We start from the raw sequence: 144,179 nt of genomic DNA on the forward strand, positions 1-144,179 counted from the left end.
TGGTCACAGTGTTGCTGTACTGAGACGGTGATTAGGGTTGTGATGGTTTGTTCAGGAACCGAGTGGTTGAAGGGAGGTCGCTGTTCCTGAACCTGGTGGTGTGGGACTTCAGGCATCTGTACCTCCTGCCCGATGGGAGCAGTGAGAAGGTGGTCTGGCCCGATGGAGGGGATCTATGATGATGGATGTACTAGTTTGTAATCTGCAGAATACCTTGTTGTGGAACTTAAGCGGGTGAGACTAGCCTGCTCTAAACAGTCTAACCCTTCCCCCTAGCCTCTCTGCTTCCCTCTTCGCCAAAATCATGTCTGAACTTCCAACTCAGTCTCCTGCAATATCCCCATATCCAACAATTTCTTTAATTCCAGAAAACTACAAATATCTAAAAATGGAGTGCGCATTGACTGCGGGTAAATACAGTCTTAGATTTCGAGTGCACATTGACTGTGGGCAATACAGCTGTGGATTTGGAGTGGGCATTGACTGTGGGTAATAAGACCGTGGATATTGACTGTGGGTAACATGGCCGTGCATATTGACTGCGCATTGACTGTGGGTAATTAGGTGTTAGATTTGGAGTGCGCAGATTCTGCGGGTAATATAGTGTTAGATTTGGAGTGCACATTGACTGTGAGTAATACGGTGTTTGATTTGGAGTGCGCAGAGTCTGCGGGTAATACGGTGTTAGATTTGGAGTGCACATTGACTGCGGGTAATACGGTGTTAGATTTGGAGTACGCATTGACTTCGGGTAATACAGTGTTAGATTTGGAGTGCACAGTGACTTTGGGTAATACGGTGTTAGATTTGGAGCGCGCATTGACTGTGGGTAATACGCTGTTAGATTTGGAGAGTGCATTGACTGTGGGTAATACGAGCGTAGAATTTGAGTGCGCATTGACTGTGGGTAATACGATGTTAGATTTGGAGTGTGCATTAACTGTGGGTAATACGGTGTTAGATTTGGAGTGCGCATTGACTGTGGGCAATACGGCGTGAGATTTGGACTGCACATTGACTGCGGGTAAAAAAGTGTTAGATTTTGAGTTCGCATTGGCTGTCGGTGAAAAGGCCGTGGATATGGACTGCGCATTGACTGTGGGTAATTAGGTGTTAGATTTGGAGTGCGCAGAGTCTGCGGGTAATACGGTGTTTAATTTGGAGTGCACATTGACTGTGGGTAACATGGTCGAGGATATTGACTGCGCATTGACTGTGGGTGATATGGTGTTAGATTTGGAGTGCGCATTGTATGTGGGTTATACGGTGTTAGATTTGAGGTGGGCATTGACTGTGGGTAATAGGGCCGTTGATTTGGAATGCACATTGACTGCGGGTAATACGGTGTTAGATTTGGAGTGCGCATTGACCGTGGTAATAGGGTGTTAGATTTGAAGTGCGCATTGACTGCGGGTCATACGGTGTTAGATTCGGAGTGCGCGTTGACTTTGGGTAATACGGCGTTAGATTTGGAGTGGGCATTCACTGTGGGTAATATGGTGATAGTTTTGGAGTGGGCATTGACTGTGGGTAATATGGTGTTAGATTTGGAGTGCACATTGACTGCGGGTAAGACGTTGTTAGATTTGGAGTGTGCATTGACTGCGGGTAACACGGTTTTAGATTTGGAGTGCGCATTGACTGTGGGTAATACAGTGTTAGATTTGGAGTGCGCATTGACTGTGGGCAATATGGTGTTAGATTTGGAGTACGCAATGACTGTGGCTAATACAGCCGTGGATTTCTAGTGCTCATTGTCTGTTCATTTTATTACAGTCGGGAACTAGTAGAGCCCCATTCAGAAGTAAAACATAAATGCAATTGTTACAAAAATATCATGATTTAAGTATAATAACTCCATATAAATAACAGAACACAAGAGGCCATGCATGGAAAGTGAGAAGCAGTAAATTCAAAGCTGATATGTGCAGCAATTCTTACAGTGTTGAGTGTGTGGATATTGTGTAGGCAAAAGAGATTTGTTTAGTTGGGCAAGTGATGGGTAATTTAATTAGTCCAGTACAACATGCTGGGCTGAAGGGTTTGTACCATTCTGTGTTCTAATTAGAATTAAAACAACACAGTCGTATAACGGTTTAATTCCCGCCACTGCCTGTGAGAAGTTTGTGTGTTCTTCCTGTGACCGTGTGGGTTTCCTCAGGGTGCTCTGGTTTTCTCCCACAGTCTGAAGTCGTACGTGTTGGTTAGTAGATGAATTGGTCATATGGGTGTATTTGGGTTGCATGATCTCGTTCATGCTGGAAGAGCCTGTTACCGTGCTGTATCTCTAAATAAAACACATAGAAATAATTTTTTTAAGAAGAACTAGAGCAAAGTAATCATAGTTGATACAGCTAGTCAACTAGGGTTCCAGTAGTAACCAGAGTCCTCTTTCCGTGGCAGACAATCATATCACTGAGGTTGGTGTCAAGGCTTTGCTGGCCGCGCTGAAAGTGCAGATAAGCCATGCCAGGCCTGCTGTCGACGGGAGGAGCGTCAGCGGGTTACTGCGACTGGTACTGACGGTGAGTCTATTTAACAAGTGAGCAGCAATGGGCTGCAGCGGGGAGGGTGAGAGGGTGCACAGTGGAGTTTGGAGGGGTTGGGGGCCGCTGGCCTGTCATAGAAGGATCACAGTGAAGGGGGAAGGAATGACAGCATCTCCAAGTAGCTGTGGGTGAATTTTCAGGTGTGGGCTGTCAGTTACAGGTGCAAAAGAAGAGTGGCTCGCAGCAGCATCACAGGCACAGAGCATCAAAGACAAAACATCATCAGCAAAGTAAGTTATACAAATAAGAACACGATTAGAACAAAGGCCAAGCGCATTGTAGTGCAAAGTGGTCACAGTGTTGCTGTACTGAGACGGTGATTTGGGTTGTGATGGTTTGTTCAGGAACCGAGTGGTTGAAGGGAGGTCGCTGTTCCTGAACCTGGTGGTGTGGGACTTCAGGCATCTGTACCTCCTGCCCGATGGGAGCAGTGAGAAGGTGGTCTGGCCCGATGGAGGGGATCTATGATGATGGATGTACTAGTTTGTAATCTGCAGAATACCTTGTTGTGGAACTTAAGCGGGTGAGACTAGCCTGCTCTAAACAGTCTAACCCTTCCCCCTAGCCTCTCTGCTTCCCTCTTCGCCAAAATCATGTCTGAACTTCCAACTCAGTCTCCTGCAATATCCCCATATCCAACAATTTCTTTAATTCCAGAAAACTACAAATATCTAAAAATGGAGTGCGCATTGACTGCGGGTAAATACAGTCTTAGATTTCGAGTGCACATTGACTGTGGGCAATACAGCTGTGGATTTGGAGTGGGCATTGACTGTGGGTAATATGGTGTTAGATTTGGAGTGCACATTGACTGCGGGTAAGACGTTGTTAGATTTGGAGTGTGCATTGACTGCGGGTAACACGGTTTTAGATTTGGAGTGCGCATTGACTGTGGGTAATACAGTGTTAGATTTGGAGTGCGCATTGACTGTGGGCAATATGGTGTTAGATTTGGAGTACGCAATGACTGTGGCTAATACAGCCGTGGATTTCTAGTGCTCATTGTCTGTTCATTTTATTACAGTCGGGAACTAGTAGAGCCCCATTCAGAAGTAAAACATAAATGCAATTGTTACAAAAATATCATGATTTAAGTATAATAACTCCATATAAATAACAGAACACAAGAGGCCATGCATGGAAAGTGAGAAGCAGTAAATTCAAAGCTGATATGTGCAGCAATTCTTACAGTGTTGAGTGTGTGGATATTGTGTAGGCAAAAGAGATTTGTTTAGTTGGGCAAGTGATGGGTAATTTAATTAGTCCAGTACAACATGCTGGGCTGAAGGGTTTGTACCATTCTGTGTTCTAATTAGAATTAAAACAACACAGTCGTATAACGGTTTAATTCCCGCCACTGCCTGTGAGAAGTTTGTGCGTTCTTCCTGTGACCGTGTGGGTTTCCTCAGGGTGCTCTGGTTTTCTCCCACAGTCTGAAGTCGTACGTGTTGGTTAGTAGATGAATTGGTCATATGGGTGTATTTGGGTTGCATGATCTCGTTCATGCTGGAAGAGCCTGTTACCGTGCTGTATCTCTAAATAAAACACATAGAAATAATTTTTTTAAGAAGAACTAGAGCAAAGTAATCATAGTTGATACAGCTTGTCAACTAGGGTTCCAGTAGTAACCAGAGTCCTCTTTCCGTGGCAGACAATCATATCACTGAGGTTGGTGTCAAGGCTTTGCTGGCCGCGCTGAAAGTGCAGATAAGCCATGCCAGGCCTGCTGTCGACGGGAGGAGCGTCAGCGGGTTACTGCGACTGGTACTGACGGTGAGTCTATTTAACAAGTGAGCAGCAATGGGCTGCAGCGGGGAGGGTGAGAGGGTGCACAGTGGAGTATGGAGGGGTTGGGGGCCGCTGGCCTGTCATAGAAGGATCACAGTGAAGGGGGAAGGAATGACAGCATCTCCAAGTAGCTGTGGGTGAATTTTCAGGTGTGGGCTGTCAGTTACAGCTGCAAAAGAAGAGTGGCTCGCAGCAGCATCACAGGCACAGAGCATCAAAGACAAAACATCATCAGCAAAGTAAGTTATACAAATAAGAACACGATTAGAACAAAGACCAAGCGCATTGTAGTGCAAAGTGGTCACAGTGTTGCTGTACTGAGACGGTGATTTGGGTTGTGATGGTTTGTTCAGGAACCGAGTGGTTGAAGGGAGGTCGCTGTTCCTGAACCTGGTGGAGTGGGACTTCAGGCATCTGTACCTCCTGCCCGATGGGAGCAGTGAGAAGGTGGTCTGGCCCGATGGAGGGGATCTATGATGATGGATGTACCAGTTTGTAATCTGCAGAATACCTTGTTGTGGAACTTAAGCGGGTGAGACTAGCCTGCTCTAAACAGTCTAACCCTTCCCCCTAGCCTCTCTGCTTCCCTCTTCGCCAAAATCATGTCTGAACTTCCAACTCAGTCTCCTGCAATATCCCCATATCCAACAATTTCTTTAATTCCAGAAAACTACAAATATCTAAAACTGGAGTGCGCATTGACTGCGGGTAATACAGTCTTAGATTTCGAGTGCACATTGACTGTGGGCAATACAGCTGTGGATTTGGAGTGGGCATTGACTGTGGGTAATAAGACTGTGGATATTGACTGCGCATTGACTGTGGGTAACATGGCCGTGCATATTGACTGCGCATTCACTGTGGGTAATACGGTGTTAGATTTGGAGTGCGCATTGAATGTGGGTTATACGGTGTTAGATTTGGGGTGCGCATTGACTGTGGGCAATATGGCCATGGATTTGGAGGGAGCATTGACTGTGGGTAATAGGGCCGTTGATTTGGAATGCACATTGACTGTGGGTAATACAGTGTTAGATTTGGAGTGCGTATTGACTGCGGGTAATACGGTGTTAGATGGATTGCGCAATGATTGTGGGTAATACTGCCGTGGATTTGGATTGTGCATTGACTGTGGTCAATACGGCCGTGGAAATGGACTGCGCATCGACTGTGGGTAATACGGTGTTAGATTTGGACTGCGCATTGACTGCGGGTAATACGGTGTTAGATTTGGAGTGCGCATTGACTGTGGCCAATACAGCTGTGGTTTTGGAGTGCGCATTGACTGTGAGTAACATGGCCGTGGATATTGACTGCGCATTGACTGTGGGCCATATGGTGTTAGATTTGGAGTGCGCATTGACTGTGGGTAATACGGTGTTAGATTTGGAGTGTGCATTCACTGTGGGTAATGCAGGCTTAGATTTGGAGTGCGCATTGACTGTGGCCAATACAGCTGTGGTTTTGGAGTGCGCATTCACTGTGGGTAACATGGCCGTAGATATTGACCGCGCATTGACTGTGGGCCATATGGTGTTAGATTTGGAGTGCGCATTGACTGTGGGTAATACAGTGTTAGATTTGGATTGCGCAATGATTGTGGGTAATACTGCCGTGGATTTGGATTGTGCATCGACTGTGGGTAATACGGTGTTAGATTTGGACTGCGCATTGGCTGCGGGTAATACGGTGTTAGATTTGGAGTGCGCATTGACTGTGGCCAATACAGCTGTGGTTTTGGAGTGTGCATTGACTGTGGGTAACATGGCCGTGGATATTAACTGCGCATTGACTTTTGGCCATATGGTGTTAGATTTGGAGTGCGCATTGACTGTGGGCAATACGGCCTAGGATTTGGAGTGCGCATTGACTGTGGGTAACACGGTGTTAGATTTGGATTCTCAATTGACTGTGGGCAATATTGCCGTGGATTTGGTGTGCGCATTGACTGTGAGTAATACGGTTGTAGATTTGGAGTGCACATTGACTGCGGGTAATACGGTGATAGATTTGGAGTGCGCATTGACTGAGGGTAAAAAAGTGTTAGATTTGGAGTGCGCATTGACTGTGGGCAATACGGCGTTAAATTTGAAGTGCGCATTCACGGTGGGTAATACAGGCTTAGATTTGGAGTGCGCTTTGACTGCGGGTGATACGGCCGTGGATTTGGAGTGCGCATTGACTGTGGGCAATACAGCCGTGGATTTAGAGTGCACATTGACTGTGGGTAATACGGTGTTAGATTACAAGTGCCCATTGACTGCGGGTTAGACATTGTTAGATTTGGAGTGCGCATTGACTGCGGGTAATACAGTGTTAGATCTGGAGTGCGCATTGACGGCGGGTAATACGGTGTTAGATTTGGAGTGCACATTGACTGTGGGTAATACGGTGTTAGATTTGGAGTGCGCATTGACTGCGGGTAAGACGTTGTTAGATTCGGAGTGCGCATTGACTGCGGGTAATACGGTATTAGATTTGGAGTGCGCCTAGACTGCAGGTAATATGGTGTTAGATTTGGAGTGCGCATTGACTGTGGGTAAAAAAGTGTTAGATTTGGAGTGCGCATTGACTGTGGGTAATCCCGTGTTAGATTTGGAGTGTGCGTTGATTGCGGGTAATACCGTGTTAGATTTGGAGTGCGCATTGACTGTGTGTAATACGGTGTTAGATTTGGAGTGTGCATTGACTCGGGTAATACCATGTTACATTTGGAGTGCACATTGACTGTGGGTAATACGGTGTTTGATTTGCAGTGCGCATTGACTGCAGGTAATATGGTTGAAATTATGCAGGCAGTGGGCTAAAAAGCCCTCTTGTGATTTTTGACCTCCTCACTTGAGATTCCTTTTCACATGACCCTGCCACTTTGATCTGGCCCACGCCTTCATTAACCAGGTCTCTCACTTGCCTTTGTTGAATCTTGCCCCTCTCGGCATAGGACATTGGGTTTGTGAGGGTCTAGCAAAAGTTCATCGGTGTGTGCTTAGGGTTTGTGCTGCTGAAGCCAGTGTTAGTCGGGAAGTGCCAAGGGTTTGTGGGAGTGTGTGCCCCTTTTGCACTTTAGGATTTGGTTTGAGTGTTGAGCTGGTGGATGTATATATGTGGCAGTCACAGTTAAGGCTGTTGAGTTTTGAGCGGTGATGTATGAACTGCTATGGCGGATAGGCTTGCATGAGGGTAAGGGTTATGATTTTGTTGCGAAACTGTCATACTGACAGGTCACCACCAGGTGGGAGTATTGTCCACATCTGATCTGTCATGGCGGCAGGACACCAGCAGGTGGGAGTGTTGTCCACATCTGATCTCTCATTATGACAGGAGACCACCAGGTGGGAGTATTGTCTATGGACGATCTGTCATTGCGGCACGACACCACCAGGTGGGAGTATTGTACACATCTGATCTGTCGTTATGACAGGAGACCAGCAGGTGGGAGTGTTGTCCACATCTGATCTGTCGTTATGACAGGACACCACCAGGTGGGAGTATTGTCTATAAACGAACTGTCATTGCGGCACGACACCACCAGGTGGGAGTATTGTCCACATCTGATCTGTCGTTATGACAGGAGACCACCAGGTGGGAGTATTGTCTACGGACGAACTGTCATTGCGGCACGACACCACCAGGTGGGAGTATTGTCCACATCTGATCTGTCGTTATGACAGGACACCACCAGGTGGGAGTTTTGTCAACAAGGGATCAGTCCTTGCCGCAGGACATCTGCAGTTGGAAATGTTGTACACAGCCAAACTGTCATTGCGGAAGGCACCACAAGGTGAAAGTGTTTTCTGCAAAAGATCAGTTCCTCCGGCAGGACACCAGCAGGTGAGAGAGTTGTCCACACCAAAACACACATCACAGCAGGACACTACCAGGTGGGAATGTTATACACAGCGAACAAGTCATTGTGGCAGGACACCACCAGGTGGCAGTCTTGTCCCACAACTAACGTGATGTTATGGCAGGACACCACCAGGTGAGAGTATTGTCCACATCTGATCTATCTTTGCGGCAGAACACCACCAGGAGGTACTGTTATCCACAGAGGACCTGCCATTCTGGGAGGACACCACCAGGTGGGACTATTATCAACAGCACAACTGTCATTGCGACAGTACACCACCAGCTGGGAATGTTCTCCACAAAACATTAGGTTGAGCGTATGTCGGCAGTGGGCGAATCAGACCTCTTGTGCTTTTTGATCTCGTCACTTGAGATTCAGTTTCACGCGACCGTGCCACTTTGAACTGGCCCACGCTTTCATTAACCAGGTCCAACACTTGCCTTTGTTGAATCTTGTTCCCCTTGATATAGGATATCCAGTTTGTGGGGGTTTAGCAAGGTTTAATAGGGGTGTGTTTAGGGTTTGTCGGGCCAAAGCCAGGGTTAATCGGGGAGTGCCTAGGGTTTGTGGGGGTGTGTGTCCCTTTTGGGCTTTAGGATTAGGTTTGTGTGCTGGGCTGGTGGAGGTATATATCGGGTATGTGGGGATTTAGCAGGGGTCAATCGGGGTGTGCTTAGGGTTTGTGGGGCTGGAGCCAGGGCTAGCCGGGAAGTGTTTAGGGTTTGTGGGGGTGTGTGCCCCTTTTGGACTTTAGGGTTAGGTAGCGATTATGCGGGCAGTGGGCTAATTAGCCCCCTTGTGATTTTTGATCTCGCCACTTGAGATTCAGTTTCACGTGACCCTGCCACTTTGATCTGGCCCACTCTTTCATTAACGCGGTCCAACACGTGCCTTTGTTGCGGGTCATGCTATTTCTAAGGGTTTAATTCCAGGGCAGCCTAGCTCTTTAGGCCTCGTTCAGGCCGTGCGGACAATAAGTCTGCAGTGTTTCAATCCATCTCCTCTCTACTCTTTTTCTTCGGGCATTTGTCCAGTTTATGTTAGTTTCCAGGCCTAATATTTTTAAGAAGTACCCCCCATGTTCCTGGAAGTGTCTGCTAACGGGTCTGTTTTGGATACCCCTTCTGATGTTACTGAGGTGTCCCATGAGTCTGGTTCTCAGGCTGTTGCCCATCTCCGCTACGTATATAATATGGCATAGTGTGCACTGGATTGCATGTACTACATTCTTTTGTTCACAGGTTATCCACTACTCTATCTCGGCCCACTTTCCTGTGGCTCGCATTAGATTTGGTTAGATCTGTTAGATTTGGAGTGCCCATTAACTGTGGGTATTACGGTGTATGATTTGGAGTGCGCATTGACTGTGGGCAATACGGATGTGGAATTTCAGAGCGCATTGACTGTTGGTAATACAGTGTTAGATTTGGAGTGTGCATTGACTGTGGGTAATATGGTGTTATATTTGGAGTGCGCACTGACTGTGGGCAATACGTCCGTGGATTTTGAGTTCGCATTGACTGTCGGTAATAAAGCCGTGGATATGGACTGCGCATTGACTGTGGATAATACAGTGTTACATTTGGAGTGAGCATTCACTGTGGGTAATACGGTGTCAGATTTGGAGTGCACATTGACTGTGGGTATCACGGTGTTAGATTTGGAGTGCGCATTGACTGCGGGTAATACGGTGTTAGATTTGGACTGCGCATTGGCTGTGGGTAATACAGTGATAGATTTGGAGTTCGCATTGACTGTGGGCAATACGGTGTTAGATTTGGAGTACACAGTCACAGTGGGTAATACGGCCGTGGATTTTGAGTGTGCATTCTCTGTGTGCAATATGGTGATAGATTTGGAGTGGGCATTGACTGTGGGCAAGACGGCCGTGGATTTTGAGTGCGCGTTGACTGTGGGTAATATGGTGTTAGATTTGGAGTGCGCATTCACTGTGGCTAATACAGTCTTAGATTTGGAGTGCGCATTGACTGCGAGTATTACGGCCATAGTTTTGGAGTGCGCATTGACTGCGAGTAATACGGCCATAGTTTTGGAGTGCGCATTGACTGTGGGTAATACGGCCATGGATATTGACTGTGGGTAAAACAGTGTTAGATTTGGAGTGCGCATTGACTGTGGGTAATCCGGCCGTGGATTTTGAGTGCGCGTTGACAGTGCATAGTATGGTGTTAGATTTGGAGTGTGCGCTAACTGTGGGTAATACGGTGTTAGATTTGGAGAGCGCATTGACTGTGGGCAATATGTTGTTAGATTTGGAGTACGCATTGACTGTGGGCAATATGTTGTTAGATTTGGAGTACGCATTGACTGTGGGTAACACAGCCGTGGATTTTTAGTGTGCGTTTACTGTGGGTAATACGGCGTTAGATTTGGAGTGTGCATTGACTGTGGGCAATACGGCGTTACATTTAGAGTGCTCATTGACTGTGGGTAATACTGCCGTGGATATTGACTGCGCATTCTCTTTGTGCAATATGGTGATAGATTTGGAGTGGGCATTGACTGTGGGCAAGACGGCCGTGGATTTTAAGTGGGCATTGACTGTGGGTAATATGGTGTTAAATTTGGAGTGGGCATTGACTGTGGGCAATATGGCCGTGGGTTTTGAGTACGCATTGACTGTGGGCACTACGGCCGTGGATTTTGAGTGCGAATTGACTGTGGGTAATACGGTGTTAGATTTGGAGTGCGCATTGACTGCGAGTAATACGGCCATAGTTTTGGAGTGCGCATTGACTGCGAGTAATACGGCCATAGTTTTGGAGTGCGCATTGACTGTGGGTAATACGGCCGTGGATTTTTAGTGTGCGTTTACTGTGGGTAATACGGTGTTAGATTTGGAGTGTGCATTGACTGTGGGTAATACGGTGTTAGATTTGGAGTGTGCATTGACTGCGGGTAATACGGCCATGGATATGGAGTGCGCATTGACTGCGGGTAATACGGCGTTAAATTTGGAGTGTGCATTGACTGTGGGTATTACGGCCGTGGTTTTGGAGTGCACATTGAATGTGGGCAATGCGGCGTTACATTTGGAGTGCACATTGTCTGTGGCTAATATGGTGTTAGATTTGGAGTTCGCATTGACTGTGGGTAATATGGTGTTAGATTTGGAGTACGCATTGACTGTGGGTAATACTGCCGTGGATTTTGAGTGCGCATTCTCTGTGTGCAATATGGTGATAGATTTGGAGTGGGCATTGACTGTGGGCAAGATGGCCGTGGATTTTGAGTGGGCATTGACTGTGGGTAATATGGTGATAGATTTGGAGTGGGCATTGACTGTGGGCAATATGGCCGTGGGTTTTGAGTGCACATTGACTGTGGGTAATACAGCCGTGGATTTTGAGTGCGCGTTGACTGTGGGTAATACGGCATTAGATTTGGAGTACGCATTGACTGTGGGAAATACGGCCATGGAATTTGAGTGCGAATTGACTGTGGGTAATACGGTGTTAGATTTGGAGAGCGCATTGACTGTGGGCAATATGTTGTTAGATTTGGAGTACGCATTGACTGTGGGCAATATGTTGTTAGATTTGGAGTACGCATTGACTGTGGGTAACACAGCCGTGGATTTTTAGTGTGCGTTTACTGTGGGTAATACGGCGTTAGATTTGGAGTGTGCATTGACTGTGGGTAATACGGCCATGGATATGGAGTGCGCATTGACTGCGGGTAATACGGCGTGAGATTTGGAGTGTGCATTGACTGTGGGTATTACGGCCGTGGTTTTGCAGCGCACATTGAATGTGGGCAATACGGCGTTACATTTGGAGTGCACATTGTCTGTGGCTAATATGGTGTTAGATTTGGAGTTCGCATTGACTGTGGGTAATATGGTGTTAGATTTGGAGTGAGCAATGAATGTGGGCAATACGGCGTTACATTTAGAGTGCTCATTGACTGTGGGTAATACTGCCGTGGATTTTGAGTGTGCATTCTCTGTGTGCAATATGGTGATAGATTTGGAGTGGGCATTGACTGTGGGCAAGACGGCCGTGGATTTTGAGTGGGCATTGACTGTGGGTAATATGGTGTTAAATTTGGAGTGGGCATTGACTGTGGGCAATATGGCCGTGGGTTTTGAGTACGCATTGACTGTGGGCAATACGGCCGTGGATTTTGAGTGCGAATTGACTGTGGGTAATACGGTGTTAGATTTGGAGTGCGCATTCACTGTGGCTAATACAGTCTTAGATTTGGAGTGCGCATTGACTGCGAGTAATACGGCCATAGTTTTGGAGTGCGCATTGACTGCGAGTAATACGGCCATAGTTTTGGAGTGCGCATTGACTGTGGGTAATACGGCCATGGATATTGACTGTGGGTAAAACAGTGTTAGATTTGGTGTACACATCGACTGTGGGTAATATGGTGTTACATTTGGAGTGCGCATTGACTGTGGGAAATCCAGCCGTGGATTTTGAGTGCGCGTTGACTGTGCATAGTACGGTGTTAGATTTCGAGTGTGCGCTAACTGTGGGTCATACAGTGTTAGATTTGGAGAGCGCATTGACTGTGGGCAATATGTTGTTAGATTTGGAGTACGCATTGACTGTGGGTAACACAGCCGTGGATTTTTAGTGTGCGTTTACTTTGGGTAATACGGTGTTAGATTTGGAGTGTGCATTGACTGCGGGTAATACGGCCATGGATATGGAGTGCGCATTGACTGCGGGTAATACGGCGTTAGATTTGGAGCGCACATTGAATGTGGGCAATACGGCGTTACATTTGGAGTGCACATTGTCTGTGGCTAATATGGTGTTAGATTTGGAGTTCGCATTGACTGTGGGTAATATGGTGTTAGATTTGGAGTGAGCAATGAATGTGGGCAATACGGCGTTACATTTAGAGTGCTCATTGACTGTGGGTAATACTGCCGTGGATTTTGAGTGTGCATTCTCTGTGTGCAATATGGTGATAGATTTGGAGTGGGCATTGACTGTGGGCAAGACGGCCGTGGATTTTGAGTGGGCATTGACTGTGGGTAATATGGTGTTAAATTTGGAGTGGGCATTGACTGTGGGCAATATGGCCGTGGGTTTTGAGTACGCATTGACTGTGGGCAATACGGCCGTGGATTTTGAGTGCGAATTGACTGTGGGTAATACGGTGTTAGATTTGGAGTGCGCATTCACTGTGGCTAATACAGTCTTAGATTTGGAGTGCGTATTGACTGCGAGTAATACGGCCATAGTTTTGGAGTGCGCATTGACTGTGGGTAATACGGCCATGGATATTGACTGTGGGTAAAACAGTGTTAGATTTGGTGTACACATCGACTGTGGGTAATATGGTGTTACATTTGGAGTGCGCATTGACTGTGGGAAATCCAGCCGTGGATTTTGAGTGCGCGTTGACTGTGCATAGTACGGTGTTAGATTTCGAGTGTGCGCTAACTGTGGGTCATACAGTGTTAGATTTGGAGAGCGCATTGACTGTGGGCAATATGTTGTTAGATTTGGAGTACGCATTGACTGTGGGTAACACAGCCGTGGATTTTTAGTGTGCGTTTACTTTGGGTAATACGGCGTTAGATTTGGAGTGTGCATTGACTGTGGGTAATACGGTGTTAGATTTGGAGTGTGCATTGACTGCGGGTAATACGGCCATGGATATGGAGTGCGCATTGACTGCGGGTAATACGGCGTTAGATTTGGAGTGTGCATTGACTGTGGCTAATATGGTGTTAGATTTGGAGTTCGCATTGACTGTGGGTAATATGGTGTTAGATTTGGAGTACGCATTGACTGTGGGTAATACTGCCGTGGATTTTGAGTGCGCATTCTCTGTGTGCAATATGGTGATAGATTTGGAGTGGGCATTGACTGTGGGCAAGACGGCCGTGGATTTTGAGTGGGCATTGACTGTGGGTAATATGGTGATAGATTTGGAGTGGGCATTGACTGTGGGCAATATGGCCGTGGGTTTTGAGTGCACATTGACTGTGGGTAATACAGCCGTGGATTTTGAGTGCGCGTTGACTGTGGGTAATACGGCGTTAGATTTGGAGTACGCATTGACTGTGGGAAATACGGCCATGGAATTTGAGTGCGAATTGACTGTGGGTAATACGGTGTTAGATTTGGAGTACCCATCGACTGTGGGTAATATGGTGTTACATTTGGAGTGCGCATTGACTGTGGGTAATCCAGCCGTGGATCTTGAGTGCGCGTTGACTGTGCATAGTACGGTGTTAGATTTGGAGTGTGCGCTAACTAATACGGTGTTAGATTTGGAGAGCGCATTGACTGTGGGCAATATGTTGTTAGATTTGGAGTACGCATTGACTGTGGGTAACACAGTGTTAGATTTGGATTCTCAATTGACTGTGGGCAATATTGCCGTGGATTTGGAGTGTGCATTGTCTGTGGCTAATATGGTGTTTGATTTGGAGTTCGCATTGACTGTGGGTAATATGGTGTTAGATTTGGAGCGCACATTGAATGTGGGCAATACGGCGTTACATTTGGAGTGCACATTGTCTGTGGCTAATATGGTGTTAGATTTGGAGTGCGCATTCTCTGTGTGCAATATGGTGATAGATTTGGAGTGGGCATTGACTGTGGGCAATATGGCCATGGGTTTTGAGTGCACATTGACTGTGGGTAATACAGCCGTGGATTTTGAGTGCGCGTTGACTGTGGGTAATACGGCGTTAGATTTGGAGTACGCATTGACTGTGGGAAATACGGCCGTGGATTTTGAGTGGGCATTGACTGTGGGTAATATGGTGATAAATTTGGAGTGGGCATTGACTGTGGGCAATATGGCCGTGGGTTTTGAGTGCGCATTGACTGTGGGTAATACAGCCGTGGATTTTGAGTGCACGTTGACTGTGGGTAATACGGCGTTAGATTTGGAGTACGCATTGACTGTGGCAGTACGGCCGTGGATTTTGAGTGCGAATTGACTGTGGGTAATACGGTGTTAGATTTGGAGTTCGCATTGACTGTGGGTAATATGGTGTTAGATTTGGAGTGAGCATTGACTGTGGGCAATACGGCGTTACATTTGGAGTGCGCATTGCCTGTGGGTAATACTGCCGTGGATTTGAGTGCGCTTTGACAGTGGGTAATACGGCGTTAGATTTGGAGTGTGCATTGACTGTGGGTATTATGGCCGTGGTTGTGGAGCGCACATTGACTGTGGGCAATACGGCGTTACATTTGGAGTGCACATTGTCTGTGGCTAATACGGTGTTAGATTTGGAGTTCGCATTGACTGTGGGTAATATGGTGTTAGATTTGGAGTGAGCAATGAATGTGGGCAATACGGCCGTGGATTTTGAGTGCGCATTGACGGTGGGTAATAATGCCGTGGATTTTGAGTGCGCATTGACTGTGGGTAATACAGTGTTAGATTTGGAGTACCCATCGACTGTGGGTAATATGGTGTTACATTTGGAGTGCGCATTGACTGTGGGTAATCCGGCCGTGGATCTTGAGTGCGCGTTGACTGTGCATAGTACGGTGTTAGATTTGGAGTGTGCGCTAACTAATACGGTGTTAGATTTGGAGAGCGCATTGACTGTGGGTAATACGGTGTTAGATTTGGAGTGCGCATTGACTGCGGGTAATACGGCCATGGATATGGAGTGCGCATTGACTGCGGGTAATACGGCGTTAGATTTGGAGTGTGCATTGACTGTGGGTATTACGGCCGTGGTTTTGGAGCGCACATTGAATGTGGGCAATACGGCGTTACATTTGGAGTGCACATTGTCTGTGGCTAATATGGTGTTAGATTTGGAATTCGCATTGACTGTGGGTAATATGGTGTTAAATTTGGAGTGAGCAATGAATGTGGGCAATACGGCGTTACATTTAGAGTGCTCATTGACTGTGGGTAATACTGCCGTGGATTTTGAGTGCGCATTCTCTGTGTGCAATATGGTGATAGATTTGGAGTGGGCATTGACTGTGGGCAAGATGGCCGTGGATTTTGAGTGGGCATTGACTGCGGGTAATACGGCCATGGATTTGGAGTGCGCATTGACTGTGGGTAATACGGCCGTGGATTTTGAGTGCGCATTGACTGAGGGTAATACGGCCAGGGATATTGACTGCGCATTGACTGTGGTAATACAGTGTTAGATTTGGAGTGAGCATCGATTGTGGGGAAAATGATGTTAGATTTGTAGTGCGCATTGACTGTGGGAAATCCGGCCGTGGATTTTGAGTGCGCATCGACTGTGGGTAATACGGTGTTAGATTTCTAGTGCACATTGACAGTGGGTAATACGGTGTTAGATTTGGAGTGCGCATTGACTGTGGGTATTACGGCCGTGGTTTTGGAGCGCGCTTTGACTGTGGGCAATACGGCATTACATTTGGAGTGCACATTTTCTATGGCTAATACGGTGTTAGATTTGGAGTTCGCATTGACTGTGGGTAATATGGTGTTAGATTTGGAGTGAGCATTGACTGTGGGTAATACTGCCATGGATTTTGAGTGCGCGTTGACTGTGGGTAATACGGCGTTAGATTTGGAGTACGCATTGACTGTGGGAAATACGGCCGTGGATTTTGAGTGGGCATTGACTGTGGGTAATATGGTGATAAATTTGGAGTGGGCATTGACTGTGGGCAATATGGCCGTGGGTTTTGAGTGCGCATTGACTGTGGGTAATACAGCCGTGGATTTTGAGTGCACGTTGACTGTGGGTAATACGGCGTTAGATTTGGAGTACGCATTGACTGTGGCAGTACGGCCGTGGATTTTGAGTGCGAATTGACTGTGGGTAATACGGTGTTAGATTTGGAGTTCGCATTGACTGTGGGTAATATGGTGTTAGATTTGGAGTGAGCATTGACTGTGGGCAATACGGCGTTACATTTGGAGTGCGCATTGCCTGTGGGTAATACTGCCGTGGATTTGAGTGCGCTTTGACAGTGGGTAATACGGCGTTAGATTTGGAGTGTGCATTGACTGTGGGTATTATGGCCGTGGTTGTGGAGCGCACAATGACTGTGGGCAATACGGCGTTACATTTGGAGTGCACATTGTCTGTGGCTAATACGGTGTTAGATTTGGAGTTCGCATTGACTGTGGGTAATATGGTGTTAGATTTGGAGTGAGCAATGAATGTGGGCAATACGGCCGTGGATTTTGAGTGCGCATTGACGGTGGGTAATAATGCCGTGGATTTTGAGTGCGCATTGACTGTGGGTAATACAGTGTTAGATTTGGAGTACCCATCGACTGTGGGTAATATGGTGTTACATTTGGAGTGCGCATTGACTGTGGGTAATCCGGCCGTGGATCTTGAGTGCGCGTTGACTGTGCATAGTACGGTGTTAGATTTGGAGTGTGCGCTAACTAATACGGTGTTAGATTTGGAGAGCGCATTGACTGTGGGTAATACGGTGTTAGATTTGGAGTGCGCATTGACTGCGGGTAATACGGCCATGGATATGGAGTGCGCATTGACTGCGGGTAATACGGCGTTAGATTTGGAGTGTGCATTGACTGTGGGTATTACGGCCGTGGTTTTGGAGCGCACATTGAATGTGGGCAATACGGCGTTACATTTGGAGTGCACATTGTCTGTGGCTAATATGGTGTTAGATTTGGAATTCGCATTGACTGTGGGTAATATGGTGTTAAATTTGGAGTGAGCAATGAATGTGGGCAATACGGCGTTACATTTAGAGTGCTCATTGACTGTGGGTAATACTGCCGTGGATTTTGAGTGCGCATTCTCTGTGTGCAATATGGTGATAGATTTGGAGTGGGCATTGACTGTGGGCAAGATGGCCGTGGATTTTGAGTGGGCATTGACTGCGGGTAATACGGCCATGGATTTGGAGTGCGCATTGACTGTGGGTAATACGGCCGTGGATTTTGAGTGCGCATTGACTGAGGGTAATACGGCCAGGGATATTGACTGCGCATTGACTGTGGTAATACAGTGTTAGATTTGGAGTGAGCATCGATTGTGGGGAAAATGATGTTAGATTTGTAGTGCGCATTGACTGTGGGAAATCCGGCCGTGGATTTTGAGTGCGCATCGACTGTGGGTAATACGGTGTTAGATTTCTAGTGCACATTGACAGTGGGTAATACGGTGTTAGATTTGGAGTGCGCATTGACTGTGGGTATTACGGCCGTGGTTTTGGAGCGCGCTTTGACTGTGGGCAATACGGCATTACATTTGGAGTGCACATTTTCTATGGCTAATACGGTGTTAGATTTGGAGTTCGCATTGACTGTGGGTAATATGGTGTTAGATTTGGAGTGAGCATTGACTGTGGGTAATACTGCCATGGATTTTGAGTGCGCATTGACTGTGGGTAATACAGTGTTAGATTTGGAGTGCGCATTGACTGTGGGTAATACGGCCGTGGATTTTGAGTGCGCATTGACTGTGTGTAATACTGCCGTGGTTTTGGAGCGCTCATTGACTGTGGGCAATATGCCGTTACTTTTGGAGTGCACATTGTCTGTGGCTAACAAGGTGTTAGATTTGGAGTTCGCATTGACTGTGGGTAATATGGTGTTAGATTTGGAGTGAGCATTGACTGTGGGCATTAGGGCGTTACATTTAGAGTGGGCATTGACTGTGGGCAATATGGCCGTGGGTTTTGAGTACGCATTGACTGTGGGCAATACGGCCGTGGATTTTGAGTGCGAATTGACTGTGGGTAATACGGTGTTAGATTTGGAGTGCACATTCACTGTGGCTAATACAGTCTTAGATTTGGAGTGCGCATTGACTGCGAGTAATACGGCCATAGTTTTGGAGTGCGCATTGACTGTGGGTAATACGGCCATGGATATTGACTGTGGGTAAAACAGTGTTAGATTTGGTGTACACATCGACTGTGGGTAATATGGTGTTACATTTGGAGTGCGCATTGACTGTGGGAAATCCAGCCGTGGATTTTGAGTGCGCGTTGACTGTGCATAGTACGGTGTTAGATTTCGAGTGTGCGCTAACTGTGGGTCATACAGTGTTAGATTTGGAGAGCGCATTGACTGTGGGTAATACGGTGTTAGATTTGGAGTGCGCATTGACTGCGGGTAATACGGCCATGGATATGGAGTGCGCATTGACTGCGGGTAATACGGCGTTAGATTTGGAGTGTGCTTTGACTGTGGGTATTACGGCCGTGGTTTTGGAGCGCACATTGAATGTGGGCAATACGGCGTTACATTTGGAGTGCACATTGTCTGTGGCTAATATGGTGTTAGATTTGGAATTCGCATTGACTGTGGGTAATATGGTGTTAAATTTGGAGTGAGCAATGAATGTGGGCAATACGGCGTTACATTTAGAGTGCTCATTGACTGTGGGTAATACTGCCGTGGATTTTGAGTGCGCATTCTCTGTGTGCAATATGGTGATAGATTTGGAGTGGGCATTGACTGTGGGCAAGATGGCCGTGGATTTTGAGTGGGCATTGACTGCGGGTAATACGGCCATGGATTTGGAGTGCGCATTGACTGTGGGTAATACGGCCGTGGATTTTGAGTGCGCATTGACTGAGGGTAATACGGCCAGGGATATTGACTGCGCATTGACTGTGGTAATACAGTGTTAGATTTGGAGTGAGCATCGATTGTGGGGAAAATGATGTTAGATTTGTAGTGCGCATTGACTGTGGGAAATCCGGCCGTGGATTTTGAGTGCGCATCGACTGTGGGTAATACGGTGTTAGATTTCTAGTGCACATTGACAGTGGGTAATACGGTGTTAGATTTGGAGTGCGCATTGACTGTGGGTATTACGGCCGTGGTTTTGGAGCGCGCTTTGACTGTGGGCAATACGGCATTACATTTGGAGTGCACATTTTCTATGGCTAATACGGTGTTAGATTTGGAGTTCGCATTGACTGTGGGTAATATGGTGTTAGATTTGGAGTGAGCATTGACTGTGGGTAATACTGCCATGGATTTTGAGTGCGCATTGACTGTGGGTAATACAGTGTTAGATTTGGAGTGCGCATTGACTGTGGGTAATACGGCCGTGGATTTTGAGTGCGCATTGACTGTGTGTAATACTGCCGTGGTTTTGGAGCGCTCATTGACTGTGGGCAATATGCCGTTACTTTTGGAGTGCACATTGTCTGTGGCTAACAAGGTGTTAGATTTGGAGTTCGCATTGACTGTGGGTAATATGGTGTTAGATTTGGAGTGAGCATTGACTGTGGGCATTAGGGCGTTACATTTAGAGTGGGCATTGACTGTGGGCAATATGGCCGTGGGTTTTGAGTACGCATTGACTGTGGGCAATACGGCCGTGGATTTTGAGTGCGAATTGACTGTGGGTAATACGGTGTTAGATTTGGAGTGCGCATTCACTGTGGCTAATACAGTCTTAGATTTGGAGTGCGCATTGACTGCGATTAATACGGCCATAGTTTTGGAGTGCGCATTGACTGTGGGTAATACGGCCATGGATATTGACTGTGGGTAAAACAGTGTTAGATTTGGTGTACACATCGACTGTGGGTAATATGGTGTTACATTTGGAGTGCGCATTGACTGTGGGAAATCCAGCCGTGGATTTTGAGTGCGCGTTGACTGTGCATAGTACGGTGTTAGATTTCGAGTGTGCGCTAACTGTGGGTCATACAGTGTTAGATTTGGAGAGCGCATTGACTGTGGGCAATATGTTGTTAGATTTGGAGTACGCATTGACTGTGGGTAACACAGCCGTGGATTTTTAGTGTGCGTTTACTTTGGGTAATACGGCGTTAGATTTGGAGTGTGCATTGACTGTGGGTAATACGGTGTTAGATTTGGAGTGTGCATTGACTGCGGGTAATACGGCCATGGATATGGAGTGCGCATTGACTGCGGGTAATACGGCGTTAGATTTGGAGTGTGCATTGACTGTGGGTATTACGGCCGTGGTTTTGGAGTGCACATTGAATGTGGGCAATACGGCGTTACATTTGGAGTGCACATTGTCTGTGGCTAATATGGTGTTAGATTTGGAGTTCGCATTGACTGTGGGTAATATGGTGTTAGATTTGGAGTACGCATTGACTGTGGGTAATACTGCCGTGGATTTTGAGTGCGCATTCTCTGTGTGCAATATGGTGATAGATTTGGAGTGGGCATTGACTGTGGGCAAGACGGCCGTGGATTTTGAGTGGGCATTGACTGTGGGTAATATGGTGATAGATTTGGAGTGGGCATTGACTGTGGGCAATATGGCCGTGGGTTTTGAGTGCACATTGACTGTGGGTAATACAGCCGTGGATTTTGAGTGCGCGTTGACTGTGGGTAATACGGCGTTAGATTTGGAGTACGCATTGACTGTGGGAAATACGGCCATGGAATTTGAGAGCGAATTGACTGTGGGTAATACGGTGTTAGATTTGGAGTACCCATCGACTGTGGGTAATATGGTGTTACATTTGGAGTGCGCATTGACTGTGGGTAATCCAGCCATGGATCTTGAGTGCGCGTTGACTGTGCATAGTACGGTGTTAGATTTGGAGTGTGCGCTAACTAATACGGTGTTAGATTTGGAGAGCGCATTGACTGTGGGCAATATGTTGTTAGATTTGGAGTACGCATTGACTGTGGGTAACACAGTGTTAGATTTGGATTCTCAATTGACTGTGGGCAATATTGCCGTGGATTTGGAGTGTGCATTGTCTGTGGCTAATATGGTGTTTGATTTGGAGTTCACATTGAATGTGGGCAATACGGCGTTACATTTGGAGTGCACATTGTCTGTGGCTAATATGGTGTTAGATTTGGAGTGCGCATTCTCTGTGTGCAATATGGTGATAGATTTGGAGTGGGCATTGACTGTGGGCAATATGGCCATGGGTTTTGAGTGCACATTGACTGTGGGTAATACAGCCGTGGATTTTGAGTGCGCGTTGACTGTGGGTAATACGGCGTTAGATTTGGAGTACGCATTGACTGTGGGAAATACGGCCGTGGATTTTGAGTGGGCATTGACTGTGGGTAATATGGTGATAAATTTGGAGTGGGCATTGACTGTGGGCAATATGGCCGTGGGTTTTGAGTGCGCATTGACTGTGGGTAATACAGCCGTGGATTTTGAGTGCACGTTGACTGTGGGTAATACGGCGTTAGATTTGGAGTACGCATTGACTGTGGCAGTACGGCCGTGGATTTTGAGTGCGAATTGACTGTGGGTAATACGGTGTTAGATTTGGAGTTCGCATTGACTGTGGGTAATATGGTGTTAGATTTGGAGTGAGCATTGACTGTAGGCAATACGGCGTTACATTTGGAGTGCGCATTGCCTGTGGGTAATACTGCCGTGGATTTGAGTGCGCTTTGACAGTGGGTAATACGGCGTTAGATTTGGAGTGTGCATTGACTGTGGGTATTATGGCCGTGGTTGTGGAGCGCACATTGACTGTGGGCAATACGGCGTTACATTTGGAGTGCACATTGTCTGTGGCTAATACGGTGTTAGATTTGGAGTTCGCATTGACTGTGGGTAATATGGTGTTAGATTTGGAGTGAGCAATGAATGTGGGCAATACGGCCGTGGATTTTGAGTGCGCATTGACGGTGGGTAATAATGCCGTGGATTTTGAGTGCGCATTGACTGTGGGTAATACAGTGTTAGATTTGGAGTACCCATCGACTGTGGGTAATATGGTGTTACATTTGGAGTGCGCATTGACTGTGGGTAATCCGGCCGTGGATCTTGAGTGCGCGTTGACTGTGCATAGTACGGTGTTAGATTTGGAGTGTGCGCTAACTAATACGGTGTTAGATTTGGAGAGCGCATTGACTGTGGGTAATACGGTGTTAGATTTGGAGTGCGCATTGACTGCGGGTAATACGGCCATGGATATGGAGTGCGCATTGACTGCGGGTAATACGGCGTTAGATTTGGAGTGTGCATTGACTGTGGGTATTACGGCCGTGGTTTTGGAGCGCACATTGAATGTGGGCAATACGGCGTTACATTTGGAGTGCACATTGTCTGTGGCTAATATGGTGTTAGATTTGGAATTCGCATTGACTGTGGGTAATATGGTGTTAAATTTGGAGTGAGCAATGAATGTGGGCAATACGGCGTTACATTTAGAGTGCTCATTGACTGTGGGTAATACTGCCGTGGATTTTGAGTGCGCATTCTCTGTGTGCAATATGGTGATAGATTTGGAGTGGGCATTGACTGTGGGCAAGATGGCCGTGGATTTTGAGTGGGCATTGACTGCGGGTAATACGGCCATGGATTTGGAGTGCGCATTGACTGTGGGTAATACGGCCGTGGATTTTGAGTGCGCATTGACTGAGGGTAATACGGCCAGGGATATTGACTGCGCATTGACTGTGGTAATACAGTGTTAGATTTGGAGTGAGCATCGATTGTGGGGAAAATGATGTTAGATTTGTAGTGCGCATTGACTGTGGGAAATCCGGCCGTGGATTTTGAGTGCGCATCGACTGTGGGTAATACGGTGTTAGATTTCTAGTGCACATTGACAGTGGGTAATACGGTGTTAGATTTGGAGTGCGCATTGACTGTGGGTATTACGGCCGTGGTTTTGGAGCGCGCTTTGACTGTGGGCAATACGGCATTACATTTGGAGTGCACATTTTCTATGGCTAATATGGTGTTAGATTTGGAGTTCGCATTGACTGTGGGTAATATGGTGTTAGATTTGGAGTGAGCATTGACTGTGGGTAATACTGCCATGGATTTTGAGTGCGCGTTGACTGTGGGTAATACGGCGTTAGATTTGGAGTACGCATTGACTGTGGGAAATACGGCCGTGGATTTTGAGTGGGCATTGACTGTGGGTAATATGGTGATAAATTTGGAGTGGGCATTGACTGTGGGCAATATGGCCGTGGGTTTTGAGTGCGCATTGACTGTGGGTAATACAGCCGTGGATTTTGAGTGCACGTTGACTGTGGGTAATACGGCGTTAGATTTGGAGTACGCATTGACTGTGGCAGTACGGCCGTGGATTTTGAGTGCGAATTGACTGTGGGTAATACGGTGTTAGATTTGGAGTTCGCATTGACTGTGGGTAATATGGTGTTAGATTTGGAGTGAGCATAGACTGTGGGCAATACGGCGTTACATTTGGAGTGCGCATTGCCTGTGGGTAATACTGCCGTGGATTTGAGTGCGCTTTGACAGTGGGTAATACGGCGTTAGATTTGGAGTGTGCATTGACTGTGGGTATTATGGCCGTGGTTGTGGAGCGCACAATGACTGTGGGCAATACGGCGTTACATTTGGAGTGCACATTGTCTGTGGCTAATACGGTGTTAGATTTGGAGTTCGCATTGACTGTGGGTAATATGGTGTTAGATTTGGAGTGAGCATTGACTGTGGGTAATACTGCCATGGATTTTGAGTGCGCATTGACTGTGGGTAATACAGTGTTAGATTTGGAGTGCGCATTGACTGTGGGTAATACGGCCGTGGATTTTGAGTGCGCATTGACTGTGTGTAATACTGCCGTGGTTTTGGAGTGCTCATTGACTGTGGGCAATATGCCGTTACTTTTGGAGTGCACATTGTCTGTGGCTAACAAGGTGTTAGATTTGGAGTTCGCATTGACTGTGGGTAATATGGTGTTAGATTTGGAGTGAGCATTGACTGTGGGCATTAGGGCGTTACATTTAGAGTGCGCATTGACTGTGGGTAATATGGTTTTAGATTTGGAGTGCACATTCACTGCGGGTAATACGGCCATGGATTTGGAGTGCGCATTGACTGTGGGCAATAGGGTGTTAGATTTGGAGTACGCATTGACTCTGGGTAATACAGCCGTGAATGTTTAGTGCGCTTCGACTGGGGGAAATATGGTGTTAGATTTGGAGTACGCATTGACTGTGGTTAATACGGCCGTGGATTTTGAGTGCGCATTGACTGTGGGTAATACAGTGTTAGATTTGGAGTGTGCATTGACTGTGTGTAATACGGCGTTACATTTAGAGTGCGCATTGACTGTGGGTAATATGGTTTTAGATTTGGAGTGCACATTCAGTGTGGGTAATACAGCCATGGATTTTTAGTGCGCGTTGACTCTGGGTAATACGGCGTTAGATTTGGAGTGTGCATTGACTGTGGGTAATACAGTGTTAGATTTGGAGTGCGCATTCACTGTGCGTAATATAGTTTTAGACTTGGAGTGCGCAGTGACTGTGGGTAATACGGCCGTGGATATTGACTGCGCATTGACTGTGGGTAATACGGCCGTGGATATTGACTGCGCATTGACTGTGGGTAATACGGCCGTGGATATTGACTGCGCATTAACTGTGGGTAACACAGTATTAGGTTTGGAGTGCACATCGATTGTTTGGAATATGGTGTTAGATCTAGAGTGTGCATTGACTGTGGCAATCTGGCCATGCATTTTTAATGCGCATTGACTGTGGGTAATACGGTGTTAGATTTGGACTGCGCATTGGCTGTAGGTAATACGGTGTTAGATTTGGAGTACGCTTTTACAATGGGTAATACGGCCGTGGATTTTGAGTGTGCATTGTCTGTGGGCAATACGGCCGTGGATTTTGAGTGGGCATTGACTGTGGGTAATATGGTGATAGATTTGGAGTGGGTATTAACTGTGGGCAATATGGCCATGGATTTTCAGTGCGCATTGACTGTGGGTAATACGGTGTTAGATTTGGAGTGCGCATTGACTGCGGGTAATACGGCCATGGAAATGGAGTGCGCATTGACTGTGGGTAATACGGCCGTGGATTTTGCGTGCGCATTGACTGTGGGTAATACGGTGTTAGATTTGGACTGCGCATTGACTGTGGGTAATACAGTGATAGATTTGGAGTTCACATTGTCTGTGGGCAATACGGTGTTAGATTTGGAGCGCGCATTCACTGTGGGTAATACGGCCATGGATATTGTCTGTGCATCGACTGTGGGTAATATAGTGTTAGATTTGGAGTGTGCATCTACTGTGGGTAATACGGTGTTTGATTTGGAGTGCACATTGACAGTGTGTAATACGGTGTTAGATTTGGAGTTCGCATTGACTGTGGGTAATATGGTGTTAGATTTGGAGTGAGCAATGAATGTGGGCAATACGGCGTTACATTTAGAGTGCGCATTGACTGTGGGTAATAATGCCGTGGATTTTGAGTGCGCATTGACTGTGGGTAATACAGTGTTAGATTTGGAGTACCCATCGACTGTGGGTAATATGGTGTTAGATTTGGAGTTCGCATTGACTGTGGGTAATATGGTGTTAGATTTGGAGTGAGCAATGAATGTGGGCAATACGGCGTTACATTTAGAGTGCTCATTGACTGTGGGTAATACTGCCGTGGATTTTGAGTGCGCATTCTCTGTGTGCAATATGGTGATAGATTTGGAGTGGGCATTGACTGTGGGCAAGACGGCCGTGGATTTTGAGTGGGCATTGACTGTGGGTAATATGGTGTTAAATTTGGAGTGGGCATTGACTGTGGGCAATATGGCCGTGGGTTTTGAGTACGCATTGACTGTGGGCAATACGGCCGTGGATTTTGAGTGCGAATTGACTGTGGGTAATACGGTGTTAGATTTGGAGTGCGCATTCACTGTGGCTAATACAGTCTTAGATTTGGAGTGCGCATTGACTGCGAGTAATACGGCCATAGTTTTGGAGTGCGCATTGACTGCGAGTAATACGGCCATAGTTTTGGAGTGCGCATTGACTGTGGGTAATACGGCCATGGATATTGACTGTGGGTAAAACAGTGTTAGATTTGGTGTACACATCGACTGTGGGTAATATGGTGTTACATTTGGAGTGCGCATTGACTGTGGGAAATCCAGCCGTGGATTTTGAGTGCGCGTTGACTGTGCATAGTACGGTGTTAGATTTCGAGTGTGCGCTAACTGTGGGTCATACAGTGTTAGATTTGGAGAGCGCATTGACTGTGGGTAATACGGTGTTAGATTTGGAGTGCGCATTGACTGCGGGTAATACGGCCATGGATATTGACTGTGGGTAAAACAGTGTTAGATTTGGTGTACACATCGACTGTGGGTAATATGGTGTTACATTTGGAGTGCTCATTGACTGTGGGAAATCCAGCCGTGGATTTTGAGTGCGCGTTGACTGTGCATAGTACGGTGTTAGATTTCGAGTGTGCGCTAACTGTGGGTAATACGGTGTTAGATTTTAAGTGCGCATTGACTGTGCGTAATACAGTGTTAGATTTGGAGAGCGCATTGACTGTGGGCAATATGTTGCTATATTTGGAGTACGCATTGACTGTGGGTAACACAGCCGTGGATTTTTAGTGTGCGTTTACTGTGGGTAATACGGCGTTAGATTTGGAGTGTGCATTGACTATGGTTAATACGGTGTTAGATTTGGAGTGTGCATTGACTGCGGGTAATACGGCCATGGATATGGAGTGCGCATTGACTGCGGGTAATACGGCGTTAGATTTGGAGTGTGCATTGACTGTGGGTATTACGGCCGTGGTTTTGGAGTGCACATTGAATGTGGGCAATACGGCGTTACATTTGGAGTGCACATTGTCTGTGGCTAATATGGTGTTAGATTTGGAGTGCGCATTGACTGCGGGTAATACGGCGTTAGATTTGGAGTGTGCATTGACTGTGGGTATTACGGCCGTGGTTTTGGAGTGCACATTGAATGTGGGCAATACGGCGTTACATTTGGAGTGCACATTGTCTGTGGCTAATATGGTGTTAGATTTGGAGTTCGCATTGACTGTGGGTAATATGGTGTTAGATTTGGAGTACGCATTGACTGTGGGTAATACTGCCGTGGATTTTGAGTGCGCATTCTCTGTGTGCAATATGGTGATGGATTTGGAGTGGGCATTGACTGTGGGCAAGACGGCCGTGGATTTTGAGTGGGCATTGACTGTGGGTAATATGGTGATAGATTTGGAGTGGGCATTGACTGTGGGCAATATGGCCGTGGGTTTTGAGTGCACATTGACTGTGGGTAATACAGCCGTGGATTTTGAGTGCGCGTTGACTGTGGGTAATACGGCGTTAGATTTGGAGTACGCATTGACTGTGGGTAATAATGCCATGGAATTTGAGTGCGCATTGACTGTGGGTAATACAGTGTTAGATTTGGAGTACCCATCGACTGTGGGTAATATGGTGTTACATTTGGAGTGCGCATTGACTGTGGGTAATCCGGCCGTGGATCTTGAGTGCGCGTTGACTGTGCATAGTACGGTGTTAGATTTGGAGTGTGCGCTAACTAATACGGTGTTAGATTTGGAGAGCGCATTGACTGCGGGTAACACAGCCGTGGATTTTTAGTGTGCGTTTACTGTGGGTAATACGGCGTTAGATTTGGAGTGTGCATTGACTGTGGGTAATACGGTGTTAGATTTGGAGTGCGCATTGACTGCGGGTAATACGGCCATGGATATGGAGTGCGCATTGACTGCGGGTAATACGGCGTTACATTTGGAGTGCACATTGTCTGTGGCTAATATGGTGTTAGATTTGGAGTTCGCATTGACTGTGGGTAATATGGTGTTAGATTTGGAGTGAGCAATGAATGTGGGCAATACGGCGTTACATTTAGAGTGCTCATTGACTGTGGGTAATACTGCCGTGGATTTTGAGTGCGCATTCTCTGTGTGCAATATGGTGATAGATTTGGAGTGGGCATTGACTGTGGGCAAGACGGCCGTGGATTTTGAGTGGGCATTGACTGTGGGTAATTTGGTGATAGATTTGGAGTGGGCATTGACTGTGGGCAACATGGCCGTGGGTTTTGAGTGCACATTGACTGTGTGCAATACGGCCGTGGATTTTGAGTGCGCGTTGACTGTGGGTAATACGGCGTTAGATTTGGAGTACGCATTGACTGTGGGAAATACGGCCATGGAATTTGAGTGCGAATTGACTGTGGGTAATACGGTGTTAGATTTGGAGTTCGCATTGACTGTGGGTAATATGGTGTTAGATTTGGAGTGAGCATTGACTGTGGGCAATACGACGTTACATTTGGAGTACGCATTGCCTGTGGGTAATACTGCCGTGGATTTGAGTGCGCTTTGACAGTGGGTAATACGGCGTTAGATTTGGAGTGTGCATTGACTGTGGGTATTATGGCCGTGGTTGTGGAGCGCACATTGACTGTGGGCAATACGGCGTTACATTTGGAGTGCACATTGTCTGTGGCTAATACGGTGTTAGATTTGGAGTTCGCATTGACTGTGGGTAATATGGTGTTACATTTGGAGTGCGCATTGACTGTGGGTAATCCGGCCGTGGATCTTGAGTGCGGGTTGACTGTGCATAGTACGGTGTTAGATTTGGAGTGTGCGCTAACTAATACGGTGTTAGATTTGGAGAGCGCATTGACTGTGGGCAATATGTTGTTAGATTTGGAGTACGCATTGACTGTGGGTAACACCACTGTGGATTTTTAGTGTGCGTTTACTGTGGGTAATACGGCGTTAGATTTGGAGTGTGCATTGACTGTGGGTAATACGGTGTTAGATTTGGAGTGCGCATTGACTGCGGGTAATACGGCCATGGATATGGAGTGCGCATTGACTGCGGGTAATACGGCGTTAGATTTGGAGTGTGCATTGACTGTGGGTATTACGGCCGTGGTTTTGGAGCGCACATTGAATGTGGGCAATACGGCGTTACATTTGGAGTGCACATTGTCTGTGGCTAATATGGTGTTAGATTTGGAATTCGCATTGACTGTGTGTAATATGGTGTTAGATTTGGAGTGAGCAATGAATGTGGGCAATACGGCGTTACATTTAGAGTGCTCATTGACTGTGGGTAATACTGCCGTGGATTTTGAGTGCGCATTCTCTGTGTGCAATATGGTGATAGATTTGGAGTGGGCATTGACTGTGGGCAAGACGGCCGTGGATTTTGAGTGGGCATTGACTGTGGGTAATACAGTGTTAGATTTGGAGAGCGCATTGACTGTGGGCAATATGTTGCTATATTTGGAGTACGCATTGACTGTGGGTAACACAGCCGTGGATTTTTAGTGTGCGTTTACTGTGGGTAATACGGCGTTAGATTTGGAGTGTGCATTGACTATGGTTAATACGGTGTTAGATTTGGAGTGTGCATTGACTGCGGGTAATACGGCCATGGATATGGAGTGCGCATTGACTGCGGGTAATACGGCGTTAGATTTGGAGTGTGCATTGACTGTGGGTATTACGGCCGTGGTTTTGGAGTGCACATTGAATGTGGGCAATACGGCGTTACATTTGGAGTGCACATTGTCTGTGGCTAATATGGTGTTAGATTTGGAGTGCGCATTGACTGCGGGTAATACGGCGTTAGATTTGGAGTGTGCATTGACTGTGGGTATTACGGCCGTGGTTTTGGAGTGCACATTGAATGTGGGCAATACGGCGTTACATTTGGAGTGCACATTGTCTGTGGCTAATATGGTGTTAGATTTGGAGTTCGCATTGACTGTGGGTAATATGGTGTTAGATTTGGAGTACGCATTGACTGTGGGTAATACTGCCGTGGATTTTGAGTGCGCATTCTCTGTGTGCAATATGGTGATGGATTTGGAGTGGGCATTGACTGTGGGCAAGACGGCCGTGGATTTTGAGTGGGCATTGACTGTGGGTAATATGGTGATAGATTTGGAGTGGGCATTGACTGTGGGCAATATGGCCGTGGGTTTTGAGTGCACATTGACTGTGGGTAATACAGCCGTGGATTTTGAGTGCGCGTTGACTGTGGGTAATACGGCGTTAGATTTGGAGTACGCATTGACTGTGGGTAATAATGCCATGGAATTTGAGTGCGCATTGACTGTGGGTAATACAGTGTTAGATTTGGAGTACCCATCGACTGTGGGTAATATGGTGTTACATTTGGAGTGCGCATTGACTGTGGGTAATCCGGCCGTGGATCTTGAGTGCGCGTTGACTGTGCATAGTACGGTGTTAGATTTGGAGTGTGCGCTAACTAATACGGTGTTAGATTTGGAGAGCGCATTGACTGCGGGTAACACAGCCGTGGATTTTTAGTGTGCGTTTACTGTGGGTAATACGGCGTTAGATTTGGAGTGTGCATTGACTGTGGGTAATACGGTGTTAGATTTGGAGTGCGCATTGACTGCGGGTAATACGGCCATGGATATGGAGTGCGCATTGACTGCGGGTAATACGGCGTTACATTTGGAGTGCACATTGTCTGTGGCTAATATGGTGTTAGATTTGGAGTTCGCATTGACTGTGGGTAATATGGTGTTAGATTTGGAGTGAGCAATGAATGTGGGCAATACGGCGTTACATTTAGAGTGCTCATTGACTGTGGGTAATACTGCCGTGGATTTTGAGTGCGCATTCTCTGTGTGCAATATGGTGATAGATTTGGAGTGGGCATTGACTGTGGGCAAGACGGCCGTGGATTTTGAGTGGGCATTGACTGTGGGTAATTTGGTGATAGATTTGGAGTGGGCATTGACTGTGGGCAACATGGCCGTGGGTTTTGAGTGCACATTGACTGTGTGCAATACGGCCGTGGATTTTGAGTGCGCGTTGACTGTGGGTAATACGGCGTTAGATTTGGAGTACGCATTGACTGTGGGAAATACGGCCATGGAATTTGAGTGCGAATTGACTGTGGGTAATACGGTGTTAGATTTGGAGTTCGCATTGACTGTGGGTAATATGGTGTTAGATTTGGAGTGAGCATTGACTGTGGGCAATACGACGTTACATTTGGAGTACGCATTGCCTGTGGGTAATACTGCCGTGGATTTGAGTGCGCTTTGACAGTGGGTAATACGGCGTTAGATTTGGAGTGTGCATTGACTGTGGGTATTATGGCCGTGGTTGTGGAGCGCACATTGACTGTGGGCAATACGGCGTTACATTTGGAGTGCACATTGTCTGTGGCTAATACGGTGTTAGATTTGGAGTTCGCATTGACTGTGGGTAATATGGTGTTACATTTGGAGTGCGCATTGACTGTGGGTAATCCGGCCGTGGATCTTGAGTGCGGGTTGACTGTGCATAGTACGGTGTTAGATTTGGAGTGTGCGCTAACTAATACGGTGTTAGATTTGGAGAGCGCATTGACTGTGGGCAATATGTTGTTAGATTTGGAGTACGCATTGACTGTGGGTAACACCACTGTGGATTTTTAGTGTGCGTTTACTGTGGGTAATACGGCGTTAGATTTGGAGTGTGCATTGACTGTGGGTAATACGGTGTTAGATTTGGAGTGCGCATTGACTGCGGGTAATACGGCCATGGATATGGAGTGCGCATTGACTGCGGGTAATACGGCGTTAGATTTGGAGTGTGCATTGACTGTGGGTATTACGGCCGTGGTTTTGGAGCGCACATTGAATGTGGGCAATACGGCGTTACATTTGGAGTGCACATTGTCTGTGGCTAATATGGTGTTAGATTTGGAATTCGCATTGACTGTGTGTAATATGGTGTTAGATTTGGAGTGAGCAATGAATGTGGGCAATACGGCGTTACATTTAGAGTGCTCATTGACTGTGGGTAATACTGCCGTGGATTTTGAGTGCGCATTCTCTGTGTGCAATATGGTGATAGATTTGGAGTGGGCATTGACTGTGGGCAAGACGGCCGTGGATTTTGAGTGGGCATTGACTGTGGGTAATATGGTGATAGATTTGGAGTGGGCATTGACTGTGGGCAATATGGCCGTGGGTTTTGAGTGCACATTGACTGTGGGCAATACGGCCGTGGATTTTGAGTGCGCGTTGACTGTGGGTAATACGGCATTAGATTTGGAGTACGCATTGACTGTGGGAAATACGGCCATGGAATTTGAGTGCGAATTGGCTGTGGGTAATACGGTGTTAGATTTGGAGTGCGCATTCACTGTGGCTAATACATTCTTAGATTTGGAGTGCGCATTGACTGCGAGTAATACGGCCATAGTCTTGAAGTGCGCATTGACTGTGCGCAAGACGGCCGTGGATTTTGAGTGGGCATTGAATGTGGGTAATATGGTGATAAATTTGGAGTGGGCATTGACTGTGGGCAATATGGCCGTGGGTTTTGAGTGCGCATTGACTGTGGGTAATACAGCCGTGGATTTTGAGTGCACGTTGACTGTGGGTAATACGGCGTTAGATTTGGAGTACGCATTGACTGTGGGCAATACGGCCGTGGATTTTGAGTGGGCATTGACTGTGGGTAATATGGTGATAAATTTGGAGTGGGCATTGACTGTGGGCAATATGGCCGTGGGTTTTGAGTGCGCATTGACTGTGGGTAATACAGTGTTAGATTTGGAGTTCGCATTGACTGTGGGTAATATGGTGTTAGATTTGGAGTGAGCATTGACTGTGGGCAATACAACGTTACATTTGGAGTACGCATTGCCTGTGGGTAATACTGCCGTGGATTTTGAGTGCGCTTTGACAGTGGGTAAGACGGTCTTAGATATGGAGTACGCATTGCCTGTGGGTAATACGGCGTTAGATTTGGAGTGTGCATTGACTGTGGGTAATACGGTGTTAGATTTGGAGTGCGCATTGACTGCGGGTAATACGGCCATGGATATGGAGTGCGCATTGACTGCGGGTAATACGGCGTTAGATTTGGAGTGTGCATTGACTGTGGGTATTACGGCCGTGGTTTTGGAGCGCACATTGAATGTGGGCAATACGGCGTTATATTTGGAGTGCACATTGTCTGTGGCTAATATGGTGTTAGATTTGGAGTGCGAATTGACTGTGGGTAATACGGTGTTAGATTTGGAGTGCGCATTCACTGTGGCTAATACAGTCTTAGATTTGGGGTGCGCATTGACTGCGAGTAATACGGCCATAGTTTTGGAGTGTGCATTGACTGCGAGTAATACGGCCATAGTTTTGGAGTGCGCATTGACTGTGGGTAATACGGCCATGGATATTGACTGTGGGTAAAACAGTGTTAGATTTGGAGTACACATCGACTGTGGGTAATATGGTGTTACATTTGGAGTACGCATTGCCTGTGGGTAATACTGCCGTGGATTTGAGTGCGCTTTGACAGTGGGTAATACGGCGTTAGATTTGGAGTGTGCATTGACTGTGGGTATTATGGCCGTGGTTGTGGAGCGCACATTGACTGTGGGCAATACGGCGTTACATTTGGAGTGCACATTGTCTGTGGCTAATACGGTGTTAGATTTGGAGTTCGCATTGACTGTGGGTAATATGGTGTTAGATTTGGAGTGAGCAATGAATGTGGGCAATACGGCGTTACATTTAGAGTGCGCATTGACTGTGGGTAATAATGCCGTGGATTTTGAGTGCGCATTGACTGTGGGTAATACAGTGTTAGATTTGGAGTGCGCATTGACTGTGGGTAATCCGGCCGTGGATCTTGAGTGCGCGTTGACTGTGCATAGTACGGTGTTAGATTTGGAGTGTGCGCTAACTAATACGGTGTTAGATTTGGAGAGCGCATTGACTGTGGGTAACACAGCCGTGGATTTTTAGTGTGCGTTTACTGTGGGTAATACGGCGTTAGATTTGGAGTGTGCATTGACTGTGGGTAATACGGTGTTAGATTTGGAGTGCGCATTGACTGCGGGTAATACGGCGTTAGATTTGGAGTGTGCATTGTCTGTGGCTAATATGGTGTTTGATTTGGAGTTCGCATTGACTGTGGGTAAAATGGTGTTAGATTTGGAGCGCACATTGAATGTGGGCAATACGGCGTTACATTTGGAGTGCACATTGTCTGTGGCTAATATGGTGTTAGATTTGGAGTTCGCATTGACTGTGGGTAATATGGTGTTAGATTTGGAGTGAGCAATGAATGTGGGCAATACGGCGTTACATTTAGAGTGCTCATTGACTGTGGGTAATACTGCCGTGGATTTTGAGTGCGCATTCTCTGTGTGCAATATGGTGATAGATTTGGAGTGGGCATTGACTGTGGGCAATATGGCCGTGGGTTTTGAGTGCACATTGACTGTGGGCAATACAGCCATGGATTTTGAGTGCGCGTTGACTGTGGGTAATACGGCGTTAGATTTGGAGTACGCATTGACTGTGGGAAATACGGCCATGGAATTTGAGTGCGAATTGACTGTGGCTAATACATTCTTAGATTTGGAGTGCGCATTGACTGCGAGTAATACGGCCATAGTCTTGGAGTGCGCATTGACTGTGGGCAAGACGGCCGTGGATTTTGAGTGGGCATTGAATGTGGGTAATTTGGTGATAGATTTGGAGTGGGCATTGACTGTGGGCAACATGGCCGTGGGTTTTGAGTGCACATTGACTGTGTGCAATACGGCCGTGGATTTTGAGTGCGCGTTGACTGTGGGTAATACGGCGTTAGATTTGGAGTACGCATTGACTGTGGGAAATACGGCCATGGAATTTGAGTGCGAATTGACTGTGGGTAATACGGTGTTAGATTTGGAGTTCGCATTGACTGTGGGTAATATGGTGTTAGATTTGGAGTGAGCATTGACTGTGGGCAATACGACGTTACATTTGGAGTACGCATTGCCTGTGGGTAATACTGCCGTGGATTTGAGTGCGCTTTGACAGTGGGTAATACGGCGTTAGATTTGGAGTGTGCATTGACTGTGGGTATTATGGCCGTGGTTGTGGAGCGCACATTGACTGTGGGCAATACGGCGTTACATTTGGAGTGCACATTGTCTGTGGCTAATACGGTGTTAGATTTGGAGTTCGCATTGACTGTGGGTAATATGGTGTTACATTTGGAGTGCGCATTGACTGTGGGTAATAATGCCGTGGATTTTGAGTGCGCATTGACTGTGGGTAATACAGTGTTAGATTTGGAGTGCGCATTGACTGTGGGTAATCCGGCCGTGGATCTTGAGTGCGCGTTGACTGTGCATAGTACGGTGTTAGATTTGGAGTGTGCGCTAACTAATACGGTGTTAGATTTGGAGAGCGCATTGACTGTGGGTAACACAGCCGTGGATTTTTAGTGTGCGTTTACTGTGGGTAATACGGCGTTAGATTTGGAGTGTGCATTGACTGTGGGTAATACGGTGTTAGATTTGGAGTGCGCATTGACTGCGGGTAATACGGCGTTAGATGTGGAGTGTGCATTGTCTGTGGCTAATATGGTGTTTGATTTGGAGTTCGCATTGACTGTGGGTAAAATGGTGTTAGATTTGGAGCGCACATTGAATGTGGGCAATACGGCGTTACATTTGGAGTGCACATTGTCTGTGGCTAATATGGTGTTAGATTTGGAGTTCGCATTGACTGTGGGTAATATGGTGTTAGATTTGGAGTGAGCAATGAATGTGGGCAATACGGCGTTACATTTAGAGTGCTCATTGACTGTGGGTAATACTGCCGTGGATTTTGAGTGCGCATTCTCTGTGTGCAATATGGTGATAGATTTGGAGTGGGCATTGACTGTGGGCAATATGGCCGTGGGTTTTGAGTGCACATTGACTGTGGGCAATACGGCCGTGGATTTTGAGTGCGCGTTGACTGTGGGTAATACGGCGTTAGATTTGGAGTACGCATTGTCTGTGGGAAATACGGCCATGGAATTTGAGTGCGAATTGACTGTGGCTAATACATTCTTAGATTTGGAGTGCGCATTGACTGCGAGTAATACGGCCATAGTCTTGGAGTGCGCATTGACTGTGGGCAAGACGGCCGTGGATTTTGAGTGCACATTGACTGTGTGCAATACGGCCGTGGATTTTGAGTGCGCGTTGACTGTGGGTAATACGGCGTTAGATTTGGAGTACGCATTGACTGTGGGAAATATGGTGTTAGATTTGGAGTGAGCATTGACTGTGGGCAATACGACGTTACATTTGGAGTACGCATTGCCTGTGGGTAATACTGCCGTGGATTTGAGTGCGCTTTGACAGTGGGTAATACGGCGTTAGATTTGGAGTGTGCATTGACTGTGGGTATTATGGCCGTGGTTGTGGAGCGCACATTGACTGTGGGCAATACGGCGTTACATTTGGAGTGCACATTGTCTGTGGCTAATACGGTGTTAGATTTGGAGTTCGCATTGACTGTGGGTAATATGGTGTTACATTTGGAGTGCGCATTGACTGTGGGTAATCCGGCCGTGGATCTTGAGTGCGGGTTGACTGTGCATAGTACGGTGTTAGATTTGGAGTGTGCGCTAACTAATACGGTGTTAGATTTGGAGAGCGCATTGACTGTGGGCAATATGTTGTTAGATTTGGAGTACGCATTGACTGTGGGTAACACCACTGTGGATTTTTAGTGTGCGTTTACTGTGGGTAATACGGCGTTAGATTTGGAGTGTGCATTGACTGTGGGTAATACGGTGTTAGATTTGGAGTGCGCATTGACTGCGGGTAATACGGCCATGGATATGGAGTGCGCATTGACTGCGGGTAATACGGCGTTAGATTTGGAGTGTGCATTGACTGTGGGTATTACGGCCGTGGTTTTGGAGCGCACATTGAATGTGGGCAATACGGCGTTACATTTGGAGTGCACATTGTCTGTGGCTAATATGGTGTTAGATTTGGAATTCGCATTGACTGTGTGTAATATGGTGTTAGATTTGGAGTGAGCAATGAATGTGGGCAATACGGCGTTACATTTAGAGTGCTCATTGACTGTGGGTAATACTGCCGTGGATTTTGAGTGCGCATTCTCTGTGTGCAATATGGTGATAGATTTGGAGTGGGCATTGACTGTGGGCAAGACGGCCGTGGATTTTGAGTGGGCATTGACTGTGGGTAATATGGTGATAGATTTGGAGTGGGCATTGACTGTGGGCAATATGGCCGTGGGTTTTGAGTGCACATTGACTGTGGGCAATACGGCCGTGGATTTTGAGTGCGCGTTGACTGTGGGTAATACGGCATTAGATTTGGAGTACGCATTGACTGTGGGAAATACGGCCATGGAATTTGAGTGCGAATTGGCTGTGGGTAATACGGTGTTAGATTTGGAGTGCGCATTCACTGTGGCTAATACATTCTTAGATTTGGAGTGCGCATTGACTGCGAGTAATACGGCCATAGTCTTGAAGTGCGCATTGACTGTGCGCAAGACGGCCGTGGATTTTGAGTGGGCATTGAATGTGGGTAATATGGTGATAAATTTGGAGTGGGCATTGACTGTGGGCAATATGGCCGTGGGTTTTGAGTGCGCATTGACTGTGGGTAATACAGCCGTGGATTTTGAGTGCACGTTGACTGTGGGTAATACGGCGTTAGATTTGGAGTACGCATTGACTGTGGGCAATACGGCCGTGGATTTTGAGTGGGCATTGACTGTGGGTAATATGGTGATAAATTTGGAGTGGGCATTGACTGTGGGCAATATGGCCGTGGGTTTTGAGTGCGCATTGACTGTGGGTAATACAGTGTTAGATTTGGAGTTCGCATTGACTGTGGGTAATATGGTGTTAGATTTGGAGTGAGCATTGACTGTGGGCAATACAACGTTACATTTGGAGTACGCATTGCCTGTGGGTAATACTGCCGTGGATTTTGAGTGCGCTTTGACAGTGGGTAAGACGGTCTTAGATATGGAGTACGCATTGCCTGTGGGTAATACGGCGTTAGATTTGGAGTGTGCATTGACTGTGGGTAATATGGTGTTAGATTTGGAGTGCGCATTGACTGCGGGTAATACGGCCATGGATATGGAGTGCGCATTGACTGCGGGTAATACGGCGTTAGATTTGGAGTGTGCATTGACTGTGGGTATTACGGCCGTGGTTTTGGAGCGCACATTGAATGTGGGCAATACGGCGTTATATTTGGAGTGCACATTGTCTGTGGCTAATATGGTGTTAGATTTGGAGTGCGAATTGACTGTGGGTAATACGGTGTTAGATTTGGAGTGCGCATTCACTGTGGCTAATACAGTCTTAGATTTGGGGTGCGCATTGACTGCGAGTAATACGGCCATAGTTTTGGAGTGTGCATTGACTGCGAGTAATACGGCCATAGTTTTGGAGTGCGCATTGACTGTGGGTAATACGGCCATGGATATTGACTGTGGGTAAAACAGTGTTAGATTTGGAGTACACATCGACTGTGGGTAATATGGTGTTACATTTGGAGTACGCATTGCCTGTGGGTAATACTGCCGTGGATTTGAGTGCGCTTTGACAGTGGGTAATACGGCGTTAGATTTGGAGTTTGCATTGACTGTGGGTATTATGGCCGTGGTTGTGGAGCGCACATTGACTGTGGGCAATACGGCGTTACATTTGGAGTGCACATTGTCTGTGGCTAATACAGTGTTAGATTTGGAGTTCGCATTGACTGTGGGTAATATGGTGTTAGATTTGGAGTGAGCAATGAATGTGGGCAATACGGCGTTACATTTAGAGTGCGCATTGACTGTGGGTAATAATGCCGTGGATTTTGAGTGCGCATTGACTGTGGGTAATACAGTGTTAGATTTGGAGTGCGCATTGACTGTGGGTAATCCGGCCGTGGATCTTGAGTGCGCGTTGACTGTGCATAGTACGGTGTTAGATTTGGAGTGTGCGCTAACTAATACGGTGTTAGATTTGGAGAGCGCATTGACTGTGGGTAACACAGCCGTGGATTTTTAGTGTGCGTTTACTGTGGGTAATACGGCGTTAGATTTGGAGTGTGCATTGACTGTGGGTAATACGGTGTTAGATTTGGAGTGCGCATTGACTGCGGGTAATACGGCGTTAGATTTGGAGTGTGCATTGTCTGTGGCTAATATGGTGTTTGATTTGGAGTTCGCATTGACTGTGGGTAAAATGGTGTTAGATTTGGAGCGCACATTGAATGTGGGCAATACGGCGTTACATTTAGAGTGCTCATTGACTGTGGGTAATACTGCCGTGGATTTTGAGTGCGCATTCTCTGTGTGCAATATGGTGATAGATTTGGAGTGGGCATTGACTGTGGGCAATATGGCCGTGGGTTTTGAGTGCACATTGACTGTGGGCAATACGGCCGTGGATTTTGAGTGCGCGTTGACTGTGGGTAATACGGCGTTAGATTTGGAGTACGCATTGACTGTGGGAAATACGGCCATGGAATTTGAGTGCGAATTGACTGTGGCTAATACATTCTTAGATTTGGAGTGCGCATTGACTGCGAGTAATACGGCCATAGTCTTGGAGTGCGCATTGACTGTGGGCAAGACGGCCGTGGATTTTGAGTGGGCATTGAATGTAGGTAATATGGTGATAAATTTGGAGTGGGCATTGACTGTGGGCAATATGGCCGTCGGTTTTGAGTGCGCATTGACTGTGGGTAATACGGCGTTAGATTTGGAGTACGCATTGACTGTGGGTAATACAGCCGTGGATTTTGAGTGCACGTAAACTGTGGGTAATACGGCGTTAGATTTGGGGTACGCATTGACTGTGGGCAATATGGCCGTGGATTTTGAGTGGGCATTGACTGTGGGTAATATGGTGATAAATTTGGAGTGGGCATTGACTGTGGGCAATATGGCCGTGGGTTTTGAGTGCGCATTGACTGTGGGTAATACAGCCGTGGATTTTGAGTGCACGTTGACTGTGGGTAATACGGCGTTAGATTTGGAGTACGCATTGACTGTGGGTAACACCGCTGTGGATTTTTAGTGTGCGTTTACTGTGGGTAATACGGCGTTAGATTTGGAGTGTGCATTGACTGTGGGTAATACGGTGTTAGATTTGGAGTGCGCATTGACTGCGGGTAATACGGCCATGGATATGGAGTGCGCATTGACTGCGGGTAATACGGCGTTAGATTTGGAGTGTGCATTGACTGTGGGTATTACGGCCGTGGTTTTGGAGCGCACATTGAATGTGGGCAATACGGCGTTACATTTGGAGTGCACATTGTCTGTGGCTAATATGGTGTTAGATTTGGAATTCGCATTGACTGTGTGTAATATGGTGTTAGATTTGGAGTGAGCAATGAATGTGGGCAATACGGCGTTACATTTAGAGTGCTCATTGACTGTGGGTAATACTGCCGTGGATTTTGAGTGCGCATTCTCTGTGTGCAATATGGTGATAGATTTGGAGTGGGCATTGACTGTGGGCAAGACGGCCGTGGATTTTGAGTGGGCATTGACTGTGGGTAATATGGTGATAGATTTGGAGTGGGCATTGACTGTGGGCAATATGGCCGTGGGTTTTGAGTGCACATTGACTGTGGGCAATACGGCCGTGGATTTTGAGTGCGCGTTGACTGTGGGTAATACGGCATTAGATTTGGAGTACGCATTGACTGTGGGAAATACGGCCATGGAATTTGAGTGCGAATTGGCTGTGGGTAATACGGTGTTAGATTTGGAGTGCGCATTCACTGTGGCTAATACATTCTTAGATTTGGAGTGCGCATTGACTGCGAGTAATACGGCCATAGTCTTGAAGTGCGCATTGACTGTGCGCAAGACGGCCGTGGATTTTGAGTGGGCATTGAATGTGGGTAATATGGTGATAAATTTGGAGTGGGCATTGACTGTGGGCAATATGGCCGTGGGTTTTGAGTGCGCATTGACTGTGGTAATACAGCCGTGGATTTTGAGTGCACGTTGACTGTGGGTAATACGGCGTTAGATTTGGAGTACGCATTGACTGTGGGCAATACGGCCGTGGATTTTGAGTGGGCATTGACTGTGGGTAATATGGTGATAAATTTGGAGTGGGCATTGACTGTGGGCAATATGGCCGTGGGTTTTGAGTGCGCATTGACTGTGGGTAATATGGTGTTAGATTTGGAGTGAGCATTGACTGTGGGCAATACAACGTTACATTTGGAGTACGCATTGCCTGTGGGTAATACTGCCGTGGATTTTGAGTGCGCTTTGACAGTGGGTAAGACGGTCTTAGATATGGAGTACGCATTGCCTGTGGGTAATACGGCGTTAGATTTGGAGTGTGCATTGACTGTGGGTAATACGGTGTTAGATTTGGAGTGCGCATTGACTGCGGGTAATACGGCCATGGATATGGAGTGCGCATTGACTGCGGGTAATACGGCGTTAGATTTGGAGTGTGCATTGACTGTGGGTATTACGGCCGTGGTTTTGGAGCGCACATTGAATGTGGGCAATACGGCGTTATATTTGGAGTGCACATTGTCTGTGGCTAATATGGTGTTAGATTTGGAGTGCGAATTGACTGTGGGTAATACGGTGTTAGATTTGGAGTGCGCATTCACTGTGGCTAATACAGTCTTAGATTTGGGGTGCGCATTGACTGCGAGTAATACGGCCATAGTTTTGGAGTGTGCATTGACTGCGAGTAATACGGCCATAGTTTTGGAGTGCGCATTGACTGTGGGTAATACGGCCATGGATATTGACTGTGGGTAAAACAGTGTTAGATTTGGAGTACACATCGACTGTGGGTAATATGGTGTTATATTTGGAGTACGCATTGCCTGCGGGTAATACTGCCGTGGATTTGAGTGCGCTTTGACAGTGGGTAATACGGCGTTAGATTTGGAGTGTGCATTGACTGTGGGTATTATGGCCGTGGTTGTGGAGCGCACATTGACTGTGGGCAATACGGCGTTACATTTGGAGTGCACATTGTCTGTGGCTAATACGGTGTTAGATTTGGAGTTCGCATTGACTGTGGGTAATATGGTGTTAGATTTGGAGTGAGCAATGAATGTGGGCAATACGGCGTTACATTTAGAGTGCGCATTGACTGTGGGTAATAATGCCGTGGATTTTGAGTGCGCATTGACTGTGGGTAATACAGTGTTAGATTTGGAGTACCCATCGACTGTGGGTAATATGGTGTTACATTTGGAGTGCGCATTGACTGTGGGTAATCCGGCCGTGGATCTTGAGTGCGCGTTGACTGTGCATAGTACGGTGTTAGATTTGGAGTGTGCGCTAACTAATACGGTGTTAGATTTGGAGAGCGCATTGACTGTGGGTAACACAGCCGTGGATTTTTAGTGTGCGTTTACTGTGGGTAATACGGCGTTAGATTTGGAGTGTGCATTGACTGTGGGTAATACGGTGTTAGATTTGGAGTGCGCATTGACTGCGGGTAATACGGCGTTAGATTTGGAGTGTGCATTGTCTGTGGCTAATATGGTGTTTGATTTGGAGTTCGCATTGACTGTGGGTAATATGGTGTTAGATTTGGAGCGCACATTGAATGTGGGCAATACGGCGTTACATTTGGAGTGCACATTGTCTGTGGCTAATATGGTGTTAGATTTGGAGTTCGCATTGACTGTGGGTAATATGGTGTTAGATTTGGAGTGAGCAATGAATGTGGGCAATACGGCGTTACATTTAGAGTGCTCATTGACTGTGGGTAATACTGCCGTGGATTTTGAGTGCGCATTCTCTGTGTGCAATATGGTGATAGATTTGGAGTGGGCATTGACTGTGGGCAATATGGCCGTGGGTTTTGAGTGCACATTGACTGTGGGCAATACGGCCTTGGATTTTGAGTGCGCGTTGACTGTGGGTAATACGGCGTTAGATTTGGAGTACGCATTGACTGTGGGAAATACGGCCATGGAATTTGAGTGCGAATTGACTGTGGCTAATACATTCTTAGATTTGGAGTGCGCATTGACTGCGAGTAATACGGCCATAGTCTTGGAGTGCGCATTGACTGTGGGCAAGACGGCCGTGGATTTTGAGTGGGCATTGAATGTAGGTAATATGGTGATAAATTTGGAGTGGGCATTCACTGTGGGCAATATGGCCGTCGGTTTTGAGTGCGCATTGACTGTGGGTAATACGGCGTTAGATTTGGAGTACGCATTGACTGTGGGTAATACAGCCGTGGATTTTGAGTGCACGTAAACTGTGGGTAATACGGCGTTAGATTTGGGGTACGCATTGACTGTGGGCAATACGGCCGTGGATTTTGAGTGGGCATTGACTGTGGGTAATATGGTGATAAATTTGGAGTGGGCATTGACTGTGGGCAATATGGCCATGGGTTTTGAGTGCGCATTGACTGTGGGTAATACAGCCGTGGATTTTGAGTGCACGTTGACTGTGGGTAATACGGCGTTAGATTTGGAGTACGCATTGACTGTGGGCAATACGGCCGTGGATTTTGAGTGCGAATTGACTGTGGGTAATACGGTGTTAGATTTGGAGTTCGCATTGACTGTGGGTAATATGGTGTTAGATTTGGAGTGAGCAATGACTGTGGGCAATACGGCGTTACATTTAGAGTACGCATTGACTGTGGGTAATACTACCGTGGATTTGAGTGCGCTTTGACAGTGGGTAATACGGCGTTAGATTTGGAGTGTGCATTGACTGTGGGTATTATGGCCGTGGTTGTGGAGCGCACATTGACTGTGGGCAATACGTCGTTACATTTGGAGTGCACATTGTCTGTGGCTAATACGGTGTAAGATTTGGAGTTCGCATTGACTGTGGGTAATATGGTGTTAGATTTGGAGTGAGCAATGAATGTGGGCAATACGGCGTTACATTTAGAGTGCGCATTGACTGTGGGTAATAATGCCGTGGATTTTGAGTGCGCATTGACTGTGGGTAATACAGTGTTAGATTTGGAGTACCCATCGACTGTGGGTAATATGGTGTTACATTTGGAGTGCGCATTGACTGTGGGTAATCCGGCCGTGGATCTTGAGTGCGCGTTTACTGTGCATAGTACGGTGTTAGATTTGGAGTGTGCGCTAACTAATACGGTGTTAGATTTGGAGAGCGCATTGACTGTGGGCAATATGTTGTTAGATTTGGAGTACGCATTGACTGTGGGTAACACAGCTGTGGATTTTTAGTGTGCGTTTACTGTGGGTAATACGGCGTTAGATTTGGAGTGTGCATTGACTGTGGGTAATACGGTGTTAGATTTGGAGTGCGCATTGACTGCGGGTAATACGGCCATGGATATGGAGTGCGCATTGACTGCGGGTAATACGGAGTTAGATTTGGAGTGTGCATTGACTGTGGGTATTACGGCCGTGGTTTTGGAGCGCACATTGAATGTGGGCAATACGGCGTTACATTTGGAGTGCACATTGTCTGTGCCTAATATGGTGTTAGATTTGGAATTCGCATTGACTGTGGGTAATATGGTGTTAGATTTGGAGTGAGCAATGAATGTGGGCAATACGGCGTTACATTTAGAGTGCTCATTGACTGTGGGTAATACTGCCGTGGATTTTGAGTGCGCATTCTCTGTGTGCAATATGGTGATAGATTTGGAGTGGGCATTGACTGTGGGCAAGACGGCCGTGGATTTTGAGTGGGCATTGACTGTGGGTAATATGGTGATAGATTTGGAGTGGGCATTGACTGTGGGCAATATGGCCGTGGGTTTTGAGTGCACATTGACTGTGGGCAATACGGCCGTGGATTTTGAGTGCGCGTTGACTGTGGGTAATACGGCGTTAGATTTGGAGTACGCATTGCCTGTGGGTAATACGGCGTTAGATTTGGAGTGTGCATTGACTGTGGGTAATACGGTGTTAGATTTGGAGTGCGCATTGACTGCGGGTAATACGGCCATGGATATGGAGTGCGCATTGACTGCGGGTAATACGGCGTTAGATTTGGAGTGTGCATTGACTGTGGGTATTACGGCCGTGGTTTTGGAGCGCACATTGAATGTGGGCAATACGGCGTTATATTTGGAGTGCACATTGTCTGTGGCTAATATGGTGTTAGATTTGGAGTGCGAATTGACTGTGGGTAATACGGTGTTAGATTTGGAGTGCGCATTCACTGTGGCTAATACAGTCTTAGATTTGGGGTGCGCATTGACTGCGAGTAATACGGCCATAGTTTTGGAGTGTGCATTGACTGCGAGTAATACGGCCATAGTTTTGGAGTGCGCATTGACTGTGGGTAATACGGCCATGGATATTGACTGTGGGTAAAACAGTGTTAGATTTGGAGTACACATCGACTGTGGGTAATATGGTGTTATATTTGGAGTACGCATTGCCTGTGGGTAATACTGCCGTGGATTTGAGTGCGCTTTGACAGTGGGTAATACGGCGTTAGATTTGGAGTGTGCATTGACTGTGGGTATTATGGCCGTGGTTGTGGAGCGCACATTGACTGTGGGCAATACGGCGTTACATTTGGAGTGCACATTGTCTGTGGCTAATACGGTGTAAGATTTGGAGTTCGCATTGACTGTGGGTAATATGGTGTTAGATTTCGAGTGAGCAATGAATGTGGGCAATACGGCGTTACATTTAGAGTGCGCATTGACTGTGGGTAATAATGCCGTGGATTTTGAGTGCGCATTGACTGTGGGTAATACAGTGTTAGATTTGGAGTATCCATCGACTGTGGGTAATATGGTGTTACATTTGGAGTGCGCATTGACTGTGGGTAATCCGGCCGTGGATCTTGAGTGCGCGTTGACTGTGCATAGTACGGTGTTAGATTTGGAGTGTGCGCTAACTAATACGGTGTTAGATTTGGAGAGCGCATTGACTGTGGGTAACACAGCCGTGGATTTTTAGTGTGCGTTTACTGTGGGTAATACGGCGTTAGTTTTGGAGTGTGCATTGACTGTGGGTAATACGGTGTTAGATTTGGAGTGCGCATTGACTGCGGGTAATACGGCGTTAGATTTGGAGTGTGCATTGTCTGTGGCTAATATGGTGTTTGATTTGGAGTTTGCATTGACTGTGGGTAATATGGTGTTAGATTTGGAGCGCACATTGAATGTGGGCAATACGGCGTTACATTTGGAGTGCACATTGTCTGTGGCTAATATGGTGTTAGATTTGGAGTTCGCATTGACTGTGGGTAATATGGTGTTAGATTTGGAGTGAGCAATGAATGTGGGCAATACGGCGTTACATTTAGAGTGCTCATTGACTGTGGGTAATACTGCCGTGGATTTTGAGTGCGCATTCTCTGTGTGCAATATGGTGATAGATTTGGAGTGGGCATTGACTGTGGGCAATATGGCCGTGGGTTTTGAGTGCACATTGACTGTGGGCAATACGGCCGTGGATTTTGAGTGCGCGTTGACTGTGGGTAATACGGCGTTAGATTTGGAGTACGCATTGACTGTGGGAAATACGGCCATGGAATTTGAGTGCGAATTGACTGTGGCTAATACATTCTTAGATTTGGAGTGCGCATTGACTGCGAGTAATACGGCCATAGTCTTGGAGTGCGCATTGACTGTGGGCAAGACGGCCGTGGATTTTGAGTGGGCATTGAATGTAGGTAATATGGTGATAAATTTGGAGTGGGCATTCACTGTGGGCAATATGGCCGTCGGTTTTGAGTGCGCATTGACTGTGGGTAATACGGCGTTAGATTTGGAGTACGCATTGACTGTGGGTAATACAGCCGTGGATTTTGAGTGCACGTAAACTGTGGGTAATACGGCGTTAGATTTGGGGTACGCATTGACTGTGGGCAATACGGCCGTGGATTTTGAGTGGGCATTGACTGTGGGTAATATGGTGATAAATTTGGAGTGGGCATTGACTGTGGGCAATATGGCCATGGGTTTTGAGTGCGCATTGACTGTGGGTAATACAGCCGTGGATTTTGAGTGCACGTTGACTGTGGGTAATACGGCGTTAGATTTGGAGTACGCATTGACTGTGGGCAATACGGCCGTGGATTTTGAGTGCGAATTGACTGTGGGTAATACGGTGTTAGATTTGGAGTTCGCATTGACTGTGGGTAATATGGTGTTAGATTTGGAGTGAGCAATGACTGTGGGCAATACGGCGTTACATTTAGAGTACGCATTGACTGTGGGTAATACTACCGTGGATTTGAGTGCGCTTTGACAGTGGGTAATACGGCGTTAGATTTGGAGTGTGCATTGACTGTGGGTATTATGGCCGTGGTTGTGGAGCGCACATTGACTGTGGGCAATACGTCGTTACATTTGGAGTGCACATTGTCTGTGGCTAATACGGTGTAAGATTTGGAGTTCGCATTGACTGTGGGTAATATGGTGTTAGATTTGGAGTGAGCAATGAATGTGGGCAATACGGCGTTACATTTAGAGTGCGCATTGACTGTGGGTAATAATGCCGTGGATTTTGAGTGCGCATTGACTGTGGGTAATACAGTGTTAGATTTGGAGTACCCATCGACTGTGGGTAATATGGTGTTACATTTGGAGTGCGCATTGACTGTGGGTAATCCGGCCGTGGATCTTGAGTGCGCGTTTACTGTGCATAGTACGGTGTTAGATTTGGAGTGTGCGCTAACTAATACGGTGTTAGATTTGGAGAGCGCATTGACTGTGGGCAATATGTTGTTAGATTTGGAGTACGCATTGACTGTGGGTAACACAGCTGTGGATTTTTAGTGTGCGTTTACTGTGGGTAATACGGCGTTAGATTTGGAGTGTGCATTGACTGTGGGTAATACGGTGTTAGATTTGGAGTGCGCATTGACTGCGGGTAATACGGCCATGGATATGGAGTGCGCATTGACTGCGGGTAATACGGAGTTAGATTTGGAGTGTGCATTGACTGTGGGTATTACGGCCGTGGTTTTGGAGCGCACATTGAATGTGGGCAATACGGCGTTACATTTGGAGTGCACATTGTCTGTGCCTAATATGGTGTTAGATTTGGAATTCGCATTGACTGTGGGTAATATGGTGTTAGATTTGGAGTGAGCAATGAATGTGGGCAATACGGCGTTACATTTAGAGTGCTCATTGACTGTGGGTAATACTGCCGTGGATTTTGAGTGCGCATTCTCTGTGTGCAATATGGTGATAGATTTGGAGTGGGCATTGACTGTGGGCAAGACGGCCGTGGATTTTGAGTGGGCATTGACTGTGGGTAATATGGTGATAGATTTGGAGTGGGCATTGACTGTGGGCAATATGGCCGTGGGTTTTGAGTGCACATTGACTGTGGGCAATACGGCCGTGGATTTTGAGTGCGCGTTGACTGTGGGTAATACGGCGTTAGATTTGGAGTACGCATTGACTGTGAGAAATACGGCCATGGAATTTGAGTGCGAATTGGCTGTGGGTAATACGGTGTTAGATTTGGAGTGCGCATTCACTGTGGCTAATACATTCTTAGATTTGGAGTGCGCATTGACTGCGAGTAATACGGCCATAGTCTTGAAGTGCGCATTGACTGTGCGCAAGACAGCCGTGGATTTTGAGTGGGCATTGAATGTGGGTAATATGGTGATAAATTTGGAGTGGGCATTGACTGTGGGCAATATGGCCGTGGGTTTTGAGTGCGCATTGACTGTGGGTAATACAGTGTTAGATTTGGAGTTCGCATTGACTGTGGGTAATATGGTGTTAGATTTGGAGTGAGCATTGACTGTGGGCAATACGACGTTACATTTGGAGTACGCATTGCCTGTGGGTAATACTGCCGTGGATTTTGAGTGCGCTTTGACAGTGGGTAAGACGGTCTTAGATATGGAGTACGCATTGCCTGTGGGTAATACGGCGTTAGATTTGGAGTGTGCATTGACTGTGGGTATTATGGCCGTGGTTGTGGAGCGCACATTGACTGTGGGCAATACGGCGTTACATTTGGAGTGCACATTGTCCGTGGCTAATATGGTGTTAGATTTGGAGTTCGCATTGACTGTGGCTAATATGGTGTTAGATTTGGAGTGCGAATTGACTGTGGGTAATACGGTGTTAGATTTGGAGTGCGCATTCACTGTGGCTAATACAGTCTTAGATTTGGGGTGCGCATTGACTGCGAGTAATACTGCCATAGTTTTGGAGTGCGCATTGACTGCGAGTAATACGGCCATAGTTTTGGAGTGCGCATTGACTTTGGGTAATACGGCCATGGATATTGACTGTGGGTAAAACAGTGTTAGATTTGGAGTACACATCGACTGTGGGTAATATGGTGTTACATTTGGAGTGCACATTGACTGTGGGTAATCCAGCCGTGGATTTTGAGTGCGCGTTGACTGTGCATAGTACGGTGTTAGATTTCGAGTGTGCGCTAACTGTGGGTAATACGGTGTTAGATTTTCAGTGCGCATTGACTGTGGGTAATACAGTGTTAGATTTGGAGAGCGCATTGACTGTGGGCAATATGCTGTTAGATTTGGAGTACGCATTGACTGTGGGTAACACAGCCGTGGATTTTTAGTGTGCGTTTACTGTGGGTAATACGGCGTTAGATTTGGAGTGTGCATTGACTGTGGGTAATACGGTGTTAGATTTGGAGTGTGCATTGACTGTGGGTAATACGGCCATGGATATGGAGTGCGCATTGACTGCGGGTAATACGGCGTTAGATTTGGAGTGTGCATTGACTGTGGGTATTACGGCCGTGGTTTTGGAGCGCACATTGAATGTGGGCAATACGGCGTTACATTTGGAGTGCACATTGTCTGTGGCTAATATGGTGTTAGATTTGGAGTTCGCATTGACTGTGGGTAATATGGTGTTAGATTTGGAGTACGCATTGACTGTGGGTAATACTGCCGTGGATTTTGAGTGCGCATTCTCTGTGTGCAATATGGTGATAGATTTGGAGTGGGCATTGACTGTGGGCAATATGGCCATGGGTTTTGAGTGCACATTGACTGTGGGTAATACAGCCGTGGATTTTGAGTGCGCGTTGACTGTGGGTAATACGGCGTTAGATTTGGAGTACGCATTGACTGTGGGAAATACGGCCGTGGAATTTGAGTGCGAATTGACTGTGGGTAATACGGTGTTAGATTTGGAGTGCACATTCACTGTGGCTAATACATTCTTAGATTTGGAGTGCGCATTGACTGCGAGTAATACGGCCATAGTCTTGGAGTGCGCATTGACTGTGGGCAAGACGGCCGTGGATTTTGAGTGGGCATTGAATGTGGGTAATATGGTGATAAATTTGGAGTGGGCATTGACTGTGGGCAATATGGCCGTGGGTTTTGAGTGCGCATTGACTGTGGGTAATACAGTGTTAGATTTGGAGTTCGCATTGACTGTGGGTAATATGGTGTTTGATTTGGAGTGAGCATTGACTGTGGGCAATACGACGTTACATTTGGAGTACGCATTGCCTGTGGGTAATACTGCCGTGGATTTTGAGTGCGCTTTGACAGTGGGTAAGACGGTCTTAGATATGGAGTACGCATTGCCTGTGGGTAATACGGCGTTAGATTTGGAGTGTGCATTGACTGTGGGTAATACGGTGTTAGATTTGGAGTGCGCATTGACTGCGGGTAATACGGCCATGGATATGGAGTGCGCATTGACTGCGGGTAATACGGCGTTAGATTTGGAGTGTGCATTGACTGTGGGTATTACGGCCGTGGTTTTGGAGCGCACATTGAATGTGGGCAATACGGCGTTACATTTGGAGTGCACATTGTCCGTGGCTAATATGGTGTTAGATTTGGAGTTCGCATTGACTGTGGCTAATATGGTGTTAGATTTGGAGTGCGAATTGACTGTGGGTAATACGGTGTTAGATTTGGAGTGCGCATTCACTGTGGCTAATACAGTCTTAGATTTGGGGTGCGCATTGACTGCGAGTAATACTGCCATAGTTTTGGAGTGCGCATTGACTGCGAGTAATACGGCCATAGTTTTGGAGTGCGCATTGACTTTGGGTAATACGGCCATGGATATTGACTGTGGGTAAAACAGTGTTAGATTTGGAGTACACATCGACTGTGGGTAATATGGTGTTACATTTGGAGTGCACATTGACTGTGGGTAATCCAGCCGTGGATTTTGAGTGCGCGTTGACTGTGCATAGTACGGTGTTAGATTTCGAGTGTGCGCTAACTGTGGGTAATACGGTGTTAGATTTTCAGTGCGCATTGACTGTGGGTAATACAGTGTTAGATTTGGAGAGCGCATTGACTGTGGGCAATATGCTGTTAGATTTGGAGTACGCATTGACTGTGGGTAACACAGCCGTGGATTTTTAGTGTGCGTTTACTGTGGGTAATACGGCGTTAGATTTGGAGTGTGCATTGACTGTGGGTAATACGGTGTTAGATTTGGAGTGTGCATTGACTGTGGGTAATACGGCCATGGATATGGAGTGCGCATTGACTGCGGGTAATACGGCGTTAGATTTGGAGTGTGCATTGACTGTGGGTATTACGGCCGTGGTTTTGGAGCGCACATTGAATGTGGGCAATACGGCGTTACATTTGGAGTGCACATTGTCTGTGGCTAATATGGTGTTAGATTTGGAGTTCGCATTGACTGTGGGTAATATGGTGTTAGATTTGGAGTACGCATTGACTGTGGGTAATACTGCCGTGGATTTTGAGTGCGCATTCTCTGTGTGCAATATGGTGATAGATTTGGAGTGGGCATTGACTGTGGGCAATATGGCCATGGGTTTTGAGTGCACATTGACTGTGGGTAATACAGCCGTGGATTTTGAGTGCGCGTTGACTGTGGGTAATACGGCGTTAGATTTGGAGTACGCATTGACTGTGGGAAATACGGCCGTGGAATTTGAGTGCGAATTGACTGTGGGTAATACGGTGTTAGATTTGGAGTGCACATTCACTGTGGCTAATACATTCTTAGATTTGGAGTGCGCATTGACTGCGAGTAATACGGCCATAGTCTTGGAGTGCGCATTGACTGTGGGCAAGACGGCCGTGGATTTTGAGTGGGCATTGAATGTGGGTAATATGGTGATAAATTTGGAGTGGGCATTGACTGTGGGCAATATGGCCGTGGGTTTTGAGTGCGCATTGACTGTGGGTAATACAGTGTTAGATTTGGAGTTCGCATTGACTGTGGGTAATATGGTGTTTGATTTGGAGTGAGCATTGACTGTGGGCAATACGACGTTACATTTGGAGTACGCATTGCCTGTGGGTAATACTGCCGTGGATTTTGAGTGCGCTTTGACAGTGGGTAAGACGGTCTTAGATATGGAGTACGCATTGCCTGTGGGTAATACGGCGTTAGATTTGGAGTGTGCATTGACTGTGGGTATTATGGCCGTGGTTGTGGAGCGCACATTGACTGTGGGCAATACGGCGTTACATTTGGAGTGCACATTGTCCGTGGCTAATACGGTGTTAGATTTGGAGTTCGCATTGACTGTGGGTAATATGGTGTTAGATTTGGAGTGAGCAATGAATGTGGGCAATACGGCGTTACATTTAGAGTGCGCATTGACTGTGGGTAATAATGTCGTGGATTTTGAGTGCGCATTGACTGTGGGTAATGCAGTGTTAGATTTGGAGTACGCATCGACTGTGGGTAATATGGTGTTACATTTGGAGTGCGCGTTGACTGTGCATAGTACGGTGTTAGATTTGGAGTGTGCGCTAACTAATACGGTGTTAGATTTGGAGAGCGCATTGACTGTGGGCAATATGTTGTTAGATTTGGAGTACGCATTGACTGTGGGTAACACAGCCGTGCATTTCTAGTGTGCGTTTACTGTGGGTAATACGGCGTTAGATTTGGTGTGTGCATTGACTGTGGGTAATACGGTGTTAGATTTGGAGTGTGCATTGACTGTGGGTATTACGGCCGTGGTTTTGGAGCGCACATTGAATGTGGGCAATACGGCGTTATATTTGGAGTGCACATTGTCTGTGGCTAATATGGTGTTAGATTTGGAGTGCGAATTGACTGTGGGTAATACGGTGTTAGATTTGGAGTGCGCATTCACTGTGGCTAATACAGTCTTAGATTTGGGGTGCGCATTGACTGCGAGTAATACGGCCATAGTTTTGGAGTGCGCATTGACTGCGAGTAATACGGCCATAGTTTTGGAGTGCGCATTGACTGTGGGTAATACGGCCATGGATATTGACTGTGGGTAAAACAGTGTTAGATTTGGAGTACACATCGACTGTGGGTAATATGGTGTTACATTTGGAGTGCGCATTGACTGTGGGTAATCCAGCCGTGGAATTTGAGTGCGCGTTGACTGTGCATAGTACGGTGTTAGATTTCGAGTGTGCGCTAACTGTGGGTAATACGGTGTTAGATTTTCAGTGCGCATTGACTGTGGGTAATACAGTGTTAGATTTGGAGAGCGCATTGACTGTGGGCAATATGCTGTTAGATTTGGAGTACGCATTGACTGTGGGTAACACAGCCGTGGATTTTTAGTGTGCGTTTACTGTGGGTAATACGGCGTTAGATTTGGAGTGTGCATTGACTGTGGGTAATACGGTGTTAGATTTGGAGTGTGCATTGACTGCGGGTAATACGGCCATGGATATGGAGTGCGCATTGACTGCGGGTAATACGGCGTTAGATTTGGAGTGTGCATTGACTGTGGGTATTACGGCCGTGGTTTTGGAGCGCACATTGAATGTGGGCAATACGGCGTTACATTTGGAGTGCACATTGTCTGTGGCTAATATGGTGTTAGATTTGGAGTTCGCATTGACTGTGGGTAATATGGTGTTAGATTTGGAGTACGCATTGACTGTGGGTAATACTGCCGTGGATTTTGAGTGCGCATTCTCTGTGTGCAATGTGGTGATAGATTTGGAGTGGGCATTGACTGTGGGCAATATGGCCATGGGTTTTGAGTGCACATTGACTGTGGGTAATACAGCCGTGGATTTTGAGTGCGCGTTGACTGTGGGTAATACGGCGTTAGATTTGGAGTACGCATTGACTGTGGGAAATACGGCCATGGAATTTGAGTGCGAATTGACTGTGGGTAATACGGTGTTAGATTTGGAGTGCACATTCACTGTGGCTAATACATTCTTAGATTTGGAGTGCGCATTGACTGGGAGTAATACGGCCATAGTCTTGGAGTGCGCATTGACTGTGGGCAAGACGGCCGTGGATTTTGAGTGGGCATTGAATGTGGGTAATATGGTGATAAATTTGGAGAGCGCATTGACTGTGGGCAATATGCTGTTAGATTTGGAGTACGCATTGACTGTGGGTAACACAGCCGTGGATTTTTAGTGTGCGTTTACTGTGGGTAATACGGCGTTAGATTTGGAGTGTGCATTGACTGTGGGTAATACGGTGTTAGATTTGGAGTGTGCATTGACTGTGGGTAATACGGCCATGGATATGGAGTGCGCATTGACTGCGGGTAATACGGCGTTAGATTTGGAGTGTGCATTGACTGTGGGTATTACGGCCGTGGTTTCGGAGCGCACATTGAATGTGGGCAATACGGCGTTACATTTGGAGTGCACATTGTCTGTGGCTAATATGGTGTTAGATTTGGAGTTCGCATTGACTGTGGGTAATATGGTGTTAGATTTGGAGTACGCATTGACTGTGGGTAATACTGCCGTGGATTTTGAGTGCGCATTCTCTGTGTGCAATATGGTGATAGATTTGGAGTGGGCATTGACTGTGGGCAATATGGCCATGGGTTTTGAGTGCACATTGACTGTGGGTAATACAGCCGTGGATTTTGAGTGCGCGTTGACTGTGGGTAATACGGCGTTAGATTTGGAGTACGCATTGACTGTGGGAAATACGGCCGTGGAATTTGAGTGCGAATTGACTGTGGGTAATACGGTGTTAGATTTGGAGTGCACATTCACTGTGGCTAATACATTCTTAGATTTGGAGTGCGCATTGACTGCGAGTAATACGGCCATAGTCTTGGAGTGCGCATTGACTGTGGGCAAGACGGCCGTGGATTTTGAGTGGGCATTGAATGTGGGTAATATGGTGATAAATTTGGAGTGGGCATTGACTGTGGGCAATATGGCCGTGGGTTTTGAGTGCGCATTGACTGTGGGTAATACAGTGTTAGATTTGGAGTTCGCATTGACTGTGGGTAATATGGTGTTTGATTTGGAGTGAGCATTGACTGTGGGCAATACGACGTTACATTTGGAGTACGCATTGCCTGTGGGTAATACTGCCGTGGATTTTGAGTGCGCTTTGACAGTGGGTAAGACGGTCTTAGATATGGAGTACGCATTGCCTGTGGGTAATACGGCGTTAGATTTGGAGTGTGCATTGACTGTGGGTATTATGGCCGTGGTTGTGGAGCGCACATTGACTGTGGGCAATACGGCGTTACATTTGGAGTGCACATTGTCCGTGGCTAATACGGTGTTAGATTTGGAGTTCGCATTGACTGTGGGTAATATGGTGTTAGATTTGGAGTGAGCAATGAATGTGGGCAATACGGCGTTACATTTAGAGTGCGCATTGACTGTGGGTAATAATGTCGTGGATTTTGAGTGCGCATTGACTGTGGGTAATGCAGTGTTAGATTTGGAGTACGCATCGACTGTGGGTAATATGGTGTTACATTTGGAGTGCGCGTTGACTGTGCATAGTACGGTGTTAGATTTGGAGTGTGCGCTAACTAATACGGTGTTAGATTTGGAGAGCGCATTGACTGTGGGCAATATGTTGTTAGATTTGGAGTACGCATTGACTGTGGGTAACACAGCCGTGCATTTCTAGTGTGCGTTTACTGTGGGTAATACGGCGTTAGATTTGGTGTGTGCATTGACTGTGGGTAATACGGTGTTAGATTTGGAGTGTGCATTGACTGTGGGTAATCCGGCCGTGGATTTTGAGTGCGCGTTGACTGTGCATAGTACGGTGTTAGATTTGCAGTGTGCGCTAACTGTGGGTAATACGGTGTTAGATTTGGAGTGCACATTGACTGTGGGTAATACGGCCGTGGTTTTGGAGAGCGCTTTGACTGTGGGCAATACGGCGTTACATTTGGAGTGCACATTTTCTGTGGGTAATACGGTGTTAGATTTGGAGTTCGCATTGACTGTGGGTAATATGGTGTTAGATTTGGAGTGAGCATTGACTGTGGGTAATCCGGCCGTGGATTTTGAGTGCGCGTTGACTGTGCATAGTACGGTGTTAGATTTGCAGTGTGCGCTAACTGTGGGTAATACGGTGTTAGATTTGGAGTGCACATTGACTGTGGGTAATACGGCCGTGGTTTTGGAGAGCACTTTGACTGTGGGCAATACGGCGTTACATTTGGAGTGCACATTTTCTGTGGGTAATACGGTGTTAGATTTGGAGTTCGCATTGACTGTGGGTAATATGGTGTTAGATTTTGAGTGCACATTGACTGTGGGTAATACAGTGTTAGATTTGGAGAGCACATTGACTGTGGGCAATATGTTGTTAGATTTGCAGTTCGCATTGACTGTGGGTAATATGGTGTTAAATTTGGAGTGGGCATTGACTGTGGGCAATATGGCCGTGGGTTTTGAGTACGCATTGACTGTGGGCAATACGGCCGTGGATTTTGAGTGCAAATTGACTGTGGGTAATACGGTGTTAGATTTGGAGTGCGCATTCACTGTGGCTAATACAGTCTTAGATTTGGAGTGCGCATTGACTGCAAGTAATACGGCCATAGTTTTGAAGTGCGCATTGACTGCGAGTAATACGGCCATAGTTTTGGAGTGCGCATTGACTGTGGGTGATACGGCCATGTATATTGACTGTGGGTAATACAGTGTTAGATTTGGAGTACCCATCGATGTGGGTAATATGGTGTTACATTTGGAGTGCGCATTGACTGTGGGTAATACGGCCATGGATATTGACTGTGGGTAATACAGTGTTAGATTTGGAGTACCCATCGACTGTGGGTAATATGGTGTTACATTTGGAGTGCGCATTGACTGTGGGTAATCCGGCCGTGGATTTTGAGTGCGCGTTGACTGTGCATAGTACGGTGTTATATTTGGAGTGCGCATTGACTGTGGGTAATACGGCCGTGGTTTTGGAGAGTGCTTTGACTGTGGGCAATAGGGCGTTACATTTGGAGTGCACATTTTCTGTGGGTAATATGGTGTTAGATTTGGAGTTCGCATTGACTGTGGGAAATACGGCCATGGAATTTGAGTGCGAATTGACTGTGGGTAATACGGTGTTAGATTTGGAGTGCACATTGACTGTGGGTAATACATTCTTAGATTTGGAGTGCGCATTGACTGGGAGTAATACGGCCATAGTCTTGGAGTGCGCATTGACTGTGGGCAAGACGGCCGTGGATTTTGAGTGGGCATTGAATGTGGGTAATATGGTGATAAATTTGGAGTGGGCATTGACTGTGGGCAATATGGCCGTGGGTTTTGAGTGCGCATTGACTGTGGGTAATACAGCCGTGGATTTTGAGTGCACGTAAACTGTGGGTAATACGGCGTTAGATTTGCAGTACGCATTGACTGTGGGCTATACGGCCGTGGATTTTGAGTGCGAATTGACTGTGAGTAATACGGTGTTAGATTTGGAGTGCGCATTCACTGTGGCTAATACAGTCTTAGATTTGGAGTGCGCATTGACTGCGAGTACTACGGCCATAGTTTTGGAGTGCTCATTGACTGTGGGTAATACGGCCATGGATATTGACTGTGGGTAATACATTGTTAGATTTGGAGTACCCATCGACTGTGGGTAATATGGTGTTACATTTGGAGTGCGCATTGACTGTGGGTAATCCGGCCGTGGATTTTGAGTGCGCGTTGACTGTGCATAGTACGGTGTTAGATTTGCAGTGTGCGCTAACTGTGGGTAATACGGTGTTAGATTTGGAGTGCACATTGACTGTGGGTAATACGGCCGTGGTTTTGGAGAGCGCTTTGACTGTGGGCAATACGGCGTTACATTTGGAGTGCACATTTTCTGTGGGTAATACGGTGTTAGATTTGGAGTTCGCATTGACTGTGGGTAATATGGTGTTAGATTTGGAGTGAGCATTGACTGTGGGTAATACTACCGTGGATTTTGAGTGCGCTTTGACTGTGGGTAAGACGGTCTTAGATTTTGAGTGCACATTGACTGTGGGTAATACAGTGTTAGATTTGGAGAGCACATTGACTGTGGGCAATATGTTGTTAGATTTGCAGTTCGCATTGACTGTGGGTAATATGGTGTTAAATTTGGAGTGGGCATTGACTGTGGGCAATATGGCCGTGGGTTTTGAGTACACATTGACTGTGGGCAATACGGCCGTGGATTTTGAGTGCAAATTGACTGTGGGTAATACGGTGTTAGATTTGGAGTGCGCATTCACTGTGGCTAATACAGTCTTAGATTTGGAGTGCGCATTGACTGCGAGTACTACGGCCATAGTTTTGGAGTGCTCATTGACTGTGGGTAATACGGCCATGGATATTGACTGTGGGTAATACATTGTTAGATTTGGAGTACCCATCGACTGTGGGTAATATGGTGTTACATTTGGAGTGCGCATTGACTGTGGGTAATCCGGCCGTGGATTTTGAGTGCGCGTTGACTGTGCATAGTACGGTGTTAGATTTGCAGTGTGCGCTAACTGTGGGTAATACGGTGTTAGATTTGGAGTGCACATTGACTGTGGGTAATACGGCCGTGGTTTTGGAGAGCGCTTTGACTGTGGGCAATACGGCGTTACATTTGGAGTGCACATTTTCTGTGGGTAATACGGTGTTAGATTTGGAGTTCGCATTGACTGTGGGTAATATGGTGTTAGATTTGGAGTGAGCATTGACTGTGGGTAATACTACCGTGGATTTTGAGTGCGCTTTGACTGTGGGTAAGACGGTCTTAGATTTTGAGTGCACATTGACTGTGGGTAATACAGTGTTAGATTTGGAGAGCACATTGACTGTGGGCAATATGTTGTTAGATTTGCAGTTCGCATTGACTGTGGGTAATATGGTGTTAAATTTGGAGTGGGCATTGACTGTGGGCAATATGGCCGTGGGTTTTGAGTACACATTGACTGTGGGCAATACGGCCGTGGATTTTGAGTGCAAATTGACTGTGGGTAATACGGTGTTAGATTTGGAGTGCGCATTCACTGTGGCTAATACAGTCTTAGATTTGGAGTGCGCATTGACTGCGAGTACTACGGCCATAGTTTTGGAGTGCTCATTGACTGTGGGTAATACGGCCATGGATATTGACTGTGGGTAATACATTGTTAGATTTGGAGTACCCATCGACTGTGGGTAATATGGTGTTACATTTGGAGTGCGCATTGACTGTGGGTAATCCGGCCGTGGATTTTGAGTGCGCGTTGACTGTGCATAGTACGGTGTTAGATTTGCAGTGTGCGCTAACTGTGGGTAATACGGTGTTAGATTTGGAGTGCACATTGACTGTGGGTAATACGGCCGTGGTTTTGGAGAGCGCTTTGACTGTGGGCAATACGGCGTTACATTTGGAGTGCACATTTTCTGTGGGTAATACGGTGTTAGATTTGGAGTTCGCATTGACTGTGGGTAATATGGTGTTAGATTTGGAGTGAGCATTGACTGTGGGTAATACTACCGTGGATTTTGAGTGCGCTTTGACTGTGGGTAAGACGGTCTTAGATTTTGAGTGCACATTGACTGTGGGTAATACAGTGTTAGATTTGGAGAGCACATTGACTGTGGGCAATATGTTGTTAGATTTGCAGTTCGCATTGACTGTGGGTAATATGGTGTTAAATTTGGAGTGGGCATTGACTGTGGGCAATATGGCCGTGGGTTTTGAGTACACATTGACTGTGGGCAATACGGCCGTGGATTTTGAGTGCAAATTGACTGTGGGTAATACGGTGTTAGATTTGGAGTGCGCATTCACTGTGGCTAATACAGTCTTAGATTTGGAGTGCGCATTGACTGCGAGTAATACGGCCATAGTTTTGAAGTGCGCATTGACTGCGAGTAATACGGCCATAGTTTTGGAGTACCCATCGATGTGGGTAATATGGTGTTACATTTGGAGTGCGCATTGACTGTGGGTAATATGGTGTTAGATTTGGAGTGAGCATTGACTGTGGGCAATACGGCGTTACATTTGGAGTGCGCATTGACTGTGGGTAATACTGCCATGGATTTTGAGTGTGCTTTGACTGTGGGTAAGACGGTCTTAGATTTTGAGTGCGCATTGACTGTGGGTAATACAGTGTTAGATTTGGAGAGCGCATTGACTGTGGGCAATATGTTGTTAGATTTGGAGTACGCATTGACTGTGGGTAACACAGCCGTGGATTTTTAGTGCGCGTTTACTGTGGGTAATACGGCGTTAGATTTGGAGTGAGCATCGATTGTGGGGAAAATGATGTTAGATTTGTAGTGCGCATTGACTGTGGGAAATCCGGCCATGGATTTTGAGTGCGCGTTGACTGTGCATAGTACGGTGTTAGACTTGCAGTGTGCGCTAACTGTGGCTAATAAGGTGTTAGATTTGGAGTTCGCATTGACTGTGGGTAATATGGTGTTAGATTTGGAGTGAGCATTGACTATGGGCAATAGGGCGTTACATTTAGAGTGCGCATTGACTGTGGGTAATATGGTTTTAGATTTGGAGTGCACATTCACTGCGGGTAATACGGCCATGGATTTGGAGTGCACATTGACTGTGGGCAATAGGGTGTTAGATTTGGAGTACGCATTGACTCTGGGTAATACAGCCGTGGATGTTTAGTGCGCTTCGACTGGGGGAAATATGGTGTTAGATTTGGAGTACGCATTGACTGTGGTTAATACGGCCGTGGATTTTGAGTGCGCATTGACTGTGTGTAATACGGCCGTGGTTATTGTCTGCGCATTGACTGTAGGTAATATGGTTTTAGATTTGGAGTGCACATTCACTGCGGGTAATACGGCCATGGATTTGGAGTGCACATTGACTGTGGGCAATAGGGTGTTAGATTTGGAGTACGCATTGACTCTGGGTAATACAGCCGTGGATGTTTAGTGCGCTTCGACTGGGGGAAATATGGTGTTAGATTTGGAGTACGCATTGACTGTGGGCAATACGGCCGTGGATTTTGAGTGGGCATTGACTGTGGGTAATATGGTGATAGATTTGGAGTGGGTATTAACTGTGGGCAATATGGCCGTGGGTTTTGAGTGCGCATTGACTGTGGGTAATACGGCCATGGATATTGACTGTGGGTAATACATTGTTAGATTTGGAGTACCCATCGACTGTGGGTAATATGGTGTTACATTTGGAGTGCGCATTGACTGTGGGTAATCCGGCCGTGGATTTTGAGTGCGCGTTGACTGTGCATAGTACGGTGTTAGATTTGCAGTGTGCGCTAACTGTGGGTAATACGGTGTTAGATTTGGAGTGCACATTGACTGTGGGTAATACGGCCGTGGTTTTGGAGAGCGCTTTGACTGTGGGCAATACGGCGTTACATTTGGAGTGCACATTTTCTGTGGGTAATACGGTGTTAGATTTGGAGTTCGCATTGACTGTGGGTAATATGGTGTTAGATTTGGAGTGAGCATTGACTGTGGGTAATACTACCGTGGATTTTGAGTGCGCTTTGACTGTGGGTAAGACGGTCTTAGATTTTGAGTGCACATTGACTGTGGGTAATACAGTGTTAGATTTGGAGAGCACATTGACTGTGGGCAATATGTTGTTAGATTTGCAGTTCGCATTGACTGTGGGTAATATGGTGTTAAATTTGGAGTGGGCATTGACTGTGGGCAATATGGCAGTGGGTTTTGAGTACACATTGACTGTGGGCAATACGGCCGTGGATTTTGAGTGCAAATTGACTGTGGGTAATACGGTGTTAGATTTGGAGTGCGCATTCACTGTGGCTAATACAGTCTTAGATTTGGAGTGCGCATTGACTGCGAGTAATACGGCCATAGTTTTGAAGTGCGCATTGACTGCGAGTAATACGGCCATAGTTTTGGAGTACCCATCGATGTGGGTAATATGGTGTTACATTTGGAGTGCGCATTGACTGTGGGTAATATGGTGTTAGATTTGGAGTGAGCATTGACTGTGGGCAATACGGCGTTACATTTGGAGTGCGCATTGACTGTGGGTAATACTGCCATGGATTTTGAGTGTGCTTTGACTGTGGGTAAGACGGTCTTAGATTTTGAGTGCGCATTGACTGTGGGTAATACAGTGTTAGATTTGGAGAGCGCATTGACTGTGGGCAATATGTTGTTAGATTTGGAGTACGCATTGACTGTGGGTAACACAGCCGTGGATTTTTAGTGCGCGTTTACTGTGGGTAATACGGCGTTAGATTTGGAGTGAGCATCGATTGTGGGGAAAATGATGTTAGATTTGTAGTGCGCATTGACTGTGGGAAATCCGGCCATGGATTTTGAGTGCGCGTTGACTGTGCATAGTACGGTGTTAGACTTGCAGTGTGCGCTAACTGTGGCTAATAAGGTGTTAGATTTGGAGTTCGCATTGACTGTGGGTAATATGGTGTTAGATTTGGAGTGAGCATTGACTATGGGCAATAGGGCGTTACATTTAGAGTGCGCATTGACTGTGGGTAATATGGTTTTAGATTTGGAGTGCACATTCACTGCGGGTAATATGGCCATGGATTTGGAGTGCACATTGACTGTGGGCAATAGGGTGTTAGATTTGGAGTACGCATTGACTCTGGGTAATACAGCCGTGGATGTTTAGTGCGCTTCGACTGGGGGAAATATGGTGTTAGATTTGGAGTACGCATTGACTGTGGTTAATACGGCCGTGGATTTTGAGTGCGCATTGACTGTGTGTAATACGGCCGTGGTTATTGTCTGCGCATTGACTGTGGGTAATATGGTTTTAGATTTGGAGTGCACATTCACTGCGGGTAATACGGCCATGGATTTGGAGTGCACATTGACTGTGGGCAATAGGGTGTTAGATTTGGAGTACGCATTGACTCTGGGTAATACAGCCGTGGATGTTTAGTGCGCTTCGACTGGGGGAAATATGGTGTTAGATTTGGAGTACGCATTGACTGTGGGCAATACGGCCGTGGATTTTGAGTGGGCATTGACTGTGGGTAATATGGTGATAGATTTGGAGTGGGTATTAACTGTGGGCAATATGGCCATGGATTTTCAGTGCGCATTGACTGTGGGTAATACGGTGTTAGATTTGGAGTGCGCATTGACTGCGGGTAATACGGCCATGGAAATGGAGTGCGCATTGACTGTGGGTAATACGGCCATGGATTTTGCGTGCGCATTGACTGTGGGTAATACGGTGTTAGATTTGGACTGCGCATTGACTGTGGGTAATACAGTGATAGATTTGGAGTTCACATTGTCTGTGGGCAATACGGTGTTAGATTTGGAGCGCGCATTCACTGTGGGTAATACGGCCATGGATATTGTCTGTGCATCGACTGTGGGTAATATAGTGTTAGATTTGGAGTGCGCATCTACTGTGGGTAATACGGTGTTTGATTTGGAGTGCACATTGACAGTGTGTAATACGGTGTAAAAATTTGGAGTTCGCATTGACTGTGGGTAATATGGTCTTAGATTTGGAGTGAGCATTGACTGTGGGCAATACGGCGTTACATTTGGAGTACGCATTGACTGTGGGTAACACAGCCGTGGATTTTTAGTGCGCGTTTACTGTGGGTAATACGGTGTTAGATTTGTAATGTGCATTGACTGTGGGTAATACGGTGTTAGATTTGGAGTGCGCATTGACTGCGGGTAATACGGCCATGGATTTGGAGTGCGCATTGACTGTGGGTAATACGGCCGTGGATTTTGAGTGCGCATTGACTGTGGGAAATCCGGCCGTGGATTTTGAGTGCGCATCGACTGTGGGTAATACGGTGTTAGATTTGTAGTGCACATTGACAGTGGGTAATATGGTGTTAGATTTGTAGTACACATTGACAGTGGGTAATACGGTGTTAGATTTGGAGTGCGCATTGACTGTGGGTATTACGGCCGTGGTTTTGGAGCGCGCTTTGACTGTGAGCAATACGGCATTACATTTGGAGTGCACATTGACAGTGGGTAATACGGTGATAGATTTGGAGTTCACATTGTCTGTGGGCAATACGGTGTTAGATTTGGAGCGCGCATTCACTGTGGGTAATACGGCCATGGATATTGTCTGTGCATCGACTGTGGGTAATATAGTGTTAGATTTGGAGTGCGCATCTACTGTGGGTAATACGGTGTTTGATTTGGAGTGCACATTGACAGTGTGTAATACGGTGTAAAAATTTGGAGTTCGCATTGACTGTGGGTAATATGGTCTTAGATTTGGAGTGAGCATTGACTGTGGGCAATACGGCGTTACATTTGGAGTGCGCATTGACTGTGGGTAATACTGCCGTGGATTTTGAGTGTGCTTTGACTGTGGTTAAGACGGTCTTAGATTTTGAGTGCGCATTTACTGTGGGTAATACAGTGTTAGATTTGGAGAGCGCATTGACTGTGGGCAATATGTTGTTAGATTTGCAGTGCGCATTGACTGTGGGTAATACTGCCGTGGTTTTGGAGCGCGCATTGACTGTGGGCAATATGCCGTTACATTTGGAGTGCACAGTGTCTGTGGCTAATAAGGTGTTAGATTTGGAGTACGCATTGACTGTGGTTAATACGGCCGTGGATTTTGAGTGCGCATTGACTGTGGGTAATCCGGCCGTGGATTTTGAGTGCGCGTTGACTGTGCATAGTACGGTGTTAGACTTGCAGTGTGCGCTAACTGTGGGTAGTACGGTGTTAGAATTGGAGTGCACATTGACTGTGGGTAATACGGTGTTAGATTTGGAGTGCGCATTGACTGTGGGTCATACGGCCGTGGATTTGGAGTGCGCATTGACTGTGGGTAATACGGCCGTGGATTTTGAGTGCGCATTGACTGTGGGAAATCCGGCCGTGGATTTTGAGTGCGCATCGACTGTGGGTAATACGGTGTTAGATTTGTAGTGCACATTGACAGTGGGTAATACGGTGTTAGATTTGTAGTACACATTGACAGTGGGTAATACGGTGTTAGATTTGGAGTGCGCATTGACTGTGGGTATTACGGCCGTGGTTTTGGAGCGCGCTTTGACTGTGAGCAATACGGCATTACATTTGGAGTGCACATTGACAGTGGGTAATACGGTGTTAGATTTGGAGTGCGCATTGACTGTGGTTAATACGGCCGTGGATTTTGAGTGCCCATTGACTGTGGGTAATCCGGCCATGGATTTTGAGTGCGCGTTGACTGTGCATAGTACGGTGTTAGACTTGCAGTGTGCGCTAACTGTGGGTAATACGGTGTTAGAATTGGAGTGCACATTGACTGTGGGTAATACGGTGTTAGATTTGGAGTGCGCATCGACTGTGGGTAATACGGTGTTAGATTTGGAGTGCACATTGACAGTGGGTAATACGGTGTTAGATTTGGAGTGCGCATTGACTGTGGGTAATACTGCCGTGGTTTTGGAGCGCGCATTGACTGTGGGCAATATGCCGTTACATTTGGAGTGCACATTGTCTGTGGCTAATAAGGTGTTAGATTTGGAGTTCGCATTGACTGTGGGTAATATGGTGTTAGATTTGCAGTGCGCATTGACTGTGGGTAATACTGCCGTGGTTTTGGAGCGCGCATTGACTGTGGGCAATATGCCGTTACATTTGGAGTGCACAGTGTCTGTGGCTAATAAGGTGTTAGATTTGGAGTACGCATTGACTGTGGTTAATACGGCCGTGGATTTTGAGTGCGCATTGACTGTGGGTAATCCGGCCGTGGATTTTGAGTGCGCGTTGACTGTGCATAGTACGGTGTTAGACTTGCAGTGTGCGCTAACTGTGGGTAGTACGGTGTTAGAATTGGAGTGCACATTGACTGTGGGTAATACGGTGTTAGATTTGGAGTGCGCATTGACTGTGGGTCATACGGCCGTGGTTTTGGAGTGCGCATTGACTTGTGGGCAATACGGCGTTACATTTGCAGAGCACATTGTCTGTGGGTAATACGGTGTTAGATTTGGAGCGCGCATTCACTGTGGGTAATACGGCCATGGATATTGTCTGTGCATCGACTGTGGGTAATATAGTGTTAGATTTGGAGTGCGCATCTACTGTGGGTAATACGGTGTTTGATTTGGAGTGCACATTGACAGTGTGTAATACGGTGTAAAAATTTGGAGTTCGCATTGACTGTGGGTAATATGGTCTTAGATTTGGAGTGAGCATTGACTGTGGGCAATACGGCGTTACATTTGGAGTGCGCATTGACTGTGGGTAATACTGCCGTGGATTTTGAGTGTGCTTTGACTGTGGTTAAGACGGTCTTAGATTTTGAGTGCGCATTTACTGTGGGTAATACAGTGTTAGATTTGGAGAGCGCATTGACTGTGGGCAATATGTTGTTAGATTTGGAGTTCGCATTGACTGTGGGTAATATGGTGTTAGATTTGGAGTACGCATTGACTGTGGGTAATACTGCCGTGGATTTTGAGTGCGCATTCTCTGTGTGCAATATGGTGATAGATTTGGAGTGGGCATTGACTGTGGGCAATATGGCCATGGGTTTTGAGTGCACATTGACTGTGGGTAATACAGCCGTGGATTTTGAGTGCGCGTTGACTGTGGGTAATACGGCGTTAGATTTGGAGTACGCATTGACTGTGGGAAATACGGCCGTGGAATTTGAGTGCGAATTGACTGTGGGTAATACGGTGTTAGATTTGGAGTGCACATTCACTGTGGCTAATACATTCTTAGATTTGGAGTGCGCATTGACTGCGAGTAATACGGCCATAGTCTTGGAGTGCGCATTGACTGTGGGCAAGACGGCCGTGGATTTTGAGTGGGCATTGAATGTGGGTAATATGGTGATAAATTTGGAGTGGGCATTGACTGTGGGCAATATGGCCGTGGGTTTTGAGTGCGCATTGACTGTGGGTAATACAGTGTTAGATTTGGAGTTCGCATTGACTGTGGGTAATATGGTGTTTGATTTGGAGTGAGCATTGACTGTGGGCAATACGACGTTACATTTGGAGTACGCATTGCCTGTGGGTAATACTGCCGTGGATTTTGAGTGCGCTTTGACAGTGGGTAAGACGGTCTTAGATATGGAGTACGCATTGCCTGTGGGTAATACGGCGTTAGATTTGGAGTGTGCATTGACTGTGGGTATTATGGCCGTGGTTGTGGAGCGCACATTGACTGTGGGCAATACGGCGTTACATTTGGAGTGCACATTGTCCGTGGCTAATACGGTGTTAGATTTGGAGTTCGCATTGACTGTGGGTAATATGGTGTTAGATTTGGAGTACGCATTGACTGTGGGTAATACTGCCGTGGATTTTGAGTGCGCATTCTCTGTGTGCAATATGGTGATAGATTTGGAGTGGGCATTGACTGTGGGCAATATGGCCATGGGTTTTGAGTGCACATTGACTGTGGGTAATACAGCCGTGGATTTTGAGTGCGCGTTGACTGTGGGTAATACGGCGTTAGATTTGGAGTACGCATTGACTGTGGGAAATACGGCCGTGGAATTTGAGTGCGAATTGACTGTGGGTAATACGGTGTTAGATTTGGAGTGCACATTCACTGTGGCTAATACATTCTTAGATTTGGAGTGCGCATTGACTGCGAGTAATACGGCCATAGTCTTGGAGTGCGCATTGACTGTGGGCAAGACGGCCGTGGATTTTGAGTGGGCATTGAATGTGGGTAATATGGTGATAAATTTGGAGTGGGCATTGACTGTGGGCAATATGGCCGTGGGTTTTGAGTGCGCATTGACTGTGGGTAATACAGTGTTAGATTTGGAGTTCGCATTGACTGTGGGTAATATGGTGTTTGATTTGGAGTGAGCATTGACTGTGGGCAATACGACGTTACATTTGGAGTACGCATTGCCTGTGGGTAATACTGCCGTGGATTTTGAGTGCGCTTTGACAGTGGGTAAGACGGTCTTAGATATGGAGTACGCATTGCCTGTGGGTAATACGGCGTTAGATTTGGAGTGTGCATTGACTGTGGGTATTATGGCCGTGGTTGTGGAGCGCACATTGACTGTGGGCAATACGGCGTTACATTTGGAGTGCACATTGTCCGTGGCTAATACGGTGTTAGATTTGGAGTTCGCATTGACTGTGGGTAATATGGTGTTAGATTTGGAGTGAGCAATGAATGTGGGCAATACGGCGTTACATTTAGAGTGCGCATTGACTGTGGGTAATAATGTCGTGGATTTTGAGTGCGCATTGACTGTGGGTAATGCAGTGTTAGATTTGGAGTACGCATCGACTGTGGGTAATATGGTGTTACATTTGGAGTGCGCGTTGACTGTGCATAGTACGGTGTTAGATTTGGAGTGTGCGCTAACTAATACGGTGTTAGATTTGGAGAGCGCATTGACTGTGGGCAATATGTTGTTAGATTTGGAGTACGCATTGACTGTGGGTAACACAGCCGTGCATTTCTAGTGTGCGTTTACTGTGGGTAATACGGCGTTAGATTTGGTGTGTGCATTGACTGTGGGTAATACGGTGTTAGATTTGGAGTGTGCATTGACTGTGGGTATTACGGCCGTGGTTTTGGAGCGCACATTGAATGTGGGCAATACGGCGTTATATTTGGAGTGCACATTGTCTGTGGCTAATATGGTGTTAGATTTGGAGTGCGAATTGACTGTGGGTAATACGGTGTTAGATTTGGAGTGCGCATTCACTGTGGCTAATACAGTCTTAGATTTGGGGTGCGCATTGACTGCGAGTAATACGGCCATAGTTTTGGAGTGCGCATTGACTGCGAGTAATACGGCCATAGTTTTGGAGTGCGCATTGACTGTGGGTAATACGGCCATGGATATTGACTGTGGGTAAAACAGTGTTAGATTTGGAGTACACATCGACTGTGGGTAATATGGTGTTACATTTGGAGTGCGCATTGACTGTGGGTAATCCAGCCGTGGAATTTGAGTGCGCGTTGACTGTGCATAGTACGGTGTTAGATTTCGAGTGTGCGCTAACTGTGGGTAATACGGTGTTAGATTTTCAGTGCGCATTGACTGTGGGTAATACAGTGTTAGATTTGGAGAGCGCATTGACTGTGGGCAATATGCTGTTAGATTTGGAGTACGCATTGACTGTGGGTAACACAGCCGTGGATTTTTAGTGTGCGTTTACTGTGGGTAATACGGCGTTAGATTTGGAGTGTGCATTGACTGTGGGTAATACGGTGTTAGATTTGGAGTGTGCATTGACTGCGGGTAATACGGCCATGGATATGGAGTGCGCATTGACTGCGGGTAATACGGCGTTAGATTTGGAGTGTGCATTGACTGTGGGTATTACGGCCGTGGTTTTGGAGCGCACATTGAATGTGGGCAATACGGCGTTACATTTGGAGTGCACATTGTCTGTGGCTAATATGGTGTTAGATTTGGAGTTCGCATTGACTGTGGGTAATATGGTGTTAGATTTGGAGTACGCATTGACTGTGGGTAATACTGCCGTGGATTTTGAGTGCGCATTCTCTGTGTGCAATGTGGTGATAGATTTGGAGTGGGCATTGACTGTGGGCAATATGGCCATGGGTTTTGAGTGCACATTGACTGTGGGTAATACAGCCGTGGATTTTGAGTGCGCGTTGACTGTGGGTAATACGGCGTTAGATTTGGAGTACGCATTGACTGTGGGAAATACGGCCATGGAATTTGAGTGCGAATTGACTGTGGGTAATACGGTGTTAGATTTGGAGTGCACATTCACTGTGGCTAATACATTCTTAGATTTGGAGTGCGCATTGACTGGGAGTAATACGGCCATAGTCTTGGAGTGCGCATTGACTGTGGGCAAGACGGCCGTGGATTTTGAGTGGGCATTGAATGTGGGTAATATGGTGATAAATTTGGAGTGGGCATTGACTGTGGGCAATATGGCCGTGGGTTTTGAGTGCGCATTGACTGTGGGTAATACAGCCGTGGATTTTGAGTGCACGTAAACTGTGGGTAATACGGCGTTAGATTTGCAGTACGCATTGACTGTGGGCTATACGGCCGTGGATTTTGAGTGCGAATTGACTGTGAGTAATACGGTGTTAGATTTGGAGTGCGCATTCACTGTGGCTAATACAGTCTTAGATTTGGAGTGCGCATTGACTGCGAGTACTACGGCCATAGTTTTGGAGTGCTCATTGACTGTGGGTAATACGGCCATGGATATTGACTGTGGGAAATACATTGTTAGATTTGGAGTACCCATCGACTGTGGGTAATATGGTGTTACATTTGGAGTGCGCATTGACTGTGGGTAATCCGGCCGTGGATTTTGAGTGCGCGTTGACTGTGCATAGTACGGTGTTAGATTTGCAGTGTGCGCTAACTGTGGGTAATACGGTGTTAGATTTGGAGTGCACATTGACTGTGGGTAATACGGCCGTGGTTTTGGAGAGCGCTTTGACTGTGGGCAATACGGCCGTGGTTTTGGAGAGCGCTTTGACTGTGGGCAATACGGCGTTACATTTGGAGTGCACATTTTCTGTGGGTAATACGGTGTTAGATTTGGAGTTCGCATTGACTGTGGGTAATATGGTGTTAGATTTGGAGTGAGCATTGACTGTGGGTAATCCGGCCGTGGATTTTGAGTGCGCGTTGACTGTGCATAGTACGGTGTTAGATTTGCAGTGTGCGCTAACTGTGGGTAATACGGTGTTAGATTTGGAGTGCACATTGACTGTGGGTAATACGGCCGTGGTTTTGGAGAGCACTTTGACTGTGGGCAATACGGCGTTACATTTGGAGTGCACATTTTCTGTGGGTAATACGGTGTTAGATTTGGAGTTCGCATTGACTGTGGGTAATATGGTGTTAGAATTTGAGTGCACATTGACTGTGGGTAATACAGTGTTAGATTTGGAGAGCACATTGACTGTGGGCAATATGTTGTTAGATTTGCAGTTCGCATTGACTGTGGGTAATATGGTGTTAAATTTGGAGTGGGCATTGACTGTGGGCAATATGGCCGTGGGTTTTGAGTACGCATTGACTGTGGGCAATACGGCCGTGGATTTTGAGTGCAAATTGACTGTGGGTAATACGGTGTTAGATTTGGAGTGCGCATTCACTGTGGCTAATACAGTCTTAGATTTGGAGTGCGCATTGACTGCAAGTAATACGGCCATAGTTTTGAAGTGCGCATTGACTGCGAGTAATACGGCCATAGTTTTGGAGTGCGCATTGACTGTGGGTAATACGGCCATGTATATTGACTGTGGGTAATACAGTGTTAGATTTGGAGTACCCATCGATGTGGGTAATATGGTGTTACATTTGGAGTGCGCATTGACTGTGGGTAATACGGCCATGGATATTGACTGTGGGTAATACAGTGTTAGATTTGGAGTACCCATCGACTGTGGGTAATATGGTGTTACATTTGGAGTGCGCATTGACTGTGGGTAATCCGGCCGTGGATTTTGAGTGCGCGTTGACTGTGCATAGTACGGTGTTATATTTGGAGTGCACATTGACTGTGGGTAATACATTCTTAGATTTGGAGTGCGCATTGACTGGGAGTAATACGGCCATAGTCTTGGAGTGCGCATTGACTGTGGGCAAGACGGCCGTGGATTTTGAGTGGGCATTGAATGTGGGTAATATGGTGATAAATTTGGAGTGGGCATTGACTGTGGGCAATATGGCCGTGGGTTTTGAGTGCGCATTGACTGTGGGTAATACAGCCGTGGATTTTGAGTGCACGTAAACTGTGGGTAATACGGCGTTAGATTTGCAGTACGCATTGACTGTGGGCTATACGGCCGTGGATTTTGAGTGCGAATTGACTGTGAGTAATACGGTGTTAGATTTGGAGTGCGCATTCACTGTGGCTAATACAGTCTTAGATTTGGAGTGCGCATTGACTGCGAGTACTACGGCCATAGTTTTGGAGTGCTCATTGACTGTGGGTAATACGGCCATGGATATTGACTGTGGGTAATACATTGTTAGATTTGGAGTACCCATCGACTGTGGGTAATATGGTGTTACATTTGGAGTGCGCATTGACTGTGGGTAATCCGGCCGTGGATTTTGAGTGCGCGTTGACTGTGCATAGTACGGTGTTAGATTTGCAGTGTGCGCTAACTGTGGGTAATACGGTGTTAGATTTGGAGTGCACATTGACTGTGGGTAATACGGCCGTGGTTTTGGAGAGCGCTTTGACTGTGGGCAATACGGCGTTACATTTGGAGTGCACATTTTCTGTGGGTAATACGGTGTTAGATTTGGAGTTCGCATTGACTGTGGGTAATATGGTGTTAGATTTGGAGTGAGCATTGACTGTGGGTAATCCGGCCGTGGATTTTGAGTGCGCGTTGACTGTGCATAGTACGGTGTTAGATTTGCAATGTGCGCTAACTGTGGGTAATACGGTGTTAGATTTGGAGTGCACATTGACTGTGGGTAATACGGCCGTGGTTTTGGAGAGCGCTTTGACTGTGGGCAATACGGCGTTACATTTGGAGTGCACATTTTCTGTGGGTAATACGGTGTTAGATTTGGAGTTCGCATTGACTGTGGGTAATATGGTGTTAGATTTTGAGTGCACATTGACTGTGGGTAATACAGTGTTAGATTTGGAGAGCACATTGACTGTGGGCAATATGTTGTTAGATTTGCAGTTCGCATTGACTGTGGGTAATATGGTGTTAAATTTGGAGTGGGCATTGACTGTGGGCAATATGGCCGTGGGTTTTGAGTACGCATTGACTGTGGGCAATACGGCCGTGGATTTTGAGTGCAAATTGACTGTGGGTAATACGGTGTTAGATTTGGAGTGCGCATTCACTGTGGCTAATACAGTCTTAGATTTGGAGTGCGCATTGACTGCAAGTAATACGGCCATAGTTTTGAAGTGCGCATTGACTGCGAGTAATACGGCCATAGTTTTGGAGTGCGCATTGACTGTGGGTAATACGGCCATGGATATTGACTGTGGGTAATACAGTGTTAGATTTGGAGTACCCATCGATGTGGGTAATATGGTGTTACATTTGGAGTGCGCATTGACTGTGGGTAATACGGCCATGGATATTGACTGTGGGTAATACAGTGTTAGATTTGGAGTACCCATCGACTGTGGGTAATATGGTGTTACATTTGGAGTGCGCATTGACTGTGGGTAATCCGGCCGTGGATTTTGAGTGCGCGTTGACTGTGCATAGTACGGTGTTATATTTGGAGTGCACATTGACTGTGGGTAATACATTCTTAGATTTGGAGTGCGCATTGACTGGGAGTAATACGGCCATAGTCTTGGAGTGCGCATTGACTGTGGGCAAGACGGCCGTGGATTTTGAGTGGGCATTGAATGTGGGTAATATGGTGATAAATTTGGAGTGGGCATTGACTGTGGGCAATATGGCCGTGGGTTTTGAGTGCGCATTGACTGTGGGTAATACAGCCGTGGATTTTGAGTGCACGTAAACTGTGGGTAATACGGCGTTAGATTTGCAGTACGCATTGACTGTGGGCTATACGGCCGTGGATTTTGAGTGCGAATTGACTGTGAGTAATACGGTGTTAGATTTGGAGTGCGCATTCACTGTGGCTAATACAGTCTTAGATTTGGAGTGCGCATTGACTGCGAGTACTACGGCCATAGTTTTGGAGTGCTCATTGACTGTGGGTAATACGGCCATGGATATTGACTGTGGGTAATACATTGTTAGATTTGGAGTACCCATCGACTGTGGGTAATATGGTGTTACATTTGGAGTGCGCATTGACTGTGGGTAATCCGGCCGTGGATTTTGAGTGCGCGTTGACTGTGCATAGTACGGTGTTAGATTTGCAGTGTGCGCTAACTGTGGGTAATACGGTGTTAGATTTGGAGTGCACATTGACTGTGGGTAATACGGCCGTGGTTTTGGAGAGCGCTTTGACTGTGGGCAATACGGCGTTACATTTGGAGTGCACATTTTCTGTGGGTAATACGGTGTTAGATTTGGAGTTCGCATTGACTGTGGGTAATATGGTGTTAGATTTGGAGTGAGCATTGACTGTGGGTAATCCGGCCGTGGATTTTGAGTGCGCGTTGACTGTGCATAGTACGGTGTTAGATTTGCAATGTGCGCTAACTGTGGGTAATACGGTGTTAGATTTGGAGTGCACATTGACTGTGGGTAATACGGCCGTGGTTTTGGAGAGCGCTTTGACTGTGGGCAATACGGCGTTACATTTGGAGTGCACATTTTCTGTGGGTAATACGGTGTTAGATTTGGAGTTCGCATTGACTGTGGGTAATATGGTGTTAGATTTTGAGTGCACATTGACTGTGGGTAATACAGTGTTAGATTTGGAGAGCACATTGACTGTGGGCAATATGTTGTTAGATTTGCAGTTCGCATTGACTGTGGGTAATATGGTGTTAAATTTGGAGTGGGCATTGACTGTGGGCAATATGGCCGTGGGTTTTGAGTACGCATTGACTGTGGGCAATACGGCCGTGGATTTTGAGTGCAAATTGACTGTGGGTAATACGGTGTTAGATTTGGAGTGCGCATTCACTGTGGCTAATACAGTCTTAGATTTGGAGTGCGCATTGACTGCAAGTAATACGGCCATAGTTTTGAAGTGCGCATTGACTGCGAGTAATACGGCCATAGTTTTGGAGTGCGCATTGACTGTGGGTAATACGGCCATGGATATTGACTGTGGGTAATACAGTGTTAGATTTGGAGTACCCATCGATGTGGGTAATATGGTGTTACATTTGGAGTGCGCATTGACTGTGGGTAATACGGCCATGGATATTGACTGTGGGTAATACAGTGTTAGATTTGGAGTACCCATCGACTGTGGGTAATATGGTGTTACATTTGGAGTGCGCATTGACTGTGGGTAATCCAGCCGTGGATCTTGAGTGCGCGTTGACTGTGCATAGTACGGTGTTAGATTTGGAGTGTGCGCTAACTAATACGGTGTTAGATTTGGAGAGCGCATTGACTGTGGGCAATATGTTGTTAGATTTGGAGTACGCATTGACTGTGGGTAACACCACTGTGGATTTTTAGTGTGCGTTTACTGTGGGTAATACGGCGTTAGATTTGGAGTGTGCATTGACTGTGGGTAATACGGTGTTAGATTTGGAGTGCGCATTGACTGCGGGTAATACGGCCATGGATATGGAGTGCGCATTGACTGTGGGTAATACTGCCATGGATTTTGAGTGTGCTTTGACTGTGGGTAAGACGGTCTTAGATTTTGAGTGCGCATTGACTGTGGGTAATACAGTGTTAGATTTGGAGAGCGCATTGACTGTGGGCAATATGTTGTTAGATTTGGAGTACGCATTGACTGTGGGTAACACAGCCGTGGATTTTTAGTGCGCGTTTACTGTGGGTAATACGGCGTTAGATTTGGAGTGAGCATCGATTGTGGGGAAAATGATGTTAGATTTGTAGTGCGCATTGACTGTGGGAAATCCGGCCATGGATTTTGAGTGCGCGTTGACTGTGCATAGTACGGTGTTAGACTTGCAGTGTGCGCTAACTGTGGCTAATAAGGTGTTAGATTTGGAGTTCGCATTGACTGTGGGTAATATGGTGTTAGATTTGGAGTGAGCATTGACTATGGGCAATAGGGCGTTACATTTAGAGTGCGCATTGACTGTGGGTAATATGGTTTTAGATTTGGAGTGCACATTCACTGCGGGTAATACGGCCATGGATTTGGAGTGCACATTGACTGTGGGCAATAGGGTGTTAGATTTGGAGTACGCATTGACTCTGGGTAATACAGCCGTGGATGTTTAGTGCGCTTCGACTGGGGGAAATATGGTGTTAGATTTGGAGTACGCATTGACTGTGGGCAATACGGCCGTGGATTTTGAGTGGGCATTGACTGTGGGTAATATGGTGATAGATTTGGAGTGGGTATTAACTGTGGGCAATATGGCCATGGATTTTCAGTGCGCATTGACTGTGGGTAATACGGTGTTAGATTTGGAGTGCGCATTGACTGCGGGTAATACGGCCATGGAAATGGAGTGCGCATTGACTGTGGGTAATACGGCCATGGATTTTGCGTGCGCATTGACTGTGGGTAATACGGTGTTAGATTTGGACTGCGCATTGACTGTGGGTAATACAGTGATAGATTTGGAGTTCACATTGTCTGTGGGCAATACGGTGTTAGATTTGGAGCGCGCATTCACTGTGGGTAATACGGCCATGGATATTGTCTGTGCATCGACTGTGGGTAATATAGTGTTAGATTTGGAGTGCGCATCTACTGTGGGTAATACGGTGTTTGATTTGGAGTGCACATTGACAGTGTGTAATACGGTGTAAAAATTTGGAGTTCGCATTGACTGTGGGTAATATGGTCTTAGATTTGGAGTGAGCATTGACTGTGGGCAATACGGCGTTACATTTGGAGTACGCATTGACTGTGGGTAACACAGCCGTGGATTTTTAGTGCGCGTTTACTGTGGGTAATACGGTGTTAGATTTGTAATGTGCATTGACTGTGGGTAATACGGTGTTAGATTTGGAGTGCGCATTGACTGCGGGTAATACGGCCATGGATTTGGAGTGCGCATTGACTGTGGGTAATACGGCCGTGGATTTTGAGTGCGCATTGACTGTGGGAAATCCGGCCGTGGATTTTGAGTGCGCATCGACTGTGGGTAATACGGTGTTAGATTTGTAGTGCACATTGACAGTGGGTAATATGGTGTTAGATTTGTAGTACACATTGACAGTGGGTAATACGGTGTTAGATTTGGAGTGCGCATTGACTGTGGGTATTACGGCCGTGGTTTTGGAGCGCGCTTTGACTGTGAGCAATACGGCATTACATTTGGAGTGCACATTGACAGTGGGTAATACGGTGATAGATTTGGAGTTCACATTGTCTGTGGGCAATACGGTGTTAGATTTGGAGCGCGCATTCACTGTGGGTAATACGGCCATGGATATTGTCTGTGCATCGACTGTGGGTAATATAGTGTTAGATTTGGAGTGCGCATCTACTGTGGGTAATACGGTGTTTGATTTGGAGTGCACATTGACAGTGTGTAATACGGTGTAAAAATTTGGAGTTCGCATTGACTGTGGGTAATATGGTCTTAGATTTGGAGTGAGCATTGACTGTGGGCAATACGGCGTTACATTTGGAGTGCGCATTGACTGTGGGTAATACTGCCGTGGATTTTGAGTGTGCTTTGACTGTGGTTAAGACGGTCTTAGATTTTGAGTGCGCATTTACTGTGGGTAATACAGTGTTAGATTTGGAGAGCGCATTGACTGTGGGCAATATGTTGTTAGATTTGCAGTGCGCATTGACTGTGGGTAATACTGCCGTGGTTTTGGAGCGCGCATTGACTGTGGGCAATATGCCGTTACATTTGGAGTGCACAGTGTCTGTGGCTAATAAGGTGTTAGATTTGGAGTACGCATTGACTGTGGTTAATACGGCCGTGGATTTTGAGTGCGCATTGACTGTGGGTAATCCGGCCGTGGATTTTGAGTGCGCGTTGACTGTGCATAGTACGGTGTTAGACTTGCAGTGTGCGCTAACTGTGGGTAGTACGGTGTTAGAATTGGAGTGCACATTGACTGTGGGTAATACGGTGTTAGATTTGGAGTGCGCATTGACTGTGGGTCATACGGCCGTGGATTTGGAGTGCGCATTGACTGTGGGTAATACGGCCGTGGATTTTGAGTGCGCATTGACTGTGGGAAATCCGGCCGTGGATTTTGAGTGCGCATCGACTGTGGGTAATACGGTGTTAGATTTGTAGTGCACATTGACAGTGGGTAATACGGTGTTAGATTTGTAGTACACATTGACAGTGGGTAATACGGTGTTAGATTTGGAGTGCGCATTGACTGTGGGTATTACGGCCGTGGTTTTGGAGCGCGCTTTGACTGTGAGCAATACGGCATTACATTTGGAGTGCACATTGACAGTGGGTAATACGGTGTTAGATTTGGAGTGCGCATTGACTGTGGTTAATACGGCCGTGGATTTTGAGTGCCCATTGACTGTGGGTAATCCGGCCATGGATTTTGAGTGCGCGTTGACTGTGCATAGTACGGTGTTAGACTTGCAGTGTGCGCTAACTGTGGGTAATACGGTGTTAGAATTGGAGTGCACATTGACTGTGGGTAATACGGTGTTAGATTTGGAGTGCGCATCGACTGTGGGTAATACGGTGTTAGATTTGGAGTGCACATTGACAGTGGGTAATACGGTGTTAGATTTGGAGTGCGCATTGACTGTGGGTAATACTGCCGTGGTTTTGGAGCGCGCATTGACTGTGGGCAATATGCCGTTACATTTGGAGTGCACATTGTCTGTGGCTAATAAGGTGTTAGATTTGGAGTTCGCATTGACTGTGGGTAATATGGTGTTAGATTTGCAGTGCGCATTGACTGTGGGTAATACTGCCGTGGTTTTGGAGCGCGCATTGACTGTGGGCAATATGCCGTTACATTTGGAGTGCACAGTGTCTGTGGCTAATAAGGTGTTAGATTTGGAGTACGCATTGACTGTGGTTAATACGGCCGTGGATTTTGAGTGCGCATTGACTGTGGGTAATCCGGCCGTGGATTTTGAGTGCGCGTTGACTGTGCATAGTACGGTGTTAGACTTGCAGTGTGCGCTAACTGTGGGTAGTACGGTGTTAGAATTGGAGTGCACATTGACTGTGGGTAATACGGTGTTAGATTTGGAGTGCGCATTGACTGTGGGTCATACGGCCGTGGTTTTGGAGTGCGCATTGACTTGTGGGCAATACGGCGTTACATTTGCAGAGCACATTGTCTGTGGGTAATACGGTGTTAGATTTGGAGCGCGCATTCACTGTGGGTAATACGGCCATGGATATTGTCTGTGCATCGACTGTGGGTAATATAGTGTTAGATTTGGAGTGCGCATCTACTGTGGGTAATACGGTGTTTGATTTGGAGTGCACATTGACAGTGTGTAATACGGTGTAAAAATTTGGAGTTCGCATTGACTGTGGGTAATATGGTCTTAGATTTGGAGTGAGCATTGACTGTGGGCAATACGGCGTTACATTTGGAGTGCGCATTGACTGTGGGTAATACTGCCGTGGATTTTGAGTGTGCTTTGACTGTGGTTAAGACGGTCTTAGATTTTGAGTGCGCATTTACTGTGGGTAATACAGTGTTAGATTTGGAGAGCGCATTGACTGTGGGCAATATGTTGTTAGATTTGGAGTACGCATTGACTCTGGGTAATACAGCCGTGGATGTTTAGTGCGCTTCAACTGGGGGTAATATGGTGTTAGATTTGGAGTACGCATTGACTGTGGGTAATACAGTGATAGATTTGGAGTTCACATTGTCTGTGGGCAATACGGTGTTAGATTTGGAGCGCGCATTCACTGTGGGTAATACGGCCATGGATATTGTCTGTGCATCGACTGTGGGTAATATAGTGTTAGATTTGGAGTGCGCATCTACTGTGGGTAATACGGTGTTTGATTTGGAGAGCGCATTGACTGTGGGCAATATGTTGTTAGATTTGGAGTACGCATTGACTGTGGGTAACACAGCAGTGGATTTTTAGTGCGCGTTTACTGTGGGTAATACGGCGTTAGATTTGTAATGTGCATTGACTGTGGGTAATACGGTGTTAGATTTGGAGTGCGCATTGACTGCGGGTAATACGGCCATGGATTTGGAGTGCGCATTGACTGTGGGTAATACGGCCGTGGATTTTGAGTGCGCATTGACTGTGGGAAATCCGGCCGTGGATTTTGAGTGCGCATCGACTGTGGGTAATACGGTGTTAGATTTGTAGTGCACATTGACAGTGGGTAATACGGTGTTAGATTTGTAGTACACATTGACAGTGGGTAATACGGTGTTAGATTTGTAGTAGACATTGACTGTGGGTATTACGGCCGTGGTTTTGGAGCGCGCTTTGACTGTGAGCAATACGGCATTACATTTGGAGTGCACATTGACAGTGGGTAATACGGTGTTAGATTTGGAGTGCGCATTGACTGTGGTTAATACGGCCGTGGATTTTGAGTGCGCATTGACTGTGGGTAATCCGGCCATGGATTTTGAGTGCGCGTTGACTGTGCATAGTACGGTGTTAGACTTGCAGTGTGCGCTAACTGTGGGTAATACGGTGTAAGAATTGGAGTGCACATTGACTGTGGGTAATACGGTGTTAGATTTGGAGTGCGCATCGACTGTGGGTAATATGGTGTTAGATTTGGAGTGCACATTGACAGTGGGTAATACGGTGTTAGATTTGGAGTGCGCATTGACTGTGGGTAATACTGCCGTGGTTTTGGAGCGCGCATTGACTGTGGGCAATATGCCGTTACATTTGGAGTGCACATTGTCTGTGGCTAATAAGGTGTTAGATTTGGAGTTCGCATTGACTGTGGGTAATATGGTGTTAGATTTGGAGTGCGCATTGACTGTGGTTAATACGGCCGTGGATTTTGAGTGCGCATTGACTGTGGGTAATCCGGCCGTGGATTTTGAGTGCGCGTTGACTGTGCATAGTACGGTGTTAGACTTGCAGTGTGCGCTAACTGTGGGTAGTACGGTGTTAGAATTGGAGTGCACATTGACTGTGGGTAATACGGTGTTAGATTTGGAGTGCGCATTGACTGTGGGTCATACGGCCGTGGTTTTGGAGTGCGCATTGACTTGTGGGCAATACGGCGTTACATTTGCAGAGCACATTGTCTGTGGGTAATACGGTGTTAGATTTGGAGTTCGCATTGACTGTGGGTAATATGGTGTTAGATTTGGAGTGAGCTTTGACTGTGGGCAATACGGCGTTACATTTAGAGAGCGCATTGACTGTGGGTAATACAGTGTTAGATTTGTAGCGCGCATTCACTGTGGGCAATAGGGTGTTAGATTTGGAGTACGCATTGACTCTGGGTAATACAGCCGTGGATGTTTAGTGCGCTTCAACTGGGGGTAATATGGTGTTAGATTTGGAGTACGCATTGACTGTGGGTAATACTGCCGTGGATTTTGAGTGCGCATTCTCTGTGTGCAATATGGTGATAGATTTGGAGTGGGCATTAACTGTGGGCAAGACGGCAGTGGATTTTGAGTGGGTATTGACTGTGGGTAATATGGTGATAGATTTGGAGTGGGCATTGACTGCGGGCAATATAGCCGTGGATTTTGACTGCGCATTGACTGTGGGTAATACGGCCGTGGATTTTGAGTGCGAATTGACTGTGGGTAATACGGTCTTAGATTTTGAGTGCGCATTGACTGTGGGTAATACAGTGTTAGATTTGTAGCGCGCATTCACTGTGGGCAATAGGGTGTTAGATTTGGAGTACGCATTGACTCTGGGTAATACAGCCGTGGATGTTTAGTGCGCTTCGACTGGGGGTAATATGGTGTTAGATTTGGAGCGCGCATTGACTGTGGGCAATATGCCGTTACATTTGGAGTGCACATTGTCTGTGGCTAATCAGGTGTTAGATTTGGAGTTCGCATTGACTGTGGGTAATATGGTGTTAGATTTGCAGTGCGCATTGACTGTGGGTAATACTGCCGTGGTTTTGGAGCGTGCATTGACTGTGGGTAATATGCCGTTACATTTGGAGTGCACATTGTCTGTGGCTAATAAGGTGTTAGATTTGGAGTACGCATTGACTGTGGTTAATACGGCCGTGGATTTTGAGTGCGCATTGACTGTGGGTAATCCGGCCGTGGATTTTGAGTGCGCGTTGACTGTGCATAGTACGGTGTTAGACTTGCAGTGTGCGCTAACTGTGGGTAATATGTTGTTAGAATTGGAGTGCACATTGACTGTGGGTAATACGGTGTTAGATTTGGAGTGCGCATTGACTGTGGGTCATACGGCCGTGGTTTTGGAGTGCGCATTGACTTGTGGGCAATACGGAGTTACATTTGCAGAGCACATTGTCTGTGGGTAATACAGTGTTAGATTTGGAGTTCGCATTGACTGTGGGTAATATGGTGTTAGATTTGGAGTGAGCTTTGACTGTGGGCAATACGGCGTTACATTTAGAGAGCGCATTGACTGTGGGTAATACAGTGTTAGATTTGTAGCGCGCATTCACTGTGGGCGATAGGGTGTTAGATTTGGAGCACGCATTGACTCTGGATAATACAGCCGTGGATGTTTAGTGCGCTTCGACTGGGGGTAATATGGTGTTAGATTTGGAGTACGCATTGACTGTGGGTAATACTGCCGTGGATTTTGAGTGCGCATTCTCTGTGTGCGATATGGTGATAGATTTGGAGTGGGCATTAACTGTGGGCAAGACGGCAGTGGATTTTGAGTGGGTATTGACTGTGGGTAATATGGTGATAGATTTGGAGTGGGCATTGACTGCGGGCAATATAGCCGTGGATTTTGACTGCGCATTGACTGTGGGTAATACGGCCGTGGATTTTGAGTGCGAATTGACTGTGGGTAATACGGTCTTAGATTTTGAGTGCGCATTGACTGTGGGTAATACAGTGTTAGATTTGGAGAGCGCATTGACTGTGGGCAATATGTTGTTAGATTTGGAGTACGCGTTGACTGTGGGTAACACAGCCGTGGATTTTTAGTGCGCGTTTACTGTGGGTAATACGGCGTTAGATTTGGAGTGTGCATTGACTGTGGGTAATACGGTGTTATATTTGGAGTTCGCATTGACTGCGGGTAATACGGCCATGGATTTGGAGTGCGCATTGACTGTGGGCAATATGTTGTTAGATTTGGAGTACGCATTGACTGTGGGTAATACAGCCGTGTATTTTTAGTGCGCGTTGACTGTGGGTAATACGGCGTTAGATTTGGAGTGTGCATTGACTGTGGGTAATACAGTGTTAGATTTGGAGTATGCATTCACTGTGCGTAATACAGTTTTAGACTTGGAGAGCGCAGTGACTGTGGGTAATAAGGCCGTGGATATTGACTGCGCATTGACTTTGGTTAATACGGCCGTGGATATTGACTGCGCATTGACTGTGGGCAATCCGGCCGTGCATTTTGAGTGCGCATTGACTGTGGGTAATACGGTGTCAGATTTGGACTGCGCATTGGCTGCAGGTAATACGGTGTTAGATTTGGAGTACGCATTCACAATGGGTAATACGGCCGTGGATTTTGAGTGCGCATTGTCTGTGGGCAATACGGCCGTGGATTTTGGGTGGGCATTGACTGTGGGTAATATGGTGATAGATTTGGAGTGGGTATTGACTGTGGGCAATATGGCCATGGATTTTCAGTGCGCATTGACTGTGGGTAATATAGTGTTAGATTTGTAGTGCGCATCTACTGTGGGTAATACGGTGTTTGATTTGGAGTGCACATTGACAGTGTGTAATACGGTGTTAGATTTGGAGTTCGCATTGACTGTGGGTAAAATGGTGTTAGATTTGGAGTGAGCATTGACTGTGGGCAATACGGCGTTACATTTGGAGTGCGCATTGACTGTGGGTAATACTGCCGTGGATTTTGAGTGTGCTTTGACTGTGGGTAAGACAGTCTTAGATTTTGAGTGCGCATTGACTGTGGGTAATACAGTGTTAGATTTGGAGAGCGCATTGACTGTGGGCAATATGTTGTTAGATTTGGAGTACGCATTGACTCTGGGTAACACAGCCGTGGATTTTTAGTGCGCGTTTACTGTGGGTAATACGGCGTTAGATTTGGAGTGTGCATTGACTGTGGGTAATACGGCCGTGTATTTTGAGTGCGCATTGACTGTGGGTAATACGGCCGGGGATATTGACTGCGCATTGACTGTGGTAATACAGTGTTAGATTTGGAGTGAGCATCAATTGTGTGGAAAATGATGTTAGATTTGTAGTGCGCATTGACTGTGGGAAATCCGGCCGTGGATTTTGAGTGCGCATCGACTGTGGGTAATACGGTGTTAGATTTGTAGTGCACATTGACAGTGGGTAATACGGTGTTAGATTTGGAGTGCGCATTGACTGTGGGTTATACTGCCATGGATTTTGAGTGCGCTTTGACTGTGGGTAAGACGGTCTTATTACCATATTACCCACAGTCAATGCGAACTCCAAATCTAACACCATATTGCCCACAGACAATGCGAACTCCAAATCGTTCACTGTATTACCCACAGACAGTACGCAGTCCAAATCTAACACCGTATTACCCACAGTCAATGCGCACTCAAAATCCATGGCCGGATTACCACAGTCAATGCGCACTCAAAATCCATGGCCGGATTACCACAGTCAATGCGCACTCCAAATCTAACACCATATTCCCCACAATCGATGTGAACTCCAAATCTAACACTGTGTTACCCACAGTCAGTGCGCAGTCAATATCCACGGCTGTATTACCCACAGTAAATGCGCACTCAAAATCCACGGCCGTATTAACCACAGTCAATGCGCACTCCAAATCTAACACCATATTACCCCCAGTCGATGCGCACTGCAAATCTATCACCATATTAGCCACAGTCAATGCACAGTCAATGCGCACTCCAAATCCATGGCCGTATTACCCACAGGCAATGCGCACTCCAAATCCATGGCCGGATTACCACAGTCAATGCGCACTCCAAATCTAACACCATATTCCCCACAATCGATGTGAACTCCAAATCTAACACTGTATTACCCACAGGCAATGCACAGACAATATCCACAGCCGTATTACCCACAGTCAAGGCACACTCCAAACCTAGCACCAGATTGCCCACAGACAATGCGCACTCCAAATCTAAAACTGTATTACCCACTGTGAATGCGCACTCCAAATCTAACATCGTATTACCCACAGTCAATGCACACTCCAAATCTAACGTCGTATTACCCACAGTCAACGCGCACTAAAAATTCACGGCCGTATTACCCACAGTCAATGCGTACTCCAAATCTGACACCATATTACCCACAGTCGATGTGCACTCCAAATCTAACACTGTGTTACCCACAGTCAATGCGCACTCCAAATCTAACACCGTATTACCCACAGTCAATGCGCACTCCAAATGTAACACCATATTACCCACAGTCGATGGGGACTCCAAATCTAACACTGTATTACCCACAGTCAATATCCATGGCCGTATTACCCACAGTCAATGCGCACTCCAAAACTATGGCCGTATTACTCGCAGTCAATGCGCACTCCAAATCTAAGACTGTATTGCCCACAGTCAACGCGCACTCAAAATCCACGGCTGTATTACCCACAGTCAATTCGCACTCCAAATCTAACACCGTATTACCCACAGTCAACGGGCACTAAAAATCCACGGCTGTGTTGCCCACAGTCAATGCGTACTCCAAATCTAACACCGTATTAGCCACAGACAATGTGCACTCCAAATGTAACAATGTATTACCCACAGTCAATGCGCAGTCCAGATCCACGGCCTGATTTCTGACAGTCAATGCGAACTCAAAATCCACGGCCATATTGCCCACAGAGAATGCGAACTCCATATATGACACCATATTACCCACAGTCAATGCGCACTCCAAATCTAACACTGTATTACCAACAGTCAATGCGCACTGAAATTCCACATCCGTATTGCCCACAGTCAATGCACAATGCATATCTAACACAGTATCACCTGCCGTCCATGCGCACTCCAAATCAAACACCGTATTACCCACAGTCAATGTGTACTCCAAATCGTACACCATATTCCCCACAGTCAATGCGCACTCCAAATTTAACACCGTATTACCTGCAGTCAATGTGCACTCCAAATCTAATACGGTATTAGCAGATCTCAATGCGCACTCCAAATCTAAAACCGTATTACACACAGTCAAAGCGCACTCCAAATCTAACACCGTATTACCTGCAGTCTATGCGCACTACGAATCTAACACCGTATTACTGGCAGTCAATGCGCACTTCAAATCTAACACCGTATTACCGACGGTCAATGCGCACTCCAAATCTAACACCGTATTACCTGCAGTCAATGTGCACTCCAAATGTAACACCGTATTACCCGCAGTCAGTGCGCAGTCAATATCCACGTCCTTATTACCGACAGTCAATGCGAACTCAAAATCCACGGCCGTATTGCCCAAAGTCAATGCCCACTCCAAATCTAACACCGTATTACCTGCAGTCAATGCGCACTCCAAATCTAACACCGTATTACCCGCAGTCAATTCACATTCCAAATCTAACAACTTCTTACCCGCAGTCAATGCGCTCTCCAAATCTAATACCGTATTACCCACAGTCAATGTGCACTCCAAATGTAACAATGTATTACCCACAGACAATGCGCAGTCCAGATCCACGGCCTTTTTACTGACAGTCAATGCGAACTCAAAATCCACGGCCGTATTGCCCACAGACAATGCGAACTCCATATATGACACCATATTACCCACAGTCAATGCACACTCCAAATCTAACACCGTATTACCTGCAGTCTATGCGCACTCCGAATCTAACACCGTATTACCGGCAGTCAATGGGCACTTCAAATCTAACACCGTATTACCCACGGTCAATGCGCCCTCCAAATCTAACACCGTATTACCCAGAATATGCGTAGTCTATATCCACTGCCTTATTCCCGACAGTCAATGCGAACTCAAAACCAACGGCCGTATTGCCCACAGTCAATGCGGACTCCATACATAACACCTTATTACCCACAGTCAATGCGCACTCCAAATCAAACACCATATTACACACAGTCAATGCGCACTCCAAATCTAACACTGTATTACCCGCAGTCAATGCGCATTCCAAATCTAACACCGTATTACCCGCAGTCAATGCGCATCCCAAATCTAACACTGTATTACCCACAGTCAATGCTCAATACAAATCTAACGCCGTATTGCCCACAGTCAATGCACACTCCAAATCAAACACCGTATTACACACAGTCAATGCGCACTCCAAATCTAACACTGTATTACCCACAGTCAATGCACACTCCAAATCTAACACCGTATTACCCGCAGTCAATTCACACTCCAAATCTAACAACTTCTTACCCGCAGTCAATGCGCTCTCCAAAACTAATACCGTATTACCCACAGTCAATGCGGACTCCATACATAACACCATATTACCCACAGTAAATGCGCATCCCAAATCTAACACTTTTTCACCCTCTGTCAATGCGCACTGCAAATCTAACACCGTATTACCCGCAGTCAATGCGCATCCCAAAACTAACACTTTTTCACCCTCAGTCATTTCGCACTCCAAATCTAACACCGTATTACCCGCAGTCAATGCACACTCCAAATCTAACAACTTCTTACCCGCAGTCAATGCGCTCTCCAAATCTAATACCGTATTACCCACAGTCAATGTGCACTCCAAATGTAACAATGTATTACCCACAGTCAATGCGCAGTCCAGATCCACGGCCTGATTTCTGACAGACAATGCGAACTCAAAATCCACGGCCATATTGCCCAAAGAGAATGCGAACTCCATATATGACACCATATTACCCACAGTCAATGCGCACTGAAATTCCACATCCGTATAGCCCACAGTCAATGCACAATGCATATCTAACACAGTATCACCTGCCGTCCATGTGCACTCCAAATCAAACACCGTATTACCCACAATGTGTACTCCAAATCGTACACCATATTACCCACAGTCAATGCGCACTCCAAATTTAACAGCGTATTACCTGCAGTCAATGCGCACACCAAATCTAAAACCGTATTCCCACAGTCAATGTGCACTCCAAATCTAAAACCGTATTACACACAGTCAAAGCGCACTCCAAATCTAACACCGTATTACCTGCAGTCTATGCGCACTACGAATCTAACACCGTATTACCGGCAGTCAATGCGCACTTCAAATCTAACACCGTATTACCGACGGTCAATGCGCACTCCAAATCTAACACCGTATTACCCACAGACAATGCTGACTCCAAATGTAACACCGTATTACCCGCAGTCAGTGCGCAGTCAATATCCACGTCCTTATTACCGACAGTCAATGCGAACTCAAAATCCACGGCCGTATTGCCCACAGACAATGCGAACTCCATATATGACACCATATTACCCACAGTCAATGCGCACTCCAAATCTAACACCGTATTACCAACAGTCAATGCGCACTAAAATTCCACATCCGTATTGCCCACAGTCAATGCACAACGCATATCTAACACAGTATCACCTGCCGTCCATGCGCACTCCAAATCGTACACAATATTACCCACAGTCAATGCGCACTCCAAATCTAACACCGTATTACCAACAGTCAATGCGCACTGAAATTCCACATCCGTATTGCCCACAGTCAATGCACAACGCATATCTAACACAGTATCACCTGCCGTCCATGCGCACTCCAAATCAAACACCGTATTACCCACAGTCAATGTGCACTCCAAATCGTACACCATATGACCCACAGTCAATGCACACTCCAAATTTAACACCGTATTACCTGCAGTCAATGCGCACACCAAATCTAAAACCGTATTACCCACAGTCAATGTGCACTCCAAATCAAATACGGTATTAGCATATCTCAATGCACACTCTAAATCTAAAACCGTATTAAACACAGTCAATGCGCACCCCAAATCTAACACCGTATTACCCACGGTCAATGCGCACTCCAAATCTAACACCGTATTACCCACAGACAATGCTGACTCCAAATGTAACACCGTATTACCCACAGTCAATGCGCAGTCAATATCCACGTCCTTATTACCGACAGTCAATGCGAACTCAAAATCCACGGACATATTGCCCACAGTCAATGCGCACTCCAAATCTAACACCGTATTACCCACAGTCAATGTGTACACCAAATCGTACACATATTACCCACAGTAAATGCGCACTCCAAATTTAACACCGTATTACCTGCAGTCAATGCGCACACCAAATCTAAAACCGTATTACCCACAGTCAATGTGCACTCCAAATCTAATACGGTATTAGCAGATCTCAATGCGCACTCCAAATCTAAAACCGTATTACACACAGTCAAAGCGCACTCCAAATCTAACACCGTATTACCTGCAGTCTATGCGCACTACGAATCTAACACCGTATTACCGGCAGTCAATGCGCACTTCAAATCTAACACCGTATTACCGACGGTCAATGCGCACTCCAAATCTAACACCGTATTACCCACAGACAATGCTGACTCCAAATGTAACACCGTATTACCCGCAGTCAGTGCGCAGTCAATATCCACGTCCTTATTACCGACAGTCAATGCAAACTCAAAATACACAGCCGTATTGCCCAAAGTCAATGCCCACTCCAAATCTAACACCGTATTACCTGCAGTCAATGTGCACACCAAATCTAACACCGTATTACCTGCAGTCTATGCGCACTCCGAATCTAACACCGTATTACCGGCAGTCAATGCGCACTTCAAATCTAACACCGTATTACCCACGGTCAATGCGCCCTGCAAATCTAACACCGTATTACCCAGAATATGCGTAGTCTATATCCACTGCCTTATTCCCGACAGTCAATGCGAACTCAAAACCAACGGCCGTATTGCCCACAGTCAATGCGGACTCCATACATAACACCATATTACCCACAGTCAATGCGCACTCCAAATCTAACACCGTATTACCAACAGTCAATGCAAACTCCAAGTTAGCACCGTATTACCCGCAGTCAATGCGCATCCCAAATCTAACACTGTATTACCCAAATCAATGCTCAATACAAATCTAACGCCATATTGCCCACAGTCAATGCGCTCTCCAAATCTAACACTGTATTACCCACAGTAAATGCGCACTCAAAATCTAAGACCGTCTTAACCACAGTCAAAGCACACTCAAAATCCACGGCAGTATTACCCACAGTCAATGCGCACTCCAAATGTAACGCCGTATTGCCCACAGTCAATGCTCACTCCAAATCTAAGACCATATTACCCACAGTCAATGCGAACTCCAAATTTTTACACCGTATTACACACTGTCAATGTGCACTCCAAATCGTACACCATATTACCCACAGTCAATGCACACTCCAAATTTAACACCGTATTACCTGCAGTCAATGCGCACTCCAAATTTAACACCGTATTACCTGCAGTCAATGCGCACACCAAATCTAAAACCGTATTACCCACAGTCAATATGCACTCCAAATCTAATACGGTATTAGCATATCTCAATGCGCACTCCAAATCTAAAACCATATTACACACAGTCAATGCGCACTCCAAATCTAACACCGTATTACCCACGGTCAATGCGCACTCCAAATCTAACACCGTATTACCCACAGACAATGCTAACTCCAAATGTAACACCGTATTACCCGCAGTCAATGCGCACTCCAAATCTAACACCGTATTACCCACAGTCAATTCACACTCCAAATCTAACAACTTCTTACCCGCAGTCAATGCACTCTCCAAATCTAATACCGTATTACCCACAGTCAATGTGCACTCCAAATGTAACAATGTATTACCCACAGTCAATGCGCAGTCCAGATCCACGGCCTTATTACTGACAGTCAATGCGAACTCAAAATCCACGACGTATTGCCCAAAGACAATGCGAACTCCATATATGACACCATATTACCCACAGTCAATGCGCACTCCAAATCTAACACCGTATTACCAACAGTCAATGCGCACTGAAATTCCGCATCCGTATTGCCCACAGTCAATGCACAACGCATATCTAACACAGTATCACCTGCCGTCCATGCGCACTCCAAATCAAACACCGTATTACCCACAGTCAATGTGCACTCCAAATCGTACACCATATGACCCACAGTCAATGCACACTCCAAATTTAACACCGTATTACCTGCAGTCAATGCGCACACCAAATCTAAAACCGTATTACCCACAGTCAATATGCACTCCAAATCTAATATGGTATTAGCATATCTCAATGCGCACTCCAAATCTAAAACCGTATTACACACAGTCAATGCGCACTCCAAATCTAACACCGTATTACCCACGGTCAATGCACACTCCAAATCTAACACCGTATTACCCACAGACAATGCTGACTCCAAATGTAACACCGTATTACCCACAGACAATGCGCAGTCAATATCCACGTCCTTATTACCGACAGTCAATGCGAACTCAAAATCCACGGCCGTATTGCCCACAGTCAATGCGCACTCCAAATCTAACACCGTATTACCTGCAGTCAATGCGAACACCAAATCAAACACCCTATTACCCGCTCTCAATGCGTACTCTAAATCTAACACCTTATTACACACAGTCAATGCGCACTCCAAATCTAACACCGTATTACCTGCAATCTATGTGCACTCCGAATCTAACACCGTATTACCGGCAGTCAATGCGCACTCCAAGTTAGCACCGTATTAAATGCAGTCAATGCACACTACAAATCTAAAACCGTATTACCCGCAGTCAATGCGCAGTCCAGATCCACGGCCTTATTCCCGACAGTCAATGCAAACTCAAAACCAACGGCCATATTGCCCACAGACAATGCGGACTCCATACATAACACCATATTACCCACAGTCAATGCGTACTCCAAATCTAACACCATATTACCCACAGCAAATGCGCAGTCCATATCCACATCCGTATTACCCAGTGTCAATGTGCAATACAAATCGAACACCGTATTACCCACAGTCAATGGGCACTCCAAATCTAACACTTTTTTACCCTCAGTCAATACGCACTCCAAATCTAACGCCGTATTGCCCACAGTCAATTCGCACTCCAAATCTAACACCGTATTACACGCAGTCAATGCACACTCCAAATCTAACACTGTATTACCCGCAGTCAATGCGCATCCCAAATCTAACACTTTTTTACCCTCAGTCAATACGCACTCCAAATCTAACGCCGTATTGCCCACAGTCAATGCGCACTCCAAATCGTACACCATATGACCCACAGTCAATGCACACTCCAAATTTAACACCGTATTACCTGCAGTCAATGCGCACACCAACTCTAAAACCGTATTACCCACAGTCAATATGCACTCCAAATCTAATATGGTATTAGCATATCTCAATGCGCACTCCAAATCTAACACCGTATTACACGCAGTCAATGCGCACTCCAAATCTAACACTGTATTACCCGCAGTCAATGCGCATCCCAAATCTAACACTTTTTTACCCTCAGTCAATACGCACTCCAAATCTAACGCCGTATTGCCCACAGTCAATGTGCACTCCAAATCGTACACCATATGACCCACAGTCAATGCACACTCCAAATTTAACACCGTATTACCTGCAGTCAATGCGCACACCAAATCTAAAACCGTATTACCTGCAGTCAATGCGCACACCAAATCTAAAACCGTATTACCCACAGTCAATATGCACTCCAAATCTAATATGGTATTAGCATATCTCAATGCGCACTCCAAATCTAAAACCGTATTACACACAGTCAATGCGCACTCCAAATCTAACACCGTATTACCCACGGTCAATGCGCACTCCAAATCTAACACCGTATTACCCACAGACAATGCTGACTCCAAATGTAACACCGTATTACCCACAGACAATGCGCAGTCAATATCCACGTCCTTATTACCGACAGTCAATGCGAACTCAAAATCCACGGCCGTATTGCCCACAGTCAATGCGCACTCCAAATCTAACACCGTATTACCTGCAGTCAATGCGAACACCAAATCAAACACCCTATTACCCGCTCTCAATGCGTACTCTAAATCTAACACCTTATTACACACAGTCAATGCGCACTCCAAATCTAACACCGTATTACCTGCAATCTATGTGCACTCCGAATCTAACACCGTATTACCGGCAGTCAATGCGCACTTCAAATCTAACACCGTATTACCAACAGTCAATGCACACTCCAAGTTAGCACCGTATTAAATGCAGTCAATGCACACTACAAATCTAAAACCGTATTACCCGCAGTCAATGCGCAGTCCAGATCCACGGCCTTATTCCCGACAGTCAATGCAAACTCAAAACCAACGGCCATATTGCCCACAGACAATGCGGACTCCATACATAACACCATATTACCCACAGTCAATGCGTACTCCAAATCTAACACCATATTACCCACAGCAAATGCGCAGTCCATATCCACGTCCGTATTACCCAGTGTCAATGTGCAATACAAATCGAACACCGTATTACCCACAGTCAATGGGCACTCCAAATCTAACACTTTTTTACCCTCAGTCAATACGCACTCCAAATCTAACGCCGTATTGCCCACAGTCAATTCGCACTCCAAATCTAACACCGTATTACACGCAGTCAATGCGCACTCCAAATCTAACACTGTATTACCCGCAGTCAATGCGCATCCCAAATCTAACACTTTTTTACCCTCAGTCAATACGCACTCCAAATCTAACGCCGTATTGCCCACAGTCAATTCGCACTCCAAATCTAACACCGTATTACACGCAGTCAATGCACACTCCAAGTCTAACACTGTATTACCCGCAGTCAATGCGCATCCCAAATCTAACACTTTTTCACCCTCAGTCATTGCGCACTCCAAATCTAACAACGTATTACCCGCAGTCAATGCACACTCCAAATCTAACAACTTCTTACCCGCAGTCAATGCGCTCTCCAAATCTAATACATTATTACTCACAGTCAATGTGCACTCCAATTGTAACCATGTATTACCCATAGTCAATGCGCAGTCCAGATCCACGGCCTTATTACTGACAGTCAATGCGAACTCAAAATCCACGGCCGTATTGCCCACAGACAATGCGAACTCCATATATGACACCATATTACCCACAGTCAATGCGCACTCCAAATCTAACACCGTATTACCAACAGTCAATGCGCACTGAAATTCCACATCCGTATTGCCCACAGTCAATGCACAACGCATATCTAACACAGTATCACCTGCCGTCCATGCGCACTCCAAATCAAACACCGTTTTACCCACAGTCAATGCGCACTCCAAATTTAACACCGTATTACCCGCAGTCAATGCGCACTCCAAATCTAACGCCGTATTGCCCACAGTCAATTCGCACTCCAAATCTAACACCATATTACCAACAGTCAATGCACACTGAAATTCCACATCCGTATTGCCCACAGTCAATGCACAACGCATGTCTAACACAGTATCACCTGCCGTCCATGCGCACTCCAAATCAAACACCGTATAACCCACAGTCAATGTGCACTCCAAATCGTACACCATATTACCCACAGTCAATGCGCACTCCAAATTTAACACCGTATTACCTGCAGTCAATGCGCACACCAAATCTAAAACCGTATTACCCACAGTCAATGTGCACTCCAAATCTAAAACCGTATTACCCACAGTCAATGTGCACTCCAAATCTAATACGGTATTAGCATATCTCAATGCGCACTCCAAATCTAAAACCGTATTGCACACAGTCAATGCGCACTCCAAATCTAACACCGTATTACCCACGGTCAATGCGCACTCCAAATCTAACACCGTATTACCCACAGACAATGCTAACTCCAAATGTAACACCGTATTACCCGCAGTCAATGCGCACTCCAAATCTAACACCGTATTACCCACAGTCAATTCACACTCCAAATCTAACAACTTCTTACCCGCAGTCAATGCACTCTCCAAATCTAATACCGTATTACCCACAGTCAATGTGCACTCCAAATGTAACAATGTATTACCCACAGTCAATGCGCAGTCCAGATCCACGGCCTTATTACTGACAGTCAATTCGAACTCAAAATCCACGACGTATTGCCCACAGACAATGCGAACTCCATATATGACACCATATTACCCACAGTCAATGCGCACTCCAAATCTAACACCGTATTACCAACAGTCAATGCGCACTGAAATTCCGCATCCGTATTGCCCACAGTCAATGCACAACGCATATCTAACACAGTATCACCTGCCGTCCATGCGCACTCCAAATAAAACACCGTATTACCCACAGTCAATGTGCGCTCCAAATCGTACACCATATTACCCACAGTCAATGCGCACTCCAAATCTAACACCGTATTACCAACAGTCAATGCGCACTAAAATTCCACATCCATATTGCCCACAGTCAATGCACAACGCATATCTAACACAGTATCACCTGCCGTCCATGCGCACTCCAAATCTAACACCGTATTACCGGCAGTCAATGCGCACTTCAAATCTAACACCGTATTACCCACGGTCAATGCGCCCTCCAAATCTAACACCGTATTACCCAGAATATGCGTAGTCTATATCCACTGCCTTATTCCTGACAGTCAATGCAAACTCAAAACCAACGGCCGTATTGCCCACAGTCAATGCGGACTCCATACATAACACCATATTACCCACAGTCAATGCGCACTCCAAGTTAGCACCGTATTAAATGCAGTCAATGCACACTCCAAATCTAACGCCGTATTACCCACAGTCAACGCGCACTAAAAATCCACGGCTGTATTACCCACAGTCAATGCGCACTCAAAATCTAACCCTGTATTACCCACAGTCAATGTGCACTCCAAATCTAAGACCGTCATACCCACAGTTAAACGCACTCAAAATCCAGGGCAGTATTACCCACAGTCAATGCGCACTCCAAATCTATCAACGTATGACCCACGGTCAATACGCACTCCAAATCGATCAACGTATGACCCGCAGTCAATGTGCACTCCAAATCTAACGCTGTTTTTCCCACAGTCATTGCGCGATCCAAATCTAACACTGTAATACTGGCAGTCTGTGCGCACTCCAAATGTAACACCGTATTACCCGCAGTCAATGCGAACTCCAAATCTAAAACCGTATTACCCGCAGTCTATGCGCACTCCAAATCTAACACCGTATGACCCGCAGTCAATGTGCACACCAAATCTAACACTGTATTACCCACAGTCATTGCACAATCCAAATCTAACTCCGTATTACCTGCACTCTATGCGCACTCCAAATGTAACACTGTATCACCCACGGTCAATGCGCACTGAAATTCCACATCCGTATAGCCCACAGTCAATGCGCCACCCATATCTAACACCGTATTACCTGCAGTCAATGCGCACTCCAAATCAAACACCGTATTACCCACAGTCAATGTGCACTCCAAATCTAACACCATACTACCCGCAGTCAATGCACACTCCAAATCTAACAACGTCTTACCCGCAGTCAATGCGCACTCCAAATCTAACACCATATTACCCACAGTCAATGTGCACTCCAAATGTAACAATGTATTACCCACAGTCAATGCGCAGTCCATATCCACGGCCTTAATATCGACAGTCAATGCGAACTCCAAATCTAACACCGATTTACTCACAGTCAATGTGGATCCCAAATATAACACTGTATTACACACAGTCAATGTGCAATACAATTCTAACACCATATTACCTGCAGTCTATGTGCCATCCAAATCTAACATCGTATTACCCGCAGTCAATGAACACTCCAAATCTAACAACGTCTTACCCGCAGTCAATGCGCACTCCAAATCTAACACTGTATTACCCACAGTCAATGCGCAGTCAATATACACAGCCGTATTACCCACAGTAAATGCGCACTCAAAATGCACAGCCGTATCACCCACAGTTAATGCGCACTCCAAATCTAACACCATATTACCCCCAGACGATGCGCACTGCAAATCTAACACCGTATTACCCACAGGCAATGCACAGTCAATATCCACAGCCGTATTACCCGCAGTCAATGCGCACTCCAAATCTAAAACTGCATTACCCACAGTGAATGCGCAATCCAAATCTAACACAGTATTACCCAGAGTCAATGCACACTCCAAATCTAACGCCGTATTACCCACAGTCAACGCGCACTAAAAATCCACGGCTGTATTACCCACAGTCAATGCGCACTCAAAATCTAACCCTGTATTACCCACAGTCAATGCGCACTCCAAATCTAAGACCGTCATACCCACAGTTAAACGCACTCAAAATCCACGGCAGTATTACCCACAGTCAATGCGCACTCCAAATGTAACGCCGTATTGCCCACAGTCAATGCTCACTCCAAATCTAACACCATATTACCCACAGTCAATTCGAACTCCAAATCTAACACCGTATTGCCCACAGTCAATGCGCCACCCATATCTAACACCGTATTACCTGCAGTCAATGCGCACTCCAAATCAAACACCGTATTACCCACAGTCAATGTGCACTCCAAATCTAACACCATACTACCCGCAGTCAATGCACACTCCAAATCTAACAACGTCTTACCCGCAGTCAATGCGCACTCCAAATCTAACACCATATTACCCACAGTCAATGTGCACTCCAAATGTAACAATGTATTACCCACAGTCAATGCGCAGTCCATATCCACGGCCTTAATATCGACAGTCAATGCGAACTCCAAATCTAACACCGATTTACTCACAGTCAATGTGGATCCCAAATATAACACTGTATTACACACAGTCAGTGTGCAATACAATTCTAACACCGTATTACCTGCAGTCTATGTGCCATCCAAATCTAACACCGTATTACCCGCAGTCAATGCACACTCCAAATCTAACAACGTCTTACCCGCAGTCAATGCGCACTCCAAATCTAACACTGTATTACCCACAGTCAATGCGCAGTCAATATCCACGGCCGTATTACCCACAGTGAATGCGCACTCAAAATGCACGGCCATATCACCCACAGTTAATGCGCACTCCAAATCTAACACCATATTACCCCCAGACGATGCGCACTGCAAATCTAACACCGTATTACCCACAGGCAATGCACAGTCAATATCCACAGCCGTATTACCCGCAGTCAATGCGCACTCCAAATCTAAAACTGCATTACCCACAGTGAATGCGCAATCCAAATCTAACACAGTATTACCCAGAGTCAATGCACACTCCAAATCTAACGCCGTATTACCCACAGTCAACGCGCACTAAAAATCCACGGCTGTATTACCCACAGTCAATGCGCACTCAAAATCTAACCCTGTATTACCCACAGTCAATGCGCACTCCAAATCTAAGACCGTCATACCCACAGTTAAACGCACTCAAAATCCACGGCAGTATTACCCACAGTCAATGCGCACTCCAAATGTAACGCCGTATTGCCCACAGTCAATGCTCACTCCAAATCTAACACCATATTACCCACAGTCAATTCGAACTCCAAATCTAACACCGTATTGCCCACAGTCAATGCGCACTCCAAAACCACGGCCGTATTACCCACAGTCAATGCGCACTCCAAATATTACACTGTATTACACACTGTCAATGTGCACTCCAAATCAAACACCGTATTACCCACAGTAGATGCGCACTCCAAATCTAACACTGTATTACCCACAGTCAATGCACAGACAATATCCATGGCCGTATTACCCACAGTCAATGCGCGCTCCAAATCTAACACTGTATTACCCGCAGTCAATGCGCATCCCAAATCTAACACTTTTTCACCCTCAGTCAATGTGCACTCCAAATGTAACAATGTATTACCCACAGTCAATGCGCAGTCCATATCCACGGCCTTAATATCGACAGTCAATGCGAACTCAAAATCCACGGCCGTATTGCCCACAGTCAATGCGCACTCCATATATAACACCATATTACCCACAGTCAATGCGCAGCCCAAATCTAACACTGTATTACCAACAGTCAATGGCACTGAAATTCCACATCCGTATTGCCCACAGTCAATGCGCAACCCATATCTAACACCGTATTACCTGCAGTCCATGCACACTGCAAAACAAACACTGTATTACCCACAGTCAATGTGCACTCCAAATCTTACACCATATTACCCACAGTCAATGCGCACTCCAAATCTAACACCGTATTACCTGCAGTCAATGCGCACACCAAATCTATCACTGTATTACCCGCAGTCAATGCGCACTCCAAATCTAACACCGTGATACCCACAGTCAATGTGCACTCCAAATCTGACACCGTATTACCCACAGTGAATGCTCACTCCAAATGTAACACCGTATTATCCACAGTCAATGCGCAGTCCATATCCACGGCTTTATTACCGACAGTCAATGCGAACTCAAAATCCACGGACGTATTGCCCACAGTCAATGCGCACTCCAAATATAACACCATATTACCCACAGTCAATGCACACTCCAAATCTAACACTGTATTACCAACAGTCAATGCGCTCTGAAATTCCACATCCGTATTGCCCACAGTCAATGCGCACTCCAAATCATACACCGTAATACCCACAGTTAATGGGCACTCCAAATCTAACAGATCTAACCAAATCTAATGCGAGCCACAGGAAAGTGGGCCGAGATAGAGTAGTGGATAACCTGTGAACAAAAGAATGTAGTACATGCAATCCAGTGCACACTATGCCATATTATATACGTAGCGGAGATGGGCAACAGCCTGAGAACCAGACTCATGGGACACCTCAGTAACATCAGAAGGGGTATCCAAAACAGACCCGTTAGCAGACACTTCCAGGAACATGGGGGGTACTTCTTAAAAATATTAGGCCTGGAAACTAACATAAACTGGACAAATGCCCGAAGAAAAAGAGTAGAGAGGAGATGGATTGAAACACTGCAGACTTGTCCGCACGAGGCCTAAAGAGCTAGGCTGCCCTGGAATTAAACCCTTTGAAATAGCATGACCCGCAACAAAGGCACGTGTTGGACCGCGTTAATGAAAGAGTGGGCCAGATCAAAGTGGCAGGGTCACGTGAAACTGAATCTCAAGTGGCGAGATCAAAAATCACAAGGGGGCTAATTAGCCCACTGCCCGCATAATCGCTACCTAACCCTAAAGTCCAAAAGGGGCACACACCCCCACAAACCCTAAACACTTCCCGGCTAGCCCTGGCTCCAGCCCCACAAACCCTAAGCACACCCCGATTGACCCCTGCTAAATCCCCACATACCCGATATATACCTCCACCAGCCCAGCACACAAACCTAATCCTAAAGCCCAAAAGGGACACACACCCCCACAAACCCTAGGCACTCCCCGATTAACCCTGGCTTTGGCCCGACAAACCCTAAACACACCCCTATTAAACCTTGCTAAACCCCCACAAACTGGATATCCTATATCAAGGGGAACAAGATTCAACAAAGGCAAGTGTTGGACCTGGTTAATGAAAGCGTGGGCCAGTTCAAAGTGGCACGGTCGCGTGAAACTGAATCTTAAGTGACGAGATCAAAAAGCACAAGAGGTCTGATTCGCCCACTGCCCACATACGCTCAACCTAATGTTTTGTGGAGAACACTCCCAGCTGGTGGTGTACTGTCGCAATGACAGTTGTGCTGTTGATAATAGTCCCACCTGGTGGTGTCCTCCCAGAATGGCAGGTCCTCTGTGGATAACAGTACCTCCTGGTGGTGTTCTGCCGCAAAGATAGATCAGATGTGGACAATACTCTCACCTGGTGGTGTCCTGCCATAACATCACGTTAGTTGTGGGACAAGACTGCCACCTGGTGGTGTCCTGACACAATGACTTGTTCGCTGTGTATAACATTCCCACCTGGTAGTGTCCTGCTGTGATGTGTGTTTTGGTGTGGACAACTCTCCCACCTGCTGGTGTCCTGCCGGAGGAACTGATCTTTTGCAGAAAACACTTTCACCTTGTGGTGCCTTCCGCAATGACAGTTTGGCTGTGTACAACATTTCCAACTGCAGATGTCCTGCGGCAAGGACTGATCCCTTGTTGACAAAACTCCCACCTGGTGGTGTCCTGTCATAACGACAGATCAGATGTGGACAATACTCCCACCTGGTGGTGTCCTGCAGCAATGACAGTTCATCCGTAGACAATACTCCCACCTGGTGGTCTCCTGTCATAACGACAGATCAGATGTGGACAATACTCCCACCTGGTGGTGTCGTGTCGCAATGACAGTTCGTCCGCAGACAATACTCCCACCTGGTGGTGTCCTGTCATAACGACAGATCAGATGTGGACAATACTCCCACCTGGTGGTGTCGTGTCGCAATGACAGTTCGTCCGTAGACAATACTCCCACCTGGTGGTCTCCTGTCATAACGACAGATCAGATGTGGACAATACTCCCACCTGGTGGTGTCGTGCCGCAATGACAGTTCATCCGTAGACAATACTCCCACCTGGTGGTCTCCTGTCATAACGACAGATCAGATGTGGACAATACTCCCACCTGGTGGTGTCGTGCCGCAATGACAGTTCGTTCATAGACAATACTCCCACCTGGTGGTGTCCTGTCATAACGACAGATCAGATGTGGACAACACTCCCACCTGCTGGTCTCCTGTCATAACGACAGATCAGATGTGTACAATACTCCCACCTGGTGGTGTCGTGCCGCAATGACAGATCGTCCATAGACAATACTCCCACCTGGTGGTCTCCTGTCATAATGAGAGATCAGATGTGGACAACACTCCCACCTGCTGGTGTCCTGCCGCCATGACAGATCAGATGTGGACAATACTCCCACCTGGTGGTGACCTGTCAGTATGACAGTTTCGCAACAAAATCATAACCCTTACCCTCATGCAAGCCTATCCGCCATAGCAGTTCATACATCACCGCTCAAAACTCAACAGCCTTAACTGTGACTGCCACATATATACATCCACCAGCTCAACACTCAAACCAAATCCTAAAGTGCAAAAGGGGCACACACCCCCACAAACCCTTGGCACTTCCCGACTAACACTGGCTTCAGCAGCACAAACCCTAAGCACACCCCGATGAACTTTTGCTAGACCCTCACAAACCCGATGTCCTATGCCGAGAGGGGCAAGATTCAATAAAGGCAAGTGAGAGACCTGGTTAATGAAGGCGTGGGCCAGATCAAAGTGGCAGGGTCATGTGAAAAGGAATCTCAAGTGAGGAGGTCAATAATCACAAGAGGGCTTTTTAGCCCACTGCCCGCATAATTTCAACCATATCACCTGCAGTCAATGCGCACTGCAAATCAAACACCGTATTACCCACAGTCAATGTGCACTCCAAATGTAACACGGTATTACCCGAGTCAATGCACACTCCAAATCTAACACCGTATTACACACAGTCAATGCGCACTCCAAATCTAACACCGTGTTACCGCAATCAATGCGCACTCCAAATCTAACACGGGATTACCCACAGTCAATGCGCACTCCAAATCTAACACTTTTTTACTCTCAGTCAATGCGCACTCCAAATCTAACACCATATTACCTGCAGTCTAGGCGCACTCCAAATCTAACACCATATTACCTGCAGTCAATGCGCACTCCGAATCTAACAACGTCTTACCCGCAGTCAATGCGCACTCCAAATCTAACACCGTATTACCCGCCGTCAATGCGCACTCCAAATCTAACGCTGTATTGCCCACAGTCAATACGCACTCCAAATCTAACGCTGTATTGCCCACAGTCAATGCGCACTCCAAATCTAACACCGTATTACCTGCAGTCTATGCGCACTCCAAATCTAACACCGTATTACCCGCAGTCAATGCGCACTCCAAATCTAACAACGTCTTACCGGCAGTCAATGCGCACTCCAAATCTAACACCGTATTACCCACAGTCAATGCGCAGTCCATATCCACAGCCGTATAACCCACAGTTAATGCGCACTCCAAATCTAACGCTGTATTACCCGCAGTCAATGCGCACTCCAAATCTGACGTTGTATTGCCCAGAGTCAATGCGTACTCTAAATGTAACGCCGTATTGCCCACAGTCAATGCGCACCAAATCTAACACCGTAATGCCCACATTCAATGCGCACTCCAAACCTGACGCTGTATTGCCCAGAGTCAATGCATACTCCAAATGTAACGCCGTATTGCCCACAGTGAATGCCACTCCAAATCTAACACTGTATTACCCACAGTCAATGCGCACACCAAATCCACGGCAGTATTGCCCACAGTCAATGCACAATCCAAATCTAACACCGTGTTACCCATAGTCAATCCACACTCCAAATCTAACACAGTATTACCCGCAGTCAATGCGCAGTCCAAATCTAACACCGTATTACCCACATTAGATGTGTAGTCCATTTCCACGGCCGTATTGACCACAGTCAATGCACAATCCAAATCAACGGCCGTATTACCCACAATCATTGCGAAATCCAAATCTAACACCGTATTACTCGCAGTCAATGCGCACTCCAAATCTAATACTGTATTACCCGCAGTCAATGCGCACTCCGAATCTAACAACGTCTTACCCGCAGTCAATGCGCACTCCAAATCTAACACCGTATTACCCGCCGTCAATGCGCACTCCAAATCTAACACTGTATTGCCCACAGTCAATACGCACTCCAAATCTAACGCTGTATTGCCCACAGTCAATGCGCACTCCAAATCTAACACCGTATTACCTGCAGTCTATGCGCACTCCAAATCTAACACCGTATTACCTGCAGTCAATGCGCACTCCAAATCTAACAACGTCTTACCGGCAGTCAATGCGCACTCCAAATCTAACACCGTATTACCCACAGTCAATGCGCAGTCCATATCCACAGCCGTATAACCCACAGTTAATGCGCACTCCAAATCTAACGCTGTATTACCCGCAGTCAATGCGCACTCCAAATCTGACGTTGTATTGCCCAGAGTCAATGCGTACTCTAAATGTAACGCCGTATTGCCCACAGTCAATGCGCACCAAATCTAACACCGTAATGCCCACATTCAATGCGCACTCCAAACCTGACGCTGTATTGCCCAGAGTCAATGCATACTCCAAATGTAACGCCGTATTGCCCACAGTGAATGCCACTCCAAATCTAACACTGTATTACCCACAGTCAATGCGCACACCAAATCCACGGCAGTATTGCCCACAGTCAATGCACAATCCAAATCTAACACCGTGTTACCCATAGTCAATCCACACTCCAAATCTAACACAGTATTACCCGCAGTCAATGCGCAGTCCAAATCTAACACCGTATTACCCACATTAGATGTGTAGTCCATTTCCACGGCCGTATTGACCACAGTCAATGCACAATCCAAATCAACGGCCGTATTACCCACAATCATTGCGAAATCCAAATCTAACACCGTATTACTCGCAGTCAATGCGCACTCCAAATCTAATACTGTATTACCCGCAGTCAATGTGAATTCCAAATCCACGGTCCCATTACCCACAGACAATGCTCCCTCCAAATCCACGGCAATATTGCCCACAGTCAATGCGCACTCCAAATCTAACATCATATTGCCTACAGACAATGCGTTCTCCAAATCCAAGGCCGTATTGCCCGCAGTCAATGCGCACTCCAAATCTAACACATTATTACCCGCAGTCAATGCGCACTCCAAATCTGACGTTGTCTTGCCCAGAGTCAATGCGTACTCCAAATGTAATGCCTTATTGCCCACAGTCAATGCGCACTCCAAATACAACACCGTATTACCCACAGTAAATGCGCACCATAAATCTGACGTTGTATTGCCCAGAGTCAATGCGTACTCCAAATGTAATGCCGTATTGCCCGCAGTCAATGCATACTCCAAATCTAACACCGTAATGCCCACATTCAATGCGCACTCGAAACCTGACGCTGTATTGCCCAGAGTCAATGCGTACTCCAAATGTAACGCCGTATTGCCCACAGTGATTGCGCACTCCAAATCTAACACCGTATTACCCGCAGTCAATGCGCAGTCCAAATCTAACACCGTATTACCCACATTAGATGTGCAGTCCATTTCCACGGCCATATTGACCACAGTCAATGCACAAACCAAATCCACGGCCGAGTTACCCACAATCACTGCGAAATCCAAATCTAACACCGTATTACTCGCAATCAATGAGCACTCCAAATCTAATTCTGTATTACCTGCAGTCAATGTGAATTCCAAATCCACGGTGCTATTACCCACAGACAATGCTCCCTCCAAATCCACGGCAATATTGCCCACAGTCAATGCGCACTCCAAATCTAACATCATATTGCCTACAGACAATGCGTTCTCCAAATCCAAGGCCGTATTGCCCGCAGTCAATGCGCACTCCAAATCTAACACATTATTACCCGCAGTCAATGCGCACTCCAAATCTGACGTTGTCTTGCCCAGAGTCAATGCGTACTCCAAATGTAATGCCTTATTGCCCACAGTCAATGCGCACTCCAAATACAACACCGTATTACCCACAGTAAATGCGCACCATAAATCTGACGTTGTATTGCCCAGAGTCAATGCGTACTCCAAATGTAATGCCGTATTGCCCGCAGTCAATGCATACTCCAAATCTAACACCGTAATGCCCACATTCAATGCGCACTCGAAACCTGACGCTGTATTGCCCAGAGTCAATGCGTACTCCAAATGTAACGCCGTATTGCCCACAGTGATTGCGCACTCCAAATCTAACACCGTATTACCCGCAGTCAATGCGCAGTCCAAATCTAACACCGTATTACCCACATTAGATGTGCAGTCCATTTCCACGGCCGTATTGACCACAGTCAATGCACAAACCAAATCCACGGCCGAGTTACCCACAATCATTGCGAAATCCAAATCTAACACCGTATTACTCGCAGTCAATGAGCACTCCAAATCTAATTCTCTATTACCTGCAGTCAATGTGAATTCCAAATCCACGGTGCTATTACCCACAGACAATGCTCCCTCCAAATCCACGGCAATATTGCCCACAGTCAATGCGCATCCCAAATCTAATACCGTATAATCCACATTCAATGCGCACTCCAAATCTAACACCATATTACCCGCAGTCAATGTGCACTCCAAATCTAACACCGTATTACACACAGTCAATGCGCACACCAAATCCACAGCAATATTGCCCACAGTCAATTGAGAATCCAAATCTAACACCGTATTACCCGCAGTCAATGCGCACTCCAAATCTAACAACGTCTTACCCGCAGTCAATGGGCACTCGTAATCTAACACCATATTACCCACAGTCAATGCACACTCCAAATCTAACACCGTATTATCCACAGCCAATCGGCAGTCCATATCCACAGCCATATAACCCACAGTTAATGCGCGCTCCAAATCTAAAACTTTATTACCCGCAGTCAATGCGCACACCAAATCTGACGTTGTATTGCCCAGAGTCAATGCGTACTCCAAATGTAATGCCGTATTGCTCACGGTCAATGCGCACTCCAAATCTAACACCGTAATGCCCTCATTCAATGCGCACTCCAAACCTGACGCTGTATTGCCCAGAGTCAATGCATACTCCAAATGTAACGCCGTATTGCCCACAGTGAATGCCACTCCAAATCTAACACCGTATTACCCGCAGTCAATGAGCACTCCAAATCTAATACTGTATTACCCGCAGTCAATGTGAATTCCAAATCCACGGTCCTATTACCCACAGACAATGCTCCCTCCAAATCCACAGCAATATTGCCCACAGTCAATGCGCACCCCAAATCTAACACCGTATAATCCACATTCAATGCGCACTCCAAATCTAACACCGTATTACCCGCAGTCAATGTGCACTCCAAATCTAACACCGTATTATCCACAGTCAATGCGCACACCAAATCCACGGCAATATTGCCCACAGTCAATTGAGAATCCAAATCTAACACCGTATTACCCGCAGTCAATGCGCAGTCCAAATCTAACACCGTATTACCCACATTAGATGTGTAGTCCATTTCCACGGCCCTATTGACCACAGTCAATGCACAATCCAAATCCACGGCCGTATTACCCACAATCATTGCGAAATCCAAATCTAACACCGTATTACTCGCAGTCAATGTGAATTCCAAATCCACGGTCCCATTACCCACAGACAATGCTCCCTCCAAATCCACGGCAATATTGCCCACAGTCAATGCTCACTCCAAATCTAACATCATATTGCCTACAGACAATGCGCTCTCCAAATCCAAGGCCGTATTGCCCGCAGTCAATGCGCATTCCAAATCTAACACCGTATTACCCGCAGTCAATGCGCACTTCAAATCTAACAATGTATTACCCACAGTCAATGCATATCCAAAATCTAACACTGTAATACCCACAGTCAATGTGCTCTCCAAATACAACCCCGTATTACCCACAGTAAATGCGCACTCCAAATCTAACACTTTATTACCCGCAGTCAATGCGCACTCCAAATCTGACGTTGTGTTGCCCAGAGTCAATGCGTACTCCAAATGTAATACCTTATTGCCCACAGTCAATGCGCACTCCAAATATAACACCGTATTACCCACAGTAAATGCGCACTCCAAATCTAACACTTTATTACCCGCAGTCAATGCTCACTCCAAATCTGACGTTGTGTTGCCCAGAGTCAATGCGTACTCCAAATGTAATGCCTTATTTCCCACAGTCAATGTGCACTCCAAATCTAACATCATATTGCCTACAGACAATGCGCTCTCCAAATCCAAGGCCGTATTGCCCGCAGTCAATGCGCATTCCAAATCTAACACCGTATTACCCGCAGTCAATGCGCACTTCAAATCTAACAATGTATTACCCGCAGTCAATGCACATCCAAAATCTAACACTGTAATACCCACAGTCAATGTGCAATCCAAATACAACCCCGTATTACCCACAGTAAATGAGCACTCCAAATCTAACACTTTATTACCCGCAGTCAATGCGCACTCCAAATCTGACGTTGTGTTGCCCAGAGTCAATGCGTACTCCAAATGTAATGCCTTATTGCCCACAGTCAATGCGCACTCCAAATATAACACCGTATTACCCACAGTAAATGCGCACTCCAAATCTAACACTTTATTACCCGCAGTCAATGCTCACTCCAAATCTGACGTTGTATTGCCCAGAGTCAATGCGTACTCCAAATGTAATGCCGTATTGCCCACAGTCAATGCACACTCCAAATCTAACACCGTAATGCCCACATTCAATGCGCACTCCAAACCTGATGCTGTATTGCCCAGAGTCAATGCGTACTCCAAATGTAACGCCGTATTGGCCACAGTGAGTGCGCACTCCAAATCTAACACCGTATTACCCAAAGTCACTGTGCACTCCAAATCTAACCCTGTATTACCCACAGTCAATGCGCACTCCAAATCTAACAGCGTATTTCCCGCAGTCAATGCGCACTCCAAATCTAACACTGTATTACCCACAGTCAATGCGCACACCAAATCCACGGCAGTATTGCCCACAGTCAATGCACAATCCAAATCTAACACCGTGTTACCCACAGTAAATGCGCACTCCAAATCTAACACCGTATTACCCGCAGTCAATGCGCCGTCCAAATCTAACACTGTATTACCCGCAGTCAATGTGCACTCCAAATCTACAACCGTATTACCCACAGTCAATGCGCACACCAAATCCACGGCAATATTGCCCACAGTCAATTGAGAATCCAAATCTAACACCGTGTTACCCACAGTCAATGCACACTCCAAATCTAAGCCTCCATTACCCACAGTGAATGCACACTCCAAATATAACACCGTATTACCCACAGTAAATGCGCACTCCAAATCTAACACTTTATTACCCGCAGTCAATGCTCACTCCAAATCTGACGTTGTATTGCCCAGAGTCAATGCGTACTCCAAATGCAATGCCGTATTGCCCACAGTCAATGCGCACTCCAAATCTAACACCGTAATGCCCACATTCAATGCGCACTCCAAACCTGACGCTGTATTGCCCACAGTCAATGCGCACTCCAAATCTAACACCGTATTGCCCACAGTCAATGCACAATCCAAATCTAACACCGTGTTACCCACAGTCAATGCACACTCCAAATCTAACACCGTATTACCCGCTGTCAATGCGCAGTCCAAATCTAACACCGTATTACCCAAATTAGATGTGTAGTCCATTTCCACGGCCGTATTGACCACAGTCAATGCACAATCCAAATCCACAGCCGTATTACCCACAATCATTGCGTAATCCAAATCTAACACCGTATTACTCGCAGTCAATGCGCACTCCAAATCTAATACTGTATTACCTGCAGTCAATGTGAATTCCAAATCCACGGTCCCATTACCCACAGACAATGCTCCCTCCAAATCCAGGGCAATATTGCCCACAGTCAATGCGCACTCCAAATCTAACATCATATTGCCTATAGACAATGCACTCTCCAAATCCAAGGCCGTATTGCCTGCAGTCAATGCGCATTCCAAATCTAACACCGTATTACCCGCAGTCAATGCGCACCTCAAATCTAACAATGTATTACCCGCAGTCAATGCACATCCAAAATCTAACACTGTAATACCCACAGTCAATGTGCACTCCAAATACAACCCCGTATTACCCACAGTAAATGCGCACTCCAAATCTAACACTTTATTACCCGCAGTCAATGCGCACTCCAAATCTGACGTTGTGTTGCCCAGAGTCAATGCGTACTCCAAATGTAATGCCTTATTGCCCACAGTCAATGCGCACTCCAAATACAACACCGTATTACCCACAGTAAATGCGCACTCCAAATCTAACACTTTATTACCCGCAGTCAATGCTCACTCCAAATCTGACGTTGTATTGCCCAGAGTCAATGCGTACTCCAAATGTAATGCCGTATTGCCCACAGTCAATGCACATTCCAAATCTAACACCGTAATGCCCACATTCAATGCGCACTCCAAACCTGACGCTGTATTGCCCAGAGTCAATGCGTACTCCAAATGTAACGCCGTATTGCCCACAGTGATTGCGCACTCCAAATCTAACACCGTATTACCCATAGTCACTGTGCACTCCAAATCTAACACTGTATTACCCACAGTCAATGCGCACTCCAAATCTAACACCGTATTACCCACAGTCAATGCGCACACCAAATCCACGGCAGTATTGCCCACAGTCAATGCACAATCCAAATCTAACACCATGTTACCCACAGTAAATGCGCACTCCAAATCTAACACCGTATTACCCGCAGTCAATGCGCAGTCCAAATCTAACACCGTCTTACCCGCAGTCAATGCGCACACCAAATCCACGGCAATATTGCCCACAGTCAATTGAGAATCCAAATCTAACACCGTGTTACCCACAGTCAATGCGCACTCCAAATCCTAGGCCGTATTGCCCACAGTCAATGCGCACTCCAAATCTAAGCCTGCATTACCCACAGTGAATGCACACTCCAAATCTAACACCGTATTACCCACAGTCAATGCACACTCCAAATCTAACACCATATGGCCCACAGTCAATGTGCAGTCAATATCCACGGCCATGTTACCCACAGTCAATGCGCACTCCAAAACCACAGCTGTATTGGCCATAGTCAATGCGCACTCCAAATCTAACACCGTATTACCCACAGTCAATGCACAATCCAAATCCACGGCAGTATTACCCACAATCATTGCGCAATCCAAATCTAACACTGTATTACCCACAGTCAATGTGCATTCGAAATCAACGGCCCTATTACCCACAGTCAATGCTCCCTCCAAATCCACGGCCATATTGCCCACAGTCAATGCGCACCCCAAATCTAACACCGTATAACCCACATTCAATGTGCACTCCAAATCTAACACCGTAATACCCACAGTCAATGCGCAGTCAATATGCACGGCCATGTTACCCACAGTCAATGCGCAGTCAATATCCACGGTCTTATTACCCACAGTCAATACCCACTCCAAATCCACAGCTGTATTGCCCACAGTCAATGTGCACTCCATTTTTAGATATTTGTAGTTTTCTGGAATTAAAGAAATTGTTGGATATGGGGATATTGCAGGAGACTGAGTTGGAAGATCAGACATGATTTTGGCGAAGAGGGAAGCAGAGAGGCTAGGGGGAAGGGTTAGACTGTTTAGAGCAGGCTAGTCTCACCCGCTTAAGTTCCACAACAAGGTATTCTGCAGATTACAAACTAGTACATCCATCATCATAGATCCCCTCCATCGGGCCAGACCACCTTCTCACTGCTCCCATCGGGCAGGAGGTACAGATGCCTGAAGTCCCACACCACCAGGTTCAGGAACAGCGACCTCCCTTCAACCACTCGGTTCCTGAACAAACCATCACAACCCTAATCACCGTCTCAGTACAGCAACACTGTGACCACTTTGCACTACAATGCGCTTGGTCTTTGTTCTAATCGTGTTCTTATTTGTATAACTTACTTTGCTGATGATGTTTTGTCTTTGATGCTCTGTGCCTGTGATGCTGCTGCGAGCCACTCTTCTTTTGCAGCTGTAACTGACAGCCCACACCTGAAAATTCACCCACAGCTACTTGGAGATGCTGTCATTCCTTCCCCCTTCACTGTGATCCTTCTATGACAGGCCAGCGGCCCCCAACCCCTCCATACTCCACTGTGCACCCTCTCACCCTCCCCGCTGCAGCCCATTGCTGCTCACTTGTTAAATAGACTCACCGTCAGTACCAGTCGCAGTAACCCGCTGACGCTCCTCCCGTCGACAGCAGGCCTGGCATGGCTTATCTGCACTTTCAGCGCGGCCAGCAAAGCCTTGACACCAACCTCAGTGATATGATTGTCTGCCACGGAAAGAGGACTCTGATTACTACTGGAACCCTAGTTGACTAGCTGTATCAACTATGATTACTTTGCTCTAGTTCTTCTTAAAAAAATTATTTCTATGTGTTTTATTTAGAGATACAGCATGGTAACAGGCTCTTCTAGCATGAACGAGATCATGCAACCCAAATACACCCATATGACCAATTCATCTACTAACCAACACGTACGACTTCAGACTGTGGGAGAAAACCAGAGCACCCTGAGGAAACCCACACGGTCACAGGAAGAACGCACAAACTTCTCACAGGCAGTGGCGGGAATTAAACCTAGGTTGCTCTGTTATACGACTGTGTTGTTTTAATTCTAATTAGAACACAGAATGGTACAAACCCTTCAGCCCAGCATGTTGTACTGGACTAATTAAATTACCCATCACTTGCCCAACTAAACAAATCTCTTTTGCCTACACAATATCCACACACTCAACACTGTAAGAATTGCTGCACATATCAGCTTTGAATTTACTGCTTCTCACTTTCCATGCATGGCCTCTTGTGTTCTGTTATTTATATGGAGTTATTATACTTAAATCATGATATTTTTGTAACAATTGCATTTATGTTTTACTTGTGAATGGGGCTCTACTAGTTCCCGACTGTAATAAAATGAACGCGCACTAGAAATCCACGGCTGTATTACCCACAGTCATTGTGTACTCCAAATCTAACACCATATTGCCCGCAGTCAATGTGCATTCCAAATCAACGGCCCTATTACCCACAGTCAATGCCCACCTCAAATCTAACACCGTATAACCCACAGACAATGCGCACTCCAAATCTAACACCATATTACCCGCAGTCATTGCGCATCCCAAATCTAACACTGTATTACCCACAGTCAATGCACAATACAAATCTAACACTTTTTTACCCTCAGTCAATGCGCACTCCAAATCTAACGCCGTATTGCCCACAGTCAATGCGCACTCCAAATCTAACACCGTATTACCTGCAGTCTATGCGCAATCCAAATCTAACACCGTATTAACCGCAGTCAATGCAGACTCCAAATCTAACAACGTCTTACCCACAGTCAATGTGCACTCCAAATCTAACACCGTATTACCCACAGTCAATGCACACTCCAAATCTAACACCGTATTACCTGCAGTCTATGCCAATCCAACACCGTATTACCCGCAGTCAATGCACACTCCAAATCTAACAACGTCTTACCCACAGTCAATGTGGACTCCAAATCTAACACCATATTCCCCAGAGTCAATGCACACTCCAAATCTTACACCGTATTACCTGGAGTCAATGCGCACTCCAAATCTCACGCCGTATTGCCCACAGTCAATGTGCACTCCAATTTCACTGCCATATTGCCCACAGTCATTGCGCAATCCAAGCCTAAAACCGTATTACCCACAGTCAATGCGCAGTCCATATCCACGGCCTTGTTACCGACAGTCAATGCGAACTCAATATCCACGGCCGTATTGCCCAGAGTCAGTGCGCACTCCATATATAACACCATATTACCCACAGTCAATGCTCCCTCCAAATCTAACACCGTATTACCAACAGTCAATGCGCATTCCAAATCTAACACCGTATTACCCGCAGTCAATGCTCACTCCAAATGTAACACCGTATTACCCACAGTCAATGCGCAGTCCATATCCACGGCCTTCTTACCGACAGTCAATGTGTACTCAATATCCACGGCCGTATTGCTCACAGTCGATGCGCCCTCCAAATCTAACACCGTGTTACCAACAGTCAATGCGCACTGAAATTCCACATCAGTATTGCCCACAGTCAATGCACAACGCATATCTAACACAGTATCACCTGCCGTCCATGCGCACTCCAAATCAAACACCGTATTACCATCAGTCAATGTGCACTCCAAATCGTACACCATATAACCCACAGTCAATGCGCACTCCAAATCTAACACCGTATTACCTGCAGTCAATGCGCACACCAAATCTAAAACCATATTACCCACAGTCAATGTGCACTCCAAATCTAACACGGTATTAGCAGATCTCAATGCGCACTCCAAATCTAACACCGTATTACCCGCAGTCAATACGCACTCCAAATCTAACACTGTATTACCCGCAGTCAAGGCGCACTCCAAATCTAACACCGTATTACCCAGGGTCAATGCGCATTCCAAATCTAACACCGTATTACCCGCAGTCAATGCTCACTCCAAATGTAACACCGTATTACCCACAGTCAATGCGCAGTCCATATCCACGGCCTTCTTACCGACAGTCAATGTGTACTCAATATCCACGGCCGTATTGCCCACAGTCAATGCGCCCTCCAAATCTAACACCGTATTACCCACAGTCAATGAGCACTCCAAGTCTAGCACCGTATTACACGCAGTCAATGTGCACTAAAAATCTGACACCGTATTACCCACTGTCAATGTGCATCCCAAATCTAACACTGTATTACCCACAGTCAATGCACAGTCAATATCCACGGCCTTATTACCGACAGTCAATGCGAACTAAAAATCCACGGCCGTATTGCCCACAGTCAATTGCACTCCAAATCTAACACCATATTCCCCAGAGTCAATGCACACTCCAAATCTTACACCATATTACCCGCAGTCAATGCGCACTCCAAATCTCACGCCGTATTGCCCACAGTCAATGACCACTCCAAATGAAACACCGTATTACCAACAGTCAATGCACACTGAAATTCCTCATCCGTATTGCCCAGAGTCAATGCGCAACCCATATCTAACACAGTATTACCTGCAGTCCATGCACACTCCAAATCAAACACGATGTTACCCACAGTCAATGCGCACACCAAATCTAACACCGTATTACCTGCAGTCAATGCGCACACCAAATCTAACACCGTATTACACACAGTCAATGTGCACTCCAAATCTAACACGGTATTACCCGCTCTCAATGCGCACTCCAAATCGAACACCGTATTACCCACAGTCAATGTGCACTCCAATTTCACAGCTGTATTACCCACAGTCATTGCACAATCCACATCTAAAACCGTATTACCCGCAATCTATGCACACTCCAAATCTAACACCGTATGACCCGCAGTCAATGTGCACTCCAAATCTAACACCGTATTACCCACAGTCAATGCGCACTCCAAATTAATGGTCGAATTGTCCACAGTTAATGCGCACACCAAATCCACGGCAATATTGCCCAAAATCAATGCACAGTCCAAATCCAACACCGTGATACCCACAGTCAATGCGCACTCCAAATCTAACACCGTATTACCTGCAGTCAATGCGCACTCCAAATCTAACACTTTTTTACCCACAGTCAATGCGCCCTCCAAATCTAACGCCGTATTACCCACAGTCAAGGCGCACTCCAAATCTAACATCGTATTACCTGCAGTCTACGCGCAATCCAAATCTAACACCGTATTACTCGCAGTCAATGCACACTCCAAATCTAACATTGTATTACCCACAGTCAATGTGCATTCCAAATGTAACAATGTATTACCCACAGTCAATGCGCAGTCCAGATCCACGGCCTTATTACTGACAGTCAATGCGAACTCAAAATCCACGGCCGTATTGCCCACAGACAATGCGAACTCCATATATAACACCATATTACCCACAGTCAATGCGCACTCCAAATCTAACACTGTATTACCTGCAGTCAATGCACACACCAAATCTAAAACCATATTACCCACAGTCAATGTGCACTCCAAATCTAACACGGTATTACCCGCAGTCTATGCGCACTCAAAATCAACGGCCGTGTTGCCCACAGTCAATTTGCACTCCATATCTAACACCATATTCCCGAGAGTCAATGCACACTCCAAATCTTACACCGTATTACCCTCAGTCAATGCGCACCCCAAATCTCACGCCGTATTGCCCACAGTCAATGCGCAATCCAAATGAAACACTGTATTACCCACAGTCAATGCACACTCCAAATCTAACACCGTATTACCCGCAGATAATGCTGACTCCAAATGTAACACCGTATTACCCACAGTCAATGCGCAGTCAATATCCACGGCCTTATTACCGACAGTCAATGCGAATTCAAAATCCACGGCCGTATTGCCCACAGTCAATGCACACTCCAAATCCACGGCCGTATTGCCCACAGTCAATGCGCACTCCAAATCTAACACCGTATTACCTGCAGTCTATGCGCACTCCAAATCTAACACCGTATTACCCGCAGTCAATGTGCATCCCAAATCTAACACTGTATTACCCACAGTCAATGCACAATACAAATCTAACACTTTTTTACCCTCAGTCAATGCGCACTCCAAATCTAACGCCGTATTGCCCACAGTCAATGCACACTCCAAATCCACGGCCGTATTGCGCACTGTCAATGCGCACTCCAAATCTAACACCGTATTACCTGCAGTCTATGCGCACTCCAAATCTAACACCGTATTACCCGCAGTCAATGCGCATCCCAAATCTAACACTGTATTACCCACAGTCAATGCACAATACAAATCTAACACTTTTTTACCCTCAGTCAATGCGCACTCCAAATCTAACGCCGTATTGCCCACAGTCAATGCGCACTCCAAATCTAACACCGTATTACCTGCAGTCTATGCGCAATCCAAATCTAACACCGTATTAACCGCAGTCAATGCAGACTCCAAATCTAACAACGTCTTACCCACAGTCAATGCGCAGTCCATATCCACGGCCTTGTTACCGACAGTCAATGCGAACTCAATATCCACGGCCATACTGCCCACAGCGAATGCGCACTACATATATAATCCCATATTACCCACAGTCAATGCGCCCTCCAAATCTAACACCGTATTACCAGCAGTCAATGCGCACTGAAATTCCACATCCATATTGCCCATAGTGAATGCACAACCCATATCTAACACCGTATTACCTGCAGTCCATGCGCATTCCAAATCAAACACCGTATTACCCACAGTCAATGGGCACTCCAAATCTTACACCATGTTACTCACAGTCAATGCGCACTCCAAATCTAACACCGTATTACCCGCTCTCAATGCGCACTCCAAATCTAACACTGTATTACACACAGTCAATGAACACACCAAATCTAACACCGTATTACCTGCAGTCTCTGCGCACTCCAAATCCCACGCCGTATTGCCCACAGTCAATGCGCAATCCAAATGAAACACTGTATTACCCACAGACAATGTGCACTCCATATCTAACGCCATATTGCCCACAGTCAATGCACACTCCAAATCTAACACCGTATTACCTGCAGTCTATGCCAATCCAACACCGTATTACCCGCAGTCAATGCACACTCCAAATCTAACAACGTCTTACCCACAGTCAATGTGGACTCCAAATCTAACACCATATTCCCCAGAGTCAATGCACACTCCAAATCTTACACCGTATTACCTGGAGTCAATGCGCACTCCAAATCTCACGCCGTATTGCCCACAGTCAATGCGCAATCCAAATGAAACACTGTATTACCCACAGTCAATGTGCACTCCAATTTCACTGCCGTATTGCCCACAGTCAATGCGCAATCCAAGCCTAAAACCGTATTACCCACAGTCAATGCGCAGTCCATATCCACGGCCTTGTTACCGACAGTCAATGCGAACTCAATATCCACGGCCGTATTGCCCAGAGTCAGTGCGCACTCCATATATAACACCATATTACCCACAGTCAATGCTCCCTCCAAATCTAACACCGTATTACCAACAGTCAATGCGCACTCCAATTTCACAGCCGTTTTGCCCACAGTCAATGCGCACCCCAAATCTCACGCCCTATTGCCCACAGTCAATGCGCAATCCAAATGAAACACTGTATTACCCACAGTCAATGCGCACTCCAATTTCACAGCCGTTTTGCCCACAGTCAATGCGCAATCCAAATGAAACACTGTATTACCCACGGTCAATGCGCACTCCAAATCTAACACCGTATTACCCGCAGATAATGCTGACTCCAAATGTAACACCGTATTACCCACAGTCAATGCGCAGTCAATATCCACGGCCTTATTACCGACAGTCAATGCGAATTCAAAATCCACGGCCGTATTGCCCACAGTCAATGCACACTCCAAATCCACGGCCGTATTGCCCACAGTCAATGCGCACTCCAAATCTAACACCGTATTACCTGCAGTCTATGCGCACTCCAAATCTAACACCGTATTACCCGCAGTCAATGTGCATCCCAAATCTAACACTGTATTACCCACAGTCAATGCACAATACAAATCTAACACTTTTTTACCCTCAGTCAATGCGCACTCCAAATCTAACGCCGTATTGCCCACAGTCAATGCACACTCCAAATCCACGGCCGTATTGCGCACTGTCAATGCGCACTCCAAATCTAACACCGTATTACCTGCAGTCTATGCGCACTCCAAATCTAACACCGTATTACCCGCAGTCAATGCGCATCCCAAATCTAACACTGTATTACCCACAGTCAATGCACAATACAAATCTAACACTTTTTTACCCTCAGTCAATGCGCACTCCAAATCTAACGCCGTATTGCCCACAGTCAATGCGCACTCCAAATCTAACACCGTATTACCTGCAGTCTATGCGCAATCCAAATCTAACACCGTATTAACCGCAGTCAATGCAGACTCCAAATCTAACAACGTCTTACCCACAGTCAATGCGCAGTCCATATCCACGGCCTTGTTACCGACAGTCAATGCGAACTCAATATCCACGGCCATACTGCCCACAGCGAATGCGCACTACATATATAATCCCATATTACCCACAGTCAATGCGCCCTCCAAATCTAACACCGTATTACCAGCAGTCAATGCGCACTGAAATTCCACATCCATATTGCCCATAGTGAATGCACAACCCATATCTAACACCGTATTACCTGCAGTCCATGCGCATTCCAAATCAAACACCGTATTACCCACAGTCAATGGGCACTCCAAATCTTACACCATGTTACTCACAGTCAATGCGCACTCCAAATCTAACACCGTATTACCCGCTCTCAATGCGCACTCCAAATCTAACACTGTATTACACACAGTCAATGAACACACCAAATCTAACACCGTATTACCTGCAGTCTCTGCGCACTCCAAATCCCACGCCGTATTGCCCACAGTCAATGCGCAATCCAAATGAAACACTGTATTACCCACAGACAATGTGCACTCCATATCTAACGCCATATTGCCCACAGTCAATGCACACTCCAAATCTAACACCGTATTACCTGCAGTCTATGCCAATCCAACACCGTATTACCCGCAGTCAATGCACACTCCAAATCTAACAACGTCTTACCCACAGTCAATGTGGACTCCAAATCTAACACCATATTCCCCAGAGTCAATGCACACTCCAAATCTTACACCGTATTACCTGGAGTCAATGCGCACTCCAAATCTCACGCCGTATTGCCCACAGTCAATGCGCAATCCAAATGAAACACTGTATTACCCACAGTCAATGTGCACTCCAATTTCACTGCCGTATTGCCCACAGTCAATGCGCAATCCAAGCCTAAAACCGTATTACCCACAGTCAATGCGCAGTCCATATCCACGGCCTTGTTACCGACAGTCAATGCGAACTCAATATCCACGGCCGTATTGCCCAGAGTCAGTGCGCACTCCATATATAACACCATATTACCCACAGTCAATGCTCCCTCCAAATCTAACACCGTATTACCAACAGTCAATGCGCACTCCAAATCTAACACCGTATTACCCGCAGTCAATACGCACTCCAAATCTAACACTGTATTACCCGCAGTCAAGGCGCACTCCAACTCTAACACCGTATTACCCACGGTCAATGCGCATTCCAAATCTAACACCGTATTACCCGCAGTCAATGCTCACTCCAAATGTAACACCGTATTACACACAGTCAATGCGCAGTCCATATCCACGGCCTTCTTACCGACAGTCAATGTGTACTCAATATCCACGGCCGTATTGCCCACAGTCAATGCGCCCTCCAAATCTAACACCGTATTACCAACAGTCAATGCGCACTGAAATTCCACATCTGTATTGCCCACAGTCAATGCACAACCCATATCTAACACAGTATCACCTGCCGTCCATGCGCACTCCAAATCAAACACCGTATTACCATCAGTCAATGTGCACTCCAAATCGTACACCATATAACCCATAGTCAATGCGCACTCCAAATCTAACACCGTATTACCTGCAGTCAATGCGCACACCAAATCTAAAACCGTATTACCCACAGTCAATGTGCACTCCAAATCTAACACGGTATTAGCAGATCTCAATGCGCACTCCAAATCTAAAACCGTATTACACACAGTCAATGCGCACTCCAAATCTAACACCGTATTACCTGCAGACAATGCTGACTCCAAATGTAACACCGTATTACCCACAGTCAATGCGCAGTCAATATCCACGTCCTTATTACCGACAATCAATGCAAACTCAAAATCCACGGCCGTATTGCCCACAGTCAATGCACACTCCAAATCCACGGCCGTATTGCCCACAGTCAATGCGCACTACAAATCTAACACCGTATTACCCACAGTCAATGAGCACTCCAAGTCTAGCACAGTATTACACGCAGTCAATGCGCACTACAAATCTAACACTGTATTACCCACAGTCAATGCGCAGTCCATATCCACGGCCTTCTTACCGACAGTCAATGTGTACTCAATATCCACGGCCGTATTGCCCACAGTCAATGCGCCCTCCAAATCTAACACCGTATTACCAACAGTCAATGCGCACTGAAATTCCACATCTGTATTGCCCACAGTCAATGCACAACGCATATCTAACACAGTATCACCTGCCGTCCATGCGCACTCCAAATCAAACACCATATTACCATCAGTCAATGTGCACTCCAAATCGTACACCATATAACCCACAGTCAATGTGCACTCCAAATCTAACACCGTATTACCTGCTGTCAATGCGCACACCAAGTCTAAAACCGTATTACCCACAGTCAATGTGCACTCCAAATCTAAAACCGTATTACACACAATGCGCACTCCAAATCTAACACCGTATTATCTGCAGACAATGCTGACTACAAATGTAACACTGTATTACCCACAGTCAATGCGCAGTCAATATCCACGTCCTTATTACCGACAATCAATGCGAACTCAAAATCCACGGCCGTATTGCGCACAGTCAATGCACACTCCAAATCCACGGCCGTATTGCCCACAGTCAATGCGCACACCAAATCTAAAACCGTATTACCCACAGTCAATGCGCACTCCAAATCTAAAACCATATTACACACAATGCGCACTCCAAATCTAACACCGTATTACCTGCAGACAATGCTGACTCCAAATGTAACACCGTATTACCCACAGTCAATGCGCAGTCAATATCCACGTCCTTATTACCGACAATCAATGCGAACTCAAAATCCACGGCCGTATTGCGCACAGTCAATGCACACTCCAAATACACGGCCGTATTGCCCACAGTCAATGCGCACTCCAAATCTAACACCGTATTACCCACAGTCAATGAGCACTCCAAGTCTAGCACAGTATTACATGCAGTCAATACGCACTACAAATCTAACACTGTATTACCCACAGACAATGCGCAATACAAATCTAACACTTTTTTACCCTCAGTCAATGCGCAGTCCAAATCTTACGCCGTATTGCCCACAGTCAATGTGCACTCCAAATCTAACACCATATTCCCCAGAGTCAATGCACACTCCAAATCTTACACCGTATTACCCGCAGTCAATGCGCACTCCAAATCTCACGCCGTATTGCCCACAGTCAATGCGCAATCCAAATCCAACACCGTATTGCCCGCAGTCAATACGCACTCCAAATCTAACACTGTACTACCCGCAGTCAATGCTCACTCCAAATGTAACACCGTAATACCCACAGTCAACGCGCACTGAAATTCTACATCCGTATTGCCCACAGTCAATGCACAACCCATATCTAACACCGTATTACCAGCAGTCCATGCGCACTCCAAATCAAACACCGTATTACCCACAGTCAATGCACACTCCAAATCTTACACCGTATTACCCTCAGTCAATGCGCACCCCAAATCTCACGCCCTATTGCCCACAGTCAATGCGCAATCCAAATGAAACACTGTATTACCCACGGTCAATGCGCACTCCAAATCTAACACCGTATTACCCGCAGATAATGCTGACTCCAAATGTAACACCGTATTACCCACAGTCAATGTGCAGTCAATATCCACGGCCTTATTACCGACAGTCAATAAGAACTCAAAATCCACGGCCGTATTGCCCACAGTCAATGCACACTCCAAATCCACGGCCGTATTGCCCACAGTCAATGCGCACTCCAAATCTAACACCGTATTACCCACAGTCAATGAGCACTCCAAGTCTAGCACAGTATTACACGCAGTCAATGCGCACTACAAATCTAACACCGTATTACCCACTGTCAATGCGCATCCCAAATCTAACACTGTATTACCCACAGTCAATGCGCAATACAAATCTAACACTTTTTTACCCTCAGTCAATGCGCCGTCCAAATCTAACGCCGTATTGCCCACAGTCAATGTGCACTCCAAATCTAACACCGTATTACCCGCAGTCAATGCTGACTCCAAATGTAACACCGTATTACCCACAGTCAATGCGCACTCCAAATCTAACACCGTATTACCTGCAGTCAATGCGCACTTCAAATCTAACACCGTATTACCCACGGTCAATGCGCAATCCAAATGAAACACTGTATTACCCACGGTCAATGCGCACTCCAAATCTAACACCGTGTTACCCGCAGATAATGCTGACTCCAAATGTAACACCGTATTACCCACAGTCAATGCGCAGTCAATATCCATGGCCTTATTACCGACAGTCAATGCGAACTCAAAATCCACGGCCGTATTGCCCACAGTCAATGCACACTCCAAATCCACGGCCGTATTGCCCACAGTCAATGCGCACTCCAAATCTAACACCGTATTACCCACTGTCAATGTGCATCCCAAATCTAACACTGTATTACCCACAGTCAATGCGCAATACAAATCTAACACTTTTTTACCCTCAGTCAATGCGCAGTCCAAATCTAACGCCGTATTGCCCACAGTCAATGTCCACTCAAAATCTAACACAGTATTACCCGCAGTCAATGCTGACTCCAAATGTAACACCGTATTACCCACAGTCAATGCACAGTCAATATCCACGGCCTTATTACCGACAGTCAATGCGAACTAAAAATCCACGGCCGTATTGCCCACAGTCAATTGCACTCCAAATCTAACACCATATTCCCCAGAGTCAATGCACACTCCAAATCTCACGCCGTATTGCCCACCGTCAATGACCACTCCAAATGAAACACCGTATTACCAACAGTCAATGCACACTGAAATTCCTCATCCGTATTGCCCAGAGTCAATGCGCAACCCATATCTAACACAGTATTACCTGCAGTCCATGCACACTCCAAATCAAACACCATATTACCCACAGTCAATGCGCACTCCAAATCTAACACCGTATTACCTGCAGTCAATGCGCACACCAAATCTAACACCGTATTACACACAGTCAATGTGCACTCCAAATCTAACACGGTATTACCCGCTCTCAATGCGCACTCCAAATCGAACACCGTATTACCCACAGTCAATGTGCACTCCAATTTCACAGCCGTATTACCCACAGTCATTGCACAATCCACATCTAAAACCGTATTACCCGCAATCTATGCACACTCCAAATCTAACACCGTATGACCCGCAGTCAATGTGCACTCCAAATCTAACACCGTATTACCCACAGTCAATGCGCACTCCAAATTAATGGTCGAATTGTCCACAGTTAATGCGCACACCAAATCCACGGCAATATTGCCCAAAATCAATGCACAGTCCAAATCCAACACCGTGATACCCACAGTCAATGCGCACTCCAAATCTAACACCGTATTACCTGCAGTCAATGCGCACTCCAAATCTAACACTTTTTTACCCACAGTCAATGCGCCCTCCAAATCTAACGCCGTATTACCCACAGTCAAGGCGCACTCCAAATCTAACATCGTATTACCTGCAGTCTACGCGCAATCCAAATCTAACACCGTATAACTCGCAGTCAATGCACACTCCAAATCTAGCATTGTATTACCCACAGTCAATGTGCATTCCAAATGTAACAATGTATTACCCACAGTCAATGCGCAGTCCAGATCCACGGCCTTATTACTGACAGTCAATGCGAACTCAAAATCCACGGCCGTATTGCCCACAGACAATGCGAACTCCATATATAACACCATATTACCCACAGTCAATGTGCACTCCAAATCTAACACGGTATTACCCGAAGTCTATGCGCACTCAAAATCAATGGCCGTGTTGCCCACAGTCAATTTGCACTCCAAATCTAACACCATATTCCCGAGAGTCAATGCACACTCCAAATCTTACACCGTATTACCCTCAGTCAATGCGCACCCCAAATCTCACGCCGTATTGCCCACAGTCAATGCGCAATCCAAATGAAACACTGTATTACCCACAGTCAATGTGCACTCCAATTTCACAGCCGTATTGCCCACAGACAATGCGCAATCCAAATGAAACACTGTATTACCCACGGTCAATGCGCACTCCAAATCTAACACCGTATTACCCGCAGATAATGCTGACTTCAAATGTAACACCGTATTACCCACAGTCAATGCGCAGTCAATATCCACGGCCTTATTACCGACAGTCAATGCGAATTCAAAATCCACGGCCGTATTGCCCACAGTCAATGCACACTCCAAATCCACGGCCGTATTGCCCACAGTCAATGTGCACTCCAAATCTAACACCGTATTACCTGCAGTCTATGCGCACTCCAAATCTAACACCGTATTACCCGCAGTCAATGCGCATCCCAAATCTAACACTGTATTACCCACAGTCAATGCACAATACAAATCTAACACTTTTTTACCCTCAGTCAATGCGCACTCCAAATCTAACGCCGTATTGCCCACAATCAATGCACACTCCAAATCCACGGCCGTATTGCCCACAGTCAGTGCGCACTCCAAATCTAACACCGTATTACCTGCAGTCTATGCGCAATCCAAATCTAACACCGTATTACCCGCAGTCAATGCGCATCCCAAATCTAACACTGTATTACCCACAGTCAATGCACAATACAAATCTAACACTTTTTTACCCTCAGTCAATGCGCACTCCAAATCTAACGCCGTATTGCCCACAGTCAATGCGCACTCCAAATCTAACACCGTATTACCTGCAGTCTATGCGCAATCCAAATCTAACACCGTATTAACCGCAGTCAATGCAGACTCCAAATCTAACAACGTCTTACCCACAGTCAATGTGCACTCCAAATCTAACACCGTATTACCCACAGTCAATGCACACTCCAAATCTAACTCCGTATTACCTGGAGTCAATGCGCACTCCAAATCTCACGCCGTATTGCCCACAGTCAATGCGCAATCCAAATGAAACACTGTATTACCCACAGTCAATGTGCACTCCAATTTCACTGCCATATTGCCCACAGTCATTGCGCAATCCAAGCCTAAAACCGTATTACCCACAGTCAATGCGCAGTCCATATCCACGGCCTTGTTACCGACAGTCAATGCGAACTCAATATCCACGGCCGTATTGCCCAGAGTCAGTGCGCACTCCATATATAACACCATATTACCCACAGTCAATGCTCCCTCCAAATCTAACACCGTATTACCAACAGTCAATGCGCACTCCAAATCTAACACCGTATTACCCGCAGTCAAGGCGCATTCCAAATCTAACACCGTATTACCCGCAGTCAATGCTCACCCCAAATGTAACACCGTATTACCCACAGTCAATGCGCAGTCCATATCCACGGCCTTCTTACCGACAGTCAATGTGTACTCAATATCCACGGCCGTATTGCTCACAGTCGATGCGCCCTCCAAATCTAACACCGTGTTACCAACAGTCAATGCGCACTGAAATTCCACATCTGTATTGCCCACAGTCAATGCACAACGCATATCTAACACAGTATCACCTGCCATCCATGCGCACTCCAAATCATACACCGTATTACCTGCAGTCAATGCGCACACCAAATCTAAAACCATATTACCCACAGTCAATGTGCACTCCAAATCTAACACGGTATTAGCAGATCTCAATGCGCACTCCAAATCTAACACCGTATTACCCGCAGTCAATGCGCATCCCAAATCTAACACTGTATTACCCACAGTCAATGCACAATACAAATCTAACACTTTTTTACCCTCAGTCAATGCGCACTCCAAATCTAACGCCGTATTGCCCACAATCAATGCACACTCCAAATCCACGGCCGTATTGCCCACAGTCAGTGCGCACTCCAAATCTAACACCGTATTACCTGCAGTCTATGCGCAATCCAAATCTAACACCGTATTACCCGCAGTCAATGCGCATCCCAAATCTAACACTGTATTACCCACAGTCAATGCACAATACAAATCTAACACTTTTTTACCCTCAGTCAATGCGCACTCCAAATCTAACGCCGTATTGCCCACAGTCAATGCGCACTCCAAATCTAACACCGTATTACCTGCAGTCTATGCGCAATCCAAATCTAACACCGTATTAACCGCAGTCAATGCAGACTCCAAATCTAACAACGTCTTACCCACAGTCAATGTGCACTCCAAATCTAACACCGTATTACCCACAGTCAATGCACACTCCAAATCTAACTCCGTATTACCTGGAGTCAATGCGCACTCCAAATCTCACGCCGTATTGCCCACAGTCAATGCGCAATCCAAATGAAACACTGTATTACCCACAGTCAATGTGCACTCCAATTTCACTGCCATATTGCCCACAGTCATTGCGCAATCCAAGCCTAAAACCGTATTACCCACAGTCAATGCGCAGTCCATATCCACGGCCTTGTTACCGACAGTCAATGCGAACTCAATATCCACGGCCGTATTGCCCAGAGTCAGTGCGCACTCCATATATAACACCATATTACCCACAGTCAATGCTCCCTCCAAATCTAACACCGTATTACCAACAGTCAATGCGCACTCCAAATCTAACACCGTATTACCCGCAGTCAAGGCGCATTCCAAATCTAACACCGTATTACCCGCAGTCAATGCTCACCCCAAATGTAACACCGTATTACCCACAGTCAATGCGCAGTCCATATCCATGGCCTTCTTACCGACAGTCAATGTGTACTCAATATCCACGGCCGTATTGCTCACAGTCGATGCGCCCTCCAAATCTAACACCGTGTTACCAACAGTCAATGCGCACTGAAATTCCACATCTGTATTGCCCACAGTCAATGCACAACGCATATCTAACACAGTATCACCTGCCGTCCATGCGCACTCCAAATCATACACCGTATTACCTGCAGTCAATGCGCACACCAAATCTAAAACCATATTACCCACAGTCAATGTGCACTCCAAATCTAACACGGTATTAGCAGATCTCAATGCGCACTCCAAATCTAACACCGTATTACCCGCAGTCAATACGCACTCCAAATCTAACACTGTATTACCCGCAGTCAAGGCGCACTCCAAATCTAACACCGTATTACCCACGGTCAATGCGCATTCCAAATCTAACACCGTATTACCCGCAGTCAATGCTCACTCCAAATGTAACACCGTATTACCCACAGTCAATGCTCACTCCAAATGTAACACCGTATTACCCACAGTCAATGCGCAGTCCATATCCACGGCCTTCTTACCGACAGTCAATGTGTACTCAATATCCACGGCCGTATTGCCCACAGTCAATGCGCCCTCCAAATCTAACACCGTATTACCCACAGTCAATGAGCACTCCAAGTCTAGCACCGTATTACACGCAGTCAATGTGCACTAAAAATCTAACACCGTATTACCCACTGTCAATGTGCATCCCAAATCTAACACTGTATTACCCACAGTCAATGCGCAATACAAATCTAACACTTTTTTACCCTCAGTCAATGCGCAGTCCAAATCTAACGCCGTATTGCACACAGTCAATGTGCACTCCAAATCTAACACAGTATTACCCGCAGTCAATGCGCACTCCAAATCTCACGCCGTATTGCCCACAGTCAATGCGCAATCCAAATCCAACACCGTATTGCCCGCAGTCAATACGCACTCCAAATCTAACACTGTACTACCCGCAGTCAATGCTCACTCCAAATGTAACACCGTAATACCCACAGTCAACGCGCACTGAAATTCTACATCCGTATTGCCCACAGTCAATGCACAACCCATATCTAACACCGTATTACCAGCAGTCCATGCGCACTCCAAATCAAACACCGTATTACCCACAGTCAATGCACACTCCAAATCTTACACCGTATTACCCTCAGTCAATGCGCACCCCAAATCTCACGCCCTATTGCCCACAGTCAATGCGCAATCCAAATGAAACACTGTATTACCCACGGTCAATGCGCACTCCAAATCTAACACCGTATTACCCGCAGATAATGCTGACTCCAAATGTAACACCGTATTACCCACAGTCAATGCGCAGTCAATATCCACGGCCTTATTACCGACAGTCAATAAGAACTCAAAATCCACGGCCGTATTGCCCACAGTCAATGCACACTCCAAATCCACGGCCGTATTGCCCACAGTCAATGCGCACTCCAAATCTAACACCGTATTACCCACAGTCAATGAGCACTCCAAGTCTAGCACAGTATTACACGCAGTCAATGCGCACTACAAATCTAACACCGTATTACCCACTGTCAATGCGCATCCCAAATCTAACACTGTATTACCCACAGTCAATGCGCAATACAAATCTAACACTTTTTTACCCTCAGTCAATGCGCCGTCCAAATCTAACGCCGTATTGCCCACAGTCAATGTGCACTCCAAATCTAACACCGTATTACCCGCAGTCAATGCTGACTCCAAATGTAACACCGTATTACCCACAGTCAATGCGCACTCCAAATCTAACACCGTATTACCTGCAGTCAATGCGCACTTCAAATCTAACACCGTATTACCCACGGTCAATGCGCAATCCAAATGAAACACTGTATTACCCACGGTCAATGCGCACTCCAAATCTAACACCGTGTTACCCGCAGATAATGCTGACTCCAAATGTAACACCGTATTACCCACAGTCAATGCGCAGTCAATATCCATGGCCTTATTACCGACAGTCAATGCGAACTCAAAATCCACGGCCGTATTGCCCACAGTCAATGCACACTCCAAATCCACGGCCGTATTGCCCACAGTCAATGCGCACTCCAAATCTAACACCGTATTACCCACTGTCAATGTGCATCCCAAATCTAACACTGTATTACCCACAGTCAATGCGCAATACAAATCTAACACTTTTTTACCCTCAGTCAATGCGCAGTCCAAATCTAACGCCGTATTGCCCACAGTCAATGTCCACTCAAAATCTAACACAGTATTACCCGCAGTCAATGCTGACTCCAAATGTAACACCGTATTACCCACAGACAATGCAGAGTCAATATCCACGGCCTTATTACCGACAGTCAATGCGAACTAAAAATCCACGGCCGTATTGCCCACAGTCAATTGCACTCCAAATCTAACACCATATTCCCCAGAGTCAATGCACACTCCAAATCTCACGCCGTATTGCCCACCGTCAATGACCACTCCAAATGAAACACCGTATTACCAACAGTCAATGCACACTGAAATTCCTCATCCGTATTGCCCAGAGTCAATGCGCAACCCATATCTAACACAGTATTACCTGCAGTCCATGCACACTCCAAATCAAACACCATATTACCCACAGTCAATGCGCACTCCAAATCTAACACCGTATTACCTGCAGTCAATGCGCACACCAAATCTAACACCGTATTACACACAGTCAATGTGCACTCCAAATCTAACACGGTATTACCCGCTCTCAATGCGCACTCCAAATCGAACACCGTATTACCCACAGTCAATGTGCACTCCAATTTCACAGCCGTATTACCCACAGTCATTGCACAATCCACATCTAAAACCGTATTACCCGCAATCTATGCACACTCCAAATCTAACACCGTATGACCCGCAGTCAATGTGCACTCCAAATCTAACACCGTATTACCCACAGTCAATGCGCACTCCAAATTAATGGTCGAATTGTCCACAGTTAATGTGCACACCAAATCCACGGCAATATTGCCCAAAATCAATGCACAGTCCAAATCCAACACCGTGATATCCACAGTCAATGCGCACTCCAAATCTAACACCGTATTACCTGCAGTCAATGCGCACTCCAAATCTAACACTTTTTTACCCACAGTCAATGCGCCCTCCAAATCTAACGCCGTATTACCCACAGTCAAGGCGCACTCCAAATCTAACATCGTATTGCCTGCAGGCTACGCGCAATCCAAATCTAACACCGTATTACTCGCAGTCAATGCACACTCCAAATCTAGCATTGTATTACCCACAGTCAATGTGCATTCCAAATGTAACAATGTATTACCCACAGTCAATGCGCAGTCCAGATCCACGGCCTTATTACTGACAGTCAATGCGAACTCAAAATCCACGGCCGTATTGCCCACAGACAATGCGAACTCCATATATAACACCATATTACCCACAGTCAATGCGCACTCCAAATCTAACACTGTATTACCTGCAGTCAATGCGCACACCAAATCTAAAACCATATTACCCACAGTCAATGTGCACTCCAAATCTAACACGGTATTACCCGAAGTCTATGCGCACTCAAAATCAATGGCCGTGTTGCCCACAGTCAATTTGCACTCCAAATCTAACACCATATTCCCGAGAGTCAATGCACACTCCAAATCTTACACCGTATTACCCTCAGTCAATGCGCACCCCAAATCTCACGCCGTATTGCCCACAGTCAATGCGCAATCCAAATGAAACACTGTATTACCCACAGTCAATGTGCACTCCAATTTCACAGCCGTATTGCCCACAGACAATGCGCAATCCAAATGAAACACTGTATTACCCACAGTCAATGCGCACTCCAAATCTAACACCGTATTACCCGCAGATAATGCTGACTTCAAATGTAACACCGTATTACCCACAGTCAATGCGCAGTCAATATCCACGGCCTTATTACCGACAGTCAATGCGAATTCAAAATCCACGGCCGTATTGCCCACAGTCAATGCACACTCCAAATCCACGGCCGTATTGCCCTCAGTCAATGCGCACCCCAAATCTCACGCCGTATTGCCCACAGTCAATGCGCAATCCAAATGAAACACTGTATTACCCACAGTCAATGTGCACTCCAATTTCACAGCCGTATTGCCCACAGACAATGCGCAATCCAAATGAAACACTGTATTACCCACAGTCAATGCGCACTCCAAATCTAACACCGTATTACCCGCAGATAATGCTGACTTCAAATGTAACACCGTATTACCCACAGTCAATGCGCAGTCAATATCCACGGCCTTATTACCGACAGTCAATGCGAATTCAAAATCCACGGCCGTATTGCCCACAGTCAATGCACACTCCAAATCCACGGCCGTATTGCCCACAGTCAATGTGCACTCCAAATCTAACACCGTATTACCTGCAGTCTATGCGCACTCCAAATCTAACACCGTATTACCCGCAGTCAATGCGCATCCCAAATCTAACACTGTATTACCCACAGTCAATGCACAATACAAATCTAACACTTTTTTACCCTCAGTCAATGCGCACTCCAAATCTAACGCCGTATTGCCCACAGTCAATGCACACTCCAAATCCACGGCCGTATTGCCCACAGTCAGTGCGCACTCCAAATCTAACACCGTATTACCTGCAGTCTATGCGCAATCCAAATCTAACACCGTATTACCCGCAGTCAATGCGCATCCCAAATCTAACACTGTATTACCAACAGTCAATGCACAATACAAATCTAACACTTTTTTACCCTCAGTCAATGCGCACTCCAAATCTAACGCCGTATTGCCCACAGTCAATGCGCACTCCAAATCTAACACCGTATTACCTGCAGTCTATGCGCAATCCAAATCTAACACCGTATTAACCGCAGTCAATGCAGACTCCAAATCTAACAACGTCTTACCCACAGTCAATGTGCACTCCAAATCTAACACCGTATTACCCACAGTCAATGCACACTCCAAATCTAACTCCGTATTACCTGCAGTCTATGCCAATCCAACACCGTATTACCCGCAGTCAATGCACACTCCAAATCTAACAACGTCTTACCCACAGTCAATGTGGACTCCAAATCTAACACCATATTCCCCAGAGTCAATGCACACTCCAAATCTTACACCGTATTACCTGGAGTCAATGCGCACTCCAAATCTCACGCCGTATTGCCCACAGTCAATGCGCAATCCAAATGAAACACTGTATTACCCACAGTCAATGTGCACTCCAATTTCACTGCCATATTGCCCACAGTCATTGCGCAATCCAAGCCTAAAACCGTATTACCCACAGTCAATGCGCAGTCCATATCCACGGCCTTGTTACCGACAGTCAATGCGAACTCAATATCCACGGCCGTATTGCCCAGAGTCAGTGCGCACTCCATATATAACACCATATTACCCACAGTCAATGCTCCCTCCAAATCTAACACCGTATTACCAACAGTCAATGCGCACTCCAAATCTAACACCGTATTACCCGCAGTCAAGGCGCATTCCAAATCTAACACCGTATTACCCGCAGTCAATGCTCACCCCAAATGTAACACCGTATTACCCACAGTCAATGCGCAGTCCATATCCACGGCCTTCTTACCGACAGTCAATGTGTACTCAATATCCACGGCCGTATTGCTCACAGTCGATGCGCCCTCCAAATCTAACACCGTGTTACCAACAGTCAATGCGCACTGAAATTCCACATCTGTATTGCCCACAGTCAATGCACAACGCATATCTAACACAGTATCACCTGCCGTCCATGCGCACTCCAAATCATACACCGTATTACCATCAGTCAATGTGCACTCCAAATCGTACACCATATAACCCACAGTCAATGCGCACTCCAAATCTAACACCGTATTACCTGCAGTCAATGCGCACACCAAATCTAAAACCATATTACCCACAGTCAATGTGCACTCCAAATCTAACACGGTATTAGCAGATCTCAATGCGCACTCCAAATCTAACACCGTATTACCCGCAGTCAATACGCACTCCAAATCTAACACTGTATTACCCGCAGTCAAGGCGCACTCCAAATCTAACACCGTATTACCCACGGTCAATGCGCATTCCAAATCTAACACCGTATTACCCGCAGTCAATGCTCACTCCAAATGTAACACCGTATTACCCACAGTCAATGCTCACTCCAAATGTAACACCGTATTACCCACAGTCAATGCGCAGTCCATATCCACGGCCTTCTTACCGACAGTCAATGTGTACTCAATATCCACGGCCGTATTGCCCACAGTCAATGCGCCCTCCAAATCTAACACCGTATTACCCACAGTCAATGAGCACTCCAAGTCTAGCACCGTATTACACGCAGTCAATGTGCACTAAAAATCTAACACCGTATTACCCACTGTCAATGTGCATCCCAAATCTAACACTGTATTACCCACAGTCAATGCGCAATACAAATCTAACACTTTTTTACCCTCAGTCAATGCGCAGTCCAAATCTAACGCCGTATTGCCCACAGTCAATGTGCACTCCAAATCTAACACAGTATTACCCGCAGTCAATGCTGACTCCAAATGTAACACCGTATTACCCACAGTCAATGCACAGTCAATATCCACGGCCTTATTACCGACAGTCAATGCGAACTAAAAATCCACGGCCGTATTGCCCACAGTCAATTGCACTCCAAATCTAACACCATATTCCCCAGAGTCAATGCACACTCCAAATCTTACACCATATTACCCGCAGTCAATGCGCACTCCAAATCTCACGCCGTATTGCCCACAGTCAATGACCACTCCAAATGAAACACCGTATTACCAACAGTCAATGCACACTGAAATTCCTCATCCGTATTGCCCAGAGTCAATGCGCAACCCATATCTAACACAGTATTACCTGCAGTCCATGCACACTCCAAATCAAACACCATATTACCCACAGTCAATACGCACTCCAAATCTAACACCGTATTACCTGCAGTCAATGCGCACACCAAATCTAACACCGTATTACACACAGTCAATGTGCACTCCAAATCTAACACGGTATTACCCGCTCTCAATGCGCACTCCAAATCGAACACCGTATTACCCACAGTCAATGTGCACTCCAATTTCACAGCCGTATTACCCACAGTCATTGCACAATCCACATCTAAAACCGTATTACCCGCAATCTATGCGCACTCCAAATCTAACACCGTATGACCCGCAGTCAATGTGCACTCCAAATCTAACACCGTATTACCCACAGTCAATGCGCACTCCAAATTAATGGTCGAATTGTCCACAGTTAATGCGCACACCAAATCCACGGCAATATTGCCCAAAATCAATGCACAGTCCAAATCCAACACCGTGATACCCACAGTCAATGCGCACTCCAAATCTAACACCGTATTACCTGCAGTCAATGTGCACTCCAAATCTAACACCGTATTACCCACAGTCAATGCGCACTCCAAATTAATGGTCGAATTGTCCACAGTTAATGCGCACACCAAATCCACAGCAATATTGCCCAAAATCAATGCACAGTCCAAATCCAACACCGTGATACCCACAGTCAATGCGCACTCCAAATCTAACACCGTATTACCTGCAGTCAATGCGCACTCCAAATCTAACACTTTTTTACCCACAGTCAATGCGCCCTCCAAATCTAACGCCGTATTACCCACAGTCAAGGCGCACTCCAAATCTAACACCGTATTACCCGCAGTCAATGCGCATCCCAAATCTAACACTGTATTACCCACAGTCAATGCACAATACAAATCTAACACTTTTTTACCCTCAGTCAATGCGCACTCCAAATCTAACGCCGTATTACCCACAGTCAATGCACACTCCAAATCCACGGCCGTATTGCCCACAGTCAATGCGCACTCCAAATCTAACACCGTATTACCTGCAGTCTATGCGCACTCCAAATCTAACACCGTATTACCCGCAGTCAATGCGCATCCCAAATCTAACACTGTATTACCCACAGTCAATGCACAATACAAATCTAACACTTTTGTACCCTCAGTCAATGCGCACTCCAAATCTAACGCCGTATTGCCCACAGTCAATGCGCACTCCAAATCTAACACCGTATTACCTGCAGTCTATGCGCAATCCAAATCTAACACCGTATTAACCGCAGTCAATGCAGACTCCAAATCTAACAACGTCTTACCCACAGTCAATGTGCACTCCAAATCTAACACCGTATTACCCACAGTCAATGCACACTCCAAATCTAACTCCGTATTACCTGCAGTCTATGCCAATCCAACACCGTATTACCCGCAGTCAATGCACACTCCAAATCTAAGAACGTCTTACCCACAGTCAATGTGGACTCCAAATCTAACACCATATTCCCCAGAGTCAATGCACACTCCAAATCTTACACCGTATTACCTGGAGTCAATGCGCACTCCAAATCTCACGCCGTATTGCCCACAGTCAATGCGCAATCCAAATGAAACACTGTATTACCCACAGTCAATGTGCACTCCAATTTCACTGCCGTATTGCCCACAGTCATTGCGCAATCCAAGCCTAAAACCGTATTACCCACAGTCAATGCGCAGTCCATATCCACGGCCTTGTTACCGACAGTCAATGCGAACTCAATATCCACGGCCGTATTGCCCAGAGTCAGTGCGCACTCCATATATAACACCATATTACCCACAGTCAATGCTCCCTCCAAATCTAACACCGTATTACCAACAGTCAATGCGCACTCCAAATCTAACACTGTATTACCCGCAGTCAAGGCGCATTCCAAATCTAACACCGTATTACCCGCAGTCAATGCTCACTCCAAATGTAACACCGTATTACCCACAGTCAATGCGCAGTCCATATCCACGGCCTTCTTACCGACAGTCAATGTGTACTCAATATCCACGGCCGTATTGCTCACAGTCGATGCGCCCTCCAAATCTAACACCGTGTTACCAACAGTCAATGCGCACTGAAATTCCACATCAGTATTGCCCACAGTCAATGCACAACGCATATCTAACACAGTATCACCTGCCGTCCATGCGCACTCCAAATCAAACACCGTATTACCATCAGTCAATGTGCACTCCAAATCGTACACCATATAACCCACAGTCAATGCGCACTCCAAATCTAACACCGTATTACCTGCAGTCAATGCGCACACCAAATCTAAAACCATATTACCCACAGTCAATGTGCACTCCAAATCTAACACGGTATTAGCAGATCTCAATGCGCACTCCTAATCTAACACCGTATTACCCGCAGTCAATACGCACTCCAAATCTAACACTGTATTACCCGCAGTCAAGGCGCACTCCAAATCTAACACCGTATTACCCAGGGTCAATGGGCATTCCAAATCTAACACGGTATTACCCGCAGTCAATGCTCACTCCAAATCTAACACCGTATTACCCGCAGTCAATACGCACTCCAAATCTAACACTGTATTACCCGCAGTCAAGGCGCACTCCAAATCTAACACCGTATTACCCAGGGTCAATGCGCATTCCAAATCTAACACCGTATTACCCGCAGTCAATGCTCACTCCAAATGTAACACCGTATTACCCACAGTCAATGCGCAGTCCATATCCACGGCCTTCTTACCGACAGTCAATGTGTACTCAATATCCACGGCCGTATTGCCCACAGTCAATGCGCCCTCCAAATCTAACACCGTATTACCCACAGTCAATGAGCACTCCAAGTCTAGCACCGTATTACCCACAGTCAATGCGCAATACAAATCTAACACTTTTTTACCCTCAGTCAATGCGCAGTCCAAATCTAACGCCGTATTGCCCACAGTCAATGTGCACTCCAAATCTAACACAGTATTACCCGCAGTCAATGCTGACTCCAAATGTAACACTGTATTACCCACAGTCAATGCACAGTCAATATCCACGGCCTTATTACCGACAGTCAATGCGAACTAAAAATCCACGGCCGTATTGCCCACAGTCAATTGCACTCCAAATCTAACACCATATTCCCCAGAGTCAATGCACACTCCAAATCTTACACCATATTACCCGCAGTCAATGCGCACTCCAAATCTCACGCCGTATTGCCCACAGTCAATGACCACTCCAAATGAAACACCGTATTACCAACAGTCAATGCACACTGAAATTCCTCATCCGTATTGCCCAGAGTCAATGCGCAACCCATATCTAACACAGTATTACCTGCAGTCCATGCACACTCCAAATCAAACACCATGTTACCCACAGTCAATGCGCACTCCAAATCTAACACCGTATTACCTGCAGTCAATGCGCACACCAAATCTAACACTGTATTACACACAGTCAATGTGCACTCCAAATCTAACACGGTATTACCCGCTCTCAATGCGCACTCCAAATCGAACACCGTATTACCCACAGTCAATGTGCACTCCAATTTCACAGCCGTATTACCCACAGTCATTGCACAATCCACATCTAAAACCGTATTACCCGCAATCTATGCGCACTCCAAATCTAACACCGTATGACCCGCAGTCAATGTGCACTCCAAATCTAACACCGTATTACCCACAGTCAATGCGCACTCCAAATTAATGGTCGAATTGTCCACAGTTAATGCGCACACCAAATCCACGGCAATATTGCCCAAAATCAATGCACAGTCCAAATCCAACACCGTGATACCCACAGTCAATGCGCACTCCAAATCTAACACCGTATTACCTGCAGTCAATGTGCACTCCAAATCTAACACCGTATTACCCACAGTCAATGCGCACTCCAAATTAATGGTCGAATTGTCCACAGTTAATGCGCACACCAAATCCACGGCAATATTGCCCAAAATCAATGCACAGTCCAAATCCAACACCGTGATACCCACAGTCAATGCGCACTCCAAATCTAACACCGTATTACCTGCAGTCAATGCGCACTCCAAATCTAACACTTTTTTACCCATAGTCAATGCGCCCTCCAAATCTAACGCCGTATTACCCACAGTCAAGGCGCACTCCAAATCTAACACCGTATTACCCGCAGTCAATGCGCATCCCAAATCTAACACTGTATTACCCACAGTCAATGCACAATACAAATCTAACACTTTTTTACCCTCAGTCAATGCGCACTCCAAATCTAACGCCGTATTACCCACAGTCAATGCACACTCCAAATCCACGGCCGTATTGCCCACAGTCAATGCGCACTCCAAATCTAACACCGTATTACCTGCAGTCTATGCGCACTCCAAATCTAACACCGTATTACCCACAGTCAATGCGCCCTCCAAATCTAACGCCGTATTACCCACAGTCAAGGCGCACTCCAAATCTAACATCGTATTACCTGCAGTCTACGCGCAATCCAAATCTAACACCGTATTACTCGCAGTCAATGCAGACTCCAAATCTAACAACGTCTTACCCACAGTCAATGTGCACTCCAAATCTAACACCGTATTACCCACAGTCAATGCACACTCCAAATCTAACTCCGTATTACCTGCAGTCTATGCCAATCCAACACCGTATTACCCGCAGTCAATGCACACTCCAAATCTAACAACGTCTTACCCACAGTCAATGTGGACTCCAAATCTAACACCATATTCCCCAGAGTCAATGCACACTCCAAATCTTACACCGTATTACCTGGAGTCAATGCGCACTCCAAATCTCACGCCGTATTGCCCACAGTCAATGCGCAATCCAAATGAAACACTGTATTACCCACAGTCAATGTGCACTCCAATTTCACTGCCGTATTGCCCACAGTCATTGCGCAATCCAAGCCTAAAACCGTATTACCCACAGTCAATGCGCAGTCCATATCCACGGCCTTGTTACCGACAGTCAATGCGAACTCAATATCCACGGCCGTATTGCCCAGAGTCAGTGCGCACTCCATATATAACACCATATTACCCACAGTCAATGCTCCCTCCAAATCTAACACCGTATTACCAACAGTCAATGCGCACTCCAAATCTAACACCGTATTACCCGCAGTCAAGGCGCATTCCAAATCTAACACCGTATTACCCGCAGTCAATGCTCACTCCAAATGTAACACCGTATTACCCACAGTCAATGCGCAGTCCATATCCACGGCCTTCTTACCGACAGTCAATGTGTACTCAATATCCACGGCCGTATTGCCCACAGTCAATGCGCCCTCCAAATCTAACACCGTATTACCCACAGTCAATGAGCACTCCAAGTCTAGCACCGTATTACCCACAGTCAATGCGCAATACAAATCTAACACTTCTTTACCCTCAGTCAATGCGCAGTCCAAATCTAACGCCGTATTGCCCACAGTCAATGTGCACTCCAAATCTAACACAGTATTACCCGCAGTCAATGCTGACTCCAAATGTAACACTGTATTACCCACAGTCAATGCACAGTCAATATCCACGGCCTTATTACCGACAGTCAATGCGAACTAAAAATCCACGGCCGTATTGCCCACAGTCAATTGCACTCCAAATCTAACACCATATTCCCCAGAGTCAATGCACACTCCAAATCTTACACCATATTACCCGCAGTCAATGCGCACTCCAAATCTCACGCCGTATTGCCCACAGTCAATGACCACTCCAAATGAAACACCATATTACCAACAGTCAATGCACACTGAAATTCCTCATCCGTATTGCCCAGAGTCAATGCGCAACCCATATCTAACACAGTATTACCTGCAGTCCATGCACACTCCAAATCAAACACCATGTTACCCACAGTCAATGCGCACTCCAAATCTAACACCGTATTACCTGCAGTCAATGCGCACACCAAATCTAACACCGTATTACACACAGTCAATGTGCACTCCAAATCTAACACGGTATTACCCGCAGTCAATGCTCACTCCAAATGTAACACCGTATTACCCACAGTCAATGCGCAGTCCATATCCACGGCCTTCTTACCGACAGTCAATGTGTACTCAATATCCACGGCCGTATTGCTCACAGTCGATGCGCCCTCCAAATCTAACACCGTGTTACCAACAGTCAATGCGCACTGAAATTCCACATCAGTATTGCCCACAGTCAATGCACAACGCATATCTAACACAGTATCACCTGCCGTCCATGCGCACTCCAAATCAAACACCGTATTACCATCAGTCAATGTGCACTCCAAATCGTACACCATATAACCCACAGTCAATGCGCACTCCAAATCTAACACCGTATTACCTGCAGTCAATGCGCACACCAAATCTAAAACCATATTACCCACAGTCAATGTGCACTCCAAATCTAACACGGTATTAGCAGATCTCAATGCGCACTCCAAATATAACACCGTATTACCCGCAGTCAATACGCACTCCAAATCTAACACTGTATTACCCGCAGTCAAGGCGCACTCCAAATCTAACACCGTATTACCCAGGGTCAATGCGCATTCCAAATCTAACACCGTATTACCCGCAGTCAATGCTCACTCCAAATGTAACACCGTATTACCCACAGTCAATGCGCAGTCCATATCCACGGCCTTCTTACCGACAGTCAATGTGTACTCAATATCCACGGCCGTATTGCCCACAGTCAATGCGCCCTCCAAATCTAACACCGTATTACCCACAGTCAATGAGCACTCCAAGTCTAGCACCGTATTACCCACAGTCAATGCGCAATACAAATCTAACACTTTTTTACCCTCAGTCAATGCGCAGTCCAAATCTAACGCCGTATTGCCCACAGTCAATGTGCACTCCAAATCTAACACAGTATTACCCGCAGTCAATGCTGACTCCAAATGTAACACTGTATTACCCACAGTCAATGCACAGTCAATATCCACGGCCTTATTACCGACAGTCAATGCGAACTAAAAATCCACGGCCGTATTGCCCACAGTCAATTGCACTCCAAATCTAACACCATATTCCCCAGAGTCAATGCACACTCCAAATCTTACACCATATTACCCGCAGTCAATGCGCACTCCAAATCTCACGCCGTATTGCCCACAGTCAATGACCACTCCAAATGAAACACCATATTACCAACAGTCAATGCACACTGAAATTCCTCATCCGTATTGCCCAGAGTCAATGCGCAACCCATATCTAACACAGTATTACCTGCAGTCCATGCACACTCCAAATCAAACACCATGTTACCCACAGTCAATGCGCACTCCAAATCTAACACCGTATTACACACAGTCAATGTGCACTCCAAATCTAACACGGTATTACCCGCTCTCAATGCGCACTCCAAATCGAACACCGTATTACCCACAGTCAATGTGCACTCCAATTTCACAGCCGTATTACCCACAGTCATTGCACAATCCACATCTAAAACCGTATTACCCGCAATCTATGCGCACTCCAAATCTAACACCGTATGACCCGCAGTCAATGTGCACTCCAAATCTAACACCGTATTACCCACAGTCAATGCGCACTCCAAATTAATGGTCGAATTGTCCACAGTTAATGCGCACACCAAATCCACGGCAATATTGCCCAAAATCAATGCACAGTCCAAATCCAACACCATGATACCCACAGTCAATGCGCACTCCAAATCTAACACCGTATTACCCGCAGTCTACGCGCAATCCAAATCTAACACCGTATTACTCGCAGTCAATGCACACTCCAAATCTAACATTGTATTACCCACAGTCAATGTGCATTCCAAATGTAACAATGTATTACCCACAGTCAATGCGCAGTCCAGATCCACGGCCTTATTACTGACAGTCAATGCGAACTCAAAATCCACGGCCGTATTGCCCACAGACAATGCGAACTCCATATATAACACCATATTACCCACAGTCAATGCGCACTCCAAATCTAACACTGTATTACCTGCAGTCAATGCGCACACCAAATCTAAAACCATATTACCCACAGTCAATGTGCACTCCAAATCTAACACGGTATTACCCGCAGTCTATGCGCACTCAAAATCAATGGCCGTGTTGCCCACAGTCAATTTGCACTCCAAATCTAACACCATATTCCCGAGAGTCAATGCACACTCCAAATCTTACACCGTATTACCCTCAGTCAATGCGCACCCCAAATCTCACGCCGTATTGCCCACAGTCAATGCGCAATCCAAATGAAACACTGTATTACCCACAGTCAATGTGCACTCCAATTTCACTGCCGTATTGCCCACAGTCATTGCGCAATCCAAGCCTAAAACCGTATTACCCACAGTCAATGCGCAGTCCATATCCACGGCCTTGTTACCGACAGTCAATGCTAACTCAATATCCACGGCCGTATTGCCCAGAGTCAGTGCGCACTCCATATATAACACCATATTACCCACAGTCAATGCTCCCTCCAAATCTAACACCGTATTACCAACAGTCAATGCGCACTCCAAATCTAACACTGTATTACCGGCAGTCAATGCGCACTTCAAATCTGACACCGTATTGCCCACAGTCAATGCGCACTCCAAATCTAACACCGTATTACCCGCAGTCAATACGCACTCCAAATCTAACACTGTATTACCCGCAGACAATGCTCACTCCAAATGTAACACCGTATTACCCATAGTCAACGCGCACTGAAATTCCACATCCGTATTGCCCAAAGTCAATGCACAACCCATATCTAACACCGTATTACCAACAGTCCATGCGCACTCCAAATCAAACACCATATTACCCACAGTCAATGTGCACTCCAAATCTTACACCATGTTACCCACAGTAAATGCGCACTCCAAATCTAACACCGTATTACCTGCAGTCAATGCGCACACCAAATCTAACACCGTATTACCCACAGTCAATGTGCACTCCAAATCTAACACTGTATTACCCGCTCTCAGTGTGCACTCTAAATCTAACACCGTATTACCCACATTCAATGCGCAGTCAATATCCACGGCCTTATTGCTGACAGTCAATGTGAACTCAAAATCCACGGGCGTATTGCCCACAGTCAATGCACACTCCAAATCCACGGCTGTATTGCCCACAGTCAATGCGCACTCCAAATCTAACACCGTATTACCTGCAATCTATGCCAATCCAACACCGTATTACCCGCAGTCAATGCACACTCCAAATCTAACAACGTCTTACCCACAGTCAATGTGGACTCCAAATCTAACACCGTATTACCCGCAGTCTCTGTGCAATCAAAATCCACGGCCGTGTTGCCCACAGTCAATTTGCACTCCAAATCTAACACCATATTCCCCAGAGTCAATGCACACTCCAAAGCTTACACCGTATTACCTGGAGTCAATGCGCACTCCAAATCTCACGCCGTATTGCCCACAGTCAACGCGCAATCCAAATGAAACACTGTATTACCCACAGTCAATGTGCACTCCAATTTCACTGCCGTATCACCCGCAGTCATTGCGCAATCCAAGCCTAAAACCGTATTACCCACAGTCAATGCGCAGTCCATATCCACGGCCTTGTTACCGACAGTCAATGCGAACTCAATATCCACGGCCGTATTGCCCAGAGTCAGTGCGCACTCCATATATAACACCATATTACCCACAGTCAATGCTCCCTCCAAATCTAACACCGTATTACCCGCAGTCAATACACACTCCAAATCTAACACTGTATTACCCGCAGTCAAGGCGCACTCCAAATCTAACACCGTATTACCCACGGTCAATGCGCATTCCAAATCTAACACCGTATTACCCGCAGTCAATGCTCACTCCAAATGTAACACCGTATTACACACAGTCAATGCGCAGTCCATATCCACGGCCTTCTTACCGACAGTCAATGTGTACTCAATAT

This window comes from Hypanus sabinus, assembly GCF_030144855.1.
Source record: "Hypanus sabinus isolate sHypSab1 chromosome Y unlocalized genomic scaffold, sHypSab1.hap1 SUPER_Y_unloc_4, whole genome shotgun sequence".
Classification (NCBI taxonomy): Eukaryota; Metazoa; Chordata; class Chondrichthyes; order Myliobatiformes; family Dasyatidae; genus Hypanus; species Hypanus sabinus.